Raw genomic sequence first — 144,179 nt, forward strand, 5'->3', positions numbered from 1 at the left:
ACATGCAGGAGTTAAAAGGAGTCAGAACTGATTTTTAATTTTTTTTTTTTCATGTTGATACAGCTTTGATATACACATGGAAAAAGAGGCACTTTGCATAGCTATTAGAAGAACTTAACAACAAGCATAATAAAATGCAATAGCTGTTTTTTCTGTTAAGGGGTCAGGTGACGAAACAGAAACGCTTGTGGTTGGTTTTGGCCCCTGGTTAAAGAACTGTAACAGGTTTGGGCATGCACTGCATGTGATCAGGCTTCTCTACTGGAATCTCTGACCTGTTCAGTTAAAGACATGAATCACAGTCTGAGAAACATTGCAGGAATCCTCAGAAAACCAGGAGGCTCACAAGAGTTTAAGACGACAGTGTCCTCTTTTGCTCTGCTGCTTGACTATTTCATGATTTTACAGTATTTTATGACAAGTAAGGAAATGTGTGTATTCCTCATATACACATGTGGGGAGAGATCATCAATGACTTCAGAAATATTTCTGTTCTAAAAAGGGTGAGGAGGAGGAGGAGAATTCTTCATTTTCAGTGACATCAAAGACCTAATAAATGCCTGAGATGCAATACTACCTGACAGTTTCAGGTTATATTGGATGAAAGCTAGTGGGGGTGGGCTTTTTATATAGGTTATTGTGATAAAAGGCATCAAGAGTTTACAGCTCGATAGTCCAGTTTTCAGATTTACCTTCCCACCCAACAGTTTTGTTTCAGCTTGTGCTGTTCTTAAGCAGAGCATGTTCTAGAGAGGAAATCAATAGTTCCATTTTCAGGGAGACTGTTTTCTTTCAGCTGGAGATGCTTCTTATGTGACTTTGTCACACAAAACATTGATAAAGTTTGAAAGACGAGTAATACATTCTTTGATTAAAACTGGCCCTGTCTCTTCCTTCCACGTTCAAGTTTAGGTAAGACTTGTTTCAAGGTTTTAAAGATGCTCTTCTTAAAGGCACAGCTTAGTGAAACTATTGGGAGATCAGGGGACGGACCTGTGACAGCTATTCACTATGGGTGTTTTATGCAACCAGAAAAATCACACTACTGTGTGCCAGTGGAGAATCAAAGTAAGTTTTTGCTTTCCAAGTGAGCAAAATCAGAATTTGGAGATTTGTTTGCAAAATGGAAATAACTTAAGGGTTACATGCAATACTAAATAAGAATTGGTCACTGACTATTACCCTTATTTTAGCTCTTCCCTCTCCCTCCAGCCTTTAACATAAATGGTTACATTGCTCCTCCCTGAAGTTACACTTGAAGATAACATAGAGAACCTAATTCTGAGCCTTTTGCTCTAACCACAAGTTTGTCTTCATATTATGAATGAGGCTGACTATTCTTCTAGTACCACTAAACCATCAGTGGGAACTTCTTATTAGGAGAAGATTATTTTCTGTTTGTAATTTTAGAAAAACTTCTTTCCTCTGTGTGAAAGTTGCTACTCCAGGGCACCTGTATCAAGCTGAACTGTTAGGATAGGGCTACTCTAGAGACAAGCTGCACATTAAAAAGACTGCTTTCTATAGGGCCTTCATTAATTTCCTGGCAGAAGTTGGGAGGATTATAACAAGCAAGCAAGTAATTGCTGGAAGAGAAGCACCAGATCCTTAATCCTGACCAAAGGAGCTGTAAGGTTTCCTCTTCTGTGCTAGAATTCCTTGTCACATCACCTAATCCAGACCTTTTACAGGTAGTCAGTGTACCCTATTTTCTAAGTGCTTGACTGAAGTCTGAGCACAGAAGTACGAGAATCACTCACATCTGCAAATGAAGTCAGCAGAGGTAATTGTTTTGAAAATAGCAAGTACTACACCAGTGTGTCTGACCTTTCTAGTCAGGCAGGTCCTGTAGTATCATGCAATGACAAATGACTTTCTTCTAATGGCACAACCACCTCCTCCAAGTATTCCCATGGGATGGGACAAGACACAGTGAGCCTCAGAGCCAAGTGAACTGTCTGAGTGTGCCACACAGAAATCAAGATAGGGCAGACATATTAATCTAAGTAGTGATTAAAATCTCCGAGGAAAATGAGTCTCTGTGTTTCAAATTCATCCTACCTTTCAATCTTCGTTTCTTTGGGCTTCTGTTCCCTATCCTTAGAACAAGAACAGTACTTTTGTCACAAGAGCATCATTTTAACCTGTCTAGAGCACTGTCAGAATTCCAGCAGACCCAGCTGGACCTACCCAGAAGGACTCCTAAAGTCACCACGACACACATCTTACTTTCTTGCAGAGCAAGAAACTTTAGCTTTGCAACACACACGTTGCAAAGCTAAATGCTGCTTCAAGAAAATGCTACAGTTTTGCAGATGCCTTACGACCTGCAACCAGGTGAGCCCACTGTCAGAAGGCATTCCAAGTCTGTAGAAAAGGCAGGGATCCTCCCTCAGCCGCCAGCCCTACACCCAGGTAGGTCAACAAGAGTTTGCTGTTGATCTGAACACGAGCAGCACAGTTCTCACTATGCTATCAAAGGGAGTGTCTTGGGTGCAGCCAATTGTTGGCAGCACAATGCTTAAAGCTGGGAAGAGCTGTTGTAAATACACCTAAGGGCTTAAACCGTAGTCTCATATTCTTATTTGGACGTCTAGGTAAACAGAAGACTTTGCAATTCCATTTCCCTGCCCTCAGGTGAGAAAAGTCACATGCACTTTCAGATCAGGTCTCAGCAGGGCAGAGACCCTGAGCCCGTACCAGTTCACATGCTAAATGTTTGAAGCATTGTGTGGGGTTCCTTAGCCATGAAAGCAAGGCAGGCTATGGAAGCATGACAACATCCTAGACAATGGGCTTGGGAACAACAGCAGAATCACATGGTCATACCACTCCCAGCTTTGGTGCTGGGATCTTTATTTATAGCTTAGAAGTTTCTGTACCATGCTCTTTCACCGGGGAGAGAAAGAATCAAAGACTTTCCCGCTCTCAGCCAGGCTTCCGCTTCCAAACAGTAAATCACAAAGGGAACTGAGAAAGAAACTAAAATAAGGAGAACACCCTGCTTCCTCCATCTACTTCTTGTGTAGAGTAAAAAACAGATTGAAGTCCTTCTCCACTCCTGAGACCCTGCTCTATCACAGGCCTCTTTCTGTCATTGCACTGCACACTGCCTTGCTTTCCATCAGCCTGTTTCATTTTATCACAACCTTAGGTAGTGCCTGTATTGCTTCAGGTGTTGCAGCTTTAAGTCTGGAATACATTGCTAAAAAACAGTTCAAACCCTCATAGCTTTTGAACAATGATTAAAAAACAAGAACTTTTGACAAATCAGATCTAGGAGATAACCTGCCTTTTTTTAGTTGAGGGGCAGGTGCAGGGGAGTTAATTTAGCAGACTTAAATAAAAGAACCTCCAAATTATCCTTTTATAATCTTGTATTTTTTGGAAGGCTTGATCCATTACACTAGTGATTTGTCTCAGTTCACCACTCACTGTTATTAATGCCCCATCATTACAAAATTATAAAGTCCTCTAAACCCATAGGATTTGCCTAAAAAGAATCACATCAGTTTAAAAAATACCTTTTGAACATTGACACTTTTGACTTTTTTAAACATAAGGTTTAAGTTTTCATCAAAAACTGAGAAAAAACTAGCCATATCCAGACATTCTAGGGCTGGACTTTCAAGAAGAATATCATTAGTTGTGGTAAAAGCTTAAAACTTGAAACAGAAACAGTTTGGGAAATCAGAACTTGCTTCTGCCAGCAATTTAGCAGAAGACTCAAATTAATCACTGCATGAGTTCAAACCTTAGTGAATGTCACTTTGAGTTTCCATAATCTATTTCTCATTATATATTTAGATCTTCAAATTTCTGTGGAAGAAGAAATGTCTTCGTTATATAATTGTACACTGCTTAGCTATCTGGAATTTTCCTTGAGCTGCAGCAATAAAACAGCAGCAATATAAATCAAGTTAGGTAAATTCCACCTTCTATAATGTGTTAGCATTGGTCCTACTCAGTACACCTGACCCAAAATGACCTCATAAATTGAACTGAGCATGTATTTAATGAAAGGGGCAAAAGAAAGTGACAAAGACAGCAAACAGCTGTTTTTTGTTTGCATTAGCTAACTGGGTGAAACATTGCTGAGGCTCTAAAGCCATAGTTATGTAATGGAAAGAACATATGTCCCTTGGGAAAACAACTGGGTCCCTGAACTGGGTTCTGATGGATGTAATCAGATAGAAGTTAAAAGTACATATCATTCAGATACACAAAATACTATGAAGAGAAGTCATCTACTAAATACTGACTATGGCAAAGGATATTGATCATAACATGGGGAGGTGGGAAGAAAAGGGGGTGAATGCACTGGCCTTGTAAGAACCTGCTGCCTCTGAACTCAAATGGCAAAAACCCTTCCCTTTAGCTTCAGTGGCAGATCAAGGTGTTATATAGCCGAGTGACAGATGAGTGAATCACTCACAATCTGAATTAGGCCCAGATTCTGGAGAACTGACTGGTAGTTCATTAGATTTATTGCCAGACAGCACAACTCTTGACTGTAGCACCACTTGCTGGAGCAGTTGGCTTTGGGCTCTAAGCTGCCCAAACTCCACACTGCTACAGTGCTTCACTATTAGTTCTCTAAATAGTTTCTACAAACACAACCTTTTCTATTCTGTCAATACACACACATACTGTTGTACAGTGTTACACTGCTCAGCCACTAAACCTGGGCTGCTAAGTAGGACCAAACTAGGCAACACTTTTGGAACAGAATGGATGTTCTGCATCAAGCAGCTTCAAGGCTCTGAGGAGCTGCTCAGCTCACAATTTCTCACAGTGGTCTGGGTAGCTCCACTGAGATCAGCTACTTTGCAGCAAGTTCACAGAAAATCTATAAACCATTTTTGTGTGAGGTTTGCTTTGAAACTCTCCTTACTATCTGCCAGTGTAAAAAAAAAGGAAGGAAGAAGGCCTAGCATTACACAGACAAACAGAAGGGAGTTCAGCTGTGTATTTCAAAAATTATATACATCCAAAAATGATACACATCAAATTGCCTTCTCTGGTTGGTTCTTTCAATGTCTTTTAAGAAGTGATACACTATACCATATCACAGCTATAAGTAAATGTTGGGCAGTGTTCCCTTTCTGGTTTAGTTCTAGGTCTCTCTAAAGGTTCTCATTTCTCTATTAATTAGACACATCATGTGGTTCTCTTATTTAAGTCTACTAAATTAACTCCCTTGCACCCACCCCCAACAGTTATTCGCTACTGAAAATTTCTGCTTCAGCTCTGGTACTCTTAGCCAAAACACCAAAAATTCAATCTTTCAGTACAGTTACATGCCTGAGCCACACTGGAGGTAACATGAGATGCCATGTCTGATTTGTGGCTCTGGAGGAAGCAAGCAAGAGGTGCATTTGGGATGTGACCTGTATAACTACAGGAGACACCACACTGTTTGCAGCTTTGCAGGGTGTTGCTGTGTCCATCTAAGTCTGATAAAATAAATGTTGAATTGAGTCCCGTTCATCCTCCACCAAAAATGACAGAGATGACAGAAAGTACTTCTCGTGAATTCTGCAACCTGAGGATTCAGCAGCGTGGTTGAACTCTATACCCTGCTAGCTGCAGTTAAAATGGTTGGCTTTGAACATGTACTTTGGCTATTTCGAATGTTTTTTAAAGTATGGTTTCTATTTTCAACTTCATTAGGGCTTCATACATATTCTCATAATGACGACACCATCTTAAAAATACCACTTTTTTTTTTTTTTTTTTTAACATATTATCTTCCTGTGTTACCGGTGGATTCAAGGTTTAGGAGACAATGGCAATGACAACAGCAAATATTGTCTAAACACTGACAACCTCCATGAAACTAGAGGGTATTAAGATGATCACAGGGAAATCGGTTTTTAAGTCACAACTTCTGGATTATCTGGATGAGAAAGAAATAATGGATTGACCAGAAATAGATTTGGATAATATGGCATAGTAGTTAAATTAAGATGGGCAGTTGAAAGCTTTAAAAGGAAGAGTCTCTCAGTAGCTATTTTAGACTTTCTGTCTTGGTTTGAAAGACTGGTGTCTGCTAAGGAAGGCAGGAGCCTTCCTTGAAATGGAAAATGTAAACCCCCTCCTTCTGAGTTATTAAAATTTTCAAATGAAGGGGGTCTCAGGCAAAGATATGGGAGTAGAAATAACAATTCTTTACTAGGAAAATTAAGATAAAAATGCAGTAGTACAAAGAAACCCACTGACAGAGTCAGAATACACCCTGTTGGTCAGGGTGTTGGTAGCAGTCTGATTAAATGGTGGCTGCAGCCCTCCTGCAGTAACAGACGTGGTTCTGTTGAAGCAATGATCAGTTTTCCTCTGAAGGTCCAGTGGTGGCAGAGAATGGTCTGGCCTTCCTCTGGGAATCCAGTGGAGAAAGTCTGCCTGTGGTGTTCTGAGTCTCAGATTATATCCAGGTAGGAATGCTTGGCTCCTCCCCCTGGGTGGAGCATCTCACAATGGGATGATGTAATTTTATCAGTCATGCAGTGAGACTCAAAGGACCATTTACAGAAGAGATCCTCCTGGAGGGAGGATGGGTCATGGAAGAGATAAAGAACAGTGCCCCGCCTGGTTTTAACAGCTGGTAAAATGTATGTATGGTATACAAACTTTTGCTTACATCTTGCATTGCAACCTAAGACACTTTCCTTTATCTTTTCCTGCTTCAGCATCAAACCTACTACATCAAAAGGGATGAAAAGAGCCTATCCTGGTTCCAATACTTACCTCAGAAACAGAAGAAAAATAATGTAAGAATCTTTCAAGATTTTTTCCAATCCAGGCTTATCAATTAAAGATTGCTACTTTAAAAATCTCTGCTTGTCTTACATGTTTATCTATAATTAGTTACAGGATTTAAAAGGAAATAGAAAAGGAATAAAAAAAGATGTATATTCTCAGAGCAAACCTAGCAGAAAACAGGCTCAGCTTCTAAATTGCACCCGCATATCAGGAAACTTAAATGTACCCCACCTGACTGAGGTGGAACAGCCTGGTTAAGTGTACAGCTAGAAAGCTTCAGTTTACCTGCCCAGCTACCAGAGACCCAACTATAACCATTCCACAGTGCTCCCCTCAGCTCAGCAGCAGGCATTTGCTCCTTTGGGTTCAGGTCTGATCACCTGCTCTTCATCTCTGGGCTCATATTGTCCAGGCACTGAAGTAACTTAATGGTAACAGTGGAAACCAGTGTTATTCAGGAAATAGGCAGCACTTCAACACTGCAAACCACTAAGCCTGTATTATCTGCCTGATTTCCGTAGTGGTTGGAACGGGATTATTTGCCTCTTCAAATGGGAATCCTGTGCTATAAAGCAGTTCATTTATCTAGAGTGCCCTGTGAAGATAATTTTATCAAAGTGTAAAATTATAGCCTGGCACCACTGTGGGTTTTCAGTAGAAATAACGTTTCAGTTATAGTATTAAGCTCTAGAAAAGGCAAATTTATGCTTTAAATATAATTGAGAAGAGGATTTTATTGTAGAACCTAGATCTTTGTGGGAGCTGCTTAAGATTTCACTGGGAAAGCTAAGCCTGTGTACTTGAGTATGTGTCCTTTTAAAATAAATCCACCAGGTAAGTCTCCTTAAGTTTTGGAATTTATCCACGGCATCTGATTTCCTGATACTTGTTCGTACAGGTTTTGCCCTGTGAACACACCTTTGATTAGTTGTGACATGGCACCTTTCCTTTCAAATTAATCTTATTTTGAAACTTCTTTGTATTTAAAATCCATCTAGACTTCCTCCTTCAAGGGCTTTGGGACACAATTCTTTCCTCACTTCTGCTATTCATTCAGTGTATTTTCTTCCATTTAAAAAAAAAAAATCATATTGGGTCTTGAATGTCTGAGAATATCCCCACATAATAAGGAAAACATGTTTTATTTGGAAATGCTGAGTCATTCTCAACTCCCAGTTTATACTGAGAAGAGGATGGGGGAGTGCATTTTTAGAATTGCATCACAGAGCATGAGTGGCAATCCAAAAAAAAGGGAATTACTCTCTCTTCATACATACACATGTATAACATGTAGGAAATTTCACTTCTCAAGAAAGCAGAGAAAATCCTTTGCATTTCCAAGCTCTCTTCTGCACTCTCAGCACTCATTTTAAATAGTTTCTCTCTGTTCCAACCCAGAGATGTGGCACAAAATGTAACATCTGAATCTACTCCTTTTACTGGTAAAAATACCCCTTTCATTTGTTGCAGTCAACAGGTGGCTTATGATTTGACTCTATTCCTTTTGAACATTTTTGCTCTAGGTTACAATTCCTTGCTTCAACAGAAAAAAAAGCAACAGCCATATACCTTGGTTCCTTTATATGTTTGGGGGTTTTTAAATCCTTCTTTTAAATTATGATTTTTCTTAGTCTCATTCATGAAGCCCCACGTCATGTGGTCTTAGCAAAACAAAATTCCCCAGAGGTGTGCTGCCGACTTTCTGTGCAAACACATTCAGTGAGCTGGGCTGGATGCTCATTTGAGGCACTCTTCACCCTTAGCAAACCAGACCTTTAAGATTCAGCACAAAGATACTTGAACTTGCTTTACATAGCATTTGTGCCAATTAAACGTGGCACTAGTGACTCGCTTCAGCCTTGGTTCAATGTGTCTGGGAGACTTGGTTTTTGTGTTGCAAACCTGGATTCTGATATTAAGAAGCGCATTATTGATGCTTTTGCACTGTTTAACAGAAGTCAAGTTGCCTGGGAGCCTGCTCTGTCAGAAACGGTGTAAATCCCTAAAGAATGGTGCTGTGCAGCCTGTACTCCCTGCTCAGCGATGTTTTCAGGCATCGGGCTGTGATCAATGAGTAACTCTGCCTCATTGAAGTGCCTGGGAAAGCCAGCCAGCAGCCAGGCACTGCGCGAGGGGGTTTAAATTCACTCTATGCAGAGTCCCTCTCCCCTTCCAAACTCTTTATTTAGAGGTCAAAATAAACCTCGGCAGCCACCGGCTCGGGCCCGTCTCCACAGAGGCGTCGCCGTGGGCCAAGGAACGTGGACAAGGACAGGATTATTCTTGACTGCCCCGGGATGAAAGCACCCGCGTGTTTACGCGATTTCACCGGGCCGGGAGGGCCTGTCCCCGGCTCAGGGATTTGGTGGCCAGCGGGTGGCTCGGTGGCAGGCGCTCCCCGGCCCTTTCCCCGCCGCCTCCGCGGGAGCGCGCCCGGGGCGCCGCGGCCGCGCCTCCTCCTCCCGCCCCGCCCGCGCGGCGCTCCGCGCTGCCGGAGCGTCAGCGGGAATTTCCAGCCAGGAAGTGCGGCGGGCCGGGGGCAGGGGCGGAGGCTGCACGGGCCGGTGCCGGGCGAGTGCCCTCGCCGGTGGGGCGGCGAGGAGGGGGAAAGTCCGAGAGGAGCCTGCACGCCGGGGTACATGGCGCGGCGCTGAGGGACCGCCGGCGGCACAGCGCGACGAGGAGGAGGAGGCGCCGCCAGCTCTGCCCCGGTGAGCCCCAGGCGGCCCCTGGCCCGCCGCTCGCTGCCTTCTTCCTCCCCTGCCTCGGTGTCCTCACCGCGGAGCTCCCTGTGTCCCGCGGGAGCGGGGATTTGGCTGGGCCGGGCTGGGGCAGCCCCCGGAGCCCCGCAGGTTTGCAGAGGGAGGCTGTGCCCGGCTCCAGCCCCGCGCCCGTGAGCTCGGCCCGGGCGCGGAGCTCCCGCTGGAGCGCCGGGAGGGATTGCCGCGGGACTCGCCCGCAGCCAGCCGGGGGAGCGGGCGGGATGCCGGGGACGGCTTTGCTGCTGCTGCTGCTGCTCCGGGAGGGATTGCCGCGGGACTCGCCCGCAGCCAGCCGGGGGAGCGGGCGGGATGCCGGGGACGGCTTTGCTGCTGCTGCTGCTGCTGCTGTGTAACAGGGGTCTTCCCAGCCAGGGAAGGGGCGCCCGTGACAGCAAAGTGAACAGCAAAGAGAAAAAAATTTGCAAGCCTGGCTTCTGCCGCTCGCATAGCGGGTGCTCGTAGGCAAAGGAGGCGCTGCTTTTGTCGCTTTTGGTTTCGAAGGTGACACACGCACTGAGTGAGACACGGCCGGGGCACAGCCGGCGGCCGGGCTCGGGAGTGCAGGTGGTCACCAGGAAAACGTGGGTTGATGCTGGCAGCTCTGGGTGTCCTCGTCCTGGGTGCAGCCCGAGAGTGCCGCAGACTGTATTGGAAGGTACGAAGTAGTGAGGTTTTTAAAGGTAATTTAGTTTTAAGTGATGAAACCGAGAAGTTCTCGTCGCGAAGAGGAGTATTACTGCCCTGCTTGCTCGGTTACATTTGGCCTTGAAACCCAAGAGTATCGAACTTCTCATCATCACAATTATTTTCTTAATCTGTTGGTGCGTTCTGCTTTGATGGTGACTTCGGTGAAGGAGTGCTACTGACTTACTTCACGTGAATGTGAATCGGGGGATTGTTTCTGTGACATGAGCTATGTGCTCTTGAGCCACTATCATCGCGTGTGTACTGCTGTGTATTTTCATTCAAGTAAGTAAATCTGAGTGCCTGTGAGCATTTGGAGGCAAGGGATCATCTGCTGCATTCAACTTCCTGTCTTAAAATGCTCAAAATATTTGCTTAAAAATAACATTTTAAAGGAAATACAGATTATTGTTATAATTATGTTTTTAAATGGTTTTGAAGTGCTGATTATATTTTGTGCTTCAGAAATCCTCACTTTGTTCACAGAGAAAAGTGGTTGAATTCTCTGCTCTGTCACCTTGTGCCTTACCTGCTGCAGGGTGCTACCAGCAGCATTGTCAAACTCACAGAACAGGGCTGAAAATAGAGCACTTCGATTTTATTGACCCCCGGAGTCTCTCAGCTACGTACTCTGTAGTATCAACTTTTGAAATAGTATTTCAGTCAAAGTATTTGTGTGCTTTCATGAAAGAAGTAGCTGCCTGTTCTAGGAAAGCGTTAACCAAGACGTCATTCTAAGAGAGCATCCTGTCTGCAATGTTTTGTAATCTACAGAAATTACTACAGCTCATGAGAAAAATGAAAGAGAAAAAAGCAGCCTGTAACCATCCAGAAGCAGATGCTCTGTTTTGCCATTTTCCCTGCCCTGAGAATTTAACTAACAGTTATGCTGAAATACTATTGTCAGGATGTGCCACGGAGTGGGGAGAGTTAAGGGAATCTCAGTGCTGAAACCTCTGTTAAAGAGTTTAATTTGAAGTACTAAACAGAAGGGAAAAAATCTTTTTTTTCTCTCCACCCTTTGTCCCCTTATAAAGAAAGAAATGTCAGTCAGTGGTAGAGTCATCAAAAAATGTAGTTATTTTCTCACAGGAGAAATGAATACATTTAGAATTAAGGTTGTAAAACAGAATAGCTTTATATCACTTTGCATTGTGTTGCAGCAGATAAATTTCCTATCGTACTCACTTTGTTCCAGCAACACCTTGTTGATGTTTTTGTTGTATTTATTTTGAAATCAGAGAAGTTTGCTGGATAAAAGTACTGGGATAGAGAAAAGGGCTGTTTTGGAAGAGGGAGAGAGGGTGGAAAGCAGACAGTGGTGTTCCATTTATGTGCACATTTGAAAATTTCCTGCTTCATTTGTTGAAAAATAGCAGTTCTGGTTGGTTCTCTGTTACTATGTATTTTACTTTTGAAAATTAATTTCAGTAATAAATGTAAGTTTACTTTAAAATTTTACTTCTAGAAAGTCAATAAATTTAATTTAATTTGTTTCCTTGAGGTGGCATTACGTGACTTCAATAATAGATATCCACAGATTCGACTATTGATTATGAATTAATAGATAATGAATTAATTATTAATCTATTAATTAATAGATTTTTGAGTTTCTTTTTCATTGTTGCCTTTTCCAAGACCTTCCCATGCCACTTTCTCATGAATACATGCAAATTCCAGAAATATGTTCAGTTAGGAATTTGTATTATTGTGCAGATTGCTGTCTCTCTCGAAGGACAGGAATTAAGTTTGAAGGCCTCTGAGTCTTCTTTACTATCGAAAGTGCTAGTAATGCAAAATAGATGTTCATTTTTGAAGTTGCAAAGATACTGTGAAAGACAATGTATCTTTAATTAACTTACAGTTGGCTTTCTGATATAGCTTGTGTTGAGAAAATTCACCAGTGGTCTTCAGAGATGCTGGTTAATTCTCCTGTGTTTTCACAGATTGCTTCAAACTTGTACTTGCTAAAATACTTTCACCTTTCAGTGCTGTGTTTGCCAACTCTAAGTTCAAAAGTATCAGTCATAAAGAAAATTGTTACTCGTTTATGTTAGCAACTAATGAAAACTCTACAATTAGTTTAAAATACTTTTTTCGACATGCTGATAGCTTTACTTTGGTTCTCTGACAAAGTAGCACAGCTGTTGTAAAATTAAGAGAAGATAATGAATGTTTCAGGCAGGTAATGAAAAAAGCAATTCCTGGGTTTGGTCATTTTTAGCTCTAACAGAGGCATTTTAGAAGTGGAAGTTGTAATTTGATGTCCTTTAAATAAGCTGTGAACATTTTATGAAGTTCTATGTTGATAAGATCATAATTATGGTTGTCGTTAACTGTGCCCTTAGGTCAGTCAGGCACTAAGTTTGCATCTAACTTTGAGCATAGAAATCATTTGGTGAATCTTCTTCAGTGTTTTCATTTAAACTTGTATTTTGATGAAGCACTGTTGACAGTTTCAAAAGTAAGGCCTTAGAAGATGTTTCAAGTTATTATAGTCTCAAGGTAAAATCCTTTGTTTAGCATTTAGGTGGAGCTGACAGATCATGTGTGGGGAGGAAGCCACTACTGCTACTCCAAGCATTATTTCCCTCTTTCAGCTTCATTGTTCTTTTGAAAAGCAGTAACAGATAGATACACTTTTTTTCTCCTTCATTTAAAATACTAAACTGAATTACCCCCTTGCTTCGTTGTGCCCTCCCAGCAAACTTGGAGGTCAAGAGTAAAGTCAATCTGAGCTGTGGAGTTTGGGTTTGTTTGGGGTTTTTTTTACTTGGGTTTGGCCTTATTTTTTTGTTTCTTCTAGAGATCATGTTTCCATCCGCCTAAACACGGACAGCTTTTAGCACACAAATAAAGTGTAAACAGAGGAAGCAGGTGGGTTTTTTGGTCTTGTTGGTTTAGTCCAAGTGAGTTTTGTTGTGCTATAGGTTACTGTACAACACTGAGACTGAAGGAGCTTTACAGTTTCTTTGGAAAAAGCAAAAAGTTAAACCTTAGTTAGCCACTTCACAGCTGTAGATTTGAAAACTGGCTATAACTGTGATGGTACTGGACTCAGCTCTACCTGTTTGGTTCCTCTTACTGGTGCTATTTAAGCGTTTGTTTCTGTCATGTTACAATTTCAGTGGCTGCTTAGGAGCAAAAGGACACTGAGAATGGCTTAGCTCAGCTTTATGATTGCAGTGGTAACAGCCCTCGGTATTTTCTGCTCATGTAGTGAGGGACTGTGTCTTCAGGAGGAGCCCAGAGCCTGTGTGACTGTACCTGGTGATACAGCAGACCTTGTGTGAACTGAACTTCTGCAGTCTGGGGGTTATGTGTTACTTGGCCTCTCAGAAACACTGTTCTTCCTGTGCCCCCTTTGCCCCTGCAAAAAAAAAAACAAAACAAAAAACAAAACAAAAAAAAAGACTTTGCAGTCTAATATTAATGATTCATTACACTTCTGGCTTATGAAATGGGTGTGTGTGGCTTCTTCAGTTAAAATTTGACTTCAATGAACAGCTTTTATATGAGCTAGAGCTATTTGTAAAGAACATTCAGTGACTCATCTTAATCTGGAGGAAAAAGTAACAGCATTTTAACATCATATTCAGGTTAGTTCAAGTAACATTAGCACCCCACGTGGCTAAAATACACTGTAGTTACTACAGCTGTTTTTCTGTGTTGAACCTCAGTATTTTTACATCTACTTAGCATTATACATGTACCAGAATATGTTTGCCATACATTTGAATACTGTTTATTCCTTTGGTTTAAGTTGCTTTGAATGTGTTTTAACAAAAACATTCTTTATTCCAACAATATCATGGAAAAACAGTTTATATGTTTATGGCATTTTAGTATTTCCTCTTGACATATTAGTTTACTACTTTGATACTTGGGAAAAAAATAAAACAAAAAATTCTGTTTGCAAACATAGTTAATAGAACATCTTTTAGGTAGTCCAGTTACCCTTTGCCAAGGAAATTTTCTTATGCTATGATTTATTTTTTTCCCCCCCTCAGATTTAGTAGTTCCCTGCTGTAATAAATTTGGTTCTAGAGTTCATCAAATAATTATGCAGCCAACAATTCTGATTTAGAGCACCACACTTGTGAAATCTCAAGTACTTGAGATTGATTTAAGTTCCTAAATATTCTGTAGTTTTTATGCTGTTGTCAAGTAATGCATCTGCTCATGACTGAAAATACTTGAAAATTTTAACTTCAGCAATTTTGAAATTTTAAAAATACATAAACACAACTGTCGGGTCCCACCCAACAGGAAATAATAAGAAGGCTTAATTAGTCACAAGAGGAGACAATTTGGGTTGTTATATTAGGAAAACAAGCCGTTTTCCTAGTCATTTAGGGCTATGTAGAGTTATTGCAGCTGCAACGGTGTGTGGATGACAAAAACTCCGTGGAGGACATTAGAATCTTTGATCAAAATGTCTCTCTGCACAAACCTTTTCCCACTTGAATACTGAGAATTTGCACTCAAATCTTTATTGAGAGATTACACATCTTTGAAGTGCCAGAAGGAATGTGAAAAATACAACTTCCTTATATGCTGCTTTTTCGGAAATTGAGTGTTGTTTCATTAAAACATCTCCCTACACCCCCAGGTATTGAAGTTATAGTTGGGAGAAGAAATAGTAAACCTTTCAACATTTAAAGGCAAATATCAAATCTATTTCGTTTCTGTTAAAATTGAGTTAAAATCCCTTCAAAATAACATAGTTGATGGAGCTTTGTGTCAACATGAGTGAGTTAACAATCGCTTCTTGATGTTTTTTCTTTTCTATTTGTCCTCAAGACATCTATGCCAATATTGTGGGTGAAAGTATGCATGGTGTTCCCTTAATATTTGAGTTCTATTTACTTTGTATATTACAGAATACATTAGCTGTTTATCATCACTTACTTTGAATTACAAGTTTTGTGCTCTGGAGCTGTACTTCTGGCACTCTGGGCAGAGTACCTGGGTTCCAAGGGAAATGAATTGCTGGTTGAAGTCGAGAGGTGGCCAGAAGCAAGGTGACAAGGCTGTGCATTGGAAGGGGTGGGCAGCAGCCTGACTTTGAAGGGACTGCAGTGGTGAAGGGTTGAGACTGAACAGCTGGGATCAGTATCTCTGTTCTGGCCTCCAGCCAAAACCATCGCAGCAGTTCTTGTCCTGCTGCCAGCCCTGACCCAGCAACCCAAAGACTCCATTGCACAATACCTTTCCCGGCATCTCTGTTTGGGAAATGCAAATCTCTGAAACAATTGTCCCTGTACAGACACAGATTATGTTTTGCAAAGGGTGGAAGACTGAGGCTCAAGGATGAAAAGTTGCCACCTAAAGTTAAGGAAGCAACAGCAGATAAAACACATTGACCTGTCTGCACAGTACAGCAATTACTGTTTCTACCTCAGTGCTTCATAGCTGCTACAGGAATTCTGAAAATTTGGTGCTGTTCCTAAAAATATAGTTCTCTGTAATGAGGTCATCTGCCACGCTTTATAGCCCTGATGTAGTCAAAATATACTTATGATATATGAAACAGACTTGCTTCATTTTCATCATTATTCTTCTCTATTTAGTTAGCAAAATAAACATAGGCTGAAAACATAACCACACTGAATTGAATTACCTTCATTCAGTGTCCTGTTAAAGAAGTTTATTTTTAACAGGTAAATTCCAGTGAAAGCCAAGTTAAAGAGAGAAAGTCCCCTGCTAGAAAACTTTCAGGAAGAATTGTTCTCTCAGTTTATCAAGTCAGCTGAAGTATAGTAGTTGAGTTTCCCATTGAGAGGCTTGTTTTCTGAATCCCAGCCTTAAAAGGTGTGAACAGGCTGATGTGAAACATCTCATGAAGTAAGAGATGGTTGAAATAAATTTCCACATGGAAGAACATCCATCTCACTAATTTCAGTTCTCAAATGCAATGAACTGGGTGATAAAGATCACATTTGTCAGTAGAAAGGTAGCAGGGAGAAGTCCCATTCCAAATTTGTAGGGATTGGATTGGATACTGGTTTCAAAGACAAGACCTCATGATTAAAATTCTGGCTGGAAAGTTGAAGATAAGTAAAGGGAAGGATCTGTACCCTTGAAAAAATCAGGGGAGGGCTGAAAACAGTTGGGTAGGGAAAGTTATCTTGCTTTTCTGAAAGGTAAACACAGTGGATGTGGGAGAATAATGAAGAGCTCTGAACTCAAATTATTGAGATAAAGAGAAATGAGAATTCTTGTTTGTGGATTGCAGCATTCCAACATTAATTATGTTGTTTTCATTTTAAATGGCTGTGCCTTTTGAAGCTTTAGAACAAATATTCAGAATACAATAAATCATGTTATTCCAGCTGTGTCACTTGTTCCTTGGATCATTTGGTTATTAAGGAGGAGCAGTGGTGCAAAGTACCTGCTGTTAGGTTTGCTTGGTTGTTTGATGCAACACAATCATCTCCAATATGTGTATATGTGGCTTCTTAGGGCTTTTTTTTTCTCTTTTTCTCCTTATTTAAACCTTTTTCACAATGGCAATTGACCTGCTGTGAGGAGAAAGCAATATGTATGCATATGCACACACATCACACACACTCAGAAGGTGCAGTTGTGTGGGTTTGGGCAAGTTTAGCTGGATTTTATGTTTTCCTCTTGCACTAGGAGCTAAATGAAGTTTCTTCGCTGACCTTTGAATTTTCACACTTACAAATCAATACTGTGAATTGAAAAGGCAAGCTTCCTGTGCCCCATTATCTGAAAAACTTCAGTCTCCAGGGTGGAGACTGCTGTGGTTGATTGTGGTCTGCAAGTGTTGGGGTATCTTTTTATTGTAGATTTTAGTTTGCAGTACGATTTGTGGGAATTGGAGCTTATGCAGGAAGCAGGCATCTATCATAACATGAACTTCCACAAAACAATTTTAGTCCTGTCATCTTCAAATGCAAGAGGTGGCAACCTCTGAGCCACAATGTGGCTCATGTAATGAGAGAATGAACAAAGCTACCCGAGGTATATGCTAAGCTTTCTATCTGATGTGAATGGGAAAGGTGCTTAGAAACTGGAGCAGTAAGGGAAAAGGACAATTAAAGGTCACACAATTAGTGTTAGGGTCTATTTTCCCATGTCTTTTTAGGGTTTTAATCATGTTGCTGACTCTGTGGATTTGCATCAATTTTCACGTAAGAGAAAGTGTAGGAATTTGTTAACTTAATAAGTCCTAAAGAAACAAATTGTTATTTGAAGGTAGGGCTCCCAGAACGTTTTTGCTTTCTGTTTGGCTTTGGAGGGGAAAAACATAGTGAAACTGGGACTCTTTTCAGTCATTCAGGGGGTTATTTTAAGCAGCTGGGTTAATCTTTGTCTAGGCCCTGATAAGGCAATTAAGTGTGAGTTTACATACACAAAGGTATGTTTACACATCTAAATTATAATCTGTTTATACTAAACTGGCTTAACATTCTGGCCAGAGAGAATGTCTTTAACCTCTCCCCCAAGCACTGCAGCTGACCTGAACATGAAAGATCTCAAGTAAGGGGCATCTGCACTTAGGATGTGAGAGAGATTGTGTTTAATTCCTGCTTAGACATTCATTACCTTCATTTCTACCTGCAGCTGACTGGGTGTATGTGGGTAGTTACCTTGCTGCTTCCAAGTGTAATGTTCATAGAATATTGGAGTAGTTTGGGTTGGAAGGAACCTCAAAGATCATCTAGTCCCAACCCTCCTATATAACCTGTGTGGAGACACTTTCCACTACCAATGGAGTTAGTAGTCCAGATTGTCCAAAACCACATCCAACCTGACCTTGAACTTCCAGGCACAGGGCAGCCACAGCTTCTCTGGAGAACCTGTTCCAGCACCTTGCCACCCTCACAGTGAAGGATTTCTTCCTTATAGCTGATCTAAACGCACCCTCTGTCAGTTTAAAGTCATCCCCCTCATCCTGTCCCTGCACGTCCTTGTGAAAAGTCCCTCTCCAGCTTTCCTGGAGGCCCTCTTCAGGTACTGGAAGGTGCTTTAAGGTTTCCCTGAAGCCTTTTCTTCTCCAGGCTGAACAGCCCCAGCTCTCCCAGCCTGTCTGCAGAGAAGTGCTCCAGCCCTCTGAGCATCTTCACGGCCTCCTCAGGACTTACTCCAGCAGGTCCATGTGCTCCTTGTGCTGCAGAGCCCAGAGCTGAACGCAGCACTGCAGGGGGAACGTCTTTAAAGGCTGCTGGTTTTGTGTCATGACATTGTTCACTGCATCAGCCAAAGAGCTATAAATTGCTCTTTTCAAAATTTGAAACTGGAGGACTGATTCAGATGGACATAGGAGGTTTATTTTTTTCTATATTGGTTCTAATTTTTACGTCAAAATACTTTAAATGAAAAGTTTTCAGAAGTGATGCCTCGGCTCTATTTTTGCACTTTGTTGGAAAGTCATGTATTGTAGATTGTGACCAGGAAGTGTGTGGCAGCTGTGAGGACACTGTCTTTCACCCCCAGAGTTCTGCTGGAGGGAGAGGGGTCAGTCTGAGGAACTAAAATAGGGCAAAGAAAATTGAACATACTGTTAAATTTGTCCTGTGGCTTACAGAAGCAGCTGTGAGATGCTTTGTTTGAAAGTTTGGCAAAGTGTACATTGAGCTAACAGGCGAGTGGGCAGATGCCATTCATGTTAGCTCCTCAGAATATTTTATTTTTCTGAACAAGCATGTTGACCATGTCAACTGGAAATGTCAGGATTTTGGAACACAATTTTGCATATGTGACTTGTGAAATTGTTAGTGTTTAAATATGAGACATCACAAGACAAGACTTTTAGGACCAGTTTTTATTCTATTTATGCAGAAGAAACCTGGCATTTGCACTCGCAGATACCTAATTAGGGTGTAGCAAGAGGGTGGGTATTTTCTGACACTTTGTAAAAAAATAGCTGGCTGCTGAGGTTTTCAGATTGTTTTCTGTAATATCTTCACCTTTCATTAAGAAGTGTTTGACAAAAAATGTTATAAGTTATTTCAGTGATTTAAGTAACTTGTCAGTTGTTGATAATGTTATTTTTATTTTTTCTATGGAACAGAAGTCAAATAAAAACATCTTAGTAGATTTTATTGTATCTTGAAGGTTTCATCGTGCCTTGTATGTTGACTTTTTCCATAAAGATGAATAATGACAATGGCAAATGGTTGATGAAAATAAATACTTTGCAGAATGTGTCTATGGCATAGTGCGATTGACTGGTGTTTTTTATCTTGCTGAAATCCTGTTGTATTAGGTGATGAAGTACAGCATTGGTGACATTGACTGCTGGTTATATATGTTATTAATTTTTGGCTGAAATCTTATGACCAGTTATTTGATATTTGCACAAATGCTACAAATAAATAGTTCCCAGTAAATATTTCTAAAATAGATTTACAGTGGTGGTGGGTGCTTTTATTTCCTAGGTTAAAAAATAGTTGTATCCACTTAAACATATTTTTCATTGAAGTCATCTGTGTATTAATCTTTCCTATTTCTCTGTTTTTAAATTTACATATTCTATTTTGTGGGAATGGGTAACTGTGTTGTATTTGGGGATGAACAAGCAGAGTTGAGCCTCCATCAAGGTGAAGTACCCAAGTATTCCAATTTTCCTTTTGATAATTGCCTTTCTAGTTTCTGTGGAGGGTACACGGTGACTCAGTTTTTCTTTAATGACTTACTGATGTCTTGCACCTCTCTTTGATACTGCAGTAGGTTTTCACAGTTCTCTTTGCTGGAAAACATGGCTCACATTCACACTCACTGGAATATGAGGGACAGTGACCTGTTTCTTTGTTCCGATAGTTATTAACCTTATTTAGTGTCTGTTGAATGCAGACATGAGTCTCTTGAAATAGTCCTACTGTTATTTTCAGATAGTCCCTTGGAGAGCTTTATTTAGTGAGCTCAGCATAGGTGAAGTTTTGTTATTTTAGTAACATGCACATGAAAGAAAATAACACTAAGAAAACTACTACAAACATCTTCTAATAAATTCTTCAGAAAATTCACAGGTTCTGCTACTGGCCCATTACTGGTCCCAGTAAAACTAAGCCAAGCTAAACTTTTCCAGTTTCCAGCACTTACATGTAGACCTGTGAGAAGGAGTTGTGATGGATGCTGTGCATCCATAAGTGTAATTTTGAGCACAGAGTTGTTGTGTGTTCTAAGCACTTGTGGACCTCTGGAAATAAAGGTGTCCAAAATTAGTCAATAATTGATTCCTGGTTTTATTTACTTTTTGTTTTTAAATACTGTCTGTTTGTTCTTGGGCATCTTTTTTGCATTTAGTATTGCTTCATAAGAAAGCTGTTAGGGTTCATTCATGAATGTTCATGATGTTCTTTTTATCAGATAGAAATGAGGAGTTTTGCTATTTCTATGGTAATGATTTTGCCTAAAGTCTAATGGCAGAATAGTGAGAGCAATGACAGAAACAATTCCTGATTTTAAAAAATTTTGACTTCTGCACTTTGACTGTAATTTTTAGGTTCTTGGCAATAAGGAATGGAGAATCTTAGCTGTAGCCTATCTTGTCCTTACATTGCCCCTTCCAGATTCTGAGAAATTTTAGAGGTATTTTAGAAATCATTAATGTTCTGAGTAAAATAAAAAGTGTCAGAGATTGGGCTTTTATGTTTTCCAGGCTTCTCTATTGCTCTACAGTGGGAAAAAAATGGGGGTTCTAATCATGTTTTTGTGTTTCAGGACTTAAAATGGCAGCAGAAGATTCCTATATTATGGGAGTATCTGATCCCCAAGTAAGTGAATTTCTGTGTTTCCAGTATCCCTGTATTCTCTCCTAGCTGTCTATTTAGGCCTTCTCTCACATTGTCCTGTAATTTCCTAGACTTAATAGGGGCGTAGAAAATCATTCTGCATTGGCAGAAATCGGGGCTTTTTTTCCCTAAGCTGGTTTTTGTGTGACCTGTAAAGTGCCTTGCCACTGGTCAAATGGCTAAAATGAGAAGAAAGGTAGGCCTGCTGAATTAAGCAGTTGAAAAAAACACTTATTTTTATGCCCTGCATGCCTGTGACACTGGCTCTGAAATTTCTTCTGTGGTGGACATTGGAGTCTTTCTGAAAATAAAGCCCCTTATGTCCTAGAAGACCCTTTCATGTACATTATTGTGATTGCATTGACAATGATGACTAAGATGTTCCTTCACTTGCCCAGATCCATAAGCCTAGCTCTTCAGGAGGTCTTTCTGATCTTCTTAGATCATTTCATAAATTACTTGAACTGTGAGAAGGGTGCTTGGGTGAAAAGTTTAAATGAAGAACAGATCGTTCCTACTCACCTTAATTTTCAAAAGGCAACTATTTTCTCCTTTATGCTTGCTCCACCTTGGAAGAAGATAGATTTATACCTGACAACAGTTAGAGTAAGTTAAGACATGTCAGTGTTTAAAAAAAAAATAAAATTAAACTTTAACCTGGATGTACTGTTTTCTTGCACTAGAGCTTGTAAATATATTTACATAAGGAATGTAGTTTGGTGGGGTTTAATCAGAGAAGTGGAAATGAAAACTCGCAGGTTCTTAGCAAGGCCTTGGGCAAGACATCTAGGGTCAGATTTTCAGAATTTACTGTATAAGCTCTTTAGAATTTATAGTTGTTAGTGCATGTAAGCAAAATAGGTGTTTAGAAACTGCGCTGAGGTTGGTGCGGTCTCCTGATTCTGGTGAAACTTGGGTCAGTGCTGTCAGCTCTGCTTGCAATGCTGTTGCCAGCAAAAATAAAATAACTATAAAATGTTTATGTAATTCAACAAGGTGTTTGCAGTCTCAATATTTGCAGAGAACTTTGAAGTTCTTTGCTGATAGATGTTTTATGCAACTATGTGTATATGTAATAATGAAGAGTATTTTCTTTCAATATAGATGTTTGCAGTGGATCAGTTCATGGGAATGAATGCTTTATTTAATAGTACAAATTACATCACTTCAGACTTACCACTACGAACAGGTAGGAACCCTTAGTATTTGATGGTGCTATTGTCCTGCTGATTCTTCCTGTTTCTTCTGAGAAGTTCTTTTCAGAGCCCTTTGTTGTTTATCAACTTGTGTGTCATAATAGTAGATTGCAAAGTAGTCAACTAGATTTTTTTATTACTCCTTTTTGTATCTTTCTTCCCCTCATGAAACTTTCAGCAGTGAGGCAAATCGGATTTTCTTGTGGCTTGTACAGAAACTGAAAGTTTCAGCAGTTTCCCAGGTGAAACAAGGACAGTGACCAAAGAGCTTTGAGTGACCTGGTTTTATAAATTACTTTGTTGAGGTTTTTTTCTGAATTTGAACCTTCAGAGAGTTAACATGTTTCTATGGCCAGTTTGCAGACTGCAACATGTGCTTCTTTTCCTTTTGAATGCTGTTGCATTTGTTGTAGTAGCTCTTAAGGTGCTTGTTTTTTAGTAATAAAATGTAGAGAATATTGACTTCCTGTACCATTCAAATGTGTTTTTTCTTCTCGCTGTCTTCTCTGTTTCCTGTGAAGTGGCAGTGTGGTATTAGAAGCACCTGACAATTTCCTGAACAATAACACTAGTTTGAAAGCACAGACAAATTTTGCAACCACTGAAAATAAGCAAATAGTACTCTGCAAAGGTCTGATAAGCAGTTCTTACAGTATGCTTCCAGAGCAGTAAGAACAAGTACAAGTCTTTTATAGCTCAGTCAGTATCAGCTGCTTGATCAACCTTGGTTCTGCTTATTAAATATTTTTATAAATACTACTTCTTGCATGAAGTAGTACTCTTTTCTCCTGCTAAGTCTATTAAAACAGCTGACACAAAAGAAAGAAAGAAATAAAATTTTATTTCAACTTGGGAATTTTTTCTCAAAATATAGCTCCGATCCAGCTCTTTTACCATGACAGCTTTCTCTTGTTATCTGTTTGACTCTGTTGTATCAGGATGTATCTTAGGTATTGCAAATCACTTTCTTTGGTTGAAAGTGCAAACCACTTCTGCTTCCAATATTTGATACACTTCACAGCAGTGAAGGTGTTAAGGGTAAAATGAAATCAGCATTTAACGTTTTCCTTCATAGGTAAAATTACACCCTAAAGTAACAGTAAATGCTGCTTATAGAATAAAAATTAAAGCAGGCTTACTGTTTCAGTGTTTCCTTGTTTTCTTAAAAGAGTAGTAGCAAGAAAGGATTGAAAAACACATGGTACAGATAATTTTGTTTCAAGATAAAATGTTCTCATGAGCAAAGCTCTTGACAAATATGGAAAAACATTCAACAAATTAGTGTTGCAATCATTTGTTTACAGCATATTTTTATTAAGGCAGATAAAATTATTCAGTAAGATTCATCTGTGTAGGATTAAAGGTCTTGTGCATTGTAGACCAAGGGGTTTTTATTCCCAGTTTCTGTTGAAGAAATAAGGTTATTGAAATTTCCCTGTAATGAGCTCTTTTATGTGTACCTTTTAAGCTTACTCTGTATTCTTCATGCCAGGCTCATTCCATACAAATTATTCAGATATATAAAACTAATTTTCAGATAACTATGTCTCATCTAAAGTAGAAAACAACTGCTTTCAAAACCACGTCAGGGAGTCAAGGATTCACTGAGTGCTGCAGCCACAGAAAACTCTTACTGGGCTAATTTGAAAAATTGCTTTGAAAAAAGCCTTTTTTTCCATAAGTTCCACTGCTCTTGTCAACTGCTGCACTATAGGTGACAAGTTCACTGTGCACAAAATGGGATTCAATAAAGGATCGTGGATTTCAGGGTATTGCAAACAAAAAGTTAATCAAAAATTTTCAGAAAAGGTTGATCATTTCAGCAGCATCTGATGATGCCACGGTTGGTTTGTTTCTTAAACAGTATCCCAATAATGCTTACTTGCTCCCCTTCTTGAAAATATACTGTGTTGTTAATATGGACTGGCTCTTCAGTTATAAGATAATATAATAATTTTTGTATTCTACTTTAGTGGTTTTCAAGCAGGGACTAATGATGTCTTTCTACACAGCAAGGTCAATTAAAAAAGTCATGTGGGATTTTCCAGAAGTACTTTCAGCTGAGATATGCAGAGAGTGAAATAAAAGGATTTTTCTCAAGGACAGATGGATGATTAAGGCAGAAGGAACGAAAGACATTAATTGTTCCTCATGATCTGGCTGTGGTGCATACATCTTTCAGTCTGTGCATCCATAAATGCACAGTGTCAGACCTGTAACATCGGCAGACAGGTTTAATGTATAACCATGGATTGCCATGTTGTGCCAGCGTGGCTGAATCAACAAGTAGCTGGGGAATTTGGGGACTTCCTGGTGATGGATGTTCTGCTGTTACATTAATCTTTACAGTAACAGTAGAAAACCTTTGAGACGTTGGGACATGTATTTTCTCAACATCATTGCCACTGCTCAAGTGTGGCAATGATGTTTGTGTGCGTCTTTTTCTCTCTCATACGTCTGTTTTAAATAAAAATTAGGCTTTTTTCTTACTTTGGCTCTAAAGCTGTAGTAGTTACGTGGTTCAAGTTTTACCAGCAGAAGAGGCAGTACCTCATGAAGTCAGCCTCTTCTCTGGCTTGCTGGGAAGGATGGTGCCTTTGATTAGGCAGGTTAGGTACTGATCCTTAGTGGCACTGGGGATGGAGGGAGCATTACCCACAACATGTATTTAGGCAGAGAAGAAGCAGGTGCACATCAGTGGGACATCCACTGTGTAGTCCAAGGTGATGGCCTACATTGGAGAGGAAATGGGCAGAGCTCTGAGCTAAACACTTTGTAATTTTGGATGTTCTGTACTCCCTCATGATGATCCAAAGCCATCTACAGGCATGCAACGTGCCCCAGTTAGAGTTGGGTTTTGGAGCTGTGTAGTTGTTTTGGCTTTGAGAGGCTCTGGCCTAACTAGCTCTTGGCAGTAAGGTGGTGTTTTTTAAAACTTTGACGTTGAAGCAGAGCCATCAGGAGCTGAACAGTATTGCCTGGAGGCTGTGAAAATTAATTTTCTGCTGTTTCTTTAACCTCCTCTGTCCAACCTTGTGTGACACTTGCTGTGAAAAATGAGAAGGTTCTAGAGGGGAAAAAGAAGGGACTTAAGTTTTTTCATTTTCATATTTTTTCAGAGAGAGACAATGTTAGAGGTTCAAGAAAACCTGACCACCACCAAAAATGAGATGAGTGTTAATTTTTCCTGTTCCACAGTAGTGGCCTTAAATCTTGGGAGCCTGGGCAAACTTGTATACAGTTTCTGGTGTTCTTTTTAGATATTCTGTGCTCTTGTTTGGAAGAGTGAACCAAGGGAAGAAGTTAAGCAAAGTCTCATGTGCCATTTGCTTTGAACATCATGCTTTGAACACTGAAGAGCTGGGTTGCCAGGCTTGCAGGGATATCCCTGCAAGCCTGGCAACCTGTTTTTCCTTGACTTTGCTAAGGTGGGAAGAAGGAATCAAGGGGGAGTCTAAGATGGGTGCTCCTTGGAAGTGTGTGTGTGTGTGTAGGGTGAGGCCTGTCAAGAGGAAGAAAGAATGCAAGTTGTAGGAGTGTCAAGGGGCAGGAGGGCCTCTGACTCAGGCAGGAAGGAAAATGAAGAAACTTGGCAGTTGAAGAAGACGTGGGGAAGTGGGACTGTGACTCAGACTGGAGTGGGATGCGAGTCAGTCTGTGGCAACCGAGGCGAGAAGACAGAAAAAGAAGCCCTGAAGCATGGCCAGGATGTGGCAGTCTGCATCAAAGCCCCTCCAGGCTGGAGGATTGCATGTTGTAGTTGCAGTTCTTGGCCTCCCAGCTGTAGCAGTGCCAGGCAAAGCGTGAGGAGTGCTCCTGTCAAAACCTGGCTCTTGGCACCATGAGAGCCATGCCTGTGTAGAGGCAGCTCCATGGCTGTGTCCTCCAGGCTCTCTGCAGGCAAAAGTAGAACATAAGTTATGCATTAAGTCCTTCTTGTGGCTGTTTAGCATTCAAAAAGGGGTTCCTCCTTAAATGAGAACTTGAAGCAAGCACCTTCCAGGTGGGAACAAAGGATCATCACAAACCTCCTTATTGTTAGTTCCTCTTACAAGGTGTTCATCTGCAGGTTCCTGCTCTTTGTCTGCTTAGACAAAGACATGCCTAGAAACAAATAATAGAAACAAAATATTAAAAACTCCCGTGTGCAAAACACTAAATGTGTTTTCCCCATGGGAAAGGATAAGAGAAAGAATGAACAACACATAGCCAATGTTAGGCTGTGTAATGTGCCTCTGGGAAGTATTTAGAGTTCAGTAAAAACAGCTATATGAGATCTTTCACTAAGTAAAATCCTTTTTATAATCAAAATAATACGCCATTTATGTCTGGATGTTTTCTTGAACATTGCTGGTTTGTTTTTAAGTAGCATTTCAGATATTTTTATGTGCTTTGCCTTAGAATGCCCTTCTCTGTACTGTTATTTCGGTCTGGTTCAGATGCTGTACCAGAGAATTACTTAGTCACTGTTAAAGAAAAAAAGGAAAATCTTCAGTAATGGAACCCAAAGGTTAAAATAAGACCTCAAAAAACTGTTCTAAATACATTGCTGTATGATTTGTATAATGTGGGTTAATGATAACAGATTTAACTAATTTAGCTTTGTATTTTTACACTTCATCTTTTCTGCACTTTACTAGTGATGAGGTATAAGACATTTTGATTTTTTTATCAGCATATTTGTATGCTTTTTAGAAACTTTTTTTCCAAGAGGTCAAAATAACCACAGTCCTAAGTTTTCAATTTTCCTGAGTTTTCACAAGTGCCATGCAAGGTCAAACCATTTCAGTGGTATGAAGCATTTTCCTTTAGTTTTTCAGTGCATATCTATTCCTCTCTTAGGAGTTTGAATTTCCTTATGCTGGGGAAAAGCTGGAACTTGGGTCTGATGTGTCCTGGGGAACTTTTCCAACCATTTAGCCATTGGATGAGAACGCTTCCTTTTCTGGCTAATGTTTGAGAGAAAGCAGTAGTATTTTATGCTAACCCAACACACATGTCTTGAAAATGAATTCCTAAGAGGAGAAGAGCCAAAGAAAGTTGTTTGGTAAATCATGCCCTGGAGGCTTGGTTGAAAGTTGAACTACACACTGTTGTATTATTTCAGGTGCATTATTTCTGCCAATGCCCAGGAAACACATGGCTTCTGGATTGTTAAAGTATAAATTTTCAGGTGCCTAAAGCATGAGGAGGATTAGAGGTCTGTGAAGAGAGGTCTTAAATTTAAGTGCTGATGTATTGCTTTAACTCAACTCACCTCATCTTGACTCTGTTACAGACAAAAACTAAAACACAAGGCCAAAGCTAAATTTTACTCTACATCTTTTAAAGTTTCTGAGATCCAAACTGGTTTTCCTGCGTTGTAATGCAAGATGATGTGGTCTTGAGGCAATCATTTTTCATGAGTTCAAGTAGCACTTACTTTTAAAGAAAAGTACAATTGATGGACTTGGGAAATAATTTATCTTTAAATGTGAAATTGTTGTGACTGACATTTGCAATATAACTTCAAGATGAAGTTAGTTCAGTTTCTGAGTCAGCTAACTGCAGCAGCAGAATACTAATTTCATCTATTGTGTATTTATTAAAACTTCCATGTTGAGAGACGCTTGTTCAGTAAAGACCTGTGCTTGATTCCTTAGCATTAATACCTGTAATGGAGTAGAAGTGATGTTACAGAATTCCAACAGGAATATGGCTGGAAAAATATTATGTAGGTCTTCCCAGTGAAGCTGTCATTTGGGGTCTACTTTGAAAGCAACTGATCTTTTAGCATTTAAATACAAATCATCTTGACTGCTTAGGAAGAGAGGGGGAATAAATCATAGCTCTTGGAACGGTCATTTTGAGAGTGGCTTGCATTTTAAGAGGTATTTCACAGCCATCCACCCAGAGAGTTTTACTTTTTAATGCAAATAATCTAAATTTTCAGAGTTAGAGCTAAGCTTTGATCAGGTGATGAATGCTTAACTCTGGTGGCACTGAATTCTCATTGGATTTAGGGCCTACTCAAAAGCTATATAAACTGATGAATTTTGCCTGATGTTTATAATAGGAAGTTAGCCACTGTACAAGACTGAAAGTTGTTTAATGAAGCCTTCTTTGAAAGATACAAATAGAATTTTAGTAGAACATAATCCTATGTATTGGCACCACGCTCAAGATGGATCAATGTAGAGTCTGTATTTGTAGTCAAATTGAGTGTATTCAGTGTTTTTAGATGCTCAGCAGAACACTGTATTTAAAAATGTACCTGCAATTACTAAAAGAATGTAAATTGTTTAGTCTTCTCAATTCCAGGATTTTTTTAAAAGCAGTTCTGACTGTTGGGGCATGTTGAGACAGCTTGAATTCCTTCTGTATTCCCATGCCTCAGAGCTTCCCATTGGCTGTTCCTTGCCTTTCAAAAGCACCTATTCCGTAGGAAGCCCTAGGGCCAAAAGTTGGTAGTATAGTCTCTAGAGCCCAAGGGGTTTAAATACAAAAGTTAACCTTAGCTCAAGAAACCAGACTGCTGTCAGTGGCAAGGGGAAGATCCTGTTCTTATTCACCATTGCAAGTTTTAACTGAGTGATCAGTTGCCCATTTAGGCTCTCTGAGCTGAAATTAACTTTTTTGACTTAATCTTCCTATTCTTATTCCACTGGTCTTTAGTTGGGAATGACAGACTGCCAAGTGATTAAATAATTTATTGAAATTTAAGTTCTGAAGAGACTTAGATGCTTTCAAAAATTTTATCTCAAGTCATTCAAGAACATAATCTTACCCCTACAACTGATATATTATTTATAGTAATAGAAATAGAGTTTCTATTAATACTTCTCTTTCTTTATTTTATGTTAGCAGACGGACCATATCTTCAAATCATAGAACAGCCAAAACAGGTAAGTACAAGATTACATTTTGAAAATGTCTGAGGTAGCTATATTACTGCATTCAGCTTTGAATAAACTTATTGCTTAAATAAAAAAGAGCACAGAAAACTCTGACCTCTCAGAACAAATGCAGCACTTGAACATGAGGAGTTTTAACTCTTACTTTTGTAGTTAAAGCATTTCCTGTTTTATTCAGTTTTCATCTTTATCTCTCTCTGGAAGTGTCATAATACAAAAAACCCTAAGGGTTTTAAAAAATATGCCTTTCTAAGTACACACTCTTCATCTTAGAAGTGATTGTCACAGTACCCCAGTATTTGGAAACATAAACTAATAGATCAAATATGGAAGATTTTTAGGATTTGTTTCATAGTTTCTGAACACAAGAAGTTAAAAGTAAAAACACTTAATTCCCAAGTTACCCAAACTTCTGACTTGTGTTTTGTTGTTGTAAAGAAACGCAGTTGTCCTTTGAGATTCTTTTTGTTATGGTTGTCTGTTTTGAATAATCAAGGAAAAATGAAGATAAGTACTTGAATGAAACTTTTTTTCTGTTACGTAGCAAACACTGACCTATGCTCCTCTGACAGCAGAGAAGTCATTTCAGTGCAGTGGTTAGTTTTCATGCAAGTGATGTACAAAGTAATTGCTGGGTAAAGCTTGCCCTGAAGTGTGCCTGGGTATTGTTCCCCTTTGGCTGGTGGCACCAGCAGTTACGAGGATTCTTCCTGAAGCTGTTACAGTATGGAGGTGCCTTTCCTGTCTGTCCCAGTGAATTGCATAAAATCCTACTTTACAGAGCTGTTCAGTAAACAGGGGAAGACAGTGGCTAAAAGCTGTCCCATCCTCCTCTTGGTCTTCTGCAGAAGCATACTGCAATCCAGTCTTCCTGGCAGGAGGCGGTGGAGAACATTGGTTTCAGTCACATACCAAAGACATTTTTGTGCTTAAGCATCCCTCCAGGAATAGGACTCTTCATCACATCTAAGTGAAACAGCAGGGTACTGTGAACTCTTGGAAGAATATGCTGTATCTTCCTCATTGTTTTAAGCTCATCCCAAATCAGGCCATGTCTTTGCATGGTGGGGCCTGCAGTGCACAGTCCCTAAGGAGAAACCATTGTTTCCGAGTGTGACTTCTCAGCAAGTGGCTCCCCTCGTGGTGTATCCATGTGGCAAGCTGGGCAGGGGTTTACAGCAGGGTGATGAGGGTGATCCATCAGCAGAGTGATGTGTCCTGGCTGCAGAGGTTGATTTGCCTTTTGATCAACTTGAGTTCAAGCTCATCATAGCTGGGCACTTCACGCACAGTACTCTGGGTCACAGAGTACTTCCTAAGTTCACCTTAGGAAGGCAATGGGTCAGGTCAGAATAAAAGTCATAAAAGTTTACATTTGCTTGGTAAACAAGTTCTTAGCCTGAAAAGGCTTTGGTGAGATAGGTATTGAAGCTACTGCTTATGGAGTAATTTTAAGGCATGTTGTTCACTTTCAGCTAATACAGACTTTGAATTCAGAGTTGTCTACTACTAGAAAGAAGCTGAATGATTCTTGGAAAAGCTACAACACTAACTGGTGCTATTGGGAGCCCTATATGAAATGGGGATTTTGTCAGAAATTGGAGGACTGGAGAGTAGGTCTGAAAGTGAAATTGGGGACCACATATTATATATTGTTAAGTAGAATTTGAGTTACCAGACACATTTGCTTCAGAGTTGCATCTTTCGTGCTTTATGGATCGCCATGTAAAATAAAAGGGATGTTCATCAATGGAGTCAATGGAGAGCTGTGCTCTGGACTGGTTTTCAATATGCTGCAGTTCTCTGAAGTATATTTAGATGTCTATATATGTAGCTGAGATGAAAATCAGCCAGAGTCCCCTGAAGCTTTTGTGCTGTTTCTGGATTTCACTCAGAGATACAGCTTTCATGCGTTGTTCCCAGAAGGGGAAAGTGTTTCTGTTTCATCCCTCTACTTTCCTTTATGCTTTGGACTTCCTTATTATTTGTTTCATTTTGTCTACGTAGCAGCAGTCTTGGGAGAGGGTATCTGCTCTTGCATTCTCATGAGAATTTTTATCCTATTTTAAGAGTATAAAGAGTTCTCTGTTTGAAAATATCTTTACTTAAAAAAAAAAAAAAAGATTGCTGCTATGTGTCAAAGTGAGAATAGGACAGGTTCTCCAACCTACAAGTTCAATAGGCTACAGTTCAGTGATGCTTTGTTAACCAGCACTAAGCATTTCACAGATGAACAATTGTAACTTTTCCATTTGGGTGAGTCTTGTTTGTGGGTGTGCATGCTCATCTTCATGTGTGCTATTTCTCTTTTAGTTTTGTTTCTGTACAGCTTTCAAGTTTCTTTTCCTTTATTCTACAGAGGGGATTTCGTTTCCGATACGTATGTGAAGGGCCTTCGCATGGTGGACTTCCTGGTGCTTCTAGTGAAAAGAACAAAAAGTCATACCCTCAGGTCAAAGTAAGGACTTCACTTAATAAAGCATTAATTTTATGAAGTCAATGCAAGTGTCATCATATGTATGTGAATAGCAGCTTACTGCATAGCAACATGAATTTGTATGAAGTTGCTCAGGACAGGCTACATTTCAATCCCAATGTTCAAATTGATTTTGAAAATAAAGTGTCCTAAGATACATGGGTTTGTTTTGTCACCTTTTTTATCTGCCAGCAGCTGAGCAGTAACTTATCTGTACCTCCTACCTCACTGCCATTGTGCAGACTAATGGAGCTCTTCCTTAAGGTACACTTTTAGTGAGGTTTGAACTGCTCAGTTGCTCCATTTCCATTGCAAAGCATGAGTCTGCTTAGTTATTCCACTTCACTCTAGGATCCCATTTACCAAGTTTTCCTTTGTTTGCTGTTCATATTACTCTTTATTCAATATCTCTAGGGTACTCCATTCCTAGGAAAATAATTCTTTTAAAGTCAATGTAGAACTTCTCATTTTAATAGGAACAGTGTTATGTTCAGGTGTTCACTGAACTTTTTTTGTGGGTTTTTTTTTCCCCCCTGGAAAAAATTTCAAATATGGTAATCAAAGAAATGTTCTATAGAGGCACGGTATGCAGATTAGAAAAAGGATTAATCATTCTGGGATTGGAGAGCTGTCTTTGCCTATGGTTCTTGCAGCTTTTTTTTTTTACCTGTGGAGTCTGGAAAAGCTACTCTGTGTCTTTTCAGTATTCTTTTTAACTTAAATGCAAGCCTTGGTCTTGTTATTGCATTACATCTTTGAACTGTTGCACTGCAAATTCTCATGAGGAACAGGGTTAATGTATTCTACTTCTTAATGTATTCTAATTCTGGTGCTCTCTTACTCCTTTATGGGGAAAGAAGGGGAGGGAAAAGTGGCAAGCAATAAACCTCTGCCTTGGTGGGTGCCACTCCTGGTCGTTCTCCTCAGTCTGTGTGTAGTTCATCTTGGTAAAGGCTAGAGTTTGGAACAGTTACATCTCCTAATGAATAAGTAAAAGCATAACATAATGGAAAATAATCAGCACTGACTGAGGTAGCCTAGGCTGTCAGCTTTGTGAATTGAGAAGCCACTGGGAAAGCTGATTTCATATAGCCTTGCAAAAATCTTAGAAAAACTTTCTAGCCAGGCAAATAATCTCCTTGCTTTTCTGTTTCCTATTTTGACAGTAATGATGAACCAATGAATGAAATTTCACTGGTATGTTCAGATATAAAATAATTCACTTCAGTTGAGCCAGATCTTTGGATTCCAATTCAATCTGTAATGATGATAACACAAATGATACTTAATAAAGGTGTAGTAGGTCACACAATAGCATGACAAGGAGTTATACAGGAAATGGAATTTCTCCTTGGGTAAACTAGAAAGCAGAATGATCTTTGGCTTTTCATTAAACCTTCTAATTTCATTGATCATCACTTTTTAATTTCATCTAGAGCTTACATACACACACTCACACACCTCTTCCATTCCCTGCCATCCTACTGTGTGCATCTGGGCTTTCTTTCCTAGTACAAATCCCCACATGGCAGCACCTGCTGGGAGAGGCTGGCAAGGGAATACAAGTAAATTCCTCAAGGCCATTGCTTGTTAGTGCCTGTTCTTGATTCAAGTGGTGCCAGTAAAGAGAGAAGTGTTTCACACCTTTTCCTGTAAGTCTTCTGTGTTTTGTCAGAATGTGCTCAGCTTTGTCATAACTGAGGGGAGCACAATTGAAAACTGCAATTTTTTGTTGTGTTGGGGGCTTTTTTTTTCTGTTTTGTTTTGATTTTTGGTGGATTTTTTTTCTACTCTTGTGACTGTTTTCACTATAAAACCTACATTAGTTATCACAGTGTAGTGAAAGGACAGTAGCATGAGCTTTGGCTCTACTGAAAAAAAAGGAAGTTTTGTGACAGATCTTAAAACTCTTGGCCATGGTGTGGTCACTGCAGCTCACATTGGGATCTGCTTTAGGCTTGGCCAACTGTCTCAAAATTTACTAGTAGCTACGATGGGATGCCCTGAAAAATAGACATCCTCAGTGCACAAAAAAACCATTGCAGTCTCCCTATTCTGTTTCCATAGGATTACATATTGGAGGCCAAAAGAAAACACATTTATGGGGTGTGACCTCTTGCATAATGTGGACTATTCCATTTTAACCTTCTTTTTTTTCCTCCCTGTACTTTCACTAATTTCTAATTTAGCTGAAACACTTCAAGGCATATCTCTCACATAAAGGCTGGAGTGTTGAAGACATTGCTATGTCTCGAAGTAAAATGTTTTGGTGTTTAATTACATGTTTAACCTCTTCTTGTATAGTATATTAGTAGATGGTGTAGGTCAGGAGTTATTGTAGCAGTTCTGCAATGCCAGTTGTTACACTTGAAACAAATCTGCACTGGCCAGCAAGGTGGAATTGATGTAAAACCTCTTCTTTAACAGAACAGTCCTGACTAATGGAGTCTAGAGCACAGTGTATATTTTTCTATAATATCAAAAATGGGATTAATTTATCTTAATGATGTGTGGAATTATGTTCCTTTGTTTAGCCCTGTCTTTGCTAATCCTAATATGTAGAAAACATCTTGCATATTCAAAGGATTCTACATAACTTTGCATGTCATTATAGAGAGCAGAGAAGTTGTAGGTAATAAATGTTACAATGAAGTTATGTTTCATGATTGCAACCTAAAATTCTTCATTTAAATTTCATTTTCATCCACTTAGTGTAAGTAACACAACGCTGAAAGATTTTACTGTCTAGAACAATTCAAATCAAAACTGCTTATACATCATTACTTTTTTGTCCAGGGGAAAAAGCAATCAATAGTATAAAAAGAAAGGATAAAACAGCAAAGTCTGTATCAATCACCAGCATATTTAACTATCTAATTTTTTTTATTTATAATTTGAAATTCTGAATTTGAAAAACTGTGAAAAAGCTCGTGCAGAAAATTTTCACTGGCTTTACACGTTTGTGTGTCCTGATCTGTTAGTGTGGGCAGATCTGTTTTACGCTGAAGTGCTTGATCCAGTTTTAGGTGTGACAAGAACTCGCTGAAAACAGTGGAGTGAAGGAAATGTCCTGAATTTTCATTTCCTTGGGGGCAAATCTATGTGGGTGGCTGCAATCTCTAGTTCAGTGTTCTTTGTGAGCTGGATGTAAATGAGCTCCAGCCTGGAGTTCAGAGGTGTGCCTGAGCTAAGGAGCACCATCTCTTTGCACAAGAGTTTGAGCATGGAACACTTTGGTTTGTTGATTGAAGCAGCACACCAGTTAGCCCTGAGCCCAGGCACAGCGACAGAACTGCCCAGCCAGTTGTGTCCTGGGGCTGTCCCAAGTTGTACCTTGGTTTGGGGATAAGAGTTCTTGAAATCAAGGATTTCAGCATGTTTACTTTGAGTTCAGGAGGAGAATTTCTGGAAAATTAGTCAAGTTACTTTGCTGATAAGCCTTGGTGACAAAAGGAACATATTTATTTGCTTTCCCCCATGTCCCCCCATAGGAATTAAAAGTTAAAAAATCACCTAACAGCTGAATTAAGGAATAACATGAGACAAGTATTAAGCAGACTTTTTGGTATAAATCTTTATCCCTCTTAAAAATCTGTATTGAATCAAATTCAGCCCAAACTAAATTCAGTGAGATCTGAGCTTTTTACTGGTAAGGCTGATTTGGCTGAATAGGAGGCACTGAATCTCTTTAGTGAGGCTTGTAAAGCAAAGCACCTAGCTCCATATTTTTGTCATTAGAGTGACCCCACAGTCAGAGGATCAGATCTTCAGCTCCCATTGGTTTAAATTACTTAATTTTCTTAAGACTACTAAGTAAGTATTCAGTTGCCTACACAGTTTGTACCACACCAGAAATATTTTGTCTTTAATTACCAACTGAAAAAGAGATACTGCTTTGTAAAAACAGGCTGTTTATAAAGAGTCAGTGATACCTGATCTTTGGAACACTTCTTGTTCATGTGTATTGAGGACAGCAGTAGTCACACTCTAAAGGATAGGCAGGGCTGGGGCTGCAGTTGCTCTAACAAAGGGATTGGAAAGAAAAATAGGTGTTTTTGTAATGCTGGTGTTGTAGGTTTGACATGGTCTTTTCCATCATTTGCTCTTTTGTTGGCCAATTGGTTTCATTTCTTGCTCAGTAAGAGTAACTGGAAAAAACATCTTTGAAGTATGAAAATGTTCTTATAAAGTTTTTGTAAAGTTTTGGAACCTATAAAAATTGGCTGGAATCTGGATTGCAGGACATGAAATAACTGAAAAAACTTTCTACTCTTGTTTTGAAATTGACTCAATTTCAAGTTCACGGGGTCTTTTTAATCTTTCAGGAAAATTTCTCAAACAGAAAGAGCAGATAAATGTAAACCTGAAGCCTTTTAACTTTATCAGATCAGTTGAGTGCCGCTTCAGTACAGGATGTAATCAAGTGTTACAGCTATACTCTGCCCAGGAACTCCTTTTCTTTTTAACCTTCACCTTTAATTTGAAGTTCAGTTGCTATTTTTTGGATCACAGCTCTGATTTTGAGCCATACAGCACCCACATGCTATCTCTCCCTCATGCTGAGTCTATTTGTGTGTTAAAACCATAATCCCTATTCAGCATTGTAACATGTCTTCTACCTTTTCAGGCTTTTGACAGATTTTCCTAAGTTCCTGTGAAAAGCTGATAGTTACTTGTATACCTTAGTGCCAGAATTAATTCAAAATTATTCTGAAATTGTGGCATCATTCAAAAACACTGAAAAGTTACTTCAGACTTAATTTATGGTACATAAGGATATTTAACCCCTCTATTTTCCTAGGTACCAAGTTACCCTGAATGACTCAAAATCAAGTAGGAAGTCTATAAGAAATCAAGTCTATAAGAAATAAAGGTAGAAGACAGTTCAGAGACATTCTGTCCCCTTTGCAGCATAGGACATCAGCCTGGATGACAAAAATAGTCCTTTCTTGCCTTATGACCTACATAAGGTATTACATTTTAAAAGTCCTTTTGTTCTTCCCCTGAGAAAGAGAGACTGCAAAGATCATGCTGAGCTGAGTAACAGGGGTAGATTGAAATCTGGTTACCACTGCAGTTGTGTTCTGCTTTCAGGGGCTGGAAAGTCCTTGATGTGCAGCAGTCCTGCCTCCAGTTTCACTGTGGTTTTTACAGCTGATGAAGGATTGTCTTGAACTTTTCTGATGTGATTCTAGAACATTGATGTTATTCATAGTGAATATAGCACTGCAGATATGCTGGGAATTTTGTAGTAAGGAAAAGCTTATTGAGTGAGGGGTAAAATGAAAATAATTTTTTTGAAGCTACCTTTTTGAAAAGTTAATTGTAGCAGTGATGGTGACATACTGTAGCACCAAATGTAGTCGTTTTTATTTTCAAATGACTTAGTGAAAGGTACACAGGAATTTTCTCCCTGCTGGTAAATGACAGAAATAGTCCAGCAGTGATTATTCTGCATATCTATACTGTTTTGGTCCAGATTTCAATGTGGAAATAGGAGGGAACCATGAGCACCCTATGTCTTGTGTTTTAGAAAATGCTACTTGTAAAACACACATTATGCAGTATTATGCAGTTAACTATCAGGAGAGGGCTTTTGCACACCTGCTTTTTCTGGAACAACTTTTTCATAGCTGGGATTTTTTTTGCTTTCAGCAGTGAATAGGAAGGCAGGGAGGGCACGCATTGTACATATGCAAAGTGTTTCAGCTGTGATGGAATGGGTTCAAGAAGGGGGTTAACTGGAGTGAAGGAAGCTAGCAGGACTCAGTAATGTGGTGAAATCGAGGCAATCCCTCGCTATCAGCATTTTATCAACAATATAACCTTAAATATTCAGTTCATCACTGATTCCTCACTTTAATGTTTATCGTGATCCTTTAATACCTTGGTTGATTAGATCTGTAAGCTGCTGTAATACAAAGAACTTGGCCCAAGGCAAATTAGAAGAAAAATTAGAGGAGGAGGGGGAAAAGCCCAACATTGATAAAAGGGTTAATTAAGTGAATTGGAAGGGAAGGTAATGTTTGCTTTTTAAAAAGTGGGGTAATTTTATGTTCAGCTTAATTTGAAAGTGGTGCATAACCCATAACTGCCTTGGAGTATTGCTGCCTTGGAGTGAGGAAAGAAAATAAAGTTCTAAATAATATATGTAAAGCAAATAACTTAGCAGTATGTTATGTTATTAGTAATTTTAGATGTGTTTTTGAGGCATTGTTTTTTATTTAAAAGCTGTTAAAAATGTATGGTGGTTAGAAACTGTGGCAAGAGGAAAAAAAGGCTTTGTTGGCTTTCAGAATTGGGTATATGAAAGAAAGCACACAGTTTATCATAGTTCTAGTCCCGTAAAATCTTAGGTGGGAATTTTACACATACCCATGTGTACACTTAAGGGAGGTATTTACTGGACTGGGAAGTATGTGTTGATGAAGTACACTGAACTAACAAAATGCCTATTAATATAGAATTTATTCACTGTAAAATCTCTACCTGAAGAGTCACTGTAATGTAGCCAAAATGTTTTATAACAATCATAATGTTTAAAAATAATTTTTAAAGTCTTTCTGGATTGGGCAAAACAATGCAGAGTTTTTAGTTTAGTACGTACATTTTCTCTATGCTTCTTAATGGGTAACAGTGTTTATTGTGAATTCAATATACTGAATGAAACTTAAGGAGAGCAATGTGGACTAAATGAACAGAATGTAAAACTGAGATTCATGTTTTAAGAAACAGATGAGGCTTTCCTTTAGCTTTTTTGGTACTTCTGCCATTTGCATGTCAGGTTTAATTGCAAAAGAAAGTGATGATCTGCTACAGTTAGTTTGCCATTTGCATTTCTTGAAGAAATGCAGACCCATTTCTCCTATGTAAACTTGATTACATTTAACTGACAGAGAATACTCACCTGGCATCATTTCTTGTTCCATTTTAAAAATAGTAACATTTTTTATATTTATTTACAGATCTGCAATTATGTTGGACCTGCAAAAGTAATTGTCCAGTTAGTAACTAATGGGAAATATGTCCACTTACACGCTCACAGCTTGGTGGGAAAATTCTGCGAAGACGGAGTGTGCACAGTTAACGCAGGACCTAAGGACATGGTCGTAGGGTAAGTCAGGGGTCTCCTCTGGAAACCTGAGCTGTGGGGGAAGCATCAAAACTATAAAAAGCAATACAGAAATACTCCTAAGAGGCAACTCTGTGGAGCACTTGTCTCTGCACTCTGATCTCTTTTGTATCAAAAATAGAAAACTTACTGGTTTCTGTTCACCTTTGTAGAATTTGCTTTAAGCAAGCTAAATAAATTTAAGTAACTAATTTTTATTTAGAATATGTACAGTTTTAATCTCTTGGTGTGCAGTCCAAATTTGTATTGTAAATCCATTGTAAGTCCATTCTTTAAAATGCAAGTAAAAGTAATTTTGATCAGAGAAAGGGCTAAAATTAGTGTTACCATTTTGTTGTCTCTTTGGTCAATATTTTATTTTTACTGAAACCTGTAAATAAAATGGAATGAAAAGCAGTAAGAAAATATGATTAGTAAATTTGAAATTAATGCAGGACAGGTATAAACATGAAAATACTGTATAAGTCAAACTTTTAAAATTTAAAGCAGAAAGGTTGTAGTGAAATTGTAGTTGGCCTGTTCTTGTTTAATTTGAAAGAATAATTGTTTATATCAGTAAATGGAGCTGAAGCTCCCAACCATGTTTTGAAGCTTAGATCAGGTTTCATGCTGGCTGTGAGTTTTAGTTCTGTGATCTCAAGAATGTCTTTGTTGGTGAAGATGATGAAGTTTAAAAAGCTGAGAAGGTTGGGGGAGAGAGATTTTTTTTAAACTGTAACTTTTGATGTCCAAGCCCAGTGCACTGACTTTACCGCGTACATCAATTTAAATAGCTTTATTTCAAATACTCCTTTTCATCTTGAAAAGTTTGGCTCATTTTCTAACCTGTCTTGTTTTTCATGAGATGTTTAGAATCAGCTTTCCTGTCCTCACTTGACCCACATGAAAATTGAGTTATTGTCATGTTTTCATACTTACAAATCTAATTGATTTTTAAATGTGCCAGCAGCTTTTTACAAAAGCACACCTTGTATTATGGAAATTTTCATTCAAAAAGACACCCAAAGCGCCTTGCAGAATAACCAGAACCTTGCTTAAAACATTTTATTTGGAAAATACTGCACTGTTTTCAGCTTCTTAACTCGCTCTCCAAACCATTTTCAACAGATGGAGCAGACTCTGATCAGTTGCTCTGCTTAACAAACATACATAATGACATACTGATGTCATTGCCAACACACAGCAAACAAAGTGTGACTAACAGATTTTCCAATGTTTTGTAAGTTGCTTTCCCAGTGGAAGTCTGAAACCTCACAGATGACTACTTATGCCATATGAAAGTGCACCCATACGATTGCTGTCATATAATGGTGCACATTTTACCCATTTTGTGATCTTGACTGAATTTTCCTTGGTGGAAAATTCTCCCTCAAACACTAACAGGGCCTAAGTAAGCCTGTAGAGTCCTTCTGTAGACTTGGATTGTGTAGCTGCCTCTGGTAAGAGGAAGGCTGCCTGCTGCAGGTCTGGCCTAAAGCATTAAGAAACTACTTCTCCCAATCAAAATTTGGCAGATTTGCAAATCTTGGAATACTTCATGTCACGAAGAAGAAAGTGTTTGAAACTCTGGAAACACGCATGATAGATGCTTGCAAGAAGGGATACAACCCGGGACTCCTGGTGCATCCAGAACTGGGCTATCTGCAGGCAGAAGGATGTGGAGACAGACAGCTAACTGGTATGTGGAAATGATGGTCTGGTTTTAAAGGGACTTTTATTATAAACAGGCTGAGCTTCTGAAAACATAGATTCCTAGCTAGGAAAAGGCCTTATGAGGGACAACAGCCGTGTCTATGGGCTTTTAAGAGGTGGTGCATTGTTACCATGCTTAGGGAATCTGAAAGGAGTCTGCTGTCAATGCATACATGAGAATGGAGAAACTTCCTTCCACAGCTGCCTGTACCAACCTCTGCACCTGTATTCCACTGCTCTTATGCTGTTTAATAAGATCTTAAATAGAGTAATTTTGCATTATTGCAGCAAGACATGATATCCTTAATTAACTTAGGAACCTTCTTTTGAGAACACAGTTTCATTCAGCTGCATTTCACCCATATTGCTGTGAAACCTGTGGTCTGTGTTGCATTTACATACTGTATAGAGGGGCCAGCTGTCTTCTTACCACTCTTAACACCAGGAATTCTGGTGTCCTTAGGGGTGGCCTTCACCCTTTTCACAACCTTTATAAATTGAGAGCAGAAAATAATAATTTTCTGTCTGTCTTTTAATTATATAACTTAAATAAGATCTGATGCACAAGCTGCAAGATGAACGCAGTATAATTTGAACACCTGCTCCACTTAGAAAGGGAACAGCAGCTTTCCACTTAGAAAGGGAAAACCCAGTGGATGCTAAATGTAACAGAAGACATTTCCTCACTATCCAGGCCTTTGGATGCTTGTTTGTTCTCTCTGTTTTGTTAAGGATGTCCTACCCTTTGTGTTAATTCCACTGTCTGTCAATTCCAGAACGGGAGAGAGAAATCATCCGCCAGGCAGCCATACAGCAGACCAAGGAAATGGATCTCAGCGTGGTGCGGCTCATGTTCACAGCCTTTCTTCCCGACAGCAACGGCAGCTTCACACGGAAACTTGATCCCGTGATATCAGATGCGATATATGACAGCAGTAAGTATATTTGGCTTTAATTACTTTTTTAATAAGGGGCAGGCTATTGTACACACAGAAATGACAGGTAGATACAGACTTATCTAGTCCTGCCTGCCTGGTATTTGATGAATAGCAAGTAAGTAGCCCATGGATGATTAGCCCCATGTCTGTCCAAGTACATACTGTATCATTCTGGTTTTAATAGATGGTGGATGTAAGCCACAGAGGAAGATTTTATTTTGCTGTTAGCATGTTTTATCCTGCCACTTTTATTATAAGGATTTTGTAAGATCTTGTTATATCCCTAAGAAGGGTTTGAATTTTACAGTTTTCAGTTGCTTTCTGTGACAAAGCGTTGTTACACGAGGTGTGAGGTAAAAACTTACTTTGCCTCTATCTTTGTTGAGAATTTGACACCTCTCAGTTTTGCAGACCATCCGCTTATCCATATTTTAAAAGATAAGGCAACCAGAGTTCTCAATCCATTTCCTTTAGATCTGTCAGTATTTTTTAGAGCATTCCTGTGTCTTTTTTCTAAGAGAATTTTTTCGCTTTGTGTTTTCCCCTGTACTTTTAAATTATACTGACTCATCTTATTTGAACCCTTTCTGCTGCCTGAATTTTCCTTCCCAAGGCTGTGGATTCCCATGTTCTTGATAGTCATTCTGTAATGACTCAGAAAAAGTACCTTTTTTTTTTCCATTTGTGCACCAGTCATGTCTATATTATTGCTTTTTAAGGACAAAGTCTAGATCAAAAGGTATTAAATGCAACTGTTCTACTATAGTCTGTGCCTTGCTGTTAGCTGGCAAATGTAATGAGGTCAAAAATTTTGTCCTAAACTAAAGAGACAAACAAAGGGGACATTTTGTATGCATGTTTCTGCCAGTTACTAGTTTCTGATCTCCCAAGGTGAATTCTTCATTGCTAATTTCAGAAGATTTTTCTTGGGTTTTGTTTGGGGTTTTTCTTGAATACTTCATTGGCACCATTCAAGCCTCCGCAGGACAGACATAACTTGGGGTGGCATAGCTTACCTGTCACAGCTGCTTTCACTTCCCAGATGAGAGTTCTGTCTTGAGGACCAATAGTTGTCTATTGATGTCTCTACTAGGATCTGTGGAGGTGGGCTTTTTTATCACTGTCCAGTACACTGGCCAAAACCTGTCATGCTTTCAAGTAAGCCACATTGTAAAGCAAAGCACTGAAGATAGAGACAAATAGGAAACAGCTCTCAAGAGTGTCACTCTGTCAGAAAGCAGGGAGGAAAAAATTACATTCTTTTGTATGGCCCTGTTGTCATAAAATGAGTACTAGTACAGGGTGCTGGATGCAGTTTGCTGCTGGGTTACCTTGCTAGTGCAGTAATGGCTGGGACCTTCTTTTGTAGTTCAGTCAGTGATTAGAAGATATGATTGTCTTTCGTATGAAAAGCCCTTGATTTGCTTATGTTTTAAAAAATACAGACAAATTCAGGTAGGTTGTATTGGAAGCTTGTCTTTCTATTGCATTTCTGTGTGTTGTTCTTGATTTGGTGTAAGTCCTAAATCTGTTACCAAAAGTAAGTAAGTTTTTTTTTCATCTTCCCTTTCAATAGAAGCTCCCAATGCCTCCAACCTAAAAATTGTAAGAATGGACAGAACAGCAGGGTGCGTGACGGGAGGGGAAGAAATTTACCTGCTCTGTGACAAGGTTCAGAAAGGTAAGAGTCACAAGTATTGTAAGGCACACCAGGGAGTTCATCTGGAGTACACATGAAGCCTGCTGTGCTGTTGTTAGTGTTATCCCACTCTGATAGTGTAGCAGGATTTGTAACCACTCAGGCTTTCTGGAAGTCAAAGCAGCAGTCCAGAGATTTAATAAGTCAAAAGTCTATTGCAAGGCAAATTCAGCTTCTCTTGCCTCCAGAGAGACCATGTGATCATCTTTGTTTTTTTCAAGTTTCTACCCTTCTTCTTCTGGAATTTTGGGGAGTGGGGAGTACTGGGTGATGTTTGACTCCATTAACTAACACCTGCTCTGAATTATTCTAAAATTTCTGATTTATTATTAATTTCCTGATTGTAGAGAGTAAGTATGAGTATTCTCTGTTAACCATGGATGGGAGCTTAATGTGTTCAGCACTGCTACTAATAACTTTGTTTTTATGTATGTGCTTATGGTAGAGGTTATTCAGTGTAAACAGATACTTCTCACAGGTTCATTTTCAATCTCTGTTCATGGCTTTGAATGTGTGAGAATTCAGCAGTGTGGATTAGGATACTTTTGGTTTTTTATTGGAAGATAATGGCTAACTGTGGTTGGTTATATGTAGGTTAAGTAAAAAGAAAAAAGATGGGAGTGATGGGAGTCCTTCGTATTTTTCAGCTACAAGTACTTGGGACACCCTGGTGTAGATCACATGGTAGAGTGGGTGCCCTGTTCTCATCTGTTTGGAATCAGTCTCTGCACATGTTGTTAAAATCACTGACATTTTCTGTTGGTGGAGGCTGTCCTTTTCCATCTCTCTTTCTTGTAAATGCCCTTTGACCACTTAGGGAAGAGATAAAGCTAAGGGGGCTTTTTGGGACTTTGAAAGAACTAATTTCCTTTAATAGTGCATCTACGCTCTGCCATCAGGAGGACTGAGATAAAACATAACTCTTACGCACAAAATAAATAAATAAATGTCTGACTCAGTGGAAGCCCTGAGGTGGGGTTTCCCCTCAGCCAGACTGGGGTTTCCCCTGACCTCACTGCCTTCAGAAACCTCCTGCCTGAAGGAACTTGAGCATGCAGGACAGCGGGACTGGAAGTGATGGTTCACAGTCTTGAGACTAGCAGGTGGGGGGCCAGGGGAAGCAGTCTGTCTACCACAGAGGCCTGTCCTGCATCAGTCGGCTTTTTCTACTTTTTCTCGCTGGGAGTGCTGTGGAAGAATTTACTAGTGGGATGCTTTTCCTAAAAATATAAATAAATAAATACAAAGAGAATGAAAGAAAATTTGTTTAGAGGAGCAGAAGCCAAATGCCGTGTTTCTGTGCCATTTGGAGGGTGAAGGATCCCTGCTGACATGCTGCTGGCTCACACCCCGGACGTCTCTGAGCTGCAGCTCCACCGTGGCACTCTGCCAGCAGCAAGCGGAACTTGAACTGTGGCACTTCAGGTTTTGCTACAGTTTTTTGAACTGAAACTGTTTGAGGAGAGAGGGTGGTTTCTACATTTCACGCTTCAAGTTCTCCCCTCCTTACATGTTTGTTCCAAATAAGGCTCCTCGGGAATGTTTTACAACCCTAGAATTAGGAAGATGATGTGAACCTAGTTCTCTTTTTACAGCTCAGTAAATAGCAACTGCAGTGAACTCATTTGGATTAGGCTGATGTAAACTTGATGTTGAAAATGAGTTATTTCTGCTGTTTTGACAAAACAGATAAAGGTAATTGATGTATTGTGTAGTATTTACATCCAGGCAAAAAGTAACCATGTTGATTTTTATCTGAAATAACCATAGCCAAAGGTTAAACAAATGCACAAACATCCCAGAGTGTTTATTTCATCCTTTGCAGATGATATTCAAATACGTTTCTATGAAGAGGATGAGAATGGTGGGATGTGGGAAGGCTTTGGAGATTTTTCTCCTACGGATGTACACAGACAGGTAAGTAACAGAGCACAGTAACAAAACAGAGTAACAGAATCATTTGTTAATGATTCTCCCATTTCTGTAAATTAGGATTTTATTATAGTCTGTAAATAATGTAAAAGCATCTGTATCCTGTACTGACCTCCTCTTTGGTTCGTTGCTGCCTAATAATAATAAAAACTTAAGTGTTCCTTAAAGACATCTGTTAAGTAACTAGGAATACAGTGCAAGGAAATTAGGAGAAGGCCCCATTGCTTTAACATGCACCCCCTGTAAACTGGGATAGGATATATAAACAGCTCTGAGCTTTTGTGAACACACTGAGAAACCCATAGAAGAGATGCAAAAGGATGAGGAGACAAACAGTGCAGTCACATATGGGATGTGGTGGCACTTCACATGTCTTTCCTGTCTTTCCCAAAAGGCTTTAGGAGTCAACCTCTGAAATGAAACTGAAAACTAAAATGGAAATGTACTGTTGTAACTTTCCTTTGCTCTGAACTTTTGCAACCCAAGCCCTAAACCAATGCCTTCAAAATAGCTCATATGTAATAGCCAAGTTGTCAAAAGCCATGCTCTGTGATAGATATGCTTATCTTTGTTTCCCTCACAGTTTGCTATTGTGTTCAAAACACCCAAGTACCGAGATGTCAATATCACAAAGCCAGCATCTGTATTTGTACAACTGCGTAGGAAATCTGATCTAGAAACAAGCGAACCAAAGCCTTTTCTCTACTATCCAGAAATCAAAGGTAACTCATTAAACCCATTTTATAGATTGGGAGTGGAAACTGTAGGGTCCCTAGGAATGTTTTTAATAAGATAGAACTGGTTGGGTGAGGAATTTTTTGTTTTAGTTGTTATATTTAGAAAATATATTTGCCTCCTTGTTTTGGGCAAAGGCAATATGCAATGTGGTAGTTTATAGTGGGTTTTGTAGGTGGTGATGTAGGACTGGCAGGCAGTAAATCCATGTGTGTTTTCTGAGAGAGGCTTGTTCCTTGCAGATTCCCTATATGTATGCATGCCTATCCATACAGTAGATGGCACTCTTCCTCTGAGTTTCTGCCAAATAGTAACTGAAGAGATTTTACTGTTAGTACTTTCAGATGAAACCCTAAACCAAAACCTGTTTGGTGCCTGGTGGAAAAGGTTTATATTTGCAGTTCTTACCTTTTAAGAGCATGCCAATGTCACTGATGTTTCCAAATTTCTTGTGAGAGCAGGGAAAGTGCTGCTTCAGTCTCTTGTTTAAAATTTTAGTTGCTTAGCAGAATAGTTGGTATTGAACCTGCTTCCTAAATTATCAGTGAAAAGAAGTCTAATCAGCAGATCTATACCCTTTGAAGCCTGCATTTGAAATGTTTGACGGGAATGGCATTGGCAGTCATGGTTTAAATACCAATAATGTTGATGATATGGAAATGCCTTGAGGCTCAAGTCATAATTGGTGTTTAATTGTATTAAGATTATCTTTCTGCTTACCTGCCTGCAGGTTACACTAGTGAATTCTAATCTTGAATGTTTTCTGTGCCTAAGGTAGAGCTGTATTGAAATAAATTCCCTGTCAAAGTTTCTAAAATAAATGTATATTAGTGGTGAGAGACTCAGGACAGCTGAGGAGATGGTGGTCCAAGTGAGTCTACTTCACAACTGTTGAAATAAAATAACAGAAAGCATCAATTTACAAAAGCTTCCAGAGTTGCCAGAGGATTTCTTCTTGGTAATGATTTCAGGAACCTCTTGCACAAGTGTTAAGGGAAGTGTTCAGCTGCAGAGCCAAGTTGCCAGATTTGAAGCAAGCCTCTTTTATGTGCCTCTTAATCAAGTAAAATTCATTCAACATCATGTGCATTTTCAGATTCCCTATACAACCTCATCATAAAATTACCATTTAGGAACTATATTTTTCCCTTGTTGCAAATGTTCCCACAAATTTAGACACATGTATGGATTTTTTGTGTTTCTCTGACTAGATTGCTCTCTAGAGTTTTCTCTCCTCGTCAGTGTGAGTATGCCTGATGTGTGCATGCATACATACTTACACATCATGTGTACCTGGAAACAATGCACGTGGCTTTGTCAGTGTACTGTCTCATGTATTCAGCTGTCTCATCTGATGCACTGACTGATGTGCCTGTGCATGAAATTTCTTTTTGTCTTATGGCTGTTGAGAACTAGTAGATGGTTTAATAAACAAATGATATTTTGTTCTTTTCTAAACAGTTCTACTGGATTTTAACCCACATAATGTTTGTATCCCTATTTTTGTAGCTCTTGTCATGACATTTCACTTTCCCTAATCATTGGGATAGTCCTTTTAAATCTTTGTATTTTGCTTTCCAGGAGGACTAAGTCTTATTTTGTAGTTACACTATAAAATAAATTTAGGCTTTTTTTTTTTTCCCTCCTGCTACCCAGCATGGTTTGACAGTAATATGTCCCTGCCTGAAAAAAGTTGTCTTTGTTCTAGTGGCTGTTACGGTATTTTAAATAAATCATTTCAAGCAAGCATGGTTTTCACCATTTCTTGCCATGTCTTAAACAAAAGTTCAAAGGGTACTGCAGGTACTCTCACTGTTGGAACTCCTAAGTGCCTTGTGATCCTCTGATAAGGCTCCATTTCTGAAGTAGATTTGCTTGGAAGAAGAGCCTGTATTTATATTCCCCAAAGTCAAATTTTCTTCAACAAATGTGGGGTTTGGAGCACTTTTGCTAATTCATGACTTAACTTAGACATTGAAGAATTTCGGGACCACTGATCTCCAGGGCTCTAAGTACATGAGACACTACTGAAGGAAGCTCTGAGCCCCTCAAGACATCTCTGCATGTGTCCCCTGACTCTCAGCAAAGGCAGTGATGCAGTTGAAGAGGCCAAGCAGGTCCAAGTGATGCTGCTGGTCTGACTGGGGACTTGGCACTGCCTTGTTTCTCAGAGGAATTCTCTGCTCCAATATATACAAAGATTTTCTGCTATTTAGAGCTTGAGGAAAGTTGTCTTCTACCACATTCTGCATTTTCCCTTATGAACTAGTAACTGTAGTGACGCTTTCTGTATGTAAACCCTGAGCTGTGCCTGGCCACCAGCAGATTGACTCCCTATTCTCTCTGTTCCTTCTATCCCAGATAAGGAAGAAGTGCAAAGGAAACGACAGAAGCTCATGCCAAACTTCTCTGATGGCTATGGTGGAGGCAGTGGCACTGGAGGTGGTGGCATGTATGGAGGGGCAGGTGGTGGTGCTGGCTCTGGTAAGGCAGCAGTTCTGGGCAAAGGGGTAAAAGGGTTCTACTTTGAGAGCAGGATGGATGTTTATGCTGAGTTTTAAAATGTAAAGAGGATTTTGTCTCCTAGGCTTATTCTGTTGCCTTTATTCTACTGTTACTCAATTCAATCAAGCATCTCCTCATTCTAAACACTTCATCATCCAATTTGCCTTCCCACTTTGGAAGCTTTGTTGCCTCCTAGGGCCTTGGAGGCACTGAAATTCATGAGACAGCTCAGTTAACTATCATTTTGTGTGTCTGAAATTAAACAGGTTCTGAATTGTTTCTTGGACCATGAGTGGAATTTGGAAAATTGATCTTGTTAGTGCAAAGAACTGTTAAAAAATTGGAGATAGTCCTTAGTAAATTTTCTGCTGTGCTCTGTTGAAGTCAGAGTATATCTGATATGCAGGATGATGAGAGCATTGCTTTGATTCTTGCAGTGGAGCATTAAAAACCTATAGGTCAGCAAATGTCACCTGAACCACAGCCCTTTTTTTAGAGCAGGGAATAGAGCAGCAGTTTTCAAATTGCTACATGTGTTGCTGGCAGCACATGTATAGCATAACACCAGAATACAAATGTGTTGTAATCACAAAGATTCAAAAGCACAGAGGCACCTTGTGATGTCTCAGTTGATTTTTAGAGGAAAGATATAACGATACTACATTTGCATGGTGTTATGAATGTTGGGATAGAGTGTCACTAGCCAAACAGCTAGAATTTCTTTGGATTTTTGAAGGGGTGGAGGAGAGCTCACCTTTAGCCTGGAAAATTAATTGGATGGAATAAAGCCAAAGGTATGCAGAAAACAAAAACTCAGTTTATTAGGTTCAGTGTTCTTCTAGATGGTGTTCTCATTGTTTAAGGATGTAATTTATTAATTATTAATCTTTTTCCTTTCTTTAGGGTTCAGTTTTCCTTCATATGGATACTCTGCTTTTGGAGGGATGCATTTCCATCCTGGCACAACGAAGTCCAATGCTGGCATGAAACATGGTAACACCATAAATGTCTTTCTTCCAGCAGTTGAATTGAGTTTGACCTGTATTTTCTTCTACAGTATGAGCCAAAGTGTCAGGCAGGTCACTGGATGGCAGGTCACAGCATGCTGGAGAGGGCCTTTTCTTGAACCTTTGGCAGCAGAAGGGTTTGTGTAGCTTATACTTCCCTGCTTCTCTTTTATCCTCTCTAAGTGTACTTCCTTCTTACTGTGCAGTCCTGAGAAGCAGTCACCAAAACCCCTCCATGTGCTCCTATATTTAGTGTATTGTTTCAAGCAGCATCCCTCCTGCTTGCTTGAATGTGCTGATTACAGATGACCCAAGGACTGGACCACAGAAAATATATCTTCCTTTGTTGTTTCCACAGTCTGGTACTACCCCATAGCCCAGAGAAATCAATGGAAAATATTAAGTTAATAATAAGGACACTCTTGGCTTCCTAAAATAGGAAAGTAATTTCAGATGTATGTGTTGATTTTTTAGAGCTTTTGTAGATATTTCCAGAGTCTCAGGGATGAATCTCTGCTGTTAGGAAAAAAAAATGTGTCTGAGTAACTCTGCTAGATTTTGTGTGAGTACGTCAGACTTACATTCTGGTACATGAAAAAAGAGGTAAATCTGTTGTTATATATAAAAGTTTATTTCTAAAATAGAGGCTGTCAAAAACTTAACATCACTTTAGAGCAAGTCACATCACTGTGTCTGTCCATGTGTGTTAGCATCTGGAATATTACAATTCATGAGTTTAGTGATAACTTTTACAGGGAAGTAAATTTTTGTATTCATTTTTCAGCGTTTGGTTTTGTCTAGTTAAGTTTATCATTTGTATTAAAAAAAGCAACAGTACTGGACATTAATGATTCTTCTCTTTGTTAGAAGCTCTATCAAACTGCACAGCTGGACAAGACAGAAAGAGCTGTGATAAACAAAGTGACGAATGGGACATGAAAGGTGATGTGAAGGTGGAAACCCTGGAGAGGACTGAGTGCACAGTGTCTGCTGCTAATGAGAAAAAGGAGGATTCTGTTTTTTCCTGTAAAACTGAAGTAAGGGAAGCAGATTGCAGGTGGCAGGGTAAGTGAGCAAGTGAATGTATTTAGGGTAAATCAAATTGCAGTACTGCAGAGCAAACATTAAAGGTTTGGAAACTCCAAAAATGTCTGCTTGCTGTTTTCACAACATGGTAATGCCTTCTGGAGGAAAGAGGAGGGATTCCATTCCCCAAGAGCTAAGGGCCCTCCTCACACCTAGTTCTGTAGATAACCTTCCACCTTTGTACTGCCACTGGACACTTGAGCTCCTGCTTGTCATGCAAGGAGATAAGACAGCTTTGCCTGCTGGGCATGTTTAACACTGCCTTTGAATAAACCGGTGTGAGGAAGGAACACTGCAAGCAGTGAAGGCACAGGGAATATAGCTCAGCAGTTCACTTGGCCTTTTTTTTTTACATTTGAGAGACTTTAATGGATGAGTTAATGGATGTTGATATGACATGCAGCAGGTCTTCCCTGCAACTCAGCTGAATTGCATACAAAGTAGCATTAAAAGTTTGAATTTAAAATGTAAAGGTACCTGTTTCCATTTGGCAAACACACAGTAAAATAACTGCAGTAGCAAAGTGTTACACACCAAACTAATGCCTAGAAATTTGTGCTTTTTATGTATTTTTCATATATTTGTAGCTTTGTAGATCATTAATATGTGGTTATATAGTTCCTGGTATTTTTTCTACCCTTTCTCTTAGATTTTAGAGTAATAAGCTAACCTGCTATCACACTCCTGAAATACTCTTTAGTCTTATTTTCAAGTAGAGGACCTACAAGAATAACATTTTATTTTCCAATCAGAATTGAAGATGTAACAAGAAGTGGGGCAAAGAAGCCTTGGACCACCTCCAGTGGGGCAGTACCTGGGGGAAATATTACCTAACCAACTGCTCTCCTAATTGGACAATGTTTGTTAGATAGAATAATTTATTACATTTACAAAAACTGTAGAAACCTGTCACTGGGTGTGCCCATAGTCTGTAACTATGGACACACCTCGAAGCTTCTAATAAAGAACTGCTTTTTTATCTTACCTTTTAGTACTGTTGCAAGGGGTTTTGTCTTCTTATTTCAGGCAAAAAAACAAAAGGAGGAGGAATGCAAGAGTAGTCAGCAGAACTGGTTTATCAGCAGAGTTCTAGAATATATAAAGACTACGAATCACCCAAAATTTCCCAGACAGCAAGATGTGCATTTCCTGGATTGGTTTTTTTTTAAAAACAGTTGCTGGACACTTTTTCAAGGATTTGAGTAATCATGCTTAGCATAATATAAAAAAAAAACAAAAACAACAGTACTTGGACTAGAGAGACATGGTAGTGGTAGGAATTGAGCACAAAGGAATTTCTTGGTTCTGGTTTTTACCAAGTGCAACATGATCTAGACCACTTTTGTTATTCCCTGGATCAGGGAGAGAGCACATTACCTTGTGTGTGTCAGCCCTGTCTGACACTTGCTATTAACAGTATTAGAAGCTGTGACTTGGGAATCCAAAGTGGCACAGGAAATGGGCTGTAGTTGTAAACACCTTCAAGGTGTAGCTTCTTTGATCTGAAAATGGATGGTGCTCTTGAGAAAAGCTGAAGCAACCTGCTGTTTGCCTTTCCAATTGTGCTCAATCCCATGACTGGTTCAGAGAACAAAATCTTGTGCTGATATGAAGAAATAATAATGTCCATTTAGCTGTCATGAAGGAGGTAAACAATTCATGTCTGAATTGCTTACCTGTTTTCCAAGCAATTAATATTGTAGGCAGGAAGTTGACTTTTTTTTCCTGTTGTAATGGTATGAAAGGAGGCAATTTCTAACTCCTGATTATACAAAGAACTGGTGCAAACAAACTGGCTCTATAAGGTAGCTACTGCAAGCTAGATCATTTAGGTATTAGCCTTAAATATGCATGTAATACTTTGAAGGGCATCTTTCCCATGTATTTGATATGGAAAACCAGGAGTTTCAATATCTAGTTCTCTATCTTTGGAAATGTGTATAACAAGAAAAGACTGAATTGCTTAACACCCTTTACTCTGAATATAACACATTTAGTGTTAAGAGGCAAATAGCAAATATAATTCCAGGCACACAGTAGAGCAGCCACAGGGATGTACTGGCCAGAACAATGGATAGCTGATTGAGTCTTTGCCTTACAGCAATGACGTGTTCGTGTTGATCAGGGATACACTTCTGACCCTGTCTAAATGCCTGGTTTTGTGTAGCTGGAAATCCTGGCTATTGTCTCCCCATGTGTGCTTTAAATGACACAGTCTGCTGTACTTGTTTGCACTTTGTAATTCCCAACCTTACGAGGTTTTATAGAAACATGAAATTGTTCAAAATACAAGCTGGTTTCAGCTGATACTGTTTCACAGAATGACCCTGTAGTTTCAGAGCTCATCTGTTTCATTTTCACTAGGTTCTTGCTGATACAGAACCACTGCTATTGACAAAGCAGCTAGAGTTACTCTTTTCCACAAATGAGTTTCTTTTCTCCTCTTTCTCCCTTTTTGCCTCCCCACCACGACAACTTCTGCTTTTTGAAATCCCAGTGGCTGTCCATTTTTATAATTCTAAAATCTATTCTGAATCTATTTGTATCTAAGGATATAAATACTAAACATTGTAAAAAGTGAAATGTTTTAAACAGGACAGACTGTGCTGCTGCTGTAAAGCAGGCTAGACTGCATGATTTGAGTCAGAGGAGTGTAAAGCCCTGCATTTATTCCACAGTTTTTCTCTGAGCTTCTCTGCAATATTTGATGGGTCCCTTAGGTTTCCTGTGCCTCAGCTTCCTCAAGGCAAAACTACTCGGACCTGCAAGTTCCAGGTCCAAGTTCTGCTCCTTTTGTCTCATTACACACAACTGCACATCTGTGCTGTTAATTCAGTACCAGTCAAACCAGAGGGAGCTTCCAGATTTGACTGTTCTCAGGGTTCCTGCTGCCTGAATGCTCAGCATGCCCCTAGTTTTGCTTCCCAGGCATTTGTTTCCTCTGTCCTTACCTCTCAGAAGTAATTAGCAACCATCTCAGTGAAGCAGTGATTAATGTTTGGTGGTCTGCACTTTGTTCTTCTGTGACAGCACAAATGCCTGTCAAAAGTAGGTGGTGTTCCAGGGAAAACAATCAAGCTGATGAAAAGGAAACTTTGTGTTGCAGATGCTCTGTTCCTGGAGAAGGCCATGCAGCTTGCCAGGCGCCACTGCAACGCTCTCTTTGATTATGCCGTAACCGGAGATGTGAAGATGCTGTTGGCACCTCAGCGCCATCTCACCGCTGTCCAGGATGATAATGGGGACAAGTGAGTTGACCACACTGCACTTGCTGGGTTGAAACTGATGGGTGTGAAGGCAGAATGGTGTAGTCAATTTGTTCTGTCCCTCATGGGTGCTAATCACTGATGGTACCACTGCTCTAATCAAATAAATATAGCTCTTCTTTCTGCTCTCTGGTACAGCTGTGATTTAGATACTTTTGTTTCATTTGCAAAGAAGTCATGTACACCATAAAATTCACAGTACCTGTCAGAAAGTAGTCTGGTCATTGAGGGTATAATGAGCATGTTGTGAGTTTGAGTTTCTTTGCCCTTTTTTATTTAAAATCTTGACCGAGTGTGAATTGCTGTGCTTGCATCATGATAAACGGTGTATGGGGATTCTCAGCTTGCTGCTGAAGGTGGGTGCCCTGCGTTTTATTCCATGCAAATCCTTAAGTCTTCACAGGATGCTCCAAGTAAGAGGTTCACCAGGAGATGTAGAAACAATAGCTGGAGGGTCCATACCGCATTTCTGCCACTGACACCAGACTCTTTCCAGAGGACACTATTTTGCTCTTGCTTACGTCTATACTGTACTGTTGTCTTCCAAGGAATTGCACTGATGTTTGCGGCAGACTTGGCTGCTAGTATTTGCATACCAGTCCTCCAATAATGTGAGCTGGAGTGGAAATCCACTTTGTTCCTCTGCAGCCATGCAGTTTCTGTGGAACTTGGAGTGAAGTACTGTGAGGAACTAATGATCAGTAGTTATGTAAAATTAAATTCAGCAGAAGGGGCTCTGAACAAATGCAAAGATAATCTCTTGAATAAGTGACACTATCACATCCTCACTTTTTAGCTGGCAGGCCCTGTGCAATCACCTACATTTCCTTCAACTGTAGTGTTTTGAACAGTAGAAGCCAGATAAGTCTCAAGGCGCCCAGCTAGAAGGAAAATTTCAAGTGACCGAGACCTGTATCCCACTGTTCAATTACTCTGAGAGAGGTTACTACTTTCACTCCATTTTCAGTGAAAATAGGCCTCAGATTACAGAATCACAGATTCTAGAATTGCATCATCAGAGAGAGCTACTTTACTAACTTTGCTTTCCAACTGGAAACCTAATGTCTGCTTTGAGATAAGCAGGAATCTGAACAAGGTGGGAGCTAGCAACAAAATCTGCAAGTGCTATGGACAGTACAGCTTTTGTGTTAAAAAAAGAGAAAGGGGGGTTGTTAGAGCAATATTGACCAAGTGGGATCTGCATTTAAATATCAAGAAGGTGCTCCTCAGATTTGGACATGCAGGGCATTTTCACTAAGTTAAGATACTTCTTAGAATGATGATAAATAGTTGTTTTCTTGCTGGATCAAGAAATACCTGGAAGTAGGTATTTCTTAAGTTCACGCTGCCTTTCTCCTGAGATGGATTTATTGTGAGCATATTATACATCTGTATTACTTCACAATCTTTTAACAAAGCAAAGCTTTGGTGATTGTCTTCCAGGTCTCTTGAGAAGAAAAAGGTCAAAATTAAATAATAAATTGCCCTGATTTTCACTTTAATTATTAAAATTATATGGCAACTAGGAAGTTTTTGCTTAAGCCTTTCAAAAACCTTTGCTGTAAACAATTTAGGGCTTTGAGACAGAACCCAGCAACCTGTGATTACTGCATATTTACAGTGGACACTCAGTTGTTACTGAGTTGGCTGTGACTGTATTTATACCAGTAGCACTACTCTGTAGATATCTGATGGCTTTACAGTGGTGCTCAAATGCATTTTTTCATGTAGGAATGTTTAAGAAATGGAAGTAACCTTTTGTGGTCTAGTCAGCAGCATCACATCTAATGGAAAGGTAAAATTAAACTAGTTGCTGCTGAAACGAGAACTAAAAGCAGTAGAAGAACAAATGTGTTTCTGTAGTGAGATTTGGAAATAAAATGTTAGCATGATACAGAGAATAATAAAAAGCATCTATCAGAGCAGAGGAACAGCACTTTTGCAGTAATGGTGGGACTGTTTGCACAGCACAGGGGAGCTGAAGGAGGGAAGGTGCCATGTGGCAGGGGCAGTACAAAGAATCAATAAAAAACACCCTTTAAGGATGAGTTTGGTTTGTAAATTCTTTTTCTCTTTTTTAAAATATCTTCTAGTTTTGACTGCTCTCCGTCTCAATTTCAGGATGATTCCTTGCCCTGAATGGCATGGAATTTCTTTTTATTTTTCTGTCAAAAGGGCAAATCTGAGACCGTTCAGGTATTTCTGGAGTGGTATAACAGACAGACCACATGTCCTGTGACAATATTTTGTGTCAGCAGCAACTTGCTAAAGAGATGAATCTAGAAGTTGGCCAGCATCTGCCAACAAAGCACTTGGCAGGATATGAGGATATGTTTCAACACAAAGGGCATGATTTTCAAATGAAGGCCTAAGGTAGCAAGGCAAATGGAGCCCTGTGGGACAGGGATGATGGAATTCACAACCTGGTTTTCCTGGTGCCATGTTGCATATCCAGCCACTCAGGCTGGTGGTGAGGGACCTGCCTCTGGAGAAGAGCACAGGAAGGGCCATTAGACCCAGTAGAAGTGTATTGCTATGCAGTCACTCATGTCTCAAAACAAGTGCTTTTTTGGCATGGTGCCTCCAGGCACTGCTGCAGATCCTGTGGTTGTTAGTCACTGGGCCTGAGTCCTTAGTCATTTTTCTGTTTGAAAACGAAATAAAGAAAAACCCACAGATCTGGGGAAACCCCCAAGGGAAAATCTGCTTTGGTAGCAGAGAGGCTTGTGGAAATTCTGCAGGAAGGTTTTCACAGTAAGAAGTGTTTATCTGCTGCATAATTCAAAATATGAGAAAACAGCAAACCAGAGAATCTGAGGATTTCTGAAACAATTGTTTTGTGACAGACATTTTGTATATTAGCCTAGTAGTAAAGTAATGCTGAGGGCCAACAGAAGCCATCCTGAGTTTGCTTTTGTGATTGAAGGTTTAAACAGTTACCTTCTGACCTGCTTTTTTTAGTGATTGGATTCATTTTAGATGTTGGTACTTAGTGCTGGAATCATTACCTCTAATAGCCAAGTGTTTATATCAGAATGCAGTCAGAACGACAGCAAAGCCTTGAAACTTTTGTAATAAATTTGAAAACAGTGTGAATTTGTTAATCTGGTTTTTGTTTGTTTCAGTGTCCTTCATTTAGCAATTATCCACCTTCATACTGAGCTGGTGAAAGACCTCTTGGAAGTGATGCCCAATTTGAATTACAATGATATCATTAACATGAGAAATGACCTCTATCAGGTGAGCAGTTGTGGGGGTGTAAGTGTTGCTGATTGTTCAGCCCATAAAAAAGAAATTGCACAACTTGCTGTCTGTGGGAAGAGATCAGACTGATGGAAGCAAGTTTAGAAACAAGGATATATTGGAGGGTTTTGGAGGAAAGAAAGCATGTTTTCATTGGTTTAGTACATACCTCTCCTGGATGGTAACAGAAGTGTCTCCAAGGGTTAACTGGAATAGGCCAAAAAGAGTAAACTCTGCAGTTCATGGCTTTGGTATTTGGCTTCTCTGTTACTAAGAGGTATGGATTACAGTGTGCCAGCTCCAGGCTCCTCTGACCTTTCTGACACTGGTTAACTTGGGATCATGAGTCAGTTCCTGCATCATCAGTTATTTGTAGGCACATATCTGTAGGCACATGTGGAAGCCATAATAACCTATGCCCTTCCTACAGCCCACGTTGTATTTGTGCATATCACGTGAGCAGCAAGATTTCCCTTTCATTTCTTCAGTAACTGAGAAAAGCTCATCCCCTTGTCTTTTACCTAGGAGGAAAAGAACTGGAAGGTACAATTCTGTCTCCTCAACTATAGTCTGGCCTGTTTGTATTGTAACTCAAGTTTTAAAAAGAGCTGTGGGAACCTGCATGGAAAAGAACCTACTTTAAAGAGATTGTGCATGCCATTGAGCAGCACTCTGACACTTGTGTCATTTGTTTTGCTGTGAACAGTAAAGGCAGGTTTTAATTCCATACAGGTAGTCCCAGAAAGTATATTTTGACTTTTGTTTTCCTTCACATTTCTATGTTCTTATAAAGCAAGTTTGAAATGTGGAAGCTGCCAAAAGTAAGAAGATTCTGAATTGAATTCTCTTCCCTGTGTTTAACAGAAACAAGATGCAGAGCTGGGCTCTACACAGGAAATAAATCCCTGGCTACCAGAACCTCTACAGCTCTTCCTACCTTCAACTTAAACCTTAAGCCATTGATGGAAGAGAATGTAGGCTTGGGCTAGAATTTTCCTTCTCTATGCATATTCTGAAAGCTGACATGTACCTTATAGATGCAGTAATTAATTGCAAATGTGTTCACAGATCTATTGACAAATACAAGATTACTGTGCAGAGCTGGAATTAATTTCTTCTTTACAGTCCTCTGTCAGTATAATCTAGATATGGAATCTTACTCAATTTTTAAATTATTGTAGTATTGGAAATACCATCTCCCAGATCTCACTAGAATGCTTAATGTTTAAATACATGCATGTGTATGTTCTGTGTGATGCTGCTCAGAACTGACAAGAATGCTGCAACCAACATTTGGAAGGTTCCAAAATCTCTCAGACTGAGCATTGCTCAGTGCTGCAGGTGCACAAAAATGGGGAAAGTGCAAATGGGATCAGCTAGTTCAACACACAAGGCATAAATGCACAATTGTTCTGCAGTTTGACAAGTGCACAGAACTGCAGGATTTTCTTCTTTTCTCTGCAGCCATTTTGAGGGATAAGGAATTCCTATGCCCATGGCTGCAAATCTCTGATTCAGGAGCAAAATGAGAGCATGGTTCATTGCTAAAGGATCTGAGTAGGTCCTGGAAAGCACATGTGCTCCCACTGTGGCATGAACTTGGAGATGGGGCAGCTGTGGAAGCTGGTTTGCAGTGTGCGGCACAGGGATTATCTCATTTCCCGAGTCCCTTGCACTGCAATGCTCAAATACCCAGGTCCGTGCCCTGGCTTATAGAGTAGGCAACATCTTTGTTCCTCCCAAAGTCCAACTGCTGACATTGGCAAGGCAGCTTTTATTTCCAGCAAGTAGAAACCTATTTGTAGTATTCAGTAGGAAAGAAGTTACACCACTCCAAAGCCAACAAACTAAAAGCTTGCATATGTGTACAATCTTCTCATGCTAGGAGCTTTTATGGGTTTCAGAGATTTCTGTACAAGTGATGTAGCTATTGCTTATCTTCTCATGGCTTGCTTCTGTCACTTGCAGACGCCCCTGCACCTGGCAGTAATCACAAAGCAGGCAAAGGTGGTGGAAGACTTGCTAAAGGCTGGAGCAGATGTCAGCCTTCTGGATCGCCATGGCAATTCTGTCTTACATTTAGCTGCTACTGAAGGAGATGACAAGATTTTGAGTCTACTCCTCAAGCATGAGAAGGTATCTCCAATGGTCAACCTCCCCAATGGTGAAGGTATGGAAAGATAATGGCTGTATTTTACACTCCCCTGCTAGAAAAACACACCACAATTCCTGCCAACACTGTGTTGCTACACAGGTAGATACAGACCCTGAAAATAACATCTTTCCCCATTTTGCATATGCTATCCTTGGTTTTTATTTGCCTGCAGGCACAGATGAGAGAACACAGGTGTGTCAGTTTTCTGGTTATACAGAACAGAAAGATTGGTAATGGTCACATGACAGAGTATGGATTTGAATTTTTGTCACTGTACATTCTCTTCAATGTCACAGAACCTCAAGCACTGTGTTTGTCTTGCTCCTTATGCCACCTTTGGTTTTTAAGAAAAATCCCCCCAGAAGAAAATGTTTCCTCCTGTCTAGTGAATGAAATTCCCTTAAAAATAGCTTCTGGACTAGTACTGAGTTTCATATCTGGTACTTTGTGACCATACAGAATTAGAGCCTGTAAAATAACCACAAAGAGACAGTTTTTTTCCCATTTTTCAGTGCACAGGGGACTTCAATTGAGTACTCCTGCTCTAATAGATTGAAAAATGTCTGACCTAAAACTGTCATTATGGATTCAGAAAACTGTGTTCAATTCTTCAGAGAGAGGATTTTTTGGTTGGGTTTTGGTTAGTTTTTAAATAAAAGGCTTTATTATCTTTCTGGTGCAGGTATTCTTGAGATGTAAGGTCACTCACCTTACAGAAAGTTCATACTAAAATATACCAGTTAACTCTTCAGACCATTTTCTAGAAGATGTGATCAGTAGCGGATGGGGCCAGTGTGGGATATCTACTTGTTAGTACCAACATCCAGATTTTCTTTTTAAGGCTATTCTCTTGTGGCAAAAAAGATGCTCTACATGAGCTCTGTAGTTCCTGCCTTCTGTTCCACCTTGTAATCTGATTTTTTTTTTTTTTTCTTGCATGGTTTTGACTCTCCAAGTTCCACTTTATGCACAAAGAACGTATTTATTAACACCATTAACTTCATCCTGAGCCTCCTCCTGGAGTATTCCCCTGGGGTCAGGGGCTCCCAACATAAATAAGGAGGACATGGGCTTCTTGGAGCAGGGCCAGAGGAGGATGAGAAGATGCTCACAAGGCTATAATACCTCTCCTGTGCAGACAGGCTGGGAGAGCTGGGGCTGCTCAGCCTGAAGAAGAAAAAAGCTCCAGGGAGACCTTACAGCACCTTCCAGTACCTAAAGGGGGCCTACAGGAAAGCTGGGGAGAGGTGTTTTATGAGGACATTTAGGGATAGGACAAGGGAGAATGGCTTTAAACTGAAAAAGGGTGGGTTTAGATTAGATGTAAGACAGAAATGCCTCACTGTGAGGATGGAACTGTGAGGATGATGAGACACTGGAACAGGTTGCCCAGACAAGATGTGGATGCCTCATTCCTAAAAGTAGTTTCAAGGCCAGGCTGGATGGGTCTTTGAGCAGCTTGGTCTGGTGGAAGGTATCCCTGCCCACAGTAGGTGTGGGGTGGAACTAGATGATCTTTGAGGTCCTTTCCAACCCAAAGAAGTCTATGATTCTGTCATCTTTAATGTAAAAGCAGGCAAAATATGTTATTTCAGCTCATGTAACTACAGTTACTGTAACTCATTTTACAATTTTCTCACTTTGAAACTCATTACTCTGACATTTCTGAATTTTACAAATATTAATGCAGATGATGGATGGGTTTTGTTTTGTGTAGGTCTCAGTGCAATTCACATGGTGGTGATGGCAAATAGCATGTCCTGCCTCAAACAGCTGATTGCTGCTGGAGTTAACGTCAATGCTCAGGAACAAAAATCTGGACGAACTGCATTGCATCTGGCTGTTGAACAAGAGAACATCCCCTTGGCAGGCTGCCTTTTGCTTGAGGTAAGGGCAGAATTTCTTTCTTCCAGGTCTTTTCAATTACATATTTAAAACCTGTTGACAATCCTTGAGTGCTTCACAAAAACAGAAGGGGGGAGGTTCCTGTTTATTGTCTAGATTACTTGAACTGGTATAATGGCAAAGTTACTGGTAATGTTACTGTTTTGTTCACTGCTGGTGAAGCTTTTGCCTTGAGGCATTTAGAGTTTGTGATCCTAACCTGACTGCATATGCCATGTATCATTCCCACTGACTAATCCTGGCAGGCACTGAAGTTACCATGAACAAGTTCATCCCTTCTTTGTGAAGTACAACATGTACAGAGACGTGGACAGAGATGTAGTTTTGTAATCTATAAATATTTGTCTCATCCTAACACCTTGATCCTGGTATCCTTAATTCTACACCCCCCAGCTGGCTGTGTAGCTTTCTTCTGTGTTCATGCAGAGATGTGCCACCAGCCTGGCTGCTCTTTTGATGGGCAGCAGGAGGGCAGGATTCTGTGCACACCACATAGACTTCAAAGGCTACAGGCAATCAGATGGCAGAACTTTTACAGGGGATGCAAAGTGGCTTTTATCTACCTGACCTATTTGGAGATACACACTGTGCATCCTGCTCTAACACTGGAGCACACTACCATCCTGTGCATGCAGACAGTTGTAGTTACTTTCTAATTCCTTCTTTTCAGGCAACAATTAGAGATTTTATGCAAACAGGCATAGAATAGTGCTTATTTGCACAGTAGTTGTGTTTATGCTGACATAAGCCTCTGCAGCTGCATTGTACAGATTTCTTTTCTTTTTTGCCATTCAATAATAACTTAGGGTGATGCAGATGTGGACAGCACTACATATGATGGGACAACTCCACTTCACATAGCAGCTGGAAGGGGCTCAACAAAATTGGCAGCAGTTCTCAAAGCAGCAGGTATGGAAATAGATCTTTGCTGGAGACTTTTCTTACACGGTGACAATTCAAGTTAGAAGGCTGCAAGCAGAAAAGAATGTGCCAGTGAACTTGTTTAATGGGTGGAGGAAGTCAGATGTTAAAAGCAAGAAGGCCTGAATTTCCTCAGAAAGTCCTGCTCTGAAGTGTTATACTAGTCACTCTTCAGCACCATCTAATGGCTAGAAAGGCAAATGATCTTGGTCAAAAAAAAAAAAAATCTCATGAGGGACTTGGGGAAGTTTTTTGAGTATCTCTTGTAGCTGAAGAAGTGGATATTTTTTTTATATATCTGGAATAAGTGTTGGACTGCTTTAGAAGGAAAAACCAAAAAAAATGCCATCACTGAAGCATGAGCTTATTAGTGTCTCCTACTGCTGTCACTTTGGAAGGATTAGGTTGGAGTATTTATTGGAACATTTTGTCAACTGTATTTAAACCTGATTTTTGTCCTTTGAAACAGAAACTCAAGCCTCCCATTGTTGAGTCTGTCTACCTGGTCATTTAAAAACACCCACACTTTCTGTGACACTCTAAAAAGCAGCACCACACCATCCCTTCATCACATGCATGCTGCGCTGTGTGAGGGGAGATGGGACTGGAAGTCAGTTGATACAAACAGAGCTCTTTCTTTGGGCCCTGAGGCTCAGCTTGCCAGTTTTTTTCCCCTCTTTATAATGGAAAGTAGCATTGTACGGAGATGTGATAGCATTTAAATGTAATTGATAAAAAGAGCTACTTGCTAGCTTAATATGAAATACTATTTACCTTGAGTAGCTAAATCAGCTGATTTGCTAATCAGTACATAGATTGCATATTTTAAATATTATTGAGAAGCAACTTGAAGCCCTTCCCCGCCCCACCCAACTTGTTTTTTAGGTGCAAATCCTCATATTGAGAACTTTGAGCCATTGTTTGATCTAGATGATGTGAAAGGTGATGATGAAGGGATTGTGCCTGGAACAACACCACTGGATATGGCAGCCAACAGTGAGGTATGTGGTCTGTTTTCTCTTTTAGTTTTTTGCTGCTTTTTTTTTCTTAATTAAAAGGGATAGTTCAACTCTCTTGGCCAGCTCTCCTTTCACTGCATCCAAAATTATTTCAATTAATTAGACTAATTTTCCATCAAAAATTAACATTAAAAAATTAAATTATTAAAAATTAATTCAGCCATAAAACTCCCCTGATGAAACAGCACTGGAAGAAAGCTCCACTGAACTGAATAATGCTGCTGAACAGAAATGAGCAAGCAGTTCTTCAAGTAGCTGCACTACAGTCTTCAGTGTGGGAAAGTATTTAGCTGGGTGGGTAGCTCATGTTTGAAGGCCAGTTCTCCAGTGAGTTTCTTTGCTGAGTGTTCTTCAGAATTGCAGCCTGTGTGTGATGGGAAAATTCACTCCTGCATTCTACCCAAGCAGTGATTAAGCTGATTATTGTGCATTTGGCTTGGTGTGAGTGTAAAGGATAAGCAGTCAGCATCTCTAATCATCTGGAGCTGGGGAGTGGTACCAGTCTTAGGTGAAAATCTAACCCAGGCTTTGTTTTAAATGACTAATTTCAGACAGGCAGCAGCTCCTTGCTTAGCCACTGCTACTGCCATTTATTTACTGCCAAGACTTTCTCTGTGTCTTGGAAATAGTTGCCAGATGACACAGCTTAAAATAAAGGGAGCTTAACTTCTCAAAATTTCTCCCTAAAGTTTGGCATAGGCTTTCTACACTATCCTTAGTCATAGTGAGCCTGGGAGAGGAAAAAAATGCTGATTTACAGATGGAATCAGGGTTTTATATAATACTGCTGAAACTTCATGGACACTAGATACTGACTTTAATGAATTCTCTTAGGTGTATGACATACTAAATGGCAAACCCTACGAGTCAGCAGAGGTTTTGGAGGACTTACTCACACAAGGTAACTATAAAGACAATATCCCTCCAGTAATTGAGTACTGAAAACATACTGGCAGAATACACTGCCCTACAACAGCTTGTAACTGAGCTGGTGAGAGAAGAGAGGTGCCCTCCCACCCCCTCACTCACAGAATGAGCATGATGTCTCAAGGACAAGGAGTACATGTACAGTATTGCAGCAATACATTTGTAAACGCTGGGATTGGACTCTCAAATAGTCTTCAGTTTGGCTTTGTTTCTGCTTAAAAATGAACTGGTGTATGGTTTGTATAAATAATAAACTAATATATTTCTCTGTTCCCCAGGACATTTGAGAGAGCTGAATGAAAATTCCAAGATGCAGCTTTACAAACTATTGGAATTGCCTGATCCAACCAAAAACTGGTCCACCCTAGCACAAAAATTGGGTCTTGGCATACTTAATAATGCCTTCAGGTTGAGCCCTTCCCCATCGAAGACTCTGCTGGATAACTATGAGGTAATGTGCTGTAACAGGTGATACAGAACATTCATACACGCAGAGAACCTTGTCCTCCCGCACAGTGAGACAGTGCAGCCCTGCAGTTTTAGCCAGGCTGGATGATGCTGAGTATCTGATGTCTGCCCTTTCAGGTTTCTGGCGGTACAGTTCAAGAGCTGATCACTGCTTTGAGACAGATGGATCATACAGAAGCCATACAAATAATTCAGGAAGCACTATCCATCTCACGCAGACCATCTCCCCTGGAGGACAGTACAGCAAAAGCTCTTCCATCATCACTGCTCACCTTTGCAAACGGAGAGACAGGTAAAATTGACAGCAAAATATAAGGAGCTTTATTTTAGATTTTTTTTCAATTCTCCCTCCCCACTCTATCTAGGACTGCTGATAGATTGCATGCCTTCTTGCACACGCTGCTCCACCTGCTTACTGGTTTCAGAAATATTTTACTACAGTGTGACCCATCTCATCATAGGCATCTGCTAGGCACAGGAGAAGAAAACCGGACCATTTGAATCAGCATGGCTGCAGCACAGTATTCATTATACTACTTCCCTTTGCTAAAACCAGACACCTGCCATTTGCTAATGGTAATGCCTTGGATGTACTGGGAATATAGGCAATTATCTCCTAGGTGTGTACAAGTGCCATTAGCTTTTGGCTTCCTCCCCACCCCCCTCTCCCCATCACTGGAAAAACAAAAACATTTTGGGCTCCTAAACTTCTCATTAAAACTTCAGTATTAAACTTCTCCTTCCACAAAGTGTAGCGCTCTAAAACGGCTCAGTGTTCTGTAGGCAAAGAAACTGGGGATAGCTTAGGTTACACAGGACCTCGAGCTGTGCTCAGAGCAGGGCCAGTGGAACATGACATGAGGTTGCCCATGTTATGTCCAGGTGAGTTCTGAGCATCTTCAGTGATGGAGGTCCTGCAGTGGTTTTGGGCAGGAAAATCTACTAAGAGAAAAAGAGGTTGTGAGAAGTTTGTCATCAGGGGCTGTTCAGTCATTGCCTGGCTAGGTTTAGTAACAAAAACCTTGGTTTTTTCTTGCTCAAAAAGCAGAAGTGCTGCCTGTAGCCTAATGTGGAAACTTGCACCCTGTGTAAAAATACTGTAAGCTAGTTCTCATAAAAAAAAAGAAACTCCACAGTCACTCCATTCCAGTCTAACATTGCCAGTTTATTCTCTATAGAAAACTGTTGGTCAGTCATAGAATAAACCTTCACACCCATGCAAAAATGTGCTTGTACACATATTGCACATATTGAACCTTTAGAGTCATCTTGAAGGGTAAGAGGGGTTCTGCTCCCTCTGCAACATGGAGTGCATCACATTGTTTATTTAAGATGTTTGTTTAGAACAACACTGAACTGTTAAGATACCACAGCTGTTTTACTCACACTGATCCCACAGTGTACCTTCAGTTTCAGCTCTTGCAGTCAGGCACTCCAGCCATGGATCCTGCACAGGTGATAGATGCTACTGACTTGTTCCTATTCTGGGAACTTGGTAGATGAAAGCTCTTCAAGTGTTTGTCTTAAGAAGAAATCTGTAAGTTGAAATAACATGAACTGTAAAGTTTTAGGAGCCTCAGCCTAGAGCTGGTACACTTGCCCAGAGTGTGACTCTGAGAACCAGAGAATCTTTTGGCCTGCAAACACCACAGATGGGCAGAGTCCTGACCCGAACGTAGCGACAGCATTAGTGTCAGCAGAGCACCAGGCTTCTCATCCCATCCAATCTCCAACTGCAAGCTGACCTCTGCCAGTAGTACATCAGATCCCATGCTTTGGTGGCCTGGAAACATTCAGCACAGCTTTTCCTATTATAATAGCTCATGTCAGAGTTATTTTCCTATAGAAGAGCTTAAACCTGTTGGTTTGTATTCCTTAGGTTTTTCTTAAAGCACCCTTGCTGAAGCCACACCAATGATGATGTTTCCCTTTTCTCTGTCCCTCAGGTGAGCTCTATAATAGCAGATTTCAAGACACCGAAAGTACATGTGACAGCGGGGTGGAGACCTCCTTCCGCAAGCTGAGTTTCACCTACTCAGACTCTCTGAACAGCAAGTCCTCACTAACACTGGGCAAAATGGCCCTGGGCTATGGACATGAAAATTCAGGGCAAAGCAATTATATAGCTGACTAGTGATCTTCAATTAGCAATATGCAGTTACAGGAACAAGTGGGACATTTCAAATTGTATCAGTGTCATCCTGGCCAGAGGGAAGGGAACCCACAACCAAAAGTGCACTGGAAGAATCTCACCTAAACCCAAACAAATGGCAACTACAGCATGTGACTGCTTCCTTCCTCAAGTACATTTAACTGTGTTCATTTACAAGCCATTTACAATAACCAGGGCTACACTGCTGCATTAATACACAGGACTGGATGCTGAGAAAGACTGTCTGAGCTTTCCTGGTCTGTGAGGATTTTCTTTTACAGATGAAAAAGAAGTTGTTAATGCATAATACAAACTTACTAAAGAGGTTAAGCTCATGAGCAATCAGAAGATAAGTTTCTAGCTGCTCTCTTCATAATTTTTGCAGCACGGTTGTATGAAAACAGCTTATAAAATAGCTGGCAAAGAAAAATCATTACTTTAATCACAGCAGTAACAACTCAGAGAAAAAAAGAGAATCCTAAAAGAATCTTGTATATTTCAAATAATGTATTTAAACTTAACTTTGGTGTCTCTTATTCAAAATTTTTTTCAAGTTTGCCATTTTCCTACTTGTAAATAGTTTTTTTATATCTGTTCCTTTTTGAAAAAGTGGGCTTTTTAAATGCTTATTTTTATTTTACTTTTATAATAAAACCCTAAAATTAATTCTCCTGTCTGTGCCTCTTGTGATTATTACATTAATTTTTAAGTAGAGTTATCGAAGATTTAGCATCTCAGGTTTAGGCATTGATACCAGATCATGCTGATTTCTAAGCACTAAAATAAATGAAAGGTTGCAAGCCACCTGTCTGAAAGCTAAAGTATCTTTTATGGAGGGAGAGCAGAACCATCAGCTACTGCTGAGCAGCTGTGCTTTGAGATTAAAGCCTCTGCCATGTTTTAGTTCTCATCATTATGACAGCGGAGAATCAATTTACACTGAAACCAACTACTTAGTGTCTCAGCAAATCTCTGATGAGACAGCTCTTCTTTGGGCTACCTAGAATCACCTGTAGTGGCTGGGTTCATCAGTGGTGTTTCTTCTTATCTGACATCAGTTCTGAGATGGTGAGTGTCCTGTTTTTGATGCTGGTCCAACTAAACAGAGCAGGCATCAGAGTTCAAGATGAAAAAGCCAAGAGGGGCATTGCACCATTGTCACACCTAGCCAATTTTTGTTGCACAGAGTGTTGACAGGGTAGTTCTTGGCTCAGCTCCATCTTCAGTAACCTGGTTGTCACTCCTGAGAAAATGAATCAAGATAAACCTTGAGAATGGTTATGTTTAGAGTGGTAGTTGCTGTAATGAATTAAACTGTGAGTAATGAAAAAAAACTTCTGAATTAATTTTATAATCCAGCTAAATCACTGAGAATATTAATTACTTCCAGTGAAGATGAATAATAGTAGAAGTGCCATTCTTTCTTTCAGTTCTTACATGTAAAACCCTCATCTAGGCAGTGTCTAGGCATATAGGGCATAGTCTAAGGCATACAGATTTTTGTTCAATTAATGTACTTCTCCAGCATTCTCTTTATATTCCAGCTCTAATAGAAACAGGCAAAGGTTCTCATATTCCAGGAGTGGAGAGACTTTTTGAGCCCTAGGAGACCTGCTGTCCAAGTAAAACACACCTTCTGCTTCCACAGAATTTCCAGCACAGCTCAGGAGGCTGGCAATGATTTTTACTGAGCTTTCTACAATCCTGCAGGTGACCAGGCCATGCTGGCTGTTATTTACACCTTTTAGCTTTAGTTCTGACCAGCTCTTCTTTTACACCACCAGAAGACACCTGGATCTGTATTTCCTTAAAGCACTTCATGACTAGATGTTGCATAATAGCTGTTTATCAGGTTAGTGATCAAGCTCATCAGGTCCCCTAGGCCCTGTGTACTGAAGTGCTTTACACAGCAGTCTGGCAGCTTCTCAATTTCAGTGTATTTAATAAAAAAGGCTTTAATCCTTTTAGGTTTTTTTCATTTGTTTAAGAGATATAAAAATACTATTGAGAGTCTGTGTACACCTGGCTTATACAAAGAAACATCCAAACTTTTTCTGCAGGTGCAGTGAAATAGAGCTCACTCTGTTATTCTGCTACCCTACCATAGTAATGAACATCAGAAACTAATGGAATGCAGCAGAAGTTGTGACAAGATCTCTACAGATCTTCTCTACATTTGATGTAAAATTAATGATTCAGAAAGTTAAACTGCCCTTGCATTTAGATTGGCTGCCACAGCTCTACGTTTCCTGGCATCATCTTGGCATGTATTTAAAAACTTGGAAATCAATGGTAGTGGGAAGCTCTAGGCAGCATTCTGAGATTCTGTGGACTGCAGGAAGAGTAAGACTCTTACCTACATGTAGTGATGTATGAACTGTCTTCTCCCTTGCCTGGGAAAGTAAAATGATTTTTTCATGCATTTAAGAAAAAAGAGCCACTGTCCTTGCTTCCCCCAAGTAAAGTGACAGGAATGGTGGTGGCCATTTGCTAGCTCAGGGTGCAGTGGTCAATACTCACCTACCATCCACAGCTTCTGGATGATCATGTCTTGAAATAAAGCACATCTAGAGCAATGGCCAATGGCACAGTCCAAACTTTTGCTGGCTTCAAAAGATTCCTACAGCAAAAGACAACACAAGTTAATTACCAAGGAGTTCATTTTCTCCAGCATTATGAAGCAGCCTGATGTCCCACTTTGAGCCAGCCCGGAGTATGTTTTTCCAATGCTATAGAAGTTTCCCATGGCCTCATTTAAATCTAACTGCTATAGGATTTTTCAGCTATGCAGGCACTCTTGCTATGCAGGCACTCTTGCCATATGCACAATGCAGAAGAACACTAGCTCTGGTACTTACAGGTCTCTACTGACTGACTACTTCTTACAGAGATGGCCTTGTTTCATTTAAATTTTGGTTTTCCATGCTAATTGAACTAAATCTGGCCTTTTGTTTTGCTACCTTGTAACTGGATCTGACTGGAAAGCAGAGTTAGTAAGCACAACTCTTGAACTGAAACCTGTCCTAAAAACCATGTGTTCCTGATTCCCTAAGCAGGTAAGAAAGAAAACGGTGATTTTAACAATGAAAAGGCTGGCTTGTAAGCTTCAAAACCATACTCTCCTGTACTGAAAGTAAGAAACTTATTGGCCCATTTCTCTCCTCCTGACACTGCTACAAGTCACTGAAATAGACTCTGCTACAAAGCTCCAAAACCAAAATGGAACTAACAGAAGTGAAAGTACTGAAGAAAGATGTGCCTCTAGAACAGAAAATCTGTCCAGGCCACAAGGTATGCAAACAGCAGATAAAAGAAAGACTGACAGAGAACTATGAACACTTACTTAGATAGGAACTTCTGCATATATTTGCACACTTCTTTCCTGGAGAAGATGCAGAACTTGAAAATGCTTCCAAGGATATGCTCCAGTATACTGGAGAAAAATAAGTCTTCCGTGTGTGACAGAAAGTATGAACAGGTGCTCTCTAAAGCTCAGAATAGCCTTTGCAAGCCCAGAATGAGTTTAGAGCCAAATCTCAGCCAGAGAATGGTTTTAGGACAACAGATTAGCCAACACCATACAGTGTTCTTCCCACACCTGCTCTCAAGTTCTGTTCTGGAAGGGCATTTGTCACAGCTGTGGGGCACTCTGGCTGCCACTTTTGCCCTCAGTGGAGAACAGCGCAGAGGGGCTCAGGAGCAAACAAAGGGCACAAGAGAACTCACTGGTCCTTAACAAGACATTGCAAGGCAGCACCTTGAAAGAACACTGGCAAGGCCAGGCCCCTCTACTACTGCCACCAGTACTGAGGACAAGCACCACGACACTTACCAAATGCTCCTGCTGCCAGAGCCCCATCAGATAGAACTGGCAGCACAGGTGCTGCTGAAGCTGTAACAACACTCAGCTGGCAAGATGGACGTGTCCACAGGAGTGTGGGGGTACCAGTGCTGCCTTCTTATCTCTGCCCTGATCTGAGACAAAGGCAGAACAATGTAACTAAGAATAGCACAGGACACCACTGCAAAACTACCAAGGGGAAATGGTTAACCAAAGCACACTTTACAATCGCTGCCGCATGGCAGGAGAACTTCTATAAATACACATCTATTACAACACCAGGAAACCAAAAGAACATATTGAGGATATTAAAACAATAATGGAAGTCAACCTTCACCTTCAAATTCTGTTTTGAGTTCAAGCATTTGGCTTAAGCAATTACTAATCTTCCATAATGGCACCTAGTGCTGAATTAAAGACTTTCAGTGAAAAAGAATGGATCTACTCCTTAGGGAGCTTCTGACCTTCAAAAACAGCGATAATTTAAAAAATTGTCCAAACCTTGCTATGTCAATCTGGTTATTGCAGAAAGCAACAGGAAAAAAAATAAAAGAATGGTGTTCTATATAACAGTGCTAATAGACATTAGTTGCATAGCCACTTCATCACTTATTAATCATGTACCACATAACTTCTTTCATAATTTTGCCTAAAAGTTGTGACAGACTAAACAAAGTCAGAGTTACCCAAATTTGTGGGGTTTTCTTCTAGCAATCCAAAAGCTCTTTTCTACCTATCTCAAACTTCACTCATATGCTGAGATAAACAAATATCACCAACCTCCAGACAGGCCTTGTGATTGTCTTTAAACAAGTGATTCCTCCAAAGTTTTATTTATTTAACACTATTAAGTGACATTTTGAAATGCTACCTAGATGTTGCTGGAAGAGACATTTCTCCATCAATGTAAGAAAGACATCAACAAACTTGCCCTTTTTGTAATACACTGCAGCAGTACATATTAATCATATTTTCTCCACATTTTTTCATTCTTACCTTATATTGACTTTATTGCTACTTTGATTCCAGACCACAAAAGAAACTGAAGAATTTTTCTGGTATTGCTGGCCCATGATTCCCCTCAGAATAGCTTTTAACTTCCTTTGTCACTGCCTATATTTATGAAATTGTACTCATGACTATCATTTTCCCTATTTATTTTACAAAATCTATAAACATTGGCACATACACATCCATATTGTGATTGTTTTAATGTCTTCTTTTGACTAGGACTAGAGTTTTGAATCAGATGCAACTGGAGTTAGTTGTTTTGGTGATCCAATAAAGCATCTGTAAGAAACTCTCATTTATCATTTCCCTTTCTTCTCTAAGTTCTTCCTCTGGCAAAAGAGTATGTCAGTTTTGGTTAACACCAAAGTATCAGTCAATATGCTCATCTCTCTGCCCGTTAAAACTGTGATCACAACTGAGATTGACCCCCAGCCTGAGTTCTCCAATGGAACACACAGCTGCTCCCCACCATGTGCTCCAGAACCCCACCACCAGCAGCAGCAAGTATCGCCCACATGCTGCTTTTACAACACCAATGGACATCAGTGGCAGAGCTTGTTCAAACTCCACCTGCTGTGATGCTGATTCTGCTTTGCAAGAAAATTAATATTTGCTTGGGTGGACAGAGTATCTTTGTGGAATGCCAGCAAGATCCCAGCTGCATTTCAAACCATGTCTGACAGACAAGCCCCGTGTTTAGCAACCTGCCCATGAAGTGGCTCAGTGGCCTACTGGCAGTAGTTGCAGCTTCACTCCCCATCCCTCTCCCTCATCCCCAGCATACCTTGCTGTTATCCTAAAATGAATTTCCACTTACTGCATAGTGAGGCTAGAAAAAAAATACGGATGTGCTTTCAATACATCACATATATTATACGTAAGCTTTGCAGTTGGTATCTTTACATTGAACCAGCAGTTAAAATTCACATGACAGGAACAGACAGTATGCTCTTCATCCAACTCAAAGTGTATGTCACTGCAACTTCAGTCAAATTCTTCTAATTTTTTTTTCTCCTGCTTTTTCACTCTTTATCTGTAAGGAAATGAAGTATTCTCAGACAAAATCCAGTAGAGACGTCAAGATTAGTGAACTTTCTAGTTCTTCAACACTGGTAGGTTCCCAAGGATAAAACACAACCATTTTCTTCTTTTCAGTCATGAGGAAACCATTATCGCTAAATCTGCCTTTTATACTCCCTACATCCAGAGTAACAAAAGGAGCGATTGCAGTGGTCTGAAGAACAAATATATAAATATCATCTTGTTGGGATATAGAGGCCTGAAAGAGAAATAAAAAAAATGTATTACTAAAAAGAAGATACATGCTAAAGAAGACCCCAGTTACACCCAAACTGGGAAAGACCTGCAGGTCAGTAAAACAGGCTGAACAACCACATTTAATCAAAATTAGTATTCCTCATATGTAAGAACCATGCAAAAACTGCAAATGTTACCAGAGCATTCCTACAGAATTACTACAGATTGTGGGAAAATGCTAAGAAGTATTATCACTTTGCCATCTTCTTATGAGAATAACTGAATAAATGGTAATCTGACTTCTACATAGTACTGGTATTCCATTTTTATTTCAAGGAGATTGGTCCTTTCACCAACACTTCACTCAGCTTATCAATTCACGCTTGCCTTTCAATTATATACATAATAGAAACACGCAGAAGCAAAAGAAGGTAAAAATCCCAGTAGGACAGAAAGTCATCTCAATGTATCATGGCAGTGAAGCCCTTATACTTCATTTAGTAAAATACAAGAAAAATAGTAGTAAAATATCAGGTCAAGGTATAATGTTCTACATTAAGTTCTATCAGTACTTAAATCTCAGAGAGACTTAAAATCCCAACCAGGATGCATTTTCATGCAACACTCCCCATTCACCATAATGAAAGACCATGCTACATAACTTTCAAATACCAATTAACATCTATAAAAAGAGGACAAATTGCAGTCAGTGCAGGCATCATGTTCTGGTTACAAGAAAAGCAACGCTATTCATTTTTGAGAAAAAGCACACATCCTCTACACATTTTGTTTCCTGAAGAAATACTAATGCTTTTGATGCTTTTTAAAAGCTATGCTACAAGCAGTAGCTCTTGGATTAGCAATGTATTTGAAAGTCTAGTTAGTTTATTAGTAACTAAGTATAGACATACCAGCCTCTTGCAAAACATTTTTTTAATCCCAGCTGCATTTCTTAAAATGACCGCTTTGCATTTATCCTTGCTAGCTACCCCTATTAATTCGCATTGCAAAGACAACAGTTAAAAGATAAAGGAATGAAATTTTCCAAAAATGCTCCAGTTGCAGAGCTTTTTTAATTTATATCATCCATAAACCAAAAAAACCAAACCAAAACAAAGAAACAAACTCCCCACAGCATGACTCAGACTCCAGATTGTACCACCGGATGAAAAAAAAAATTAAAACAGGCTGATTTCTTTTCTTTGTATACTCAGGAGGCAGGCTGTGCTGCCGTGAAAGAGATAAGAAGGAAAAATCTGGCCCATTTTCTTTTTGTAAAGCAATTATGCTGGTCCAGATTCAAAGAGATTAGACCTCTATTTCCCCCTTGTTCAGTTTAGCACTAAAGAGCAAAGCTGCAGTTTGAAAGCCAAATGTGAGAACACAAAGGTTTCCATCCTGCCCATCTGATGATTAAGAATTTTCCAGTAAGATGTACATGCTAAGAAGTCAGGCTTAGCAAAATGTGTGTGCACACACACACAGGGCATGCATGCTCTCTATATACACAGAAAGCCTGCTAGGAACAGAAGAAATCTAGGAAAAAGCAGCAAATTGACTAAATGACAGTGTTATACAACACTGATGCTTTTTGTGCCTTTTTAAGAGACTGACACGCTTGCCAGCTATTAATATTAGAAATAATAACTATTATGCAAATCAGAATCCTTACTGGAGGGCAGGGATTTGAAGGAGGAGGAAAGGAGCATGAAATACTGTGTGTTAGCAATGTTACACTGATCTGAGAGTGTGAGCACTTCCAGAGGAAATACTGCTGACAATGATGCACTCCACACTCAGCTGAACTAGGATCACCTAACCCTGACATACAGTGCTGTCTTCAAGCCACAACACTTGTCATGATGCTATTTGCTGTCTAGGGACACAAAGAATAAAAAGGAGCAATGCTGCAAGGTGGAAGACAATCTAAACAAATGAAAGGGAGACTTCATTATTTAAAACAAAACAAAGCCCAGACAAAAAAACACAAACAAACCAACCCAACCAGTCTTATTTAGATACACATACAGTGACACCAGAAAAAAAAATCTGATTTTGAACTCAACCTGGAAGCCAGAATAGCAACAACTAAGGAGAAAGAATATTCAGTGCAATCAGACACTGCATAGCTGGCAAACAACTCAAAACAGTAAGATTAGCAAAATCAAATACAGTATTTTAGCATGATTGATGCTTACACTAAGCTGGGTCTTTTCTAATCCCACAGCATCCTTGAGTGATGAAAGGAAGTAATGGTTTGTAGGACTCTGGAGCCCATCTTTTCCCACGAGACAGAAAGTTATAATACAGCTTTTCCTGGTACAATTTCTGCATCTTTCCAGAAGGTCACTGATGGACTCCTTGTAGATGGGGACAGCACTCTGAGCTTTAACAGCCACACCTTCTTTGGCGAGGGTGCATATGGGCTCCAAAGAGCTCCAGGCGTGCACAACAACCTATCCCACACATTGAGAGAGAGCAAAGATTAGAAGAAAGGCTACACCTATGAAAACAATGCAGCATCCTAGATTTCAGACTGCTCATTACAACAGATGTTTCTCTGACAGCACCAGCTGATTTCCACCTAGCAAGAAACTACACAGTAGATATGGCATAAAAATTATATCATTCTAAAAACCCAACAAGAGGTCCATTTTGAACAGTCTGGAGCTGCTCTTGATCTGCAAGACTTTTTTGTTTTCTCTAGGCTCCTTGAGAAGAAAAGATTGCCAATTCCTGCCAAGGGACTGTTGGGAAATGGAATTATTGTGTGACTGGTTTGTTGACTCTTTTTCCTCCCTTCCTTGATTAAAAAAACTCAAATGAAGGATTTTCTTGAGATTGCTCAGCATTATCTGATGTAACCCAACTGGGTATGCTGGAGATTCTGCATAATCACTCCTACACAGAAGCAAGCTCCATCATCTTGAAAGGGATTATGAAGGTTATATTAATACAGCAAAATACATTCCCAGACATCATCCATGCATTATGAATATACCCTTTTAGATAGAGCATAATTTGAAAATTAAGCACTTAATGAGAGTTACAATATTCTGTACTGTAAGTTTTCAGTTATTTTTTGCCTTAACAGGAGTGTGCAGACCGGAATTGATCTTAACTCCTTTCAAGAGTTAAGTTCCAAATCTTCTTGAAGAGCAATATACAGTATTCATCAGAACTATCCCACTGCCAACACTTCTCTGATGCTATCAGAAAATCAGAATTTATGTCTGTTAGAATAACTCAGACCAGAAATGAACAATTTCATTAAGTGCAGTCCTACTCCAAGAACTGACTTTACAAGCATTTTTTGTACCATATATTACCCCATATAAGCAACCTTATAAATCTCAAAATTCATGGAAGCCCACCAGACAGAGCAATGATCTAGGAGCTGGCATATTCATACTACTAGTTCCAAAATTACTATTTCCAGATCTCAAGGTCTGCTTTTCCATCCTTCACACTATTTTCACATAGGACACACTTGATATCAGGAGCTAAATCTCATAGTGGAAAATGATCCCTAAATTCATCTGTTATCTGATGATCTGTTATATGCTGCCATATGATTAACAGCAACAAAATCTAACAAGCTGAAAAAGAAGACTGTTGTCTACAAGAAAACACAGCAGTCCAAACACTGACATAAAAATCCTATCAGTTTCTATAGCATTCTCAGAAAAGAGTTAAGGCATCCATTACAAAACAGTGACATGCATAGGTGACCTTCCAATTAAAGATGTGCCATTCATATTTCAAAAAATAATCCAGTCCTTTTTCCCAAAGCCATGTAGTTTGAGTACTGGTAAGCAATGGTACAATCCCTTTTTTCCCCCCTACTTAATTGGGTTATCTAGTTCTAACACCCAGGGAACAGTTCTGTTAAGTAGTGAGGTATCATTTTTCACACTTTGTTCTATTTAGCCATCAATCCGTTTAAGATTTCAATAGAATAGTTCATTTCAGCCTTATACCCACAGGCTACAAGCCAAAGAACTTCTTCTGTGAAGCACTGCACACTACTTTAATAAAGAATAGTGCTGCCCCTAAGATTAAACACTAGAGCTGCATCTCATGGTGCTTGAGCATGGCCTCACTGAAGCTTGTCTGTACAAAGATGTGTTCAATTCAGCTTCTCACATTTTTGCAGGAGACACACAAGAGTGGTGAGGTAGCTGCCACTTACCCTCAAAGTCAGCTTGTGGTCTTCATGAAGATCTGAGACACCATGAATGTGCAACATCCCTTTGTCTTCATAGGCCACAGGCAGCAGTGGTGCAAAGAAGTTCTGGGCAAAATAATGGAGCAGTTTCCACTTACCACCATACTCTAAAAAGGGTTAAAAAGAAGAAATACTGAAACTGAAAGAAGAAAGACTGAAACTGAATCCAAAATTGCCTCATCATGCGTTCTCTGTACGGGCTTTCTGGTCATGCTATTGGCAATGCAACATCCCCCTCCACTCTTTTTCACCTCTATCAAATGCAAAGAGTGACTGAAGGTACTCTTGCTTCCTTCCAGGCAAGGCTCTGCCCTGGAAAAGATCTGATGCTCTTTCAAACTTTAAGCTTTCCCAAAAGCTTATATTTCTGTGTCTCTGTCCTATCACTGCTATACTGTCATTCAGTTAAAGGAAGCCTTAAACACAAACGACAAGGCTGACACAGTGTACCACACATAAACCAAGTAGCTGGAGCATCTGTGCTGAGAATCCAGACAAACACTCTGGCATTGCCACAAATTACCACTATTATAAAAAGAGACAAGGTACTTATACAAAGTGCTCTCTTCTCCTTTTTCAGTCCTCCTTTCAGTTCTTCCTTAGGACATCCATAGAAATAAAGACAAAAATAAATTCCCAAACCAAAGACAACTGTGAGCTTGGCAAAACAAATCTGCCAAGATCTAGAGACAACACCTCCTCCATGGGAGTTAGTATCCATGACAGACAGATGACAAACAGTTCATGCTGCTTCTTTAATGGAAAGCTGTACCTCATTACTTTTAATACTTTGAAAGTCTGCCATTAAACTGGAAAAGCCATCAAACTCTGCATCCTCTCCAAAAAAAGCAATTTTGCTTTTTTGCTTTGCAACACTGCCATGTAATAATTTTGAAAGAGAAGCTGCATCTATTTCCTCCTCTATTAACATTCAATCTAGCATCCACTGTCTGCATTTTAAGTTTGTCTTTGCTCAACCATTATCCAGTCATTGAAATGGCACTAAAAAGAAGTATCAAGTCAGCTGCACCATCTCACAAGGAAAGAAAAGTTAGATAGTGGTTTTCATTCTTGTTTCTGGCTCCTTATTTTATACAAGTTTAAAGCTGATGTATGCTTTATGATGTATGAAGAATATTTTCAGTGAGATGTTTTTCTTGTAACTCTCTTAGCATTTACTCTCTTGGTTTTGGTTCTTGTACAAAGCTCTTAGCACTTTCAAACATCTCATAATTAAAGACTTATCCAGAGTAGTCTTTAAAGGCTTGTTGTGGCTTTCCCAGGGAGACTCGAACATGCTTTGTCTGCACTCCACATAAACATGAATGAACTTTGTGAAGAATAAGTGCATTAGCTCCAACTTAGCACATTACACATCACATTGTTCTCAGCAAGTTCACAACCAGCTAGCTTGGAGAACAAGAGAAGCTCTTATCTGCCTGGAAAACCCACACAAGATTGAAGTGTGCTATGAGATCAGTCTGCTGCCAGCAAAAACACCACTGGCATTCAAGTTAACTGCACTGAAGCAAACCAAAGAGATAAGGCTGGACGAAAACTTCAGGAGAGGCAGCTGCATTTCTTCAAAACAGACAGTTGATAAACTGATGAACATACTCAGTATATTGATGCCTTTCAGTATAGAACTGTAGAGCTATCTGTGATGGAAAAGACCTCTAGGATCAAGTTCAGCTGTTCACCTCCCAAGTGCACCATTAAACCATGTCCCTAAGTTCCCATGCCACATTTGTACATCTTATAAATGCATCTCAGGGAAGGGTGATTCCACCACTTCCCTGGGCAGCCCACTCCAAAGCTTGACAACACCTTGGCGAAGATCCAATTTAAACCTCCACTGGTACAACTTGATGCCATTTCCTCTTGTCCTGTCACTTGTTAATGGAGAAAAGGGGCCAACCCCCACCTCACTGTGACCTCCATTCAGGTAGTTGAAGCAGGGGGTGTGGAGGTATGTGTGTTTGTGTGTCCCAGCCTCCTTTCCTCCAGGCTAAACACCCCCAGCTCCCTCAGCCGCTCTCCGTAAACCTTGTGCTCCAGCCCTTCCCCTGCTCCATTGCCCTTTTCTGGACATGCTCCAGCACCTCAGTGTCCTTCTTGCAGTGAAGGGCTCAGAACTGAACACAGAATTTGAGGTGCAACCTCAATGGTGCAGAGTACAGGGGAACAATCCCTTCCCTACTCCTCCTGGCCACAGACACAAGCCAGGATGCTGCTGACCTTCTTGGCCCCGGGGCACTGCTGGCTCATGTTCAGCCGCTGTTGACCAGCAGCCCCAGGTCCATTTCCACTGGGCAGCTTCCCAGCCACTCTGCCCCAGCCCACAGCATTGCCTGGAGTGTTGTAACCTAAGCGCAGAACTTGGCACCTGACCTTGTTGAACCTCATAAAACTGGCCTCAGTGCATTGATCCAGCCTGTCCAGATCTTTCTGCAGAGCCTTACTACCACTCCCACCCAACTTGGTGTTGACTGCAAACTGGATGAGGGTGCACTTGAAGCACTTGTTCAGATCCTTTATAAAGATATTAGGTAGGGCTGGCCCCAGTACTGAGCCCTGGGAAATCCCAGTAGTGACCCACAGTCAGCTGGATGTGAATCCATTCACCATCACACTCGCCCTGTCCCTCCAGCCAGTTTGTTTTCGTGGTGAATAGCGCACCCATCTGTATCATGAGCAGCCAGTTTCTCCAGGAGAATGTTGTGGGAAATGGCATTAAGGCATTGCTAAAGTCTAGGCAGACAACAACCACAGCCTTTCCTCATTCACCAACTGCGTCAACTTGTAACAGGAGATCAAGTTGGTCAAGCAGGACCTGCCTTTCACAAACCTGTGCTGGCTGGGTCTGATCCCCTGTTGATATGAACAAAGGCATGTTCTGGCATTCCAAGGACACTTACAGAAAACACTGGTGCTTTAAAGAATAAGTCTACCAAAAACAGGGGGTGCTAACAAATTACTCTTCAGTCATTAAACTTGAGAAGATGGGAGATTTGGACTGGGGATGGATTATCTGAAACAGAATAAAGTGGGGGGCAGTATCTGTCCAACAAACAAAAGCTATGGGCCTTGTATGAGAAATGGGCAGAGAGAGTCTGGGAGGGGTTGAAATCTCTAAAGCCCTCAGGACTGCTGCACAACTTCCTGGAACTCTAATTGTCAATTAATTAAATTGCCAGTGCAATAGATGTTGCTCACTGAAGAATCCAGGCAGAGTCCACCACAAGCTCAGACAAGTTACCCATCATGGTCTGAGGTTTCAGTGCCTGTTGACTCAATTTTTTTTTCCTGAGCTTAATTCACATCATGAAAATCTAGGCTTCAGCTATCTTACATGTGAAATGAATAACACAATTGATGTAGAGAAGTTTCTGCTACTTAGTGTAATATAAAATCCGGTTTCTTTTTGAATGGGTCCTTCTCTCAATCTCTGCTGTGCCTTGATTTCCAACTGGATTACACAGCCACACTGCAGAGGGAAAGAGAGGAGGTTTGCTACCTAGGCAGCAGAGCTCCTCAGAAAACCTTTACAGCAGAGAACACGACACTCAGTGAACATGGCATTAAACTTCCACAGGGAAACCCAAGCAAACAAAAACCTCAACCAACAAACAAAATCAAACAAACCACACACTTAGAAGTTTGGACCATTTCAAAACACACTCCACTACTATGATACCATTGTTTTGGAATGTTTGAAAAATCATTAGTCTGCTTAACTCTGATCAGCTTTTAAGACTGGTATTTCCCTTCCCAAAAATACTACGGCCATTTTGAAGAACCAAAACTCAACTGCTGTAGCAGTTTCACACGTGAAGTGTTTTCCAAAGACAACTTTTCTAGCATCAGGATCTTGATAATACATTTGTCAAAGTAACTTCAGACAGCAAGGAAAACTGAAGCTAATTTAAAAGCCCATATTTTTCAGTTCTTCTGCTGTCTTGATTTCCATAAGACCAGAGTTAGATAGATACCTTTATTTAAAAACAGGCAAGTTGCATATCAAATACACCATGCACACATGCCCAAAAATGGATGTAAAAAATCTGGAGGTCAGGAAGTTATCATGAGAAACCTCTGGGTTTAAACTTTCCTGTTACAGACATGCATGCCCAAAGGCAACAGTCAAAAGTTATTTAAAATAGCCCTAGGGTGGTTTTCTCCTCCTCTCACCACATTTAGAAAAATTCTTACAGAAATCCATGTTCCTCAATTTTTCCTGACAATAACAAGGGGTTTGCACTCCCTGTAGCATTAAACTTCACAACAGGAAACTAAAGTTAGGTTTGTAATGAGACTCCAGTACCCTTTCATCTGACTTTTCCCTGAAGCCTTCTACACTGATGGCAGGAGTGCAAATAAACAGATCTCCCTGAAATGATCTTAAATTAACCACTTTGCACCATTAAATGCAAACCAAGAAACATGCTGCTAGTTCTTTCCTCACCTCAGCCTCATGAATTCAGATCAATTATTCTCCATAACAGCCTGTACCAGGGCTCACCAGGGGCACCAAATATTGAATCTGCAATAAAAGCCAGTTATCTTTTCAAGGAAATCTCATGACAACCTTGGGTACCTCAAGGTGACACTTGTCTGGGAGTGTCACAGCACTCCACCAAAACATACTGCAGAGATGTTAAAGCATCCAACATGGCACAGCCAGCTTCACAGCTAGGTGCTAACAGTCAGAACCCAGTTGTGATAAAACCTGTTTACTTCTGAGATGAAGGCAGAAGTACTGTGATACAAGGGCCCTGCTGTGTTTTCATTCAACCCAAGGAAACATCTTAAAGGTAAAAGTTAAAAGGAGAAACATTTGCTACCTTCTTCCTTCCCCACCATGTGGAAACATTTCTGCTTTGTACCGGAAATTATGTAAACCCCTCCATGACTTTCTGCAAAGTAACAGATTTAAATAAAAGCACTCATTGGTGATTGATACTACTGTGCCATCTAACAAGATGCAGAAACATGTTTTTGAAGTGCAAATAAAACTAATTTCTCCGAAGTCTTGCATAATTTCAGATATTAGCATTTCAAAATCCCTCTACCGCACTGCCTAATTAAATGAATATTAAACCTTTCCTCATCTCACTGAGGGAATACAACAAAACAAAGGGACAGCTGTATCTCTGCTGAGCTTCTTTCTTCTAAACCAACTTCAACAACATATGAATAATTCAAGTATTTGATAAATATTCTAAAGTGATGTCATCTCTGTACTCAAAAAGACATTTATGGTCTCCACAACCATTGCATCTATCAATACACCTGTCTTTACAAATGGACACTTCTCCAAGCATCTTTTTCTCTTGAGGCACTTAAAGCCTAAGAGCATCACTCACTGCTAGAATCATAAAAATGAACATTGTGATATTCCATTTCCTAATACAAGTCTAGAAAGTCCAGAAAGATAAGCATCATAGCTGGACCACTGCCTTAATATTTAAATAAATTAGTCTCTTTCTTGTACTGCTTTTTCCTTTGTTGTTGCAGTTATTTTGCTTAGATTAATAAAAAAAAAATAAAATTTAAAAAAAAAAAAAAGGAAGGGGATAAACATCTCCCAGAAAAAAAGAGGGAGGATGGCGTGGGCTAATTTTTTCTTAAAAGCAGGCAAAATGGCATTTTGTTCCAAGGACACATCAAGACTGCCCATAGACAGTCTTACTTGTTCTCTTAGCTTTTTTTACTTTTCTTGTATTTTTTCACATGTAAAATGCTTAAATAAAGACTTTCAAACCCAAAATACATGAGAAATAACTAAAATTGAAAGAGAATCTACCCAAGTCCTTATACAGCTGCCATAGGACTTCTCCATTTCAAAATGACTTCTAGGCAAAATGTTTGGAGCATGAAACACAGACACTTCCCTCATGCCACACATTCCTCATTCCTCTCTACTTCTTACTGCCTAAGTTACTTATCTCTTTATACGTCTGATTATTTTTGTGTTTTAAGAGGAAAAAATAGTATGTGTAAATAGCACATTAGAAGAATAATTTAGTCAACAGGAGTGATTCACCCCATCTGACACCAAGTTAGACATCAATTCTCTGCCAGTCACCTTCTATAAAAAGCTTCTCAGAAGCTATGCTGGGTGAGAGATATCTTATGAAGTTCTGTGAAAATCAAATTCATCATGGAGAAGATAATTCTTCTTCCTAGTTCTAAGACAGCTAAGGACACAATGAATCACATTTGGAGATAATCATCTCTCCCCCCAACTGACTACAGAAAAAATCTAGATGCTCAATTTTTACATCATAAATCCCATCCTGGAATGAATTTCTAAAGGATGGACAGAAATACGTTCGAAGTTTGTAAAGCTACCCAAGAGACAGGGCAGAGTTATATTTCTTATTCTGATACTTCCAGATGAGGAAAACACAACTGGTAGCTGGTGCATTTTACCAGATTGTCACAAACTTACCCAAGGAAGCCCATGAAGGAGCCTGCCAAATGTCATTGAGTTGCCAGTACAGAGCTCCCATTGTGTGTCCTTCTCCATTGATTATTTCACTTTGACTAAAACGATAGAATTCAGTTTCTGTCTTTACACACTGAGCTTGCATCACCTTGGTCAGCAAAGAGATAAAAAATATTTTAGGTATATTGAATTTTACTTTTTTTTCAAAACATGTTTGAATATATAGATACACAACACAGACTTCACAGCAACAGCACATAACTTTACACTTGAGCCCTGAGGAGTATCCACCTGCAGTGCAGTGGATCTCTGCTGGAAGAAGATCTATTCCTAGCAGATCCCAACAGCTTTGCAAGCAGTACCCTTCAAGAATCTCATATGGGGCTACTTCCATTCAGTGAAGATGGTCTTTGAAAGGCAAATCAAAGACAAGGAAAAGAAAATGAAATTTAAAATAAGTATTTTTCTACATTAATTTAAATAACTCCCTCCAGAGATGCAAAATGATGTTAAGCTGCATTACCTTCAGCATACATTACCTTGGTGTCTAAACCCCTACACTCTGAACTTACATTTTCACTATACAAGTCAAAACTGTACATCAGAAAAGCAACTATTTTTTCAGCTGCACTCCCACTCCTTTTCTGCTTCTCCATGTCATCTAGAAACCACTTCTCAGATTTTTCATTGGCCAAACTCTCAGTGGATGCTAAACAGGCTGCTATGTTCTTCACACAGTTTATTACAGTCAGGCTGGGGAAATATAAAGAAATCCTTAAAATAAAATTAAAAGCCTTTAGGACAGCCCAAAAGGTAAAGATATTATTTCTAGTTAACCTCTAAAGCAAGTTTGCTTTCTTTAGCCTTTTTGCTATCCTTACTTTGGTATTAAATTGTTTAAGCTGTTAATAAGGCCTTGATAGACCTAGCCTTAAAGAAACTCTCAGAGCTTTTTTGAGTCAGGACCTCATGGTGCAAGCTTTGCTCCTGGTTTCAATTTTACAGCATTATCTATCCTTGTTCTCTTGTCAAAAGTGCCAAAAATTCTCAAGCTATTTTGCTTTTATATAAAACTTGCTGACAGCAGCTCTCAAACATTAGAAACTTAGTGAGTGTGCAGCTATTTCCATCAAGAGTGTTTCAGAAATTCTTGAAACACAACAAAAATTAACAGCACTTTCAATTTGCCTAATAGCATTAGAAAGTTACTTAGCATCTTTTAAAAGTTGCACAGAAATCACAAATAAAGAGGGAAGCATGATGTGGAACTGCTATGAATAAAGAGTAAAATATACCCTTCTGCTGTGAAAAAAACCCCAAAATATATTCTCTAAAACATCAATATTTGAGTCCATTAAAAAAAAAAAAAAAAAAAAAGCTAGTACTAACCTAATTAATAGAGAACTACATTCTTTGGAAAAAAAGTTGTTTCCAAAGCTTGTGTGCTCCACAGATCAAAGCAGTGAGCCTACAGGGGCCACATGAAGAGCAAAACATCCCCACCCTGGAACAGGGAGTAACATGCAGCACTTGGAATAATGTTGTACCATGAAAGCCCAGCACATGCCTGTATCCTCCCCCAGCTACATGAGCCCAGCTGGGGACAAGGATCAAGGCAGCACATAATGACAGACTTTCTCCCAGTTGAGACAGTTTCTGAGTAATTCCTTGATTATTCTAGTCCTTCTATCATGAAAATTGGATTCTCTCTACAATAAAAGAGACATGCTAGCTCCAAATTAAACTGGATTCTCCAGTTCTTCAGTATGGAAACCTTCCATATGATGGAACACTGCCTAAGGGACCAGGTGCAGTTCTAACAGCTGACAGAACTTAATGGAACAAATACTGACAGCTACTTCTATGGAAGACATCACTGTTACCTGAGTGAGGTAGATAATATCTTTCAATTGTTTTACAGGATCTGGGCTCTGGGGAAGCTTGAAATGACGCCTAATCTCTTGAAGCATCTGAATATTGCCACCATCATGGTGCTGCCGATGGAGAGAAAAATTGCTTGTGTAGGACCAGTCCTCAGGGGAGGAAACCTTTCAAAAACCACAAAAGTAAGGTATCTGAATGAAAAGGTAGAATCTACATTTAATGACAGCCAGGATACTGAGGAAAGGATATCCATTACAGCCTAATGACATAATCCAAAACCTTACAACTGGTAGCTTATTTCTACACTGCCCCATGTAGTTATGCAAGGATTTTGAATCCCTAACACCCTTTGCTGACACTCCTTCTACAAATAAATGAAAACAGACATGGCTGCTGAACCCCAGAAGAGCAACTTTTGTCTCAGTGGCTTTTAACTTATTTGTCCTAAGGTTTGGGCTGGCCAAGGGACCTGAGTTTTGCTTGTACTCAGAGAAAATCAGAAACACACTAGATTTATGTGGAAGTATGTAATCTAGTCAAACACACCTAGGTACAAAAGTTACGTAAGTTAGTAAGGCTATAAATTCTAATAATATGTATATACATCTTCAAAACTTGCCTCTGATAACAAATGATCATAAAATAGCTTTTTTCAACTAAAGAGAACAACACAATATAACTCATTAAGTTTTTTTTGCCAAGTTTTCATTGTAATTACTCTCTCCAAACAATCTTATTTAAATTTGTTTCTTTTTAGGCTGGATTGAATAATTTTTATTTTTATTCATGTAGATGAATGTTCTGATTATGCTTCAGATAATATGCTTTGCCCAGCAAATTGAAAAGAATGTTCCAAACTCCTTTTGGTTGTATGCACAAATATTAACATCGCTCCCTGGACAAATGGATAAACAGGCATGATATGTCTCTGCTCTACTTTGCTAAGTAAGATAGAACATATAATAGCTAAATTTAGCAAAGACAAAACCAAATCCTCTTACATGCAATACATTAAGAAACAAATAATTTAAATGTAAGAAATTTGTAAAATACATAAAAATCAAAATATTTTAAAAGCCAGCACAATTCAGCTTTTGTCGTGTTTCTTCTCTTTCTCAAATACATCTCCCTAGATGCTACAACAGTAAACAGATGTAAGTCAATCATTACTGAGCTATACATTAAATAGAATTACTACTAGAAATAACAGTTTCATAACAGTCTCTCATCCAAACAAGGTCCCTCTTGCAACATCAAGGTAAGTATATTGAACACTGAGGAGGGAAACAGAGTATGGTTTCATCCCCTCCCTCCCCACCAGCACACACCTCTATCCCACCTGTGCCATACTACACCTAACAATACGCTGCTACAGTCTGGACGGGAAGAGACTCATTGCCCTCACTAAATGAGAGCGAAAGGGACAGGAAGGTGTGGAACCCAGCCTTACCTTTTCAATTGTACTGAAGGAAGGCCAGGATTGAAATCCATACTCGGAAGCAAAACGAGTTTTAGGATACACTGTCCAGTTCCAGCAGTCACTGTTGTAGTCATAGAAGTGTGTGTCACCATAATGGGTGTCGTAAGGATCCCTGGAAAGCCAGCCTTCTTTAACTGACTCCAAGCCATTGGTGGGACTGGATGCAACAAAAGGACGACTCTTATCTTCCTGGGATTTTAAAAACAAAACAAAACAAAACTACAACCCTCTTACAAAGTGATTGGCTTTTACCATCTGAATACACAGACCATTTTTTGAAAAGAGGGGGTTGGGAGCAGGGAGACATGCTTTTTCCAAATTTCTGAGTCACCACTTAGGAAACATTCCCTTTTTATGTCCTAACATTCATCATCTTTACTTGCTTAATTAGCTTCTTACTTATGTTCTTGGAGGACAGCTGGGCATGATTCTGCTTGCTCTGCTGTTCTGAGGGATTCTCTCCTCACATCGAGAGATTCTCTATCTTTATATGCCTCTAAATTCTTAATGAAGGCTATTTAAAGTGTGCCTTGTGAAATATATACTCAAGGAACATTAATATTTGAGTACTGTGACTTCTTTATGAAAAATTATTACTTTTGCAGTGTTTTTGCAGGAACAAGGCCATGATTTTCTCCTTTCTTATTAAAGAGTCACCTAAATTTAGTCCAAAAAAATCCAAGGTATTCTACTTTTAATGCTTGCATGGTATCATTACAGGTTATTGTCATTTTAGCTGGCTCTGCATGCTAAGACAGATGAGACTACAAGAAGGGTTACATTTCAAATTGCTCAGAGCTGCCTTTATTTATAGCCTCAGTAGACTTAGAATACTAAATCTTTTAAGAGTAGCCTACAAAGTACTGAAGGAATCCTTTTGCAGGTATAATTAACTTAACACCCTACTTCTAGTAAGAGAGAGGCCCGAGTTAGTTACAAGTTACTGCAATTGGCTCAAACACATCAATGCACTCAGACATGTGCTTCATTTTAAGCAACAGTCCTGCTGCCCCATCTTTGTCTTTTTTTCTTGATTTGAGTAAGTAATAATTAACTGAAACAATTTACTGCAGGAAATCCTGGATTCCCTGAAATCTTCAACTCAAAGGTAGAAGTCTTTTCAAGTTACCAAGTCCAGTACTACTAATAGTTACAGGCTTCCTCAGTTGGCTTGTATTACACAGGACCTGAAGCTATCTCCCTCCATGGTTCCTTTTTGCACTCAAAATAGTTATTCTATGGATTTAAAATAAAAATGGGTCCGTCTTGGATGGCAATACAGCACAAGTATCAAGCCAGAACACCTCACTTTGTTGCACACACACTGGCCCCCCAAGTAATGTTAATCACAAAACCACCACGGCATGCCTCCACAGAAAGCTAGAATCTCCTAAGAGGAGAAATAAACCTACAAAACCTGTGCAAAATGGGTAGTGCCTAATCACACTAGACTTCATCAAGGATTCCAGGTGTTTGTGGACTGCATACTTGCCATTTAAATTTTAGATCAAAATGTTTCACTTTGTCTGCATATACTGTAGAATACCAATATTTTGTTTACAAAATCAATATAATGACTACACAGCACGAGTTCAATGTTTAGCATCTCTTTTGCTTTACCTGCTTAGAAGAAAAAATATTCAGTCACATTCTGAAGAAATAACATCTTTATAGATTTCTTCAACTGCTATTAAAAGACCTGAGGGTTGTTAAATGCTTTTCACAGTATTCTTCAACAAAATCAGGATAAAGGAAACCTGATCATCTAGATTAATTAACTAATGGGCAAGTTGATTTTTGTCCACTGGAAGTGAAGGCACTTGTGGACATACTAAAAGCAGGAAAGAAAAAAGAAGCAATATCAACTACACTTTCAAGTCTTACTTTACACATCACAAAATGTTAAAGACAAGTAATTTTTTTTTTTCCTTTGAGAATAACTTTTGAGTTTAGAGAGTTGTTTAGGAGAGCTGGGAAAGGACAATTTCCCAACATGCTCTTTCTCATGTCTTAAAATTATTAAAAAAAGGAAATGCCAACTTGCTCAAACATTAAAACCTTTTGCCAAGCCATATCCTCCTACAGTTTCTTAAGATTACTTACACTAAGAACTATTTCACGTATGTTGTTCACATAAAGGGTCACGTAGTCTTTGATATAGGCTCCTATGTCAGGATAAGGTATGGAGAACCAGTTGCTTGCAATTGCTGCCTCATTTTCATTGTTACCGCTCCACAGAATAATTGATGGATGAGATTTTAAGCGTCGTACCTGAAACACAACTTACAATTTCAAAGGTCAAGCAAAATTACTTATCTTAACAATGAAATTTTTTTTCAAAATCACTCTATTACTAGTTGAATTACATGTCCATATGTATATTATATATGCTAAGCCTACAATTCCCATTTTTGCCATACAGTTCACTATTCCCTCAGCTTGCCACCAGGCTCAAAGTTTTGTAATATACACTTTCAGAAGGGAAAACTTCTAATATGTTGACATACATCTGCCTTATGCCCATATGTACCATCCACCTCTACTCAGCCATGTGTGAAGGATAAATTCTGCGCAGTCTGCTTGACTGACCACTCCTGAAAGCAGTTAGAGTTCAAGATGATTTAGCAAGGTTACATTTTGTGTCTGCTACAGAAAGGTACACTAACAAACACTTCCAAACAACCATTTTTGGAAAGCTAACTTATACAGTCAGTCAATGAAAAATAGATAATGTGAAATTGAGCTTTGACACACGGACAAAATACCTGATGAGAAACTTCTGCTCTTACGGATTCCAAGTAATTCTGGTTGGTTGGATACAGCGCACATGCAAACATAAAATCCTGCCAAATCTACAAGGGAAAAGAAAGATTAAAATAAACTGTCAACAAGTTACTTTACATACTTGAAAAATATATGCTATTGGGATGCACAATCCTTTGTTCAGACAGAAAACAAATCACATTCACCATGGGGCTCAAGTATGTGCATACTCCACTGTGTTTATCCTCGATATCAGGGTACTGAAATATTTACCCTCAGGAATGAGATCCTGACAGCCTACATTGAGGAGCAAAATTCTGCTCAGTAGATGAAGTTCTGTGAGTTCCAACAGAATAATCAGAAATATGAACATGGAGCAATTTGCAGCTGAACAGAACAATTTCATATTTATTTACTACTTTGCAGGTGTAACATCAAATCCCCATTACTTAATGAGAAGAGACAATTCTTCTGATGTGGTACTGAGCACATTTAACAGATGTTAATGTGTACTTGTTAAGAAAACACCTGCACAGAAAATCATCTTAAAACCAGCAAATCTGACCTAAGAGAGGCAGAAACAAACTAGATGCTTTAAAAATAGAGTGGTCTTTCTCTTCAAAGAAAGATCAAGTAGATACTACTAGAGAACAACAATCCTTTCAATTCAAGAACAATGAACTCCATTTGTACCTTGCAGGAGAATTAACAAAAAGGGGAAAGAAAGCCCAGTGACATGGATAAGATTTCTTGTTTACCTGTTTTGTTTTTTGAATTGCCATAACCTTGAGGTTCCGTCTACCTTATCTCAAACATTAATGAAAAGACCTTTAGAAAGAGCACCTTAATCCAAAGGAGTCTGTAGGAGACTCCACTTTTCTAAATGCTGTGCTACACAGAGAGAGACAGAGACCAGCTCCTCATACAATTGCATTTTCCTTGCTGTGAGAATATGCTTTTCCATGGCTCTTTTCAGCACACATTCCCTAAGGAAACTGAAGATAAAGAACAGGACAGTGGGGAATAATGGAGCCATTAATAATTGTTACGATCCTAACACTGTAAAGAAAAACCAAAGCTATTGCTGCAGAATCACTCATAATCCTTTAGTGACTATTGGTGTCAAAACTCTTCATTGAAAGAAACTTTTTCTCACTATTTCCCTCAGCAAGCTATCCTTAAGCACAGTTTGACTTCAATGCACTTTTAAGCCTTTGCAAGACCATCAGAAGAAACAAAACTAAAAACCTCCCCCACTGCCCCCTCCAGAATAAGGGTCTGATTTTCTGCATTTACTTGCTATTTTGGCTGTTAAACAGGATCTAAATCTTGCACTGAGTACTGTACAGACACAGATCTAAGTGGCCTACTTAAGGTGCCTAGTGTCAAAAATTAAAGAACTGTAAGTGCTCAGAAGCCTTGAAAATCAGGACACTCATTCAGATGACTAAAATAGATTGAATTTTTTTTTTTTTTTGCAAGTACACACATCTGAAAGCAGCAAGGTATGAATTCTGTTTCCCTGCTTCTTATGGTGTTGACCAAGACCAAACACTTCCCAGGATTTTTAATACCAAAAGTAACTTGGCCTTCATTCATCTAGTCACTACTCCATCAAAACTTATTAATGCATGCCTCCAAGTTCATATAATCAAAGGTACTCATCTAGGATTAGTGATTGCAGCAGGTGTTCACCTTACAGCAACATTTATATTCAATTATAGTTTGTTTAAAATGGCCCCTTGGATAATGCCTTCCATGTTTGTCTTTGGGCCAAATGAAAAGTTTGAACCAAAAACCCCAAACCTTTACAGCTATTGCTAAAAAGAGGAAAATACTTTTAGAAGAAATAAAATCCATTTCCATAACTGAGAAAAGCATGGCTACCTTCTACCTAATGGCAACCTTCTACTATAAAGTTTCCAAAATATCACAGATTTAACAGACAGCCTCTGTAATCAGAAACCATTCAAATTATAAAGAACTTAAAGAACCCCAACCAGCCAACCAAAAAATCAGGTTAATCTGACCTCTCATGTTGATACTCTACACTGTCCTTTGGAAAGATGGCTAGAACTAATGTATTAATTCTTTTTTTTTTTCCATTTAAAGTGGATTGTCATTTACAAGTTCTTGTCAGTTTTTAAGTAAGTATTCTGTGTTTATTGTTTTTACCATTATTCCTATTTCATCACAAATATCGTAAAATTCATCTTGTTCATACACTCCTCCTCCCCAAACCCGAAGGGCATTCATGTTAGCATCTGCTGCAGACTTCAACAGTAGCCTTAGTCTGTCAAATACAAAAAGGAGATATACAAGTTTTGTAAAGTATTAGTTAAGAGTTTCTAAGTTTATACAAAAAAATTAAGAAACTAATGCCCCTACCGAAAAAAAACCCCAAATCTAAATCATTAGCAGGCAATCTTAGATTTACAACTCTAATAGAAAGTATCAAAATACTCTGGCTTCTAAACCTGCATGTCTGGACAGAGCTCTCAAAAAGCAATTTTTTGTGCAGAAAAAGTTGCTTGCTACTGTTAAGAAATAGATGGAGTGACACACGTGTAAATGCTTTTACAGAAGTATTGGCAGGACCAGATTTAGAAATACTATGTTTTATTAATCATTTTGGTCTTTTCTCCCCTGATATTACTTGCTTTGTATCGTAATTGCTTGAATTCAAATTCTCTTTAAACACAATCAGGAATGTATATTCTCTTCCTGAGTTCCATAATGAATAGCAAGAATAGGGGAGTGAGAGGGTGAGGAGAAAGACTGAGACTGGGAATCTCATTTTAAGGGTTTTAGGCTCCAGTCATTTCTCCTTGAATCATACTGGCAGCCTCTAAATTGCATGTGTGTGCACACTGCACCATGCCCTGTTGTCCTGGTTCCCCAATAACCCAGAGCAAAGCTTAGACCAGGTACAGTGGAACCCCCATCCCACCTGCATCTCCAGGGTGCCATGCACTGAAATCCAAGTAGAGCCTAGATGAGATCAGGAGAAGGGGAGAGGCAACCATGCACCTCTGTAACCCTACATGACATGGGTTAGGACACGGATGAAGTGTACATCCTCTGACTACCAATGGATGTGCCCAGACAATAAGGTCAAACAGCCTAAGGATCATCCCTAAAAATACCTGAAAGGCCAGTAACTATGAACTGCAAAGAAGTTGCAGAAGTGCACCTTCCCACCAGAAATTTCATCTACATGCCTTGAACATCACTCAAATCTATTCATGTTAATTTAGCCCTAATTCTGAAGCCTCCAACCCACAACAATTAGTATCCTACCTTGAAATTTTTACCCATTAAAGCCAACTTTTGATCAAGGGTGGTATAGAGAGAATCAGGAGGAGGAAAACATGATCCTTTATCCTTAGAGAACATCAAATGTGGCTTACGTGTCATAGGTCACTCTGTCCTGGAAAGAATCTGCTGGAATCCAGTTTGAGCCCTTAATAAAAATGGGTCGGCCATTGATTCTGAAGTAGAAACTCAGACCTGGTGAGCCAGGAATAGGCTCCTGAACAAGTTCTACTGTCCGAAAATAAACCTGTGAAGACATGAAACTTAGATTTAAAGGTGACAAAAAAAGGAATTAAAATGCCATAAATAAAGGAAACCATTACAAAAAGGGATTGAACCGAACAATAACAGCTTAGAATTTGTCAAGGAGTCAAAAGACATGGTCTCATCTCTAAATTCCTCCTTGCATGAAACACACTTTGGGTCAGTAGAACACTACTAAAAAGAATTCTTTCAATAAGCCTGTTCACTTTCTAAAGTTGTTATCACATTAAGAGAAAGCATGAGCAAACAACTGTACGTGTGCACACAAGTATGTAAGGAAGAGACAGATGAAGTTTGATTGTTGCAGAGTTCAGTCAGAAGTCCACTGAAGGCCTGAAAGAGGAACACAGTAGTTGCACCAGATCAGAAACACCATGTAATCTGCAATTTTTTCTACCAGGAGACTGCAGCAGCTCAGTTTTAAGTCTTGTCCCTGAATGCCTAGCATCAGATTCAGGTAGTACAAGCAAGATCTCCTTTTCCTGCTCTGAAATTATACCTTTTTAATAGGTATTTGCACTTACAGAGCAAAAAATAACCATGCAAACACAAATGCCAGTTTGCAAGTGAATGGCTCTCTGGCCATCACAGCTGCGTTGGAACAGCACAATCAGCAATAATGTTTCAGAAAGATCAGTTCAGCTAAATAAACACCCTGAGTAAAGTACTAAAGATAAAGCACATCTCGAGCAGAAGCCAGACTTTTACAGCTGCTCTTTTAGCCTAATATATGGCACTGTGATGCTGAAACAAGAACACATTCCTTTTTCCTGTTGCAGGTGGATTTAAAGCTCTCAGGAAGTCGTTCCAGACGTTTTCTGGGACTTCACTACAAGCAACAACGCTGATCTGAGTGGTATCTTGACTGCACTGACACAAACAGCCATGAGGGAGCAGTTAACGTACTGCAACAGCACTGACCCTTTATTTGTACAGACGCCTTTCCCACCTGCCATATCTGCTCCTGCACACCTTCAATCTCTTCCAGAAACCAGCTCTTTCAGGGAGACTTTAAATGATTTCTCCTGCATCCTTATTCCAGTTCAATTTCTTTAGTCAGAAAGAAAACACTTTTCCTTTCTTGTACCTGTTGCTCATCATCATAGGGAGAAAACTGGAAAATTAAATAAAGGGAAGGAAACCTAATAGTAAATTTTAACCAAAATGGATTTGGGTCAGGAGGGCAAGAACCTAACTTTTTCTAAACTACTCCTAAGACAGCAACCACTCCTCTCTCAGATGACTATTTGCTTTACCTTTTCAAAAGGTCAGCTTGTAGAGAACAGCCTGTTCTCTCTCTGCCACAAGCTTCAGCTGAGGGAAGTATCTGTCAGTAAATCAGGCTAAAATTAACCTAGTTAAGTGCAAATGATACACCTGTCTTTAAGACAAAATGCAATTCTTTATTTCACACACCAGACATGTCTGTAGTTCAAAAGGGAAATTATTAATCCCACTATGGGACTCCATTTTCTGAAAGTTCAGCTAATCAAAAATCACACATATAGACAGAAAACTATTTCTAGCATAGGGAAGAAAATCACCACTTTTTGCTTCCTCCTTGGTGCTTCTAAGTTAACTGGACAATTATTAACCAAATACCTGGATAGAGACAATGCATGTGACAAATCAGATACATTCGTGGGGATCACAGATCACTGAGCTCAACCTAAACAGCTCTGCATTGTGGCAATGACCATTACTAGAATTTTGCAGATTTAGTTTAACATGAGAAGTTGAATTTAAATAATAACCAATGTTTCATACAGCTTTCACAGTTACTCTAACTCCTGAAGGCTACAAAAGAAATACTACAGTATGAGTACTGCACTAGCAAAAAAGTTCTGACCTTCCTACAGTCAATTCAATTACTCTGAGAAAAACTCCTCAGTCTCCACTGCAGCTCTTTTTTTATGGCACAAAGTGGAACAGGACTTGCAGTTGGAGCTGCCAAGGTATTTGGGATGTCATCTTAATGGATGTCATCAGGCAGGTTGGGACTGTCTCAGAGTGCATTTGTAACAGAGTATTTATCTTACTAACAGAAGTAATGTGATACTGCTTTATTCATGTTCAAGTAGAACTCATGCAACTGGCCAAACCCAAGGCAATCTGAGAGGCTGAAACACTCAGCCAGGACCACCCAGGCAGCAGGAGCAAGAGTAAGAGCTCCTTAGCCTCAGCTCACATTTCCAGGCCTTCAACATGCAGTGCAACTCCATTGTTCCCCCAGGGCCAGCTGGTAACAGCACATCTTCCTGTTCCTACTTCAGCTTCCTTTTTCCTTGGGGAGTAAAAGAAGGGCAATGGGAGACAACCAGCATCTGGCATGTTTGGCTACATGCCCTTCTGGCTACCAAGACCTTGGCCACCTTGAAATCTGTCTGATAGAGCCTGAGGGCTGAACATTTCTCTCAGTCTCGGGGCATGCACAAGAGGCTCTCTAACTACCACAGACCAATCAGCTGGTTCTGGGCATAATTATGAAACAGATACCTGACTTTATCAGGCACATACAAAGGCTTTGTATATAGTTAAGTGACCTGTGTATCATATTTGGCATTCCCATATTTAGCAGTAGGAAAAGTAATAAGGATGAAGATGCCTAGAGCTGAAAGAAGATCACAGAACAACCCAGCAACCTAACAAATTAGCACACAGCATGAAAGTGGTGTGAAAACTACAAAGCCAGAAAGAAAGACTTCTGGAAGTCATGCTAAAATGCCTGGAGGGTAAAGAGTGTGTAAAGGGATGGAGGGAAAGACAGCTAGAGGCCACAATGTCCAAAGTACAAAAATAGCCTTAAAACCCAAAAAACTCTGCATACAGTGCTAGAGAAATGTGCATATACAAAGATGGGGAAATAAAACTGAAAAGGAAACAAATGATTCAGAGGGCAATGAAAGAGGTAATAAATGCCTTGATGTAGGGGACAGCAAGAAACAAGCAACTTATCAATAACAAACAGGACCCTCCATCAAGAAAACCAATGTCACTGTGAGATATGACTGTTTCACATTATCCTGAGAAACAAACTCTAGAACAAAACATTCAAATGGAAAACCAAACCAAAACCAAACCACATCCCATTCTGGATGTTGGCTTTCATTCTGCTTTGGTTTTCTGCTACTCTGAACAGGAATGACTAAGTGCTTCTCTGAGCCAAAAGGATTCCTAGCACTGTTGGCTAGAGCTCTATAGACCTCATGCAAGAACATACTGGAAGGCCACCCAGAAATAGTCCCAGAGGATTAGTTAATGTTTTGAAGACTACTCTAGCATGTCAGAATCCAGAAAGTAGTTCAAGCTTAGAGTAGCCAAATCTGACATAAGATCAAGCTGTGCTTTCTCACATGTACAGTTCTCATGGTTCAGTTTTCTCCTGTCCAAAGTTAAGCAGATACTCTTATGGACACAAACCACTTGTGAAATGGCTCACCACTGTTTTTTTTTTCTGGGGGAGCAGGGAAAAAGGGTGGAAATCAGAAATTTATTGTTCTAGTCAGTACAACACGTACAACAGAACTGACAACAAAACAACTTTCAGGAACATTAATCCCTGATTGTATCTCCTGAAATACTCAAAGTTCTTATTAAGCTATATGAATGTTGCTGTTCAGTCCTGCTGACATGAGAGAAAATTATGCTACAAATGAAAAAACTGCATACAGAGCCCTTTTCCACTCATACAGCTCTGAGTTGGGGGTGATGGTGCGTGTGCGTGCATGTGTGTCGGTCGGAATCTGAGACAGAGATTCACAAAACGCAGGAAGGATGACCAGACTTCACACTGTAAGCTGTAAGGCTTCATATACTGGTTAATTCACAATGCCCACTACGTGGTGCATTCACTTTTTTACCACCCCTCTTTCCCCTTAAGAAGAAAAAATAATAGGTTTCTGTTGTAGACCATCCAATGTTGTAGACCAAGTCCCTATGATCACAGGCTAAAAAGCTCTATGAAATATTCTGACACAAGCACCCAAATGGAAATTATTAGCTTTCCTATCATTGTGCAGTTTTCACACAGTAATAACAGAATTTTCCTTTTTAGAGGCTTTATAGTCATATTTCCTACAACCAGTTTTTCCAACTATAAAAACTGTTGTAAAAAAAACACACCATGTGTTAACTTGGTGTGGTTTTTTTATTGTTTCAAAATTAGAACACTAATAATAGCAAAGAATTATTATTATTATGACTTCATAATCAAACCAGGGGCTAGTCCTATAAAGAGTACAACACCAGAATCTAGTAGTTTTTTGTAAATTTTTTTCACATAAACAAATGTAACAGCAAAAAGCAGTTTAGATGCCTGGTGACCAGATTAGTTTTTTTAGTAAAGCAATACACACCAGAAACATCTAATAAATGCATACATTTATGTGGTTGTTTCCACATGCTCATAGCACAAGGAAGCCAGTCTAATATCTATGATTTTTCTTTTTAATAGACAATTGGAAATTACCTCTTCTAGGCTTCTTAGTAAAATCAAACAGATAATTAAACAACCACTGTGTTAGGGGAACCCTTATGCAAAAAAACCCAAATATTATTTCTATGGTCGTATTTAAGACCTTACCTTTTCTTAAGCCTGAAGCACATCTACCACATTCTAATAAATAAATGTATGTTAGGTTTTTAGGAATGTGTTTATCCCATAAATTTTTACAAACTGAATTAGCAAGAAAAATCTCAGTAATAAATCTTTCCGTGATCTTATAAAAATTTAAAAGGGGTTTTCAATGTATGATACAAAACCAAAAGCATGGTATATCAAGTTTAGAAGTGCTGTTTCCTTTTCATAAGCTAGAAAACTTAAGAAGTAAACATCTTTTCTCTTCTGAGATTTCTGGTTAACTGTAAGCCATGTTGCAGCCACAATATCAGCAAAGGCATCCATACAAGCTAAGACTACCAGAAAACAGGTAGCCATATGCTGTGACATTAAAAACACTCATTTCTCATTAGCATTTTCACATGAATATTACAGCTGAGCAAAACATGTAAGAGCTCTAGATACCTGCTATGCAGAGCCGATGCACTGCTAACCTTGCACTAACAGTGCAATGCCAGATATAATTAAAATTTAGGGCTCACCTTTGAAAACTTCTCAATCTGGCATCCTGCCTCCATCATGAAAGTTGTTGTCATGTTGTATCCAGTTTGATTTCCATGTCCATTTGGCCACCAAGCCTCCACTGCAGCACTCTTGAACATACAAGGGAGAAAGTCTGAGCAACATGTATAACAAGAGGTATCAAATGCACCTGGAGCTCAGATATCTTTGTGTGAATTACCACAAGCCTAACGAGGTTTTGTGCTTCAGCTGAGACATGCTAACTCTCTGTCAAGCTGCAGCTCTGAGGTGAAAATCATTTAAAGAGAGAACTGTGATTTCTTCTGCTGAAGCCCAGGCTGTCACTTCATTTTGTGAACACTACAGGCCATGAGCACACCTAGACATGCATGCATACATCTAGCTGCTACTCCTCAGCTGAGGTACACTGACACACTATTCCTCCAAACCCCAAATATCTGTGTCAGGAGGAGCAGCCATTTTTCACTGAGCTCTGTATCCTACACCTCCTCTCACTGATTCTTTTATCTATCCCATGGACTATTCAATATACAGCAGTAACACTTTTCAGCTGTGACTCTGGTGATACATACCCATACTTATGTCAAGCTTTTAAGCCAAATTCTTTCGTTCGTTCCATGGTTTTTTAATTTGTTTCTCTATGCTTCCTAATCACATCATTAGTACTCTGTAATATTTACAAACATGAAATACAATTGCTAAGATAACAGAATATTTATCTTCACTCTAACAGCCTACTTCTGCCACTCATCCCTGTTGCCAGCATTTGCCAGTTGAGTGCATAACACAGAAATTGTGGAAAGCAAGCAATAATGCATGCAACCAAACAATGGAGGAGTGAATAAAGTCATGCAAGGAGTGCCTCAATCATTTCAAACAAATTAAGGCCAGAAAGCAGCCCAACAATATGCTTTGCTGTAGCTATACTTAGACACAACCATGAACATATCATGAATATATCTTCCAGTTTTTCTGATTCAGAATTATCACAACTGCTTGTGAGGAAGGACTGATCTCTGTGCTGCATGGATACAAACGGAAGCACAGACTCAGAGTGTGCCTCGACAACAAGGGAGTGTTCGCAGCTGCCTGGAACGACTAGATGTCTCATTGGCCACTAATGATGTCACCCTTCTGCTCACCACTAGCTGATAAGCAAAATGCTGTCATGTTGGCAGCACAGCACTTTTGTGTGGCAACTGCAGGAAGGCCGATACACATCTCAGAGATATGCACCACTCAAACACCTACTGACTCCACAATGTAATCTGCAATAAGCTCTTAACTAGAAATAAATTTCTGGTGAGGTCTCAGTATCTAACATGCACCACACAAGTCTGTGTACAGAGTAAGAGCTCTGTTAGTCTCATCCATACATGAGAATGCATTTCAGGGCTTCTCATAAAATCAGCTGACGTGAATTCATGCAGCTAAGCCTTTTGTGCACAAAGAATAATGAAACCCTGCTGCCTCTGCTCTGAAGGAAGTGCTTCCTTCCAGACTTGCAGTTGCACTATACTGACAGATCTCTTTTGAGGCTGGGGTGAGACAACAATGGGGTGAGACAAACAAGAAAAATAATTTTTTGATTTTGCAGTGCCAGTTTAATGTAATCCATTAAAAAGCTAAGCAGACACTAATGGTTGTTTTAAATGAAACTGGGTATTGGTAATTGCTCAAGTAGCTTGCATGTCAGAGGACAACAGTAACAAAAACTGCATGTTTCTATGCTTCTGTGTCAAAATAAAACAAAGCATCTAAGTACACAAGCCACAGAGTGTGCATACTGGAACATAAATAGCCCGGTCACTTTCTCTCCATGCAAACAACTGACAACAAGTGAACTCAAAAACACACACACACACAGGCAATGCAGTCAAACTGGGAAAACAGAAGCAGCATTACACAGCAATGCAGAAAATCAGCAGAGCCAGTAAAATACAGAAGAGCTTGAAGGCAGACCATCTAATGCTATTAACTGCCATTGTCAGTTGTCAGAAGCCCCAAGTTCCTGCTCGAAGCACAACACCCACCCACACATGTGTGTCCTGCAGCAGTGAAGCTTCCATGGAGAACTCCATCAGGTGTGCCTTCTGCTGTACCTGCCAGGGTTCCCATGCTCCTGGAGCCTGATTCTTTAATTAAGTTCACTCCTCATTTGAGCACCCTCTACCAGTCAAAAATTCCTCCTGAGATTTGCCCATTCAAAGCACTATAAGCGAATGTAAGGAGTAGTACTCCACAAAATTTTCTTTGGCTTTTATTTACCTGAAAGAGTATCTACTGAGAGGTTTGAGGAATGTTTCCTCTCTCTCCTGGGAGAATCATATGTACTGTAGTATATTCTAATCCCAGTCAGTCCAGTAAACAGCAGCATGTGAGAAACCTGCTGCCAGTCAAGTGAAGTGACACAGGGTATCCAAAGGTTATTTACCTAAATAACTCAAAAAAGGCCATTTAACAGTGGTCAGTGATGACATGATCCTTTCCTAAGGCTTCATCACCTTTTTGGCAGTGAGCTACATAGCTCCCCAGACATGAGATTATAGAAAGGAAAAGAACTGTTCTCCTACCCTGTAAGGGACACAGAACTGTTGTTAAAAAGTCAGGAACACAGTAAGGAATGGAAGGAAGGCCTAAAACTGGCATGGAGGCAGCAAGTCATGCTGGAAACCAGGGGAAACATTTTGTAGCTGAACTAGCTTTCCACACATACCTCCTTACCTTGTTGATGTTTACAGGCAGCACAATGCTGCCTTCTCCAGGTTGAAGCTTCACACTGAATGTTTGCTGTGTTTGTAACTTGGGAATGTTCACAGTCACAAGACCTGCAATTGGCTTAAAGCTGACTACATCAAAAATAGACTCGACTTCAAGACACCACTGCTGAGCACTCTTTACTAAGTGAAGGGGGAGAAAAAAAAAGGAATTTAAGAATTATGTTTATATAGCTACTAGTTAACATGATCTTTTATTAAAGAAAAGATTCCAACTCTTAAGATTAAATTTAACAATTTTCAGGCTGTGCCTGAACCAGCCTACATAGTTAATCTGCTTATTTAGTGTGTTTTGACATCGAAGTCCAATGGAAGAGAAAAGTGCAATATGATTTATGTTTCTTAATTCTTTTTTTAATTCAAAGCCATCCAAGCTTTTTTTCTCAGAGTTCTGTACAAAAGTCAGAGACCTTGACACCAGTCACTTCATTAGGAAGGAATTTTTTCCCACCAATTCCTATAGACATTGTATTTGCTTTTAGTCAGCACTCATATGAACATGGTACTCTTTGGGAAAGATTGTAATCACAAGCCAGTACAATCACTTTTGTCAATGAAACAAAAACAGTATTAACAGAAAACGAGCTGAATTCATCCCAGACTCACTGGACAAAATGAATGGAGCTACGCTGGGGATGAATTAGGCCTACTGTGTCTAGACTTGATGGGCTATATCTTTATGTCCCTTCTCCCACCCATGTGTCGCAAAAGAAACAAGTTAATGACTTCTCTGAGATCTCTCTGAAGTTACCACAGAGCTTCCTCTCTTTTACAGAGCTTACTGTATAAGGAGAGCCAGGGTCAAGGGTACTCAAGATCTATGTGTAAATTTCCCACTAACTTCAGCAATTGAATTGCCTAGCTACTAACATAGCCTGGCTAATCCTATACTTCAAATATTACAGATTAACATATAAGCAAAAGCAAATAAAGCAGAAAACAAGGAGAACTAGAACTAATGCACATTTTGTATACCCAAACTACTAATAACTTACTTGCTTTTTTCATTTACGTAGTCTTGTTATATAGTCTAGCTCTCCTTCCTCCACAAGAGAAATAAAGCTTACTCCAAAAAAACAAAGAATTGCATTCAGCTCTGGTGTGATTTTCACTGTTTTCATAGAATGAAGAGCAATGATTGAGTTCCCAAGTTTATATTACACCCAGCATTACCCAGTGAAGACCAATTGTCTGAAATGTGGAAATGGTTAAAAAGTACCCACCCTACAACAGACATTACAGTGCATTTTTCCTCCCTTACAAAAGCACATAGAAATTACAACCCATTCTTAACTGCATGAACTGTGGGGTCTAGGCAGAGAAACCAAGAACAATTAATCTTTTACAGACTCAGTGTCCAAAGGCTATGACACTAAATCTGATGAACAATAAAAGTACATATGCAGCTTAAATTTAGGTTGTTCATTTACTCTTTCAAATGTTATTAAGTCTGAATACTAATAAGCTCATGCTCTGGTTCCAAGCCACTCTGCTGAATGAAAGAAGTTTGCTCTCTCTCCACTTATCCAGAGGGCAAGACTTTACCTACTAGAAGGTGGAATTGTGGGAATGTGGGAGGGACCAGAAAAGATTTTTACTGTAACTAAATTTTAGAAAGCACACGGTTTGTGCTGGGGCTTTCCATGGAAATTCCAGTCACGTTAATTCTAGCTAAGACCTGCAGCTACTTCAGGATGCTTTAAAAGCAGCCGTGGCGTGATGTCTTCCTCTTTTATTCATACACAACAAATCACCCCAGTGCAGAGGACCCACGTGCTAGCCTTTACTTCACTGAAGACTGGGATCAACAGGCTGTGGAAAAAAAGCATGTGGGTGGTCTGCAACAGGGCATGTCACCATTTGCAGAAAGTTTCAAGGGAAAATTAACTGCTTTTGCACAGCTGCAATGATCTTCAGGACAAAGGAGAGGAAAATCAGAGACCACTGCAAGAGAGGAAACCGGTTTGGCAAGTTAGGTAGCAAGAATGCAGGAGGTTATCCTCTCCAATAGCAGCTTTAACAATTATCCTTGCATAGCACAAGTGTTTTTCTCTCTCAGACTGCATGTTGTGTCCTGAGAACTCAGCACTCTTCAAACTCTGCTCTCTGTGCATTTCTCCTTCCAACACAAAACCAAATTCCCATAACAGCTTTGCCTTCATTTTAAATGAAAGTGAGACAAAAGTAAGACATATTTACAAGGAGTCTTAGTGAAAACACATGCCAATAGAAAGGAAATTTTCCAAAACCAGAGAACAGGTGCTAATCTCAATTATACTACATTTATTTTTGCAGCTATTCGGGGATTTTAAGCAAAAAAAGGATTCTGAATTCTAACATTTTCAACAGGTATTGTTTGTACTGAAGTACTGTTTCAATACATAATAAAGGTGTACTGTGGAAAGTGCTACACACCAAGTCATAAAAAGCCCATAGAGCATTTCCTAAACTGACAGGTAACTGGGCTTAACAATAAATGGTTTGTATTCTAAAGGTGAAACCAATAAAAAGAAGAAACAAGATACTTACCAAAGAAAGGAGTGACAGAAAAGTAAATCAGGTGATAATAGTTATAGGCCTCAATCCTAACATCTTTCCAGATTCCTTGAGTGGGAAAAGAAGGGCCCCAATCCCAACTAAATGAACATTGCTCCTAGAAAATAGAATGATTATGTTACAACTGCCTGCTTTTCACACATTGATGCTGTGCCAGAAATAAAAGACATTTGCTATCTGGGAATAAAATATTGACAATCCACTGAAAGAATTTTTCCGGTTTCTATAAACCCAGAAGAGCCTACAGTATTTTTTTCTTACTTCTCAACCAAAACTTTGCTGCTACTACTTGTATTATATAAAAAATTAAATTTTGTATTAAACATCCATGCACATAGAAATTTTGTATTACCGAAAGAGCAAAACAACACTTAGCATATCACTTTAAAAAATGCCAACAAAACCCCAAAAAGTAAAAATCAAAAAAACCATCCAGGAGATTACTCTCAATTCAGCTGTGAATTATCTTAGTTTGTAATGTGAGGATTTAATTGTATACCTAAATGTCAAACTAAGCAGAAAACTGACAGTTAGGAATGCTACAGCATTCTAGAAGAACAGTATCAAATTAAAAATCATATATGAAACAGTGTGTCTCCTATTTTTAGTTTTAACAGCACAGAGTAATTAATACAAGGAAATAAATGGATATGTGTATTTGTGTAGTTCAGTCATGTTCACTGTTCCTCCCCTTTTTATGGTTCTCTTATACAAAAACAAAGGGAACAAAAACATGGTTGAGAAGTAGCTTAGTTCTGGTACTAACATCAGAGTAACTGTCAGAATTATAAAATGCTGGTCAGGCAGAGATCAGTACACTAATTTCCATTTAGCTGTTTCCAAACCTGGTCAGACCTCTACTTAACAAATCCCTTGACAACATCTATTCAGCTGCCCTCCAAGTTTCACACAGCCCCAGCCCCCAAAGCAAATACAATAGATCTCCTCAAGTCTTGTACAGTGACACACAGTTCTAAATTTAGAGACTAATAACTTACAGCCAAGGCATACTAATTTGGGCAAACCACATTGCACAAGCCTGGCCTATCCCTTGCGTTGCCAGTCAGCCTCCCTGTCTATCAAATTGCAAAAGAGCCTGCCAGGAAGCAAACACTGCACCTATTTCAAACAGAAAACCAGGGATAACGTATTCTTAGAAAACATGTCCAATTGAAAGCCATTTTGGCTTTATAAAAATAAATTAATCACTGACAGATTGGAAGGTTCCACTAAAGATACTGCAGAAACTGCTATCAGAAACAGTATGTCACAAGGACAATATGCCTGTATCACTGGAGTTCATTAGCAGCGACAGGTTTGTGTTCTGCCACAAACTCCTACTCAGATTTAGATAAGTTTACTGCACTTAATACTGCACCTGAAATGTGTAAACAGCTCTCCATTACTTTCAGATGGGAAACAGCCAGTTTATAGCAATGTCCTAGCATGTTTGTTTACTTTTAAATGTGACATAGCTGCCGTTGTTGCCATATACTTGGAACTCAAAATGTTTCTGGAAATTTCTGGAGCAGCTTCCAAGTACAGTCAAAAAACTCATTTGAGGAAAAAGCACTATTTTCCTACAAATTTAAAGGTATAGCTCAATGAAGCATAAAATCATTTCATGTCTTTTCCAAGCCTCTCCTTGCACTGATTTCTGAGAAACACAGTGCGCTCAGAAGAATGAATAAACTTTCTAAAATGTAAAGAAAATAAAATTAGCAGCGAGCAGAAATAAAGACAGCATCTTAATCCTAAAGGATCTGTCCAGGACAACATGGAGTCCATGTTTACATTAATGAATTTTAAAGGAAATTATATCCAGGTTTAAATTTACAAGATCCTAGTCATTTTTTGAGGAGCCTCTAGAAGGACTTTATCAGAAAGTTTGCAAATAATTAACAAGAAAGGCATTTAAGTGGAGGCAAATGTGCAAAAACACCCAAAAAAAGAAATTAGAAAATAAGATCATCTAAACATTGCCTCTATCTGCTGCAAAGCTATCAGAAATACACGAGAGGCTACTCAAATGATAGCTTGTCCTGAGTTAAGTTTTAACAGCAAAGAAGCCATATCTTAAGTTAAAGTTCCTGAGGTTCACTCATCTATATTTCTCTGGTGTTTTCATTGAATATGTACATACATGTCACACTTCACAACACTAATAAGATGAGAACAGGTCCCCTGTTAGATAACTAACACTTCTTGGGACATGCCAGAGCTGCCCAGTATAAATAGCACAGCACATGAGCAACAGCAAACACAAAGCTACTTGGATGAGATTTTTACAGCCTTGGCAATACAGACTGGTATTTGCAACAGTGAACTCTATTGTCTGCATACATTGCTAAACCCACCCAGTGGATCAAAATGTAATGATTACACATTTCCCAGTGCTATCTTGCCCTCTTAGTAGCAGGTCTCCTTGCTGACTCTTTGATGAAAACAGCCTTTTAAACATTCTTATCACTTAGATATGAAGCCTGGCCTACTCATGCCTCTTGTAGTGTCAACATACAAGATTATGGGTTTCTAGGGGGATGGGAGAAGGAAACTGCAATGAAAAATATGCCCTACTTATAAAACAACATTGCAGGTTTCAGAATACAACTGTAAGGTGTATTGTGGTGGATTCCTCTTTCCCAGCCTGAAGCCAGAGACAGTTCTGTCCCTACCTTTCTGATGAAATTAACATGGCACTCTCCATTCTGCACAGGTGGAGGGCACGCCGGGGGGATGCTGTGTGCTTTGTGACATCTGCTCTGCTCTGCTGCATATAAAACAGCTGACAAGAAACGGACTTCAACAAAATTGACCTCCTGGATCACACTGGTAATATCAAAGCTCTAGGACAAAACACAGAACAAAACCATTACAGTGCTGACATTTATATATGAGATTTATAATCACTATTACATGGGGATTTTAATACCATACATATATTATTCAAAAGCTTTTGAAATACAGTCTCAGCATGCTATGATTTTGAAGGAAAAGAAAAGCTACTTTGTAAACTGAAAATACACAGAAATGTTACACAGGAATGTTCTAGATAGGAGGAGATGTTTCTGGGCAAACCACTCTCCTCACACCAAGCTCTCATTGCAGGCTGCAGCACTCTTCTTGCACACAGAACTGCTTTAAGGACAAGGACAAGAAAAGAATCCTTACCCTCCCTCCTCATCCAGAACTCATCTGCACCTTTGGGAAGACACTTTATTCCAATTCAGAAAGCTGCTCCATACAGGAGTGCCTCCAGATCACACTGTGCTGCCAGCTCATCTACCTACCACAAGGCACTGAGCTGCCTTGTCCATGAATGTTGCAAAATTGTAGTTCATCCCCCAAAATTAAATTAAATCCTCATCCCCCGAATGTACAGACACACATTCTATGCCAGTTCCAAATGAAGTATTTGGGGGCTTCCTCACCAGGTCACAAAATCCCCTTCAGTGTGGCTGGACTAAAGGAGAAATGTTCCATTTCAGAATTATTCTGTGCTATCAAGACATGGTTCCAATGGCTAATACTCATTTATTCCTCAGAGCGCACATTTGTGAAAAGCCAACTCTTGGCAATTTTTTCTAGTTTGGGAGCAGCCCAGCTAGAATCACTTGTTTCTGTAGCATACAGCAGGAAATTAGAAAGCAAATAGCATTCCCCAATCCAGAGCCTTCAGAGACTCCTTCCTGCAGATGTTGTTGCCATGTGGAACAGGTGAACAAGGCAGGAGTCTGGGTCACAGTAATCCCAGACTCGATTTAATGCAGTACATTCTGGTTTCACAGTGAAGGCCATTTCATGAATTGTTACAATCTGATACAAAATGAAGTTGCAGAAATATGGACAAAATAATACCACTTCCTAGCTTTACAGAGCTCACTACTGACAAAACTTTAGATACTCTCCAAACAGTAAATAAATACAATTTCATAAAAGCTCTACAAAATTTTTTGATTTCACTGATGGTTAAGCTAAGTCAAAGAGAAACTAAGTGGTTTGTCCTAGGTCACACAGACCCAGGTGGCAGAATGTCTTATGTCTCAGTCCAGTGCCTCTGCAATAAAACCTGCCAGAATGGTAAATGCTGAGATATGGAGACACCAGATTTCATTTGTGATTCAGTTATTCCAGTATCATTCTTCCTTTAACTCTTCAGGTTTTTTGATTCTTTTAAGGTGAAAGCAAGGATTGTCCCTTATGTTAACAGCAGAGTAATTTTGTATTTTAAAGCTATAAAATTAGTTCTAATGTTTTTGCCACTCTCAAGATCATTCTGTAATGAATACTCTCACACTGACATAAGCAAAGCTCAAAAATGCAAGACACAATGTTACCCAAATTACCATGTTAAAAATAAACCACCCTCTTTAAAAACCAAAAGCATGAAAACACACAGGCTTTACAACACGTGCATTTTCATTGCAGTATTGGCATGTAAACCATTCTAATACCAATTAGTAAGCAGATTTACAGCTAATAAAACAGATTTAAGCTTACATTTTCTTAGAGCTGGGACAGATCCCAAGAAGCAAGACATATTATTAGCTGAATTGATCCTCTTGCATTGGTCCTCTCATTTAGGACAAGGCACATTCACCTCTACATATGACCCCGTCGCTAGTGAAAAGGTTAAGTACACTTCCCTTTCTAACATTTACCTGATTCCACATGAAGTCCTCAGGTCAACACTTTCTGCATGCAAGTACCTACTTTTGTAGGTACTTGAATGCACTGGAAGTACTCAGAACAAAAGGGCTTTGAAGAAAACACAGAAGCACCTTCAGAAATAAACACATTACTTACATATCTGTTGAACATGTTGTCTGTTGTCCCGAGTGTGACATTGTTCAGCAGGATCTGCGCTACTGTATCTACTCCATCAAAAACCAAATTCACTTTCTGCCACTTTCTACAGAAGAAAACATATGTGTGAAAAACTGTCAGAATACCTAGAGTTAAAAACACAGACAGGAGACAGACAATGTAATTTTTTAAAAAATAATTCATTAAATTAAATAATTTTAAAATAATTTATTTTTAAAATTTATTACTTAATTATATTAATTATTATAACAGCAGTTGCCTCAGCTACCTGCAAAAACATTTGACTCAGTGTAGCTACATTTTACCTTTAAATAGTCAAATTAAGATGAGAGCTGAAGTAGTTCAAGTCAGCATGTTCAAGAACACAGCAGGTTCACATACCCACCAGATATTAAATGGGATAGCTTTCAATTAGCCTAAGTATTATTTTTTACTCAGCTGACAATTCATAAGTAATTTTTAACAATCAATTAAAAAAAAAAAAGAAAAAAGCAACAATTGAAGTGTTGTGTAGCAACAGCTTTGCATCTGCACACAATTGCATAATTTGTTTTATCAGATACAAAAGTATTAAGCAGATTTTGAAATGATGGATTAACTAGCGATTCTGCATGAAAGATTGCACAGAACTATTTTAGACATATTGTTACTGCATACCTGACGTCAAAAGGAGTTTTGAATGTCCTGCTGTAAGTCCAGTTATCTAGTGAGATCCATCTGTACATCACATCATTAAATCTATAGTATGGATCCTAGCAACAGACCAACAAAAAGAAAATTACAAGATTTATTTAGTAATAGTGTTACTATACAAAAAGCATCACAATATCCATTAGATGAACACTTATTTCAGTCAGTCTGCAAATGAAATATATACCTTAGTTAGCTAGTCCTGATATTCCTTTTCACCCTTGAAATTTTATGTGAAAGCAAAGCTTTTTTTATTTGACTTTATTTATATAGGTCAAAACCCTGTCTGCTATAATCACCCAAACTAGAAGTAGCAGGATTTGTTTTTACAGAAGAAATTACTGGTCTGGAAATTAACCAATAAATCCAGAGAGCTTGTGACTTAATGAGAGGAATAGAAACATCATCACCCTCATAATTATGGAGAAAGTAAGACTAATGGGATTTTAAGAGGCAAAGAAATAGTATTTTAGGCCTTTAGGGACAGCAGTGAACAAATCTCTAGTTTAAAGTTATTGCAAATAATCCAGTTGTTTCTTGTCAGCTAGACTTGCTGTGGTAAGGATAAATTAAACTGTTGTATGTGGAGAGATGGAGAAAGAGAAGGAGAAGCAACACAATTTTGGTTTTGGTAAAAAACTAAATTCCTACTTTTGAGAATAGTATTGCACTTACACCAAATGTGCCTTTCTCCCTTCAAGCACACTGCCTAGAAAGAACAGAAGGCACAGTTGGTCTAAGCTGCATCTTCGGTTTATCTGGCATCGTGCTGTATTAATTACCTAACAGCAGGTCACCATGTCCCTCACCCAGGTTAAAGGACCTGACACTCCACAGCCTCGCACCTCACACAAAGGCAGCAGAGGGGCACAGTGTCCCACCCCAGGTCAGAGAGCAGAAAGGCAGTGTCCCACCCGAGATCAGAGAGCAGAAAGGCAGTGTCCCACCCAAGGTCAGAGAGCAGGTACCCGGGTCCCTGCCTGACAGCCCCGCTCCGGCCGAGCTGCTGCCCCAAAACAAAGACCGATCTCTTCTGGCCTGGATGACTCAACCCCAGCCCAGAGAGGGGCTGCGTTAAGGTTGGCTTAGGAAAGACTGTGATAACAATAACAGCACACTTAACTACCAGCCCTGAATATCCTAAGTCACGCTGAAAAAAATCTGCCCAGCTTTTTTTATTTCACTACTTGCTGGAACTTAATTTTTCTCTCCATTTCAGAAGTCAAGTATGCATAGTAATGACATTTGGGATTTGAAATCTTCTGAAAAAGAAAGAAATATACCTCATATTTGTTTGACAACTAACAAGGCCAGGCTCTGTAATAAACATATAAACCTAGTTACATAGCAGAACAAAATCATAATATGTAAGTTGCTCTCCTCAGCAGCATAGACCCTTCCAGAGTCCTACAGCAATACAAACATCATTCCTCGGGCTCATACAGAGGGAGAGGTGTCACCTTTCCTCTACAGGCTATGCTCTATCAGTCAACTTTCTTACTACAAGGGAAGAGTCAAAAAGGAAAGGCCTTGTCACCCGAGTAAAACTGTGAGCTCTGTAATGATAATACTGTGTATTCTCTGAAAGTTAAATCATTATGTGCTTACAGGACTATTACTGAACTTTAAGACATTCATTCCATTACTTTTGGGGAATATATATCAGACTTTTATTAAGATGCAAAAGTTAAAGCCAAGAAATGCATATTAATATGCAAAATTTAGGCTTATAAAAGAAACTCCACTGAGATCATTGTACTGATATAATGAGAGGCAAGCATCAAATGTCAGAGACCATGAAACCCCACAATATGTACTTTAAAAAGCACATTCTTAACAAGAGTTTTGCTTTAACATTATATACTATCTTACATATACATATATATCCATATTTAACATTACATACTATTTTATTTCACATTATGCTTTGAAAAATTTGCATGATAAATTTCAATCTTTGTCACTTGTATGTGTGAAATATTTAACAAAAGGTGTGAGGAAAAGTTGCAAATGCACTACCAACAGCAAAGTAAGATGCACAAAAGAATTCTGAACCATTTCTCCCACAAAAGCACAGATACTGAGATGTTAATGAACAAAGTTCTGACTTCTGGAAAGCACAAAACTGGTTGACTAGCAGAAAAAATGCAGGAATATTTTATCAGAGGCAGAAATCATTGCCAAATGGGCTCTTACAGCAGCTTACAGAGTGGCATGCTTAAATCTCAGAGTGTACAAAGATCCTTTCTCCTAAAGGAGCTTTCTTCTTTACTAGTGTACAGCCTTCAAACTTCAAGAAATGCATTGACTACTAAAAGAGGTGTCACAGAAGGTACTAATCAACCCTTCTGACTCACAGGCACCTACCCATGGAAAGCTCGAAGCTCCATGTACCTTCACTAAAACTTAACAGTTTACTGATATCATTGCTACTTAACCAAGACAGCTCATACATTACACACAAAAGCTGCTAAATGCTAATAACTGGTCAACCATTTTAACCATCACAAATGTTGATCGTCGTAAAATCAGTCTTGGCAACTTTCAAGCAGTGCTTTTAAAAAAATTGTCAAGGTTCAGGAGAAATGCACGATCACAACGAAGTCCTCTAAGGAAGCAGAATTACTTTGCCAATACACTTGTGAGGTTATTGACTTTTTCATTATTAAATACAACTGTTCTGAGTGCTGGAAGATGTAACCATGCAAGTCAAATTGTTTGGATTTCTCTGAAACAATTTCATCCCACGTTGAATCATTTCACATCAAAATTTAAGGCTTAGCTCAGAAAAGTGCTTGCAAAAAAAGGACACATTTAAAGCACTTAAAGGTACAGGGAGAAACTGAAAGAAATAGAGTGCACATCTATTAAATACACTTCATGTTCAATAGCTCAACAGCTCAGTGTGTTCCTGGAAGCAATTCATAAAGGGGTGGAGTAAACTATAGCTATTTTTAGATCCCACTGAACATAACAGCCTTGCATTTTCCTGCTCCCTGCAATTTGGGAGAAAAATCTGAAGCATTCAAGCTGCCTGCCTGTTTGTTCCCTGCTCCCAACCTCAATGCTGTAAGCAAGCAGCGAATCACCTCCTAAGAGGAGGTTAAAAGCCCTGCTACAGATCATCAGAAGGAAGCAATTTCCAGGTCGGCTGACAGGACACCAGCAGGACTTTAGAAGCACTGGCAGCACTACAATGACGGAACTGCCAGCACCCAGATGGAAGCTTCTCCTTGCAATGATTTTAAGGGGATATTGAAAAGCTACGGTGATACAAGCTCAGAGCTTCTCCTGTTAGGCAGGAAATGGATGAGACATGGACACACGAGAGTGAGGCTCCAAGCCCAAGTGACCGAGCGAGTGGCACCAGGCACACCCTGGCCCAGTGAAGGGACCAGGTTCCTGCACGCTCCAGGAGCTCTGAGGGGCATGGCACAAACACCTAAATGATACCAGACACAGTCAGCTGTACCCAGGTGGAAGATCTGCATGTATAAAACAAAATTTAATAAAGATATTTTTTTTTTCCTTACCCTACTTTTGTAATGGTCTAATTTGAAGTCACCTTGCATGATCTTCTCTCATAAATTAACTCTGCTGATCTTTTATCATGTACACCGTAAGAAAATTCTGACGGTGTAACAGATTACCAAAATAAAATTTGTAAGTGATATTTCATGATATACAGTTTAATGATTCTGCTCTGGGCAACTTCAGACTGAAGCTAAATAGTTAACATATACTTATCTATACCCATGTGCTCCTTGACATCACAAGTGATGGCAGTCAGAACATTTATATAATTCCCACAGCTTGAAGTCAGGCTGAACTAACAGCAGTTAGATGAATGATCATATTCTCAGAGCATGAGTTTTGGAAGTTCCTCCTAAAGTAACTAAATTTCAGTAGCGGCTCTCAGAAAGCAGTAAACAATGTCACTGACAATGTTCAAGATGTGTCACAGCAGAACACTAGGCTAAATATGACTAAAGGGTTAACACAGTAATACCCACTGCTTAATTTTACTTGAATACTCTGATGTATTCAACAGACCACTATAAATCTACCTCTTTCAACATCACAAGCTTTTGAAAGAAAAACTTAAGTGTCCTTTAATATTTATGCTAAGTTTTACTAAGACTTTTGGAATGTTTGCACATATGTTCTCACAGTTGAGCAGAGCACCTGTATTTTAGTGGAAAAAATATAATAATCAACTATTCCAACAGTGAATGCCATCTAACTTGAACAGAACCATAGGATACCAAATGGAGTTGTTACCTGACTTGTTCCAAAAAAGCTAAGTTGTGATAAAGTGTCAGAAAATAAACAACAGCATATTTTATACAAACGTAGAACAAGCTACAGAATACCACAATACTTCCCAGAAATGTACAACTATCAGTTGGGGTACATAAACTTCTATCTCTTCTAATAAATTTTGATATCCAACTATGACCAAGAGGACTGTTAGCTTCTCTGCCAAGTGCATGCCCTTGTCTAATAGGCCAGAAAATGCAGTGTTGCCCAGCCTCTGTTATCAGCATCACACTTTCAGACCTCTCATAATACTCTATACAAGTCTAAGTGGCAACTAGTAAGACAAAACAGTTTTATGTATAAATGCAAATGGTTGGCATATGAGAAAATCCAGCCATATTCCTCTGAATTATAAGTGTACAGGAGTCACCTGCTAGCAAGAAACTGCATCATGCAGAACCTGGACAGTATGTGGTAGAGGATGCCTATTTCCAGCACACAGGCTTAATAAGCAAGTTACCTGTGGGTGCATATGGCTTACCAGAACAGTGCCTGAAAGAAAATACTACACTGACAGTGGTCAAAAATGAAACCTTCAGACAAAATGGTATTGGCAATTTTTTTTCCAGAGCTGCAGGGTTAGCAACAGATTCACTGTAAGTTTTTAACCTTTGCTTTAACTTTATGCAAGTGACTATTACCTTTCTCCATGTGCATGTCTCGCGTGGATTTTTTAATTTTACACGAAAATAGTAGTAAGAGATATAGTACCTTAATGAAATGTTATTAAAACAATCAGGCCAAACACATACTCTGATGCACTCTCTTGGCCCTAAAGCTTTTATCATAGTTAATCCAGCATTTGAACTATGCTGATTGAATATGAAAGAAAATAATACTTTGGTAGGAAACTTGAGTGTCTTCACCAAGAGCCTTTTTTGAGACACGTGCATTTGGCACATTCAGAAAGACATGTCCCTCCAAGGTATATTTTATGAGCCAGAGTAAAGATATCTCTAGAACAAATGCTAAGAGGATCCAGAGAGATGTGTAATGAACCCTCAGCGTCAGAGAGATGTTTTTCAATTCAAGTGTATGGCCTGCACAGCAGATTAAAGTAAGGCTACAGACACGCAATCAGCCAGAGCATCCCTGTGCAAAACCAGTCTGTGAGTCGACCTAAATTTGAAATGAAACACACAATGATAAATAAATTGCGTGCAGCCTACTCTTGCAATCTAAGCCACATTCTGAAGGCTTAATATTTATCAGCTTACCCCTGCTGCCCTCCTTCCCCTCCTTGTGAGATGCCCACTAAGCTACATTGCTGGAATAGGCCCTTCCCCTTTGCTTTAAATTTCTGTTTTGGTTGCTAACCCATTGAAATCTGACGGTTACAAAAGCAAAGGATGCAGTGCTATTTGCCACTTGCAAAGCACACAGAAAAACAGCATGTAGATCAGCATGTAGATTTCACCAGGTTGCTGAAGGAAGGGGTCCTGTTATCCAGAATGATTTTGTTCCCACTAGCTTTGTTCTCCTCTTTCCTGGTACAGCTTTTCAGATCAATCTCCACTTTTGATGACAAGCTGGGTTACCAATCTAGTGACATCCTCTGTAAGATGAATAAAGATCATATATTCTATTGCAAAGAGCAAAAGGAGCAAATTAAAAAATATGTAAGACCAAAGCTTGTATTTAGGTGTCTATAATAAATCTCCTGCTTCTATACTTGACACAACATGAAATAGGGCTGATTACCAGAGATAATGAACTCTGAAAAAATGGAGCAACCAGTGCTCTATGCCTCTACAATTAGGGCAGTGTGCATACTTTTGTACAAATAGCAATATAGGAACATGATTTTAGGCAGCTGCATTTGAAAACCTTTGGTCACATTGACCACAGGGAAGAAACCTCAGGACAAACACCTGAGCCCCTCTCTGGAGCACAAAGCCTCACATTGCAATAATGAATGATGTCACTGACTCCCTCCAAACAACCCAGGCTTGCTGCTTTGCAGAATGCAACAACTATGGTGACACAGATTGAGTACATTTAACACCATCTGCAACAGCCTTCAGATCTGCTAAGGTTGCTCCCTGTTTTGGTATGGTCTGCATTCCACCTTTTAAACAAAAATGTGATTTAAAAAAATTTAGATATCCTGGTGCAAATTTGTGTGAATGTTTCTTTCTGTAAACTGAGCTTTGCTAAACTGAGTAAGAATGAGTTTAAGCTGGCCTTGAGCTACCTGTACACACCTATACATAGAAACAGGTTATCTGATTCTGAGCTTGGAACTAGCCAGACACCAGCTGGGTCCAGCCCAGAGGTCAAGCAACACTAGTGAACCATTTTGGTTAACGCAGCACTTCAACAGCAACTCCACCAATGTGGCAACAGCTTCCAGCCCACAGCAGGTTCATACCCAGCTGTACCAGCACGTGTTTGGAGCAAGTTCTTACTTGTATTCAAGTAAACATGTTCTAAGTGACCACAACCAACCATCATCGATTTAATTAGCCAAGCACCCACTGCTGCCCAGCTGGCTGACTAAGCTCTCATGCCTCTGTGCAAGCTTGGGATTCTGCCCAGGCACATGAGAGTTCATGATCCTCATTTCCAAATATACTGCTAAATTACAAGTCAGTTTGCAGCAATGCATTTAAATTAGCAATCACATATTCTCACTTCGTAAGTGTACTTCGTGTGAGTGTTAAATGTGACTCTTCCTTCACATCACTGCCTTGTGTGCCTGAGTCAGTGCACTGGTCAGTTTCTCCTGAATGATTATTCACCCTTATTGCAGCAACACCTCCCAGCACAACCAAGCACCCCAGACATTCAATTCACCTTGGAGACTTTTGCATCAGAGAAACCAGCACAGCTGCCATCACCAATCTGCCAGATAAAGCCTCCCTGCCCCTTGCACGTTTGAAAACTATAAAAAAGCCCTTCTGAAATCTTAATTCTCAATGTCCAAGATGTCACATCACTTAGCACACAGATGTTAAAACATATGATCATAATATCTCTGCCTATCCCTTCATAGCATATTTCTTTTTCCAATGTTGATGCTTTGTATCTGGCAGTGACACTCTTTGGAATCTATTATTAGTGCCGGGATTCCCAACCTGTGCCAACACAGAAAATGCTAAAATTATCCTGCCCAAAGGGTGTCACTTTCTCCTTTTACCTCTCTAACTTTAAACAGAGTAATAAGCTGAAGGATAAAACCCAAGAAATAGCAAATATAAAATGCGCACATCCAGAATGCATTTTTTAAATAAATGATGCACAGGAACTGCACCACTGGGCCCACAATAAAGGAGTGATAATATAATAAACTTACAGCATACAACAGTATATTTTCCAGCACAGAACTGTGTTTATCACCTTTATAGATTACTTTGTTAACTTCACTGTGTTTTATTTCTTTCCTTGTTCCAGGTACACGTTTCATTCTCCTTGTTTCCTTTTAAAAAGACATCTTATTTCAACAACCATCCGGTTACTGCCACGTTTCTTGCCAGGTCTGAGTCACAGGCACCTTATGCTAGTATTAGAATATTTTGTTACCTATCTGCCATGGCAGTTTTGAAAATTTGTGCAAGAAAGTGGTTGCTGTGTTTCTTTAAATTTAAAAATTTAACAGAGGCAAGTGCAAACAGAAGCAGAAAAGCTTCTTCAAAGTTTTAGGACAGAAGTCAGTCCTTTAAATTTAACTTCTGTTTCAGACTGTACTTTCCTTAGGCAGAATGAGTATACATGTAATCGCCACTATTCTGATATTCCCTGCAAATTTTAAAGGAGCTGTTTAATGGCCTGAAATCCCTAAGCTTATTGCATCAACAAGTCAAACTTTATGAGGATAGGTTTAACTTTTCATTCTTTTGAGGGACCAGTGTAGGTAAGCATGACTTTCATGCTGTGAGGGTATTACAGGTATCCGGTGTCAGCACCCTGGCTACGTGTCAAAATCACAATCTCACGTACAAAAAAGCTTCCATTTGTATCCTCGGCTTGGGACCGAGGACAGTGCAGCCACCAAACGAAGCCTGGCTGCTGCCCCGGCGATGCCGACCAAGCCTGCAACGGCCGGGCAGCTGCCGGGACGGAGCTGTGTTTTGGGGGGCCGGGTTCTCCGCTCTGAGGCGGACTGCCCACGGCGGGAAGGGCTGCTCCAGGGCCCGGCTCTCGGAGTACCGTACCTGGATGAGGCCCCGGCGGAGCAGCGCGGTGTGAACGCAGCCCGGCACCTCCGCTCGGAGCGACACCGAGCCGTTCCCGCTGCGGAGCCGCCAGCTCCCCCGCAGGCTGCGCACCTCCGGGCCGCCCGCGGCCATCGCCAGCGGCAACAGCAGCACCGCCAGCAGCAGCGCAGCAGAGCCCATGGCGACAGCGCCGGGAGCAGCGAGCTGGGGCGGTGCTTCCAAGGACGGAAGGGAGGGAAGGGGAGGGAGGACGCCGGCGCTCCTGAGGGCGATGCAGCGCGGCTGCGCGCGGGGCCTGAGGCCGGCCGGGCCCAGCGCTGAGCGCGGCCGCGGAGCGCGAGGGGCAACGGGCGGGGCGCGCTGCAGGCCGCTGCACAGCCCTGCCCGAGCACGTCGGCTAAGGGGAGAGCTGGGTTTCTTTTTGCCTCCAAGAGACAGGGCGGAACAGTGATAGGAGACGCTCTAATACGGTTACGAATCTTTCAGGTGCAGCAAATGCACTCGGAGCTCTAGAAAACGGCAGGGAGGCGGGAAGGGACGAGGAAGAGTTGTGGCAACACCGCAGTGGGTTCTGTCAGTATTGGTTTCCTCGAGTCTTGAGGCTTTTATATGGCCTCAGACTTACGCATTCTTTTTTCTGTAAAATTACAGAGGCATATAAAACCATAACAAAAGTCATGGACAGCTCAAAGTACTGTGGTTCCCTCATAAAGCAGGGCTGTGGCTTTTGTTTATAAAAATTAAGTAAATTCATCTGCGAAAGGACACAAACATCAGCACTCCCAAGGAAGAACGTACAAGTGTGGTTTTCAAATCACGCTGTAGCTTTCCTATGTGCCATTGCTAGGTTAATCCCTAGCAGCCCAAAAGCAGCAATTAAAGCAATAAATTTTTAAACAGCTCTGTGGAAGACTTTAGCTACTCTCCAAATGTAACACCCATGGTACTTCATGCTCTGTTTAAAAAGTACACAATCCAGCCACAAGTCATTATTTTCACCTCTGAGATCACAAGAGGGGGTGCAGTTCTGAGAAATACTGACTCAAAGACAGTAGCTGATCTTTTCTTGTCTTAAAAAATTTCTGCAGTCAGCTTCAAAAAGGGGTAGCTGGGACCCACAGTGCTGGGCAGCAGAAGGCCATGCAGAAATTTAGCTGTTAAAAGTTACCATGTGTGTAATTTTAAGACAGAATAAGCCACATTCAATACATTTGACTAACTGAAACGCCATTCCCATTTCAGTTCAACTCTCAGCTGTCTTTTAGTGAGATTGCCAAAAAAGGCTATCATCCAAGATTGAGTTACCCCAACTGGCTTTGCATGCTGAATTCAGTCAAAATTACTATCTTGTCTCTTTTAATAGTGCAGAGTATAAAATTATTATACATTAATAGTAGAAAGCCTTATTCTGTTTCTGTCCTCATCTATTGATGAGTAATGCTTCAAGGGCAATCAAACATTTCAGTGTTCTTTGCTTAAATTCACTGATACAACACTAAAATCATTTAAACATTGTAGTGCTGCTTGAGAGATCTTACAGGGTATTATTTCTCAAGAAGCAGATTTACAGCTATCAAAAAACAATTGCAGTTTTTCTTTTTTAAAGAAATATTTTTCAGCAAGTCACATGATAGGTTCCCAGTAAGAAGGAAACTGCATTTCAAAATGTTTACTGCACTTCCCCGTGTTTTGCCTTTTATTCTTTCTGCTTAAAACTGACTGGAGCAACACACACATCAAAAAACCTCAACCTAAAAACAATGCTCTAATTAAGTATTCTGAGAACATGCTGTTTCCTTGTTCAAGGCTTATAATTAAGTTAAATCATGTCTCATTTTCATGTCCCACTTTTTAGGGTTTGTTTTTTGTTTGTTCGAGGGTATTTTTAAACAAATGACATTTTTGCTGTTCCAAGATAGGAATTTTAAAGGCTGTGGTTTAATCTTTTCAAATCTTAAGACACAAGATAAACCGAGTACTTTCTTTTTCTATGTACTGTATTAACCCTCCCTCTGAAATACCACAAATTTAGGAGGCTATTACAATTCTTACTTTACAATACTGCAAGCAGATATTCTTCATCAACTAAGACAAAAAGCTGAAGGCAAAACCATGCCTTTGGCTCTATTAGAATAAATTCAGAGCAGTTCCACTGTAGCTGCCCAAATTCTGCCATGTTAATCCAGAAGTCCTTTGTTTCCAAATGCTATGCAATCTCTGTCATTACAACAGGCCGATGCTACTTTCAAATCCATGTTCCACGAGTTCATGTAAAGGTTTTAAACAAAGAGGTTCTCACAGATCTGGATGCAGTACTTCAAGATGTTACTGCCCCCACCTGTCCAGCCTGTACCATTCTTCTGCTGAAGGTATAAACACCTCTGAAGCCCAACAGGACATGCGTTCACAGCAGTCCATATCAGGGCATGCTCTCTCTCTCTTCTGGTAACTGTGTGCTGCTGCAGATACCACCACCACACACCATTTGTCAAAGATGCAAAGCAACTAAAGGATCATCTAACTTAGGGAATTTTCTACAGATGCAGCAATATCAGTGTATGCATGTCTGTATGTGTAAATACGTTCAGGCAGCACAGAATATCCATAAGAAGGCCCCACAGTTCCTCAACATAACTCCAAACCTCTGTTTTCTGACTGCATCTGCAGAACAGAACCACTGTGCAGAACAGTTACTCTCCATGCTGGAGTAAAGACAATATGATGCAGGGAGCTCTCCAGCTATGGATTTCTAAAGAAAATTATTCTAAACATTCTATCTAAATATTATAAAAAATACGATACCTAAATTATTTCTAAAGAAAATTATTCTGTACTTATCTTGAGCTCCATCCAAAAGGATATTAAAAATAAAATGAGGAAATAAATTAAGATAGCTTTTAGACGAGGAAACTATTAATGCATCACTAGAAGAGAATTTTGTACTAGGTTATCATGAGCAAAATACAAAGTAAAAATCTGAATGGTACGCCCGAAGTTTCTTTTGTAATTATGACAAAGTCTGCAGGCCACTGCAAGGGGATTTCCTTAGCAAACAAAATTACCCAATACTTAACAATCATGAGTAATTAAAAATAACTATGTAGAAAGGAAGCTACTACTGCGGACAAATGCTGTAATGGAAGGGGAAAAGCAAAAAATACGTAATAATTTTTAAATTTCATAAACAGGAAAACAGGTGATGTCTTGAGTATTACCTTCATCAGGCATGCTGGGGCAAAAGCCTGTATTTGTATCTCTGCATAACATCTTGCCTTAAGATGCACTTAAACCAAAGGATTTAGGTGTCGGATCACCACTTCCATAGAACAGACACAAAAAAGCCTAAGGATCTTCAAAGCCAGCATGGCCAGATTTCTAAAATCATGTTATTTAGAAGGTGGAATTCCTACAGCTTTTATTCTCTTTATTTTATAACCAATTCTGAAATAATCCTAATCTATTTATAGAATGATGTAACGCTTTCATTGCCATTTACCCTTAGTTTCATAAGCAGCAAAATCAGTACCTTGTACAGTGCTGTCCAAGCTCCCCCCCAATTCTCATTAAAACATACTGATTCTTCATAATTTACAGAAAATAAGCAGTACAAATGCAGACATTATGAAACAGGTTGCTTAGCCTTTCTTAGAGGCTCAAAACTGTACAGTCATCTGTGACCACAGTACAATGGACAACTTGTCCCTGAATGTATAAAATGAAATCTCTCAAAATGTGGGTATCTGTAGGTAGCAAACTGTTTTCCTCATGATGGAAGTTTGAGAGGCTTCACAGAGCTGTATGCTTGGCACTTTACCCACTGAGAGCAAGACATACCAGATAAATCACACTACGTATGAAGCATACATCCAGCCTAATGTTGTAATGAATGTTTTCTGTGCAAGTGAGTATTAAGAGAATGTCAACAAAAGTTTGTAGCTGAAAAACTAGAAGAGTAAAAATAAATGGACTTGGAATTGCTGAAGCAGTTGGGAGCTGCATTTCTTTTCTTATTCAAGTGACCCTAAACAAACCACTGGGGCAGGTCAGGACCTCTGTTTCTCAGACCTTCAGTGTGGCTTAATACACCTGGCTTCAGCACTAAGACAAACTCTTCACTTCTACCAAAATCACTCTAATGGAAGCACCAGGGACTATTCAAAATAACTTTACTGAAAGTTGTGGGTACTTGAGAAGACTTTTTTTTCCCCCCTCTTGAAAGATTGATTATTTCATCACCTTTAAGAATTTCCAGAATTCTTAATCAACCAAGTCCTCACTGAATCAACTCAAGCCCCACTTAGGCAACAGCATAAGCCAAGAACATGGCTACACAGGAAAAAATATCCACTTGTCTGAATGATTCTAGTGAAAACCCTTTTACATAACAGAGCTACATTGTCATGCAGCCCAGGATGCTGCATGCCCTATCAATTGCTGCACTGGTGCAAATGTCGCTGGAGTAAGACTTGCAGAAATTGACTCATGCACATTTATGAAACAGGCATACTTTAATATGGGTTCTATTTTTTTTCCCCCAAATTACTTCATACATAAATAGCACTAAAAATACTACTTTTTATATACACACCCATCTGTTAAAAAAAAACCATTATGTGCTTGATTCTCATGGCAACAAAAAGGAAAGGACTACTGCAGTATACAAAGACTACTAGGAGGGTCACAAAATATCCCAAATTGGAAGGGACTCATAAGGATCATCAGAAGTCCAACTCCCTTGTCCGTGCAGGACTGAATAAAACTAAACTATATGACTAAGAGTAACATCCAGATGTTTTATGAACTCAGTCAGGCTTGATGCAGTGACCATTCTGCAGGGGAGCCTGTTCCAGTGACCGACCACCCTCTCAGTAAAGAACCTTTCCCTAATGTCCAATCTGAACATCCCTAATACACCTTCGTTCCATTTCCTCGTACCTTGTCATACTGTCTGACTAGATTTCTTGTTTTGGTACTAGTCAGAATTTTAACATTCTGATATTTGCACTGAAAGAAGGAAAGGTAGGCAGTAGTTTTATGGCAAGCAACATTTTAAAAAAGCCTTAGGGATCTGAAAAGAACCCTGTCTCTTCAGCTCAGTCCTTGGTGAAAGAAGGACCCCTTTAAGGGAGTCGCCATGGCTAAAATACTACTCACTCACATTTTGTTCACGGCAGAATTCTCAGCCCAGTGGATCCAAATAATCTGCTGCTCGGATTAGTCCCTATGCCTTTGATTGCTGCTACAGATGTCACTCTTCATGGAAGAACTCTTCTCACCGTAAGGACTATACATAAGCACAAAGGCAACAGCAGCCTTTAGAGAGATTCTAAAAACCACAAGAGATCACTGCCTGGAATCAACCTCTTCTGAGATTGCTTCAGCAAGAGCAAAGATCTTCAGCTTGTCTAAACTAATATATATCTAATGAAAGGACAAAGATACACTAACGTCAATTAAACCTCTGCATAAAATACTCAGCATATATTATGATGTCCACAGAACATTTCACAGAAGTGCCACAATATTCTGAAGGTATTTAAAGTTTTAATTAATGTGTTGAACAGCGAACAGCCACCTAAGCTTTTGGCACTTTTTACATATTAGGAAAATAAACAGCATTCAGCAAACAATCATTTCCAAAGGTACAGCTGCTTTCCAGTGAAAGGGTTTCTTCATCACACGAAGCTATCATGACTCCAGAATGTTATTAAGCACTTAGAAGTTCAAGACACAAAATTATCTTGAGTACTTATCTATCAATGAAGAATCAATTCTATTATGCTGATTCTCTCAGCATATTTTCAGTACAGTTTATCAACAGTGGTCATACTGACAAATACAGTTTAAAAGGCCTGGAAATGCCCTGAGGAATTTCAATCACATCAAAAAGATACTTAAAACTATATTAAAAATATATCTTAGGCAATTCACTTTAATGAAGTATTCATAATTCATTATGCCTAGCAAGCTGACATCTTTTTCCACAATAATCACTTTGGAGTTTTCCATATCTGGTCAGACACATGAAGTGTACAACCAAGCTTCTCCTGCCACCTCCTGCCTTCACAGTTAGCAGTGGACAGCTAAATGCTCACATAAGAAAGCCACTGCATGACTAGAAAGTCACTCATTGTTTAGTGAACGTCTTGCTGGCAGCTTGAACTTGGAGGCTTTTCAAGACCTCTTTTGTTGTGTTCTCTCATTACCAAGGATGCTGATCCACTGTTTATTCTTACAGCTTCCCGGCAATGACCCATAATCTTGTAACCACCAACTATTACTGCTACTTCCTCTCAGCAGAACTCTTTGAGAAGAGCTTATCAGTTTGCTGCAGCTGACTCATTAAGTACAGCTGGCTGCCCTCTCCTCTGTCCACACCCTAAATTATTCATGATGTATGTGTCAGCATATGCTTCATGGGAACTTCTTTTTAAAACCTCACTGACCCTTACAACACTGAGCTTTCACCCTTCACTCTGGCTCTGGATACCTGCACTCTAGATTCCTAATCTTAATACATACCTGACCTTTGTTTTACCTGTACTTGCATAACTTAAAAACCTAAGGAAGTTTCTTAATCTATTTTTTTTCATTATTTTTACAAGCTCACTTCCTAAGTAGAACTACTGCAGTGATAAAGTAAAAGGTTTTTCTACCCCTTCCCCTTTTCTTCATTCTTTGCACTTCAAGAGGCATTACTCACCCTAGCAATTGTATAAAATACCAGCTTGTAAATTGGAAGTATTCAGTCTCCAGGCACTGCCTAGCTAAGTCACATGAAAGACATTCCCCATCAGATCAGGGAAGGCAGCAGAGAAGCCCTATCTAGCAGGGTAAGTGTACATGGCAAAAACAAGTTCAGGTCTCTAAAGGGTGAAGAGAAACATGGCAGGGTGGCTGCAGAAAAGAGAAAAAGTTTAGGAAGGTTGATTGGTCAGCTCTAACCTATGTCTGTATCTGGTCTCCTGCCCTGGGAACCAGAGATGTAGCTTAAGTTGAACAGCAAAGGGCAACTTCTCTTTTCACCTTCCTTTTTTCCTCCCCTCCCACCCCTCATAAAGCACAGCAAAATGCATCTGTAAGATATTAGGATGTCACTTCAGTCACACTAAAAAAAAAAAAAAGCCACACACACACAAAAAAAAAAAAAAAAACAACCAAAAACAAGAAACCAAACCAACAAACAAAAAAGGCTGCTTCAAGTTAAAATTTTGCATCCAAAAATTTCGAGGTACCTGCTCAATGTTTTTCCACAAACATGTCTTTCCATGCTTCCACTCTGAAAATTTGGAATGTTTTTTTACATCATTCTTATCAGTATTGGAAAGAATATCATGTGCAAAAATATGATTCAGAGTTGCCTGCATTTTCTCAAAGCTTTTCTCATATCATTTATAGATAGGCCAAAAAGAATGTTTTTTTCTCAGTTTACAAATAAATAGTTAAGGGTATAAAAATTCACATCCTGTGCACCCAAATAGTATTTTTTTGTGTGAAGTGCAGCACATATGAAGTACGAGAGGACACAAAGAACTAAGTTAGGGAGCAGCCATCTACCTGCCTCTCTACTTCAATTGCTTGTGATTGTGGGATGATGCCTGGAAGTGCTGCTTTCAATGAATTTGGAATGGATTCTCAGGAAACATAAATCATGCTGTAAACAAGAACTCAAGAGATATCCCCATGAAATACAACTCAAACTGTAAAAACAGAGCAGTTAGTACAACCAACCAATAAAACCAGGGAAATCACTATTTGCTTACACAAGTTCTACCTCTTAATGCTGGTTAGACTCATCATCTGCACTTGTGCTCTGGCATCTTGTTACTGAGCTTAGACCAGACATACTTGAGAGGTATAGTACTTTAAGTCTTCACAGACACAGAGACTGACCACCACTCAGTCCCAAATACCAAATTCAATTCTTTACCCAGCACTAATCCATTCTAGAAAAATATCACTGCCATGTTCTGCTAGATTTGTTACCTGAGAACTCCTACAATCACTAACAGTGATCCTCTCCTTAATGTTCTTCTGAGTACAGACACATAATCTAGAACCTTATGAAGAGATCTGGCCCTCTTTCTTACTCCAACAAGAGCATTCCAAATCTTCCAGTAGGAAAAAGAATAAAATAATGGTTATACTGAACAGATCCTTCAATTACTGAGGTATCTGTGAATTCATTTTCAGCATTCACTGTCAGAGCAGGATTCATACCACGGCAAGTAATCTGCAAATCTTGTTCGAGCAAGAGTATCTTTCCCCAAAGAACTAACAGCTTTGCACTGAACATTGATCATTGCCAGAGCTATGACAGATCTTCGCTATTTACCTTCAAAAATTTGCCAGGAAGAAGGGATTACAGACACACATTAAGTTCTATATGTAAGGCTGCAAATTGCAGTTCCTCCTTTAGATCTAAAGAGGACTAGTTTCACTTTCAGCATAAAGTTGTGTTCCAGAACATTCTCTAGAAAATCCCAATACCCTACAAAACAAAACAAACAGAACAAAAAAATAATCCCCAGGACTCATGACTGAACAGTTTCATTTCTGACTTGCAAGAAAGACTGTAAGATAAGAAGTGTTGAGGCTTACCTGGCCAGAGAGGAAAAAAACAAAACAGGCTTAATTTACAAACAAGCACAGACATCTCCTCAGCATACATCAAACTACCATACTCAGTGTCTACAAATGCTTTCTAAGAGATCACCTGTTAGGCAGCTCTTCAAAACACAGGTTACAGCTTAATTTTTGCATTGCCTCTAACGAAACATGAAATATGAGATAATCACATCTGAGACTGAACTTAAGTCAGAATTCCCATCCCTGATAAAAATAAAAGCATTTTGAAATTCTTTCTGCACAACTCTTGCCTGCCAAAGCAGCTGGAACAAAACCACCTATCCAGATCTACAGCTATCCTTCCTCCCATGAGGGTAACATTGTATCACCAACTTCTAAGCAACTGTTCATACTCTACACATTAAGTCTCACAGTTAATAAGATTAATGAAGTTTAGGCAAAAGCCAGAATTACCTAATCTGCCAAACCTAAGAACTCCTAATTACAGAGCTTGAGTAGTTCTGTTTGAAGCTCCTGAAGGGGATCCACTCTCCACAGAAACCATTTAAAGAGATGAGCCTACTCTTTCAGAGCACAGAAACCACCCCAGTGATCAAAGATCAGTATTAGAAGTTGTTGAAAATCAATATATTCTGATCAACTGTGTATCTTGATAAAGCTTTGTCCCATCATGAATTAAAATCCTTCACTGTATGAAGATACTGAAGTCTCACCAATACTTCTAATACACAGGCAAAAATACCCCGAACAAACAAAAGCTATTTTGGGCAAAGAAGGATGTTTACTGGAGAATTTTTTAAGTATTACTTTACAGAGCTGTCCTATCAAATTCAGTGTTTCACTTCTGGCACCCATCACTGTGAAGATTATGCCTGTCACCTCTTCTAACCTACCCGAGGCAGACAGCTGCTCTAGAATTAGTTACAGCCTCTACTCCTGCTGATCTGGAAGCTACTAAACTCTTTCCCCCACAACTGATTGGTATTAAACCAACCACTGCAGTACAGAAAAAAAGACACTGACAACTTTGAACTACCCCTGCAGAAGACTGAGTGCTTGCTTCTAAATGCACAGCAGACCAAAGTTACTGCAGAATTTACTGCTGCATTAACCAAGTCAGTTTTTGGGCATCAGGTAAACCATCACAAACACCAATTTACAAACTGTTCTACACTACACACACCTCCAAGAGCTTATCTATCTACACTCTGAGCTGGTTTTCCAGTTCAGGGTTATTCTGAATTGCTATTCTATGTCAGGCTAAAATAGATACTTAAAATTTTAATTTATCAACAATCTAATTCCAGATCATTTTGAAACCAACTGCTTTTATACTAGAATACATGAATTGACATTTTCGCTTCACAGTAATACGGGCTTGCTTATCTTTTTACCTTCTGTACGTTCCCGTTACATCATTTATTTACCCAGTTTTGTTCCTATTTTCCCATGCTTTCTCTGCATTGGTCCTGCACTGTTGCCAAAATACAAGACCTCAGCCTAATACTTTAAAGTATTTTAGACACAATTCCACCTACCTTTTAAAATATGCAATTGCCTATCATGATCTGAATCCAGCTGTTCTTCAATTTATACCTATTTTATATTTATATAAAAGGTACAGGGGTAAAATACCATCCATTCAACCACACCAAGAACCAAAGAATGCAGATAAATCCAACCATGTCTGTTTTCACATTTGAAGGAATTAGTATAGTCTGTGTTTTAGTAAAACAACCTTTATACCTTAAGATCCTTTATTGATCATGCATTATCTCATTCCATTGTTCTGGTGCTAATTTGTTTAATTTAAATAAAGAGGGTTTTGTCTCAGCCTCATTTGCATGCATGGAAACTACAAATGAATCAGGGAAAAACAACTAATATTTCTTGGACAGCTATAAACAGAGCAAGAAATCCTCAGCTGAATCCCAACTATTGCTTTAAGTTTTACTAGGGATATGCAGACTGAAGACTTCTGAATCACCAGCCACATTGCTGGACCTAAAATATCTGCTTCAGATGATAATGCCTGTTAAAACACTATTTTTTTAAAGCAGTAGGAGTTTGAAATAAAATTACTAGAGAGAAAAAAATTGAAGGGAGGCTGCAAAAAATAATACAATGGAGTTAGACCATTTCTGGCTGTGTTTAAATCCTTGTGTTACCTGCTAATTAATGCAAACCCCTTTCTACATAAGCAACTATTCAGTCTAACAGGACCCATACTATACATCTGCACACCCATCTACTAACTGGTTGTCTTTTTAATCATTGTAGATCCATACCTCCAAAGCAACCAGAGCTTGCTGCTGTGGTCTGCTTAAAGCCAGACTTGTCAGAAAAAGTTAGCATCTATAATCTTAATATAAAAACTATGGCACAGTGCAACTGAGTAGAATGTTTTTACTCAAGCATGCAAAAACATGTGTATACTCATTTTATTACAAAAACAGATGCTGTGTGCATCAGAAGACAGAAAAATCCCTAGACAATACTAAAGATCAAGTTTTTCCTGCATCCCAAAAATACTTTTTTGTACTTAAAACCACTCAAGGTTTTTCAAGTGAAACTTGAACAAACTGACTGCAATCATGTTGGTAAATTCAAACCCCAATTAAACACAGCAATCAATCTCAAAAAAATATTGAACAACACTGTAGTTTCTTTCCCTGTTACATGTCTTCACATTTTGTTCTCTATACTCACAAATAGAAGTCATTAAAATAGATAGATTTTGTTTAATCCAAGTTTTCTAGTATGGAGCTGACCCTTCTGAAGCTATTATCACAGCATTTATCATGACAAAAAAAAAAAAAAATTACCACAGCAGGACAGGACAACTCACATTTCCAAAACCTTGATTTTTTACATCAAGTCCAAATTGAAATTTTTCCATCCTCCCTATGTTCTACAGGAACCAAGATCCATTATGTAATTTTTAGAGTACCTGGGGTTTTGGTAGGTACTCATTGTAAAAAAAAAAAAAAAAAAAAAAAAAAAAAAAAATGGTGGTTTTTTTTTTTTGGACAAGTTTTTGAATTCTTCACCTTGTCCTTATTAGCTCTTGTCTACCAGCTCCTCCCCTTGCTTCCCTGCTTCAACAGGAAGCCCAGATGTGACTCCTGCAAGAAGCCTGCACCAGACAGGACTGAGTCTGCTTCAGGGACAAAACACCTGCCACTTCCCACTTCAGATCTTTAGCATGCATCTAGAATATCTACAATCCATCCTCAGTGTTTTATCAAAACATACACTCGCTAATTACAAAAAATTATTACAGTGGAAGCATGACAGATGCAAAAAACAAACAGGTACTGGTCCAAACAAGATTTCCACCCTCCACATAATATTTTACTGTTTCCTTCTTTGCTGACCCTTCATAATGTACACTGCTGGTGTTCTCTAACACCTGCTGCCTTCCACCTCACAAAACATCTTCCTAGTTGATCATGCAAGTGATTTCAGTGGCTGTGACTCCGAGGACAAAGTAATTAACATGAAAACAACACAAGTACAAGAAACAATTGAGAGCAGCACATTTGTAAGCTTAAAAATACAAACTTTTACCTCAGTTGTAATGCTACTGGTAGTTGTATCCCAATTTCCCAGCAAAATGCTGTAAGCTGATTAGCAAAGCAGAAATGAACTGCAACTTCATCAGTAATTTTCAGAAAGTCGTCACTGCAGCATATACTGCTAAAGAGAGCCCAGGTTTCTAAATTCCACACCAACTAAACTTGAGTATTTCAAGTTCACTCTCATACTTTAGAACCAGAACAAACCATGTCCAAACTACATGTTCAAATTTTTATAAAAATTAAGGTTTAACATTTATTTTACATCTAGCTTTCCACATCCATGTGGGGACAAGGAATCAGAATGTACATAACTATAAGCAGTGCAAAAGTGGTGCCAGTGAGAAGTCACAGATGCACAATAAAGTGATAGTACAAGACTAGAGAAAATGAAGCTATGGATGTTAAGAATGGAGACCAAAAAGATTAAACAAGGAAAAATATGAAGGAAGAGGGGAGGAAAGAGATGTTTAATAATGCCCTTGTTGCTGAAAGATAAACTAATGGCACAAGACAATGCTTCTTTTAGAACAAAAATCCAATAGCAATGAGTCTTTATTCACGTTTAGTCACCTGACATGAAGAAAGTGTCTGTTGCATTAAAATAGTCATCAATGTAAATGGCAGCATGGCTGAACAAATCCTTTTCAATGGTAACGAACATCCCACATAGTAAAGTCACTTCAACACAGCCTCATGACAATTCCCACATCAAAACAGTACTTTATTTTATAATTTTTTTGCCTCATCATTACCCCACATTAAGATCTTTCAGTTGTCAAGTGTACAAGGTGAAGAAAAAGGTTCTCAGTCAGCAAACACAGGTGCATCAGGAAGTATCTCCACAATACACCACTTCAGATCTGCTGGGTCCCAAGTCCATCCTTGAACGCTGGGCTCCCAGCACCGAGTGCAGCCCCCTACTACGGCTACACAACTATGTTAGCTTATTAATTCTGCATCCACCAGGCCGAGCAATGTGCCAACCTGCAACAGACTGAGCATTAGAACTGAAAATGGCAGAAGAGTCACTCTATTGAACTTTACATCATTATTTGATGTTAAACAATGAGGCAAATGCCAACAGTATATACAAAATCCAGCTTTGCTCTTACAAAAGATTTTGTTTCCCATATTGATTAATCCAGGCAGCTAACTCATTGGTTTATGCAACTTTATTGAAGAAAATAAATCAATTACTAGTAGAGCTATTAGTTGATCACTCATCCATTGACAACTTGCATCATTTATTCAGTGCTATATTAAACAGTGTTTTGGAAGACAGATTAACTAATAGCTCCAAGCCTCCTAACAAAATTTAAATGAATTACAAAAATGTTCTTAAACCCTATTTTGGAATACAAGGGATGTTTGACTTCCAATTTCCATTCTCTGTAAAACAAGAACTGGTCATTCCTTTATTGACATGCATAAGATACATCACATTTTCTGTTCTGCTGATGCTATAGATTCAGTACCAATTCTCCAGACACATCAGTTATGAGCAGAAGTATATAATAAAACCTCAGTTCTCTAACACTGGAAGATTTGGAACAAGATGGATGTTGCTACAGCAATGTTACTTCTTTGATGGGAGAAAACTGAACCCATCTCCCCTCCCCCCTTCAGGTGGTATCTTCAGTATCTGTTAGAGCAGTGAGGAATGTTTTAATCTCATAACCAAGTTAGAATGAAGACATTGGCCACATAATACACATGCTCCATTAAAAAAAAAATCTGAATCTTGGGCAATTGTTCTTGTGTAACTACTTTACAGATTCTAAAAGCAGTTATTGTCCAAAGCTGGAAGAACTAAAGTCTTCTCAGATGAGCATGTGCATGAATGGAAGGAGGTAAACAAAAAAATAAAAAAGATGAGGTCTGATAGGGGAGCAGCCGGATAAGAAAATCAAAAAAGGAACAGTAATTTAAAGTTTATTCCAGCTATAATGCAGGTTATTCTGACTTTAAGGTAGCATCACATGGCATACTTCTGAGTCCATTCCCGAGATATTCTGTTGTACCTGAAGACAAAACCAGGAATTAAATTAACATCAGCATGAAAATGACGATTTCCTAAACATTTATGATTAAATATTACTTTATTCTCTTTACATTTGAGAAGTCTCTTTCTGTACCAAGACATACTTAAACTCAAAAAACTGAATAATCCCCTCCCTGCACCAATTAGGACATCCTCTAGTTTTCAGGAAAAAGCTTTAAATTCAAGACAAGCAAATTTGCTGAAATCTGTTATGAAAAAAAATGGAAGAGAAGCAAGATACTATCTGAGATGGAATAAACAAGGCAAGTATTTTATCTGAATATTGTTCTTAGATGACAGTATATCCCACGCTGTAAGCAAAGATTACTTGGTTAATAATATCACTGGATACTAACTGTCAAATTTCCAATTGTAAAGAAAAACAACATTAAACATTTCATTGCACTGAATATTCTTTTCACACGAATATATGGCTCAGAATTTTATAAGAACATTAAAAGGCTATTTATTCCACACTACTTCCACAAGAACTGAGCTGACAATTAGTTAACACTTAACTCCATGCTTGTCAGTAAGAAGTTAATAATTAACTATTCAAGCAGAATAATCCTCATACATTTCCTAGTTTATATGTGGAAGACAAGACACTGTGATTAAAAATAATTGAAATTTCACTTGTCTGAATTCACTCATGTCTGTATATAAGGTCTCACTACAGGGCATCACTTTAAACCAAATTCTGACAAAATCTGGGTAAATACTTACCAAAACAAGTTGACAACCTGCCTCAGAACTCGGTAATTACTTCATACTAACTTTATTTTTTTTGGCCATGCAAGAGTAGTATCTGTGAGAAATAGTGACTAGCCAATACATTACACACTAACCACAGATCAAGCTGTTAAATTTCCACATTCCGTAACTGGTGCATCCATTATCTGTTAGTTAATCCAGTGCCCTAGAGCATGCAGCACCCAAGTGCTGACAAATTTCCATTTTGTTAAATGCACCATAATTTGCAAGTATTCTTACCCTACAGCATAGCGTATTTCTCTGTCCACTCTCTTGCTAACCTATTGTACCTAATTGGACAAATGTATTTAGCATTAATATATATAAAACCCCCAAAATCTTCTTCATATAAATCTGTGCGAAATGTTAAAGATATCTATCTAAGGAAAATAAAGTTATTGCAACACAGATGAGGAAAAAAAGTTCTCATGCCCATTTTCAAGGGAAGAACCAAAATTTAAGGCCAAATGAAGGCATCAAAACAACAAAGAACTGTCTTTTCCTTGCTAGGAAGATCTATCAGCTCAGATAGATTTATGCACAGTAAGCAAAAAAAAAAAGGGCAATATATACACTGTAAAATACTTCCACACACGTGAGAAAAATATAAGTCTCTTCCACCCACAACTTCAAAGATGCTAAGCTCCTTTGTTTTAAATTATTCACTACTCACTTCTTTGACACACAAGTTTTCTCCATCTCAGATCCTCACAAAAGGCTCACTGAACACAACTGCTGTCTCACAACGCATTCTTACAGTCTGTTAAAATACCAGTCTTGTGCAATTCTGTACTTACTTGTCTCTGTCTGTTTTATAGATACGTGCAATCTCTGGCACTAGTGGGTCATCTGGATTTGGATCACATAACAGTGAACAAATGGATAAGAGAACTGTAAAAAAACAAAACATTCTCAATAACAAAAGAGGAATGGCAATCTCAGAAACAACAGAGCATGGATCTTTACATTAGCACAATGTCATCACAGGACAGAACCTAAGAAGTATTTTCCTGATGAACAGCCAATATAAATTTATAATTCACTCTTAAGTAAAAAGCTCAGACTAACTTAAACGTCTGTAAGAACTATTTGCTTCCTATTTCCCAACACTTACAGCTGTCAGTACACACATGAGAACAGCACTGTTGTCCCCTGCACTATGATGTAACATAGCAGCCAACAAAAGCACATTATGTACTCTGATGAACAGCACATCCATGATGATTATCAGTAAAACTAGAAAAATCCTCAAATTTAAGTTTTTAGTTTTTAAATCCAACTGAATTCTTGATTTGTTGTACATGAGGCAAGGATATCCTGGTCTGCACTGATAAAATTACACACGTAAAAAACTCAGTAACACTGTAGGCAACTATCAGGACTTCATCTTATAACTCACAGCTTTAGAAGAAAACAGTGAAGCATTAAAATGTAGGGAATCCACATTCAAATAACAAACTGACTGTTTGCACAGACAGGAGTTACAAGTTCTATAGACAAAAGGGCACTCTGAGGGATCTTTTGAAGCCACAGTGACCAGTGGCTTTGAGGCAAAACTATTTGATCATCACAAAAATATTTGAGAATTATCTTTTATTTACTGTAGTAAAATGAGGAAAGCCACAAACATTCTCTTGCAACACAACATCAATTTATCATGAAGTAGGATCAGTAAATTTAGTTCATGATGTAATGCAATGCCAGGGCACCATGGTAGAATGCAGCATCTATCAATAACAGATTTATTCATCTACCACAGATATGCCAATAGAAATATGCATATAACTCTAGGCAGGATGAAAAAAAAATTGCAAATCAGTATTAAAAACTAACTTTAAATTAATCTTTCATTTAATATGCACATGTATCTACATGGGCAGCTCCAAACAAGCAGTTTCTTAGCCTTAGCTCAAACACCATAACACAGGCTTATTTCAATCCAAATACCAGCAAATTCCTCTGGGCCCAAGCTGGTAAATTCTGCTAAGAATACTGAAGCAAGAAAGTGACCAGACAAAGTGTTAAACAGCCACAGAGAAGAAAGTGTTAGAAAAAAAAAAATCCATTAAAAAAGCAGTATCATTAAACTGGCAAAACATAGGCTTGAATGGGGAAGTTAAGAGAAATCAAAGAGACGGGCAAGCACTTAACACAATCAAAGCTAAAAAGCACAGTATTCAACACAAGATGGAAAAATTTCCCTTTCACAAAAGTTACCTTTAGAAATAGTTAAAGCAGGAGACCACTGTGATCTTAGAATATCAAGACAAATGCTGCCATTACTGTTAATATTTGGATGATAGATTCTTGTTGTAAATGCAACCTGCAACAAAAAAAAAAAAAGAAACAAAGTGCATTTGGGTCTATGACAATAGCTGCACCCGTTCTTCTCAGCCAAGCCACCAGTCAATTCAATTTACTCTGAAAGAAAAGGATTAAGCACTTAAGCTGCATCAAATTCAGGGAAATGCACCCAAGCCACAAGCTCTGAGTCCCCAACATGCATTATTTCAAACAGAGAGGGCAAATATGAGTGTTTTAATCCCAGCTGCCTTTGATGAAAACACTCAACAGCAGTGCCTAAACCACAGTAACACTGCTGTCACAGAGCTAAGGAACTTCCAACAACTGCAGTTGCTCCAAGGGTACGCCTTCATATTAACTGAAAATTGGAAGACGAAGCTAGTGGCTGATAAAGCTACCAAGAAAGAGCATATTTTGCAATTACTGCCAAATTCCTATCAAATAACCCCTTCACTTGACTTTAGGCACTCAGCAAGTAAATCCCTACCCAGTGTCACATTCCTACAGACCAATCCAAACAGCTACACTAATACTTGACAGTCCCCATGGCAAGAATTCTATTATAGTAACACAAAGCTAACAAAGTTTTCCTGTCAATTAAGAGAACCAGAAAAGAGGCCAAATATTCCAAGACATGCAGAATCCACACACATGGATTTGCTCGTAAAGAATATGCTAACACACTCATTCCTGTGTTAGTCAGAATGGGACCCAGACATCCAACAGATCATAAAAACACCTGAAAAGAAGGGAGAACTTGACAATAGTACAGTACAGATGCTGACAATTTCTGTCCTATACTCAGTTAAGAAACACTAATTTCACAAATGAGACAACAATACTTACCTTAGGTGGTTTGAATGGGTAGTCTGTGGGAAAGTGAATTGTCAAGAAGAATACACCACCCTGATATGGACTGTCGTTCTGTCAAAGCAAACAAATAATTCTCCTATTATCATCTTTAGCATTAAATATCACTGAAGATCTTGTTTTTAAATAAATGGAGAGGAAATTTATTTGATGTTTAAAAAATGTTTAATCCACCAATACCAGTGAGACATAATTAAAATTTAATTCTTACTTCCTAAAGTATGTAATACAGAACACATAATCATCACTTTCTATGTGGACCTCTCCAAGCTAATGCATCATAAAACCTAGCAGCTCTGACAATCCACTCAGGACTACAGGGCAAAAATATTCAAATGTTTCTAAGATAGCTCCAAGAAGTAACGTTAACAGAGTGAGGGTCCCATCAGATTCAAAAACCTCCAGTTCAGTGTTTGGAGTTTGTTATGACCACCCAAGTTTAGAGTGGTCACAGATTCCCATTCCCTCCTAAATTCTGTCCTTAGCGTCAGCCCTGCAAAAAACCTGTGAGTACACAGGTAGATCCTTGTTCCTTGAAAAAAAACCCCAAAAGGCCACAATAAAAAACCTCAACCATCCATCCCACCAGCACAACCAACCAGATGGAAGAATGATCATAATTTAAGTGATTTTATCCTCTCTTTATGCATTAGAAATTCACAGTAATCTAGTATGAGAGAGTATTTTACATTTCCCTACTCCAAGGAAAGAATTACTGGGATAATTCATTCAGCTATGAGCAGTAAAGCAACATGTGGAAGTAAAAAAGATGATAGTAAGGAGAAGAAAAACCTGGAGTGACTAAATAGGGATTTTTTAAGTTAGTAATTACAAGAAAAAAGAAGCAAAAGGTTTTTAATTCAAAATTACAATTAAATATCTGAAATAGAGCTAATAATTTCAATGTTTAACTTGAAGAATACTTTGCTGTTAATTCTGGACTGTGGGCTAGGGAAAATGAATTTGAAGTGTACACAGTACACTTCTGCATTATTTGTAAATTGAATTCTCATCTTAATTGCAAAAATGTTTCACTGATGTAAGGAAATAACTATGTATTACTTAAATTCCAGAAAGTAAAAAAGTGCAACACAAGACAGGGAACTCAAATCCTCAACATACAGGTTATACCCTATCCTCTCTGATTAAACCTAGTGATCATGATATAACCTCTTTTATTTGGCCAACAGATACCATATGAGGCCTTGAGAAGCCAAAAAATACCAATCCTTTCACTGGGCATATTCTGGGGATACATTTTATCAATTACAGAAACTCCTCCTTAAAATGTGTTAAAACAAAGCATACTCTCATACACCTATCTAGGAAAATCACAATATCCTACTGCAGAGGTGGAAGACCAAATGACTCGTTCTACAATCCCTGTCTGTAGAACTACTAACACCACAGTGACACACTTCTGTCAGGATACTGCCCAATCTGGAAATAGGAATGCAGACCTTCTGACACCACGAAAACCACATTGGGAAGAAAGGAGCTGTACATTATTAAACCACAAGGGAAAACTAAAAATAATAATCCAAATTTAAATTCAACCAATGCTTAATACCTCGTGACTGTGCAGACACCAGCCAGATAGAATCATCATACCCAGTGTAGTGCACAACACTCTTTGCCATTTAAGCATTAATATAGCTACTGAACAACTCTATATTTTTCAGGTACCTAGTCACAATCAATGATGACCAGGTACTTTGGGATGAAGAGACGTTTTTCAGTCCACTGAACCTCTAACAGACACCTCCTAATAACACACTTGTAGCTATATATAAAGCCAGGGTCATTCAGCACCACTGACATTTAATTCCTACTTTGTAGTCTCACCAAAGACTTGACTTCCCAAGTTACAGAAAGGTTTGTATTTTAAACACAGACAACCGAAAAACTCCAGATATTAATTTTTTTCCAGGTTGTTTTCAACAAAAGTAAAGCAAACATCTGGCTACCTTAATGAGGAAAAAGTCCCATTAAAGTTTTAGATACTTACTGAACATTTAACACTGACTTTTCTGCACTCATAACTGAAACCTCACATTTCAGCGATTACTGACCATTCTATTCCTTCAATTATTCAAGATCTCAGCATTACAACACCAGACCAAATAAGGATTCCCTTCTAAGATCCACACAAAACCATCCCAACTAATTCCTGATAGTAGTACCAGGACCTAGTACAAAGTTCATGCTAGATTAAGACTTTAGAAAAAGTTAAATGCAAACAAAGTTTCTAAATAGTAAGTAACAATACCTAACATTGCCCTAGATATTATTTCAGCTGAAATACATGTCCTCATAAAATACTGCAACAACAGAATAACTAGTGAGTTTCTTCCCCTCCCGCATTTTCCTTTATTGTAATGAAGACTTCTAGAATTTGAGCTGGATAAGGAGAGCTAACCAATGTAAACCAAAAACCCCACAGTTTTCTCCTCAGTAGGAACTACTCATTTAATATTACATCACAAGAATTAGAATACTTACAGGTCCCATAATTGTGGCTTGCCAATGAAACACTACAAAAGAAAAACTCCGCATTATTATCTAGGTATGATATGCTTTGAGTCAGCAGAAAAAAACATAAAACTTAAAGTTACTTACTGTCATCTCCAACGGGACCTGCTGAACACTGTGCTGGAGGATCACGGGCTAAGTCACTAAGTTCCTTTAAGAAAAAAAAAAAAATAGTAATTTTCACTTCATGTCTAGCAAAAACCTTTAATAGTTTTTCCATATACAAACACAGAAGAATGTGCCATTAACAACCCTAAGAACCACCTTATCAGTATCAAAAATGTCAATAATAATAGACAAAGGAGCACCAAAACTAGCTATGAAGGTAAACTGCTACCGTGACTATGCCTTTCCAGGTACATGTCTATCACTGCTGTGAAAACACTCTTGATGAAGAAAGAAGCAGGATGCAAAGCCTTACGCTGGCAAAGTCTGATCACTTTTTGATCAAGATTTACAAGGACTCAGTCTTAGCTAGAGAAGTCTAAAGTGGCAAGAGTGAAAACTGTTGATGAGCTTCATGAAACAGAAATCACTCTGTATGTGACATCTGGCATTAGAACTAAGAACAGCCAGAAAAAACCCCACAGAAACTTTGTTTCACTTTACCCACTACCTGCATCAGGGACGTACCTCACAAAGATAAAAGAAGACAAGAAAAATCAAAAGGCTGGCAAGTGCTGTAATCAGGCAAAATATCTGCATTTTTTATTTTAAACTTTACATTTAATACAATTAGACCATTAAAATAAAAAATTACTGAACTGCAGAAACAGTTCTCTCCCTTCACCATTACAGAGGAATGGAAACAAACATTTCAGATGGAGGATTCCTTGTGCAGTAACAATACAACTGAGAGGAAACAAAGAAGCTCTCCATTAAATTGTTTTAATGCTCCACAAGTCATTTGTTCAGACAGCATCTCTAAATTAAACTTACACTTTCAGCTAAAGCATGTAACCACCTACTTTCTCCCCTGCTCTCCCTTTGACTTTAAAGAGGGCTTCAAGAGCTTCTACAGATAAATCTGCACTTCCCCTATTTCATTCATTAACAGATCCACTCAAGTTTTGGTTTTTTTCCTGCAAGTCTATACAAGCCATTCAACCAAGAACTCTGTCAGACATTTAAGAAAGCCAGGCATACCTATTGTACTGGAAACATAAGCATATTTGCACCAGACAGCTAAGTCTTGCCTGGGAAGATCCTAATTGTACACCCTTTAAGTTACACAGATTCTGCACTTCATAAAAATTTACTAAGTATAAGCCAAAAAAATGAGGGAAAAAACCCAACTTGTGTTTCTTGTAATATAAACCTTGCTCTTTGGTAAGATGATAGCTCCTGCAAACACAGAAGGAATAATACCACTTCAACATGTGTAAGTCCATACACTAAAAAAAAAAAAATCACAAAAGAACATACAACAACCAAACATCACCCACCAAACAGCAAAACCACATCATCCAAAGTCCACAACAATCCCCTGCACTGCAAACACCAAGAAAATTTAGTCCCAGGTTTCCCCTCCCTACATGTGTTAATTCTTATGAATTTTCCAATTAACAGTATTTCCATTTTGCACTGGCATCAGACTGTTTTACAAAATGAAACCATAATTTTGATAAGCAATGGCACAATGAAGTTAATAGTACAAATCATTTCACTGTTGCTTTTTGTAGAACTGTGGGCAACAGCTCCTTCCACATCATCACAGCGAATGCATTTAAAATTTTGCTACACTCTCCAGATATTAGATATTTTGAGGGGCCCGATGACATTTAATATCCCTTCTTAGATCCATATGCTATCCATTATCTTCCAGGAGAATTTGTTAACTTAGGTTTATGTTATTCATGTAAAGGCAAATGATAAATGCAGAAGACACTTCTGATAGTTTTTTATTTTAATTTTCAGGGTATTTTTTTCTATTTAACAAATACAGCAGGTTTTGTTAGTCAGGCTTGTTTCTCATCAAAATGTATTTTCCAGTTCTAAGATTCCAAAATCTGAGAGGAAAACATGTATCGTGTCCCTTGAAGTAAGCTGTAGTAGTAAAATAAGCAGCAAGAAACAAATGTTATTACTTTAATGCCGTTGTATAGTTATTACTGATTTAAAAGTGGAAGTACATCAAGATCCTCAAGGTTTTTTTTAAAATATCACAGGGACTAAGAACTATGAAAAGGCTCTTCATGCAATTTATGAAAATTATCAAGCTGAGTAGCATGAAGACAAGGATGAGAAAAGATCAGCATAAAGCAGACTGTCAGATATATGTACATTAGACTAGAGAGGTCTTCAAAAGCTACTACTATCTTCAGAGAAATAAGAATTCAGTACTCAAGATAAAAATAGGTATTTTACCACAGCAGGAAAATTAGTAATTCAACATCAATAATTCAACCAGGGAAAGTTACTTGCAGATGTAATTCATACATTGAATTTAGTAAGTTCCAGTGAAACATTTGTGCAAAAAAACCTTTGGTAATACTAAAAATAATTTAAAAGCTGAAACAAATGAATTTCAATATTCCAGACTCCTATAATTTCAAAATCTATGTCTATACTCCTTTTCACTACTTGAACTGCTCAAGGTAACAAAGTAGCAGTGACCTTCATTAAGCAAAGGACTAAACTTTTGTCTGGTCCAAAACACTTCAGGTAGGAAAAAACACCCTAATTGCGCTAATCAAAGCAGTTCAATATACAAATAATTATGGGTACAAATGATATACCAGTTGGCATTTCACCCACAGAGCAAGTAATTCACCCATAAATTTGGGGAAAATAGCTGAGGTGGCACATGCTCTTGTATTTGCTTCTCCAGGGTACTATGGTCAGAAAAGTCTACAGACTTCTATTCAGCTAAAGTAAAGCTGTTTGCTTCAGCAGAGTGTGAAGGGCTGTAGAAGAACTTGGGCAAACATGAACCAAAACCTGGTTCATAGTAACACCAGACCAACTTCATCAATCTACACAAAAAGGGTAGGCTTTTCAGAAAAAGGGAGTGGAAAGTTGTGAGTAACTTTAAAAAGTACCTCCTTTTGAAAGCTACAACTCCATTGAAAACAACAGGCAAACTGGAATAACTGGAAACTGAACAAGCAGAGGCACGTGGGCTGTGAGATCTGGAGGGCAGTTCAAGCATTTTGCTCAAGGAAAGGAAGGAGCTTTTTTTTTTTTTAGAAAGCTTCCAACTCAGCAACATAAATACAAACCTACTTACTTTCTCAGATTAGCAATCAAGACTAACAATTCTATAATAAATAAATATTTAATCTAATATTTTTATATGTAAGAGCTTTCAGCTTCTCATATTCCTTCTACCGTATCTATTTCTCCAACTTGCTTCTTTTTGTTAACATGGTTTCGGTAGTGCCTTCCCTTTCTCTGGGGTTATTAAGCTACATCCTGAATTTTTGTAAAAATCCCCAAAGTAGAACCCACATTTTCCTGGAATCGGTTGTTAGTTTTTCAATTTAGAGGTGGCTTAAGAGAAAAAACAAAAGAAAACTTTTGGTTTCTTTCAAGCAGCAAATGTGAAATATTTTAGATAGAAACAATAAACCAAATTTGGTGAGGAGTGACACACTATGCACCTATCGGAAAGGATTAGTCTTGAATTACAACCGTGACCAGCAGTCTCTGTCACTGCCAGAGGTTTCCGGTGCAGCTCCAGCATGTCACCATTTCTGTGTCCCAGTTTCCAAATATAAAGTGAGATAGTTCCTACCTCTCCACAAGGATGATTAGTCACTCACCATTTTACAGACTAGAACATTGTTAAAAGAGTAAGCACCAATGCTACTGTTAGAGAACAACAGCAATGTAACACAGACAAGGAGCAATACATGTACAATTCTGCAACAGAGTTTTGGAAAACTGAGATCAATAGAAATAGAGCAGCAGTACCTATCTGCAACAGACAGATCTGCTCTAACACAAATTCAGCATCGTTGTCCTTTGCCAGTTTCACATTAGGTTTCTAAAGATTCAGTTTCACTGGTGAAACAGCCCTATTTTTTATCTCCTCCCTTCTCTTTCAATACACATTTATCAGAAAGCTGATAACAAAACAAAGAAATACAAACACTACTTTCAAGAAACAGAATACTTGTAAAAAAGCTCATTAACCTGCTTGTTTTGCAGCAATATAATCACAACTAACATAGAAAAGATGGCTTAAGCTTCAAGTAAGGATTCAAAACTTTGACATGTGAGTGCGAATGCAGGACTATGATCCTATAATAAAACCAGAAGTATCTTTCTTTTCCTGACAGCTAAGTTGCTAAAAAATCTCTCAAACAACTCCCCTCTACCTGCTATTTAAAAGATAACAGAAGCCCTTTAAAGAATGAAGAAACTTTAAAGACTGACAAAGGGTATCTCATCCAAATATGCATGAACAAAAAAACAGAAGTTTTCAGGTTCTGGAAAATTCTGTAAGAAATGACAGCCTGGTGCCTACCAAGCCCAAGCTGCCTTCTCGCAAGGTACCAAATAATGCAGCATCTGCACCAGTTTCTTTCCATTTGTCAGATTCCATACTCTCTTGTGGCACTACTACATTTTTTTAGTTTACAACAGAAATAGCCAGGCCTTACTTTTAATGATAGCAACAGCTGACTTAAACACAGTCATAGAAGATCACTCCAACCAGAATGACTGAAGATTGTCCTCCACAGTTACATTTAATATCGGTTAGTAACACAAGTATTTGTTAAAATTACATATTGCAGCTTTCTGGTTTGTACTCAAGAAAGCATGAAGGGGTTAATTTGCTTTACATTTCCAGAAAATAACTTGGAGGACATGAAAGGTGATGCGCAGTTAAATCAGAAATTAAAAAAAAATAACAAAGCGCAAAGCACAACGCAAAAACCTCTCAAACAATAACCCACAATGCACACACACAAAAAAACCCACCCCTCAACCCAAAAAAACCCCAATCAAACCAAAAAAGGACAAAGAGAAAAAACACCACTTAGGCCAATCAAAAAATGAACATTTATTAACTTGACTGCTTGTCTAATGATGTGTCAAACAGGATATTTCAAACTCTAGGCAACCAAAAATTCATCACTGCATTAGTCTTACTCATTAGCTCACAGCTGAATACAGCTTTAAAAAAGAAGGAAGGATTGGAAGCAGCTATAAAGGGAGGGGAAGAACATTTAAGCCTGTTTGAAGATTAAGAAGTGTCAAGCAGCAAAGAACTACTGCTTCATCCCACACACCTGCATTTGAAACATTCGTTTCAGCATGGAAATTAATTACACCTGGAAGCAGAAAATAACAGTTTGCAAGGACACTGGATGTGGATTTCTAAGCTGAGTAAGAAAGCAATGGCACAATAGACATTACAAAACAAATGTAACCAGCAGAAAATTATCAGTTTCAAACAAGCTGGCCTTTCTGCAAATAATAAATAGATAAAAGCAACGTGTAATGGCAGTGCAAGATACAGAAAGATGTAGGTTCCTCTTGATTAAAGGACATTAGCGCAACTATGAAGAGAAAACATATGAAAAGCAGTCAGAGAAAACAGCAAGGACAAAGAGCACAGAAAGGTCTTCAAGAAACCCAAAACACAACTAGGAATGTAACAGTTGTGATTCTGTTTTGATTATTCTGCTTGCTTTTCATGGTTCTCCCTTCAGTCCTTCATATTGGATTTTTCAGCCTACACCCCACATATTGTTTGCACAGTGCCTAGCGTAATACCATCATGGTATAATAAAAGACAAACATTGAAATATTCATGTTTTAAGCCTCTCACTCAAGGAAGGAAATGCCAGACTGCTGTGCCACTGTAATTAAATCACTCAGTGTACTTGGCCTGTGATACAAACTACTCAGGTGACTACCTACTATCTCTTCAAAGAACCTACCTTTTAGTACACAAGCCCTTTGTGAATGAGAGTATTGTCTACAGCTGTTCTCATCTGTTCTGAAATCTGGAAGGTGTACAATGCAGGTAATGGTTTTTGGGAAATTTCAGAGTTACTGCAACTAAAATGGCTCTCTATTTATTCCAGTGTTTTGCAGAGTAGTTGGACCGATCCAACTGGAAAGGGAATGCAGTTACAGATTTTGCTTTCCTGGTCACTCCCTAAAGGCTTTCAGAACAAACTTTAAAAAAAGGTGGCAACTACACACCTGTAGCTCTGCTTTGAACTCAAAAGTACGGTTTGTTTCTCCTAAAGTAACCAAAACCACAGAAGCTTCTAATTCAAGATGAAGAAAATCTGACTGCTTAATGCAAA

At 39.1% G+C, this 144,179-nt stretch overlaps 3 protein-coding genes across 17 annotated transcripts in view; 1 reads left to right on the top strand and 2 right to left on the bottom strand.

The window, feature by feature from the left end:
• Positions 1–9,287: 9,287 nt before the first annotated feature.
• On the top strand, positions 9,288–66,855 carry NFKB1 (nuclear factor kappa B subunit 1). 5 transcript variants are annotated; one of them, XM_015623982.3, is made up of 24 exons: positions 9,288–9,473; positions 20,901–20,953; positions 22,076–22,160; positions 29,011–29,051; positions 31,420–31,518; positions 38,502–38,650; positions 40,183–40,346; positions 41,137–41,295; positions 42,875–42,979; positions 44,823–44,914; positions 45,513–45,651; positions 48,026–48,148; positions 49,073–49,162; positions 50,044–50,241; positions 53,369–53,510; positions 56,654–56,768; positions 58,740–58,941; positions 60,644–60,813; positions 61,638–61,740; positions 62,638–62,753; positions 63,606–63,672; positions 63,977–64,149; positions 64,284–64,458; positions 66,113–66,855. In XM_015623982.3, exons 2-24 carry the CDS (start codon positions 20,909–20,911, stop codon positions 66,298–66,300), a joined length of 2,940 nt encoding a protein of 979 aa, XP_015479468.1. In that variant the 5' UTR covers positions 9,288–9,473; positions 20,901–20,908; the 3' UTR covers positions 66,301–66,855. The 5 variants fall into 5 exon arrangements, with proteins under 5 accessions (XP_015479468.1, XP_015479470.1, XP_015479466.1 ...); XM_015623984.3 differs by lacking the exon at positions 9,288–9,473 and adding an exon at positions 10,156–10,179; XM_015623980.2 differs by lacking the exon at positions 9,288–9,473 and adding an exon at positions 10,250–10,493 and having other exon boundaries at positions 50,047–50,241.
• Positions 65,311–117,454, bottom strand: MANBA (mannosidase beta). 9 transcript variants are annotated; one of them, XM_033513887.1, is made up of 21 exons: positions 117,238–117,453; positions 108,731–108,825; positions 108,053–108,158; positions 105,922–106,092; positions 103,220–103,343; positions 100,638–100,813; positions 97,913–98,023; positions 92,644–92,795; positions 91,409–91,526; positions 89,236–89,322; positions 88,574–88,741; positions 86,441–86,659; positions 84,990–85,154; positions 83,110–83,254; positions 76,620–76,762; positions 74,626–74,883; positions 72,074–72,449; positions 70,151–70,293; positions 68,839–68,938; positions 67,329–67,561; positions 65,311–65,701 (listed from the first exon to the last, which is right to left on the bottom strand). In XM_033513887.1, the coding sequence occupies exons 1-17, from the start codon at positions 117,418–117,420 to the stop codon at positions 72,225–72,227; spliced, it is 2,646 nt and encodes an 881-aa protein (XP_033369778.1). In that variant the 5' UTR covers positions 117,421–117,453; the 3' UTR covers positions 65,311–65,701; positions 67,329–67,561; positions 68,839–68,938; positions 70,151–70,293; positions 72,074–72,224. The 9 variants fall into 9 exon arrangements, with proteins under 9 accessions (XP_033369778.1, XP_033369776.1, XP_033369774.1 ...); XM_033513885.1 differs by having other exon boundaries at positions 71,988–72,449; XM_033513883.1 differs by having other exon boundaries at positions 71,156–72,449.
• A 12,490-nt stretch (positions 117,455–129,944) lies between these two features.
• Positions 129,945–144,179, bottom strand: part of UBE2D3 (ubiquitin conjugating enzyme E2 D3) — a 21,473-nt gene continuing 7,238 nt past the window's right edge. Inside the window, exons 1-9 of one of the 3 annotated variants that reach the window (XM_015623994.3) lie at positions 143,164–143,192; positions 142,198–142,201; positions 137,998–138,064; positions 137,881–137,912; positions 135,355–135,432; positions 134,422–134,527; positions 133,002–133,095; positions 132,445–132,494; positions 129,945–131,431 (exon numbers count right to left, since the gene is read on the bottom strand). In XM_015623994.3, the coding sequence (XP_015479480.2) occupies positions 132,446–132,494; positions 133,002–133,095; positions 134,422–134,527; positions 135,355–135,432; positions 137,881–137,912; positions 137,998–138,064; positions 142,198–142,201; positions 143,164–143,177 (444 nt within the window). In that variant the 5' untranslated portion in view covers positions 143,178–143,192 and the 3' untranslated portion in view covers positions 129,945–131,431; position 132,445. Of the gene's footprint in view, positions 131,432–132,444; positions 132,495–133,001; positions 133,096–134,421; positions 134,528–135,354; positions 135,433–137,880; positions 137,913–137,997; positions 138,065–142,197; positions 142,202–143,163; positions 143,193–144,179 lie in introns of those variants that run through there. The other 2 variants (XM_015623995.3, XM_033513426.1) reach the window with 2 other exon arrangements.

This window comes from Parus major, chromosome 4 (assembly GCF_001522545.3).
Source record: "Parus major isolate Abel chromosome 4, Parus_major1.1, whole genome shotgun sequence".
In the NCBI taxonomy this organism is placed as follows: Eukaryota; Metazoa; Chordata; class Aves; order Passeriformes; family Paridae; genus Parus; species Parus major.

Excerpts from the sequence above, each read along its gene's own strand:
- MANBA (XM_033513887.1), bottom strand. The coding sequence starts at position 117,420 with ATGGGCTCTGCTGCGCTGCTGCTGGCGGTGCTGCTGTTGCCGCTGGCG. Across the intron at positions 103,344-105,921 it reads ATGTTAATTTCATCAGAAAG|GAGCAATGTTCATTTAGTTG; the intron begins GTAGGGACAGAA and ends TCTATTTTCTAG. Across the intron at positions 86,660-88,573 it reads TACGTGAAATAGTTCTTAGT|GAAGATAAGAGTCGTCCTTT; the intron begins GTAAGTAATCTT and ends TTAAAATCCCAG.
- NFKB1 (XM_015623979.2), top strand. The coding sequence starts at position 10,433 with ATGAGCTATGTGCTCTTGAGCCACTATCATCGCGTGTGTACTGCTGTG. Across the intron at positions 31,519-38,501 it reads AGTCATACCCTCAGGTCAAA|ATCTGCAATTATGTTGGACC; the intron begins GTAAGGACTTCA and ends ATTTATTTACAG. Across the intron at positions 49,163-50,043 it reads CAATGCTGGCATGAAACATG|AAGCTCTATCAAACTGCACA; the intron begins GTAACACCATAA and ends TCTCTTTGTTAG.